The sequence below is a fragment of the Schistocerca nitens genome, chromosome 4 (assembly GCF_023898315.1).
Source record: "Schistocerca nitens isolate TAMUIC-IGC-003100 chromosome 4, iqSchNite1.1, whole genome shotgun sequence".
NCBI lineage: Eukaryota > Metazoa > Arthropoda > Insecta > Orthoptera > Acrididae > Schistocerca > Schistocerca nitens.
In genome coordinates, this window is record NC_064617.1 from 539,405,834 (window position 1) to 539,550,012 (window position 144,179).

Genomic DNA, 144,179 nt, shown 5'->3' on the forward strand with positions numbered 1-144,179 from the left:
CAGTAAAAATTTGTGAGCTCCTCTCTCTTCCACAGACTTATATGAGGCTTTGCGTTTTCAAGGAGAAGGAGAAGTTCGTTTGTACGTTTGCATCACCTAGAATGAGTGTGTCCCACGTTCCAACATTGCAGAAGTCACAGCTGTGTTCGGTAGGCCACCACGCGGAAGATAGGAAAGGTTCGCATGTCCTTGTGGCGATGATGACGAAGCATCGCCCAACTATTCACTTTGTTTTATTGCCACATCCGTAGACATTTTGCAAGCGCCTATGAATACCTACGAAGCTCTGTTTTTCCGCCAAAAGAAGCGCACTGACAGCTCTCCGCTCGGAACGCACCACCGTTCCAGGCACCATTTTGAAGGCTGCATAAAACGCAGCTGCCAGTCAAAACTTGGTGAGGCTATAGGAGTTGCAGAGATAATATTCCGTGTTTTCCCACCTCAAATTCAGCGTTTGTTCAACCGAAATTGGCCGAGAAGAGAAAAATGTTGCACGACTTATTGAACGCCCCTCGTACAAGGGAGCCTGTGAGAATGTCGTTGTCGATGTTATGTGGTGTTACGCAGTGAAGAGAAAATCAAATACCCGTGCCGGCAGTTGCACGGGTGCGAGTTGTCCCGCACTGCACGGGCGGCGCGTGGAGAGCCGGTGGGACCGAAAGCGTTGGCGCCAGCCGTGTGTCGTGGCGCGGTGAGGCGTGCGCAGATAGGATACGGGGCGGGCTTATCGGCGCGCCCGCCGCTGTGGCCGCATTATCGGCTCGCGATATCGCCGCGCCCTGCCAGCCGGAGCCTCCAGCTGTGGGCACGGCAGTTGCCCAACAGTTGCCTCCAAGCCGCTTCTCACAATATGACATACGAGTACTTAGAACATATATCTCCAGGCGGTAATAAAAATAAAAATCGACAATGTCGGTTGTCTACCGGTGTTATCGGATTATGCACGGTATGCCTATCTTCGAAGTTAACGTGCAATAACAATTTACAGATGCAGGTGGCATCACTAGCGGTGGAGGGTGTATAAAGCGTGTCCTGGTGACGCGCAAAACAGTGCAGTCGTTGTCGTAATGAGGAAACGGAGCGGTTTATTTCGCTTCCAAAAGTGCTTCACTGGCTTTCGGACCAAGCTTGGAAGTATTTCCGAAACGACTAAGTTTTTAAACCGTACGCGTGCCGCTATGGTTAAACTACACCGTGTATGGCTATATGGCGCTATTCATAACCAGTACCAGGGATGCATCACGTACCATAGAGGTGAACTGCTGCTGCGGAGATGTGTACGCTGCGAATAGACGTGCAACTGTTGAGAAACTGACAACCCATATGAACTAAGCGGCTCCCAATAGTGTCTTCTCAACGAACAATAATTGCTGATTCGTGCATCTATGATGGCTGTCGTTCATCGCCGAATAAGGCTGTATTTGCACACCAGTATCGCCACTGGACGTCCATTGTGTGGTGACAGGTGGCCTTTTCAGACGAATCACCTTTTAAACGACGTGTCATCTCTTCTATCTCTAAGCACGTCATAGGTTGTGTTCCAAAAATGAACAGCATAGAGACAGAAGTGATGACACTTTCTACAGGACCCGACCATCATTTTGCAGGACAAAGCTCAAGCACGTACAGTGCAAGCTGTTACTGATTTGTTTGACTGATGGGCTGCTAAGTGCTGTACCACTTACTTCACTCCCCTAACTTAAGCCCTCGTGAGTTCAACTCAATTTCTAAACTGAAGGAAACTTTCACGGCATTCGCTTCAGAACTGCTACAAATTCGTCGTGCAATACACCGCGCCGCACGAACTGTCAACTCAACTAGTACTGCTAGGAGTATCATACAACTTCCACATCGCTGGCAACGGGGTATACACAATGATGGTGACTACTTTGAAGGTCAGTAAAACTTAGAAACACGTATCTATTTTGTGCGAGCTGTAAATAAATAGTTGCCACTATTAAAGTTCCAACCCTCGTACTAACGGAAAACACAAAAAACATAGTAAGTTATTACTGTCACGCAGTAGTATTGTTGTAGCCTACCTGAAGTTGATATTTCACCTCAAATTTGATGCACAGTGTTTAACGTCTCATCTCTATCGGAAAGTGGCATCAATTTTAATAATCTGAAAGGTGGTCATAGAAATCTTATTGTTCTGTGCAGCTTCCGAATTAGACTTTCTCCTGTGTGAGACAGAGGGAGCATACTTTCAGTGCTCGCAGTTTTTACAGTTAGTAGATGACAGTTACAAAAGTTCTACTGTACTGGCAAAATACCAGTGACACTCGCCTTGGCGTTTTGCAATTACGTAAAATTTTCATTTGCTGGACAAGCTGCGAGTATTAGGCAAGAAAACAGGATCTCCAGTAATTTAAACTTGCGTCTGTATCTTCAGGCACTGCTGTAGTAAGACTTTCCAGGTCATGAACCCATAACAAGACAAACTGAACTGTACATTTCCCGCCTTCGAGTACTTCCGTTGCACATCTGACTGGTTCTAAAAATGTCACATGTCCTTTTTCAGCGTTGTAAGCGTAACCAATAAAGTTTTTCGAGATGCCCGTCTCCACAGGTATTTTCATAACTTTGTCATACAGTCTGACTATAGACTGTAGCATTAGAAACAAGCTGTTCCACCTAATCTCCTCTTTTTGTTTCTAGGTTGTCTATATCGAATTCACGTCACACTTGTATGCTCATCAGTCAGTAAGAAAAATGTCTCCCAAACACCACTACGAGTACCCTCTTTCACACTCAGGGTATATTCTTTCGAATCACGTTTCACTGTCACACTCTGTTTCATCTCACGTTCATGCGCCATGATCCTGCTGCGGGCGACTGAGCGCCGACCCCATCTCTAACGCACACAGTCGGGCATATCGAGCATATGATGGCTGCGACCAATGCGACTGTATTGACATCTGTCGTACTTTAGTGGAACTACATACTACATGCACCGAGCAATTCGAGCGGGCGTGAACTACACATGCCGACGTGTACTGTATACACACAATAACATTTGCTATAAATCCTGGCATTGCAAGTTTAATGGCTAACCGTGTATGTTCTTCACCACAAATGATTACATTAGGTCAGTCTACTTTGTTGTTAAATTCAGGACATACTCTACGTGGATGCACTAGCAACGAAGAAGAGAACGCGTGCACACACACACACACACACACACACACACACACACACACACACACACAGAGAGAGAGAGAGAGAGAGAGAGAGAGAGAGAGAGAGAGAGCGTAATCTAAACACAGTTTGTACTAGAAATGGTGTTACAGAAACTGCCGTACATAATGCTTAATGACCACTTGTGGTCTCTGACGTAAGGGCATATTTATTTCATGGCCATCTGCAGCAAATCCATGGTGGTTCGAACTGACGATGTCGTTCCGTCCAACAAATTACATCTGAGATTAGAGCGGGAGTGGAGGCAATGCAGAAACCATAAAATGTGTTGATCCAATACGGACCTTTTTTTTCCTCGAACAAATACGATCTTGTCTCGAAACTAACAAACGTTTTCGTTGATTACGTCCTCATTATTACTCAGTCTGTCCAGATACGGAATAGAGAAAATTCTTTTAACTTGCTAGTTCCATAAGTAGCTGATAATGTTTTCACTAAAGCACTCAAAACGTACATCAGGGTTCTTGGACATGAGTCCAACATCGTCAGCATCCCATCGTGCTCCGTTCTGTTGTCTAGTCGTTAGGACAGTCGTGGCAGTTTGCCTCCGCTGCTTAGAGAAGAGGTGGAGGTGGCGACGTTCGATATCCTCCGGGTGTCAGCGTGGAGGGTGGAGGTGCCAGCAATCGCGTTAATGTGACAGGGAGAAGCTATCGCGCTAATGGTCGACCCGACCTCATCGTATTATACGACCAGCACCGAAAAAAGCGCCAAATATAGCCCATAGGCGACGACTGTTTCACGGTTTATGCTGAAGGCCAATGAACTGCACTACCGAACAGTTACCAGAGAGTAGGTAGTTATGTCTTTTTCGAAACTGAACACTCGTGCCGATCGTTTACTAACACATTCCTTAATATTTCTTACCCATAACCGTCGTAATTTTCATTAAGGTGTCCCATCTGTATCCAACATGCAAACAAAAGAAGACCAGTTCAGTTGCGAGTACCTTACGGAATTTACATTAATTTTTGTGCTAGACGCAAAATTTTGCTATGAAGCTTACGGAATGGTTACTGAGCTGCTAGTCATTAAAACCGGCTCACTAGGAAGGATAGCAAATAACGAAATTTTACTTATTGTGCATATACAGTATAGTAGAAAGAATACATGACTGAATATGTATGTCATGGTCGGCCACGGCGTGCCAAACCGAACGCGTACTGCGTGATTTGGACCGCGGGCGGGCTGTAGCCTCGCCTGTCTCGGCTATGCTCCATCCTTCTCGGCAGTATCCGGTAAAGCGCGATGTTTGATTCAGTATTTCGGTGTGGCAGTTTTCGGCCGGCACAACTGTCTTCAGTTTGGCAGAATCGAAGTGTCAGCGCTGTTTTCACTTCTCTATTTGTTCGTGGTATGAAGGAGGTTCGCAGGTCCAGGCAGTCTAGCTATATCTCTTCACAAGACTTCAAAACTGAGTGCGAATGACAGTGGAAAGGGATGAGAATTCTCAGTGTCTATTATGCAGCACAATAATCGAATTGTAGTGTCAATCTGATATAAAACGACGGTACAAAACCATATGGAAAGCATTTAATGATCGAGAGACTGGATTCATTGTTTTGTACATTAATAAGAACTCAGCACTAAATTTTCAGGTACAGAGCACATGAAGAAATTGATGATATGACTAGCAAAATTTTTAAAGTCCCATGCATTATTCCACTGTCAGTTGCAACAGTTTTACATGGAACTGAAAGACGAGTATGGAGAATTTATGTATTACTGCTAAGTACGTTGGTTAAGTTAAAGGACATGCTTGGAATGATTTTACGGTATAACACATGCAATTTTAGAATTTATTAAGGATGAAGGAGTACAGGAACGAAAATTAGATCCACTATGAACTGTAGACGTCTCATTTTAAGTGAACTAGATTGCACGCTGCCATGGTAAGACACTGAAAGGTGAGAAACAACTTACTTCTAATCTCATTAGGATGCATTTGAGAAGAAAATTTCGTTGTAGGAGGTACAAATTCTGAAAAAAAGGCAGTCCAGTTTCGCAAACTCACTGGCACTAAAGAAACCGTGAGGTCTGAATAATTGATTGTGGCCTTGAAAGAACTACAAGGATAGTTATCTATACTTTTTGAGGACACTGCCAATCCTACACCTGTTTTAAAAGCCGATTGACTTCAGATGTAACCGATTGGTATGCAGTCTAATTCCCAATATAAAAAAAAAGACATTACACGTTAAAACTGTTCAGGGTGTCAACATTGTTTTCCTTAAAAAGAGTTTCCATGTCTCCATAGTGAGCTTGCAAAAGTCCTGCAGTATTTAGATTTCCTACGCGTGTGGAAGACATTTTTCGTTTACAAAACGCAATGAGTCATGATTACGTAGAATCCTGTGCCAAAAATAATTCAAATGAAAATTGATTTTCTTTGTGTTCAGTGTTGTTGAGAAACGTGAACTATAAAACTAAGTCGAATGTAGGGCGACTGCAGTGTCATTTAAATGCAGCGTATTTCTCTTGCCCCACCTCACGCTCAGACAGCGTGTCACGGCAATGGGGAATGGGTGCAGACAGGTTGAACACCATGACGCTCACGCAGGGGCAAAGCTTGTGAGCCGAATTATAGGTCAAGCCTGATGTCGATCATATTGTCGGTATACAGGTTGCGAAAATTATTACACAAAACTGCCACCTATGACAGGAACGATACTTCTATCTCGGATGGGAATAGAATCGAACTGTTGTGATTACAGATACAGATACGTCTCAATTCTGGTTGCACTTAGAGAGTTCATCAATTGTAATACCAGTCTCCTGGTAACCTATGAGGAAATGTTTTCAGTGGATGAGAGATCAGTAGGAAGTGCCATACAAGATAACAGTCGGACACCCTCTGTGTCGAAGTACACTTGACAGCAAAAAAAGTGGGTAACTGCTGAATACAACCAACATAACGTAGCTGTGTTGCAGGTCCTCTAAACACCAAAATCCAGTGGGGTACAGTCGTTTGACTACACACTGTGGGTACCGCAAGAGATTACTAGAGACGAAAGGTCTTTATGGGAGTCAGTCTAAGTGTCAACTAATATCGTAATACAAAACATGTTAGAAAACACGTTATTAGCGATGAGTCACCCCATAACACTCATAAACCACCCTTAATCACAACAAGTGACATTCCAAAAGTTCTGAGAAAACGGATTATTTTACATATATCGTACAGTAATCCTTAGTAAAAATTAAATACTTGAGACAATATATGGAGTTAAGAAGCTGTACAGCAATTGGAAAAAAGTTTTTGCTCTCGAAAATGTTTTCCATCCACGTGCTGAACGTCGCTCAACGGCGAGTAACTCTGGAAACTGGATACTGGACGAACCAGTAAAAAAACGGCAACAAGCAGTCTACGGAAATCTCAACATTAACAGCGAATCACCGGTAATGTCATTGTTCTCGTAACACATCAACAGCTATGGGTACACAAATCTGAACTTTAAATGACATGACCAACGTCGTCGTTCCGCACCTGGATTCAAACCCAACAGCTATAGCCATAAGCTTTGTTTGTGCCTTATTGAGACCCGATCACTAAGCATAAAGAGACACGAAGTATAGACGTTTGCACCAGTATCAGTTATCAATTCAGATCCTGAAAATAAATGACGAAATTGTTTGTACTGTACTGGGAATCCTGTCATAACAGTTACCTTCCTGGAAACTACCCCCAATGACGTTTAATATGGTGTCTTTCACAAGGATCAAGTTATGCTCATGTTTGAAATTGAAATGCCATCATGTAAAGCTCTTGACAGGGATGCGAACCCAGCACCTAATCGGATTGTTAACGAAGTACGAAAAATCAGAAGTTAAATATCAAATGTTTTCACCAATAGCGAGATGTTGGAACCTTAAATGACGATAGAAACGTTTTTGCCTGTCTGGGATTCGAACCCAGCATCTAGCGCCGTCGGTTTCTAGCCACGAACAGACGATAAAGAGCTATTGTTGGTTCACCAGCAGCGAGATATGTACATGTTTAGCTAGACATCAGGCGACGAAAAGTTCTGTGCTGAATGGAATTCAAACAACGCACACGTGGTAATGAAGACACTTTAACTATCAAATTCTTTTCCGATAATAGCTAGGAGTGACATGTTTGTACTTTCAATGATGTGATGGAAAATACTCTGCTGGCTAGAAGTTGAATCCACTACATATCGTCGATGGTGATCACAACGAACACAACGTCAAACCCAAATCCGTTTTCGCCAGTAGGATGGAGAGGAATGTTTAAACTTGAAAAGATGTAAGGAAACGTTTGTTCTTGTAATTTTGTGATAAAAAGCTCATCATGTGGCTGTGAGTTGAAACGAAGACGTTACAGCTGACAACGCACGAAGAAACGTTGAAAATGCAACTATTGTTCCGTTATAGTTCGGAGTGCACATGCTAGGGCTTGAAATGAAATAATGCATATTTTGTGATGATCAGGATTCTAAACCAGATAGGTGCCTTTCGAGGAGGCCCAGAAGAGTTTATAATCTTGGGGAACACAGTGAAATCGAATTCGAATCCCATTCCAGCACCACAATTTTCAACGTCTCAGTTTCAAATAAAGTAAGAGGCTTGTGAACTTACATGGCCATTGGTTCATTAAATGAAATACGTTTTCTAGTTTACGACGGCTTGCTGCCTTCCGGGGTTTCTACATCTGTCACAGCTCAAACGAATCTCGCTCTGCCCCAGGCGGCAGCGAAGGGATGTTATCTTTAGTGCCGATATTGAACTACGGAGCTTACTGGCGTTCTGCACTTGGCCTTACAAGGGGAGAAGGACAGTTACTTGTGTGTGTTAAAAATCTACGCCTGACGTGATATGTGAACCTACACGTTTTACACAACAATACAAGATTTATCCACCAGACCACAGAACCCTCTGCCAAGCACATAATTATGAATTGCAGAGTATTCATTTAGATGTAGATGCAGATGTCAAGGGACGGGTAACAGGAAGGAGGGCGGGATCTGGGAATGGATAGAAGTGCAGAGGTGCAAAATATAAACGTGAAATGCTTGCAAAGTATTACTTACTTAGATGTGTGCCAAAGTTCGTTTTATCTTAGGACCGAGAGATAAGAAAGAACTGTTTCCAGAACGAAGAATGGGTTATAGGGGAGGGGAGATCAACGAATACGGTTTCGTAAGTGTTGAAAGGAATGATAGAGAGTAAAGACAGCAGCAATTAAAAGAGAAAATGTAGCGTCAATGGAAACCGCTAGATTTGTTTATAAAGTTTTTGGGGAATGGAATAGAAGGGCACTTGCGGCGATAGAGAGAGAAAGTGAGAGAGAGAATAGATGAGACATTAACAAGGAGTAATCATAATATGAAATCGTTTGCGTATTGTGTGGAGGACGGAGGGTGTATTCATGGATGGAGGGGAAGACAGAGATGTTTTTGAAATAATAAAAACTACTGTGACAGAGTCCATCTACGCTGATTAGTTTGTAAGTATCTAGACAGGGACTAGATGAAATCAAAATAGAATATTTAACAAACTGTATATTCAAAAGAAACCCACTTGAATTAAAAAGGCAGCTCAAAGGAAAACTAACCCATATTGTATCATTTCTGTTGCCACGCGATCTTCCACTAGCTCCCGATGGGGAAAAATTACGAAAAAGAAGACATAACAAAACACTTTAAGAACTCTAATATTTTATCCAGAATCCTCCAGTATTTTGTACATCTATCATGCGTCTTGGCATAAAATGTATAAGCCGTCGGACGTAACAGCCTGAAGAAGGAACTTCCTCCCAGGCTTCCAGGACGCAGTCCGAAAGAGCGTCCGCAGTAGTTGGTTGGTTTCGTGGCCAGTTCTGTTAATGTTCTGGCAACCTCAGCCCACATGTTTTCAATGGGGTTCATATCAGCCGCCCGTGGCGTCCAGTCCATGATGTTGACGCCAATCGTGGAGAGCCGCTGCTGAACAAATGCAGACTTGTGAATCCCATTCTTTCTTGTAAGCGCTCTGCATTAGATGTAGCCTTAAGAAAACGTGCATTCAACCACGGCAACTAAGCGGAATGGTCCTCTTACAATGTGACGTCCCTACTGCGTACAGCATTCGCACGGACGGAAGCATCACATTGCCCAATATGTGGGCATACTGCACGCTGTCCAGAATTCCTTCTATCCTGTGAAGAATTCCCGCCCCTCTCGCAGAAATCCAACGCCAGCAGGTAACAGATAGCCGCCCACTTCTTCTCGTCGTGGTTACACACTCGCGTCGATGGCGAGTCCCTTGCAGCCTGTAAACGATTCGTGGACCGTCGTTATTGGTGGAAAACACCTTCTCATCAGTGAAAATGGCGTTGTCCCACGACGCCCTCAGATGGAGCTCCGCAAATGGTAGCCGGTATAAAACGTTGTCTTCGCTGAGCTCTTGTTTTACGGCGGATCGTCGTGCATGCAGTCCAGCGTCCCTCAGTCTTCGGCGAATCGTGTCACTGGAGCCGGGGAAGTTGGTCTCCCGCCGCAACTGCTTCGCCTTCAGAAAGGGATTTTCTCTGCTCCTAGACACTAGGTCCCTGTCTTCCTGCTGTGAGCTCACACAGCCACAGCTATTATTTTATCACATGTGCGGGCAAACCTACAGTTGACACTTCATTCAAATATTTGACGAACAATACGTTCAAAAATTCATTCATTTTAAACATAGCTACCACAAAATATTTCACCTAGCTAGCAATAGCATGACACAGGAAACTATTCTTTCTTGTAAGCGCTCTGCATTAGATGTAGCCTTAAGAAAACGTGCATTCAACCACGGCAACTAAGCGGAATGTAAAAGTAAACAGATTTTACGGCAGCTTCTCCAAATAATAGTATATACATAGGATATAATACACGTTTTGTACACTTATAACATGTACTCAGTGTCTCTGAAACAATACGTGCTGCACGACGGAAATTACTTTCTGCTGAGGCACTTCATTTACATCTCAATGATATACGACTACTAGACAACATTGCTCTTTACGGCAGTCAATCCACTTGTAAATTAACACCATGATATCGCAGATATTTGGCGACACGTTACTAGGGATGAGAAAGGCCTTAAGGTTTGCAACTAAACGCGCTACTCCTAGCTACTACTGAATAAGAATTTAATTATTAAAGTGTCTTCATAACCATGTGTGCGGCGTTCGACTCTGTCAGGATAGACGTTTTCGTGGCCTTATTTCTAGTTAAACGTGCGCCATCTCGCTAATGGTGGACTGACATTGGACATTCCTCGTCTGTTCCTGGTTAGACAACGACGGCGGTAGCGCCGGGTTCGAATCACGGTCAGGCAATACAACTTCAGGAGTCATTTAAGGTTCCAACCTCACTACTGATGACAAACTGTGATATCTACATTCTGATTTTACGCATCTATTCAACAATCCGATTAGGTGATGGGTTCGCATCCTTGTCACCAGCATTGCATGATGGCATTTCAATTTTAAACATGGGCTTCCTTTATTCCTTGACAATGCAACAATATACAACGTCTTTCGAGGCTAATTACCAAGAAGGTAATTGTCATGTTAGGATTCCTGGTTTTGTACAAACATTGTCGTCATTTACGTTCAAGTTGAGAATTGATAACTGATACTGGTGCAAACGTCAATATTTGACGTCTCTTTCTGCCTAGTGATCGAGTCTCGATAAGGCACAAAGCTTTGCTTGGTTAACAATGGTTCTACGTTCTGGGTTTGCATCCGGATCCAGAACGAAGACGTTGGTCATGTCACTGAAAGTACAACTTTGTGTACAAGTAACTGTTGATGAGTAATGTGAACAATGATATTACTTGTGATTCGCTGTTAATGTTGCCGCCTTTAATCACGTTTTCTTTTAACTTCTTAGTATTACATAAAGTTGATGCGAAACCACTCCCCGTTGAATGTTGAACGACGTTCAGAATGTGTTGAGTAAACCTTTAAGACAGCAAAGAACTTGTTTCCAATTTCCATACAACTTTATAAATCCATATACTGTCTCAAATATTTAATTGTGCCTAAGTATCACTGAACGATTTATGTGACAGAATTAGTTGTCCCATAACGTTTGAAATGTCACTTATTGTAATTAAGTTTAGTTTGATATCTTCTGTACTATCGTGGTGTTACTCTACATCTGGATGGACTGTCATAAAGACCAGTGTTCTCTAGTAGTCTCTAGCGGTACCCATTGTGTATCTCACAACGACTGTACTGTGGAGGGTTGCGACGATGTGCAACACACATATGCTATGTTGGTTGCTTACATTCAGGTACAGCCTACACGTTGGAATTAAGGCGTGACCCACTTTTTTTGCTGTCGAGTGTACATCAGATACAGAATGGGCAACTTACTGTCTCGCATTATATTGATGAATGATGACGTCTTGGAGGAAATGGCATGGGCATGGGCCTCACCATGTCAGAAATATTAGCGCTTGCTGCCTAAATTGCATGTTACGTGAACCAGAGGTGATCCTGTAATGTACTCAATAGCAGTCAAAACTTTTACGTCAGGAGCTGAGCTTATATAATGATAACGTGTGGAATCTTGCAACTTTCGTTCTCCACAGAGCTTACACACGCATCCATAGAGGTTCTCTGTACTAAAGTAGGATTCGTTTAAAAAGACTGCGTTCCGCCACTCCTCTGTCCAGTATTGTCAGGTCGATGTCTCACGCTTCAGTTTACTATCACGTCAAGGTAGGCCCCAGCAACAGCCGCTCGTTTCGCAATTACCGGCTAAGCGAAGCTGACTTGATCGTTTTGTGTACTCAAAGGCACCTTATCCATGCTGGGAGCGCCTTATGGTGACGAATGCAGTATGACATTGTCCATTCTTCACATAGACTCAGCACACTTGTTACACTTCAGCTCCGTCACAAACGCGAGTTCATCTGAGTGCCCCTCCCCCCCTCACACCTGCCATCCCCCCCTCCTCCCCACAACCGCACATCACGGCCAAGGAAGTGACCACGTCGGCTACAGCTGTCGAGAAGGCATCCACGGCTGTTTCAGCGCTGCTGTCTTTTGGTGTGCTCTCAATTCATGTGTGGTGGCCAGGAAACGAAGATACAGAGAGAATCTGGACTGCATGGGATGTGCCGAACTGACGCCAATGGGAATCGTTAACGGACCATCGACCAAGGATGTGATCTCGTGACATGAGCCAGCTCTGTTTCTTTTGTCCATATACATAGTTTTGCTTGCTGGAAAGTTGTACGGTGGCAAGCTGCACTGTGTGACTGTCGTTGGCGTTTAGTCGGAAAAAGTGAATTTGTACATTACAGGCTACGGCCATCTATCAGTAGTTGACGTTACGAGACTCGTTATCTTGTATTGGCATTTATTTCAAGAATGTTGAACGGTGTCAGTGGTTTATAAAATTCACTATGAAGGCTGTATGTTTTGTTGGGCCCTTTTATTGAAACTGATATTGTGTCAAAGCATATCTGGGAGTCGTTTTCCACTGACTGCTGTAATCATTAACTTGATATTTAAATTGTATGAGAGTGTTATGCATTGTTAGTGTTTTAAGAGAGTGTGACCGTCAGGTTATTTCTTTAAATTGGGTCTTGACTTAATCTTAAAAAGGTTTGAATGAGTTGCGCAAGTTTCAAAGTAAATTGTTTAAATAGTTGTACATTTTGGGGGTCATTATATGTTGTTATAAAATTTCTAAAAGATGATAGTTGTATGATTTTAAAATATTGTATGACTTGGGGGTCATTGTATATACTTACTGTAAAATTGTAATTCTGTAGCTGACTCTTGTTGGGTATCCATTTTAATGATTGGGTTTCTGTGTCATTTATGGAACAGCCGGAAAGAAAATAGTACACCTGGAAAGAAGACGTTGATTTTGATCCGATGACAGCATATGTCACCTAGGAGATGCTCGTCCGCCAATAGGTAGCGTGGTGGTGTAGCTACCAGAGCTCCGTTTCTCTCTGCTCTTTGATAGGCAATGCTCACAGCCACAAGGCTCATTGTGGTGCAAATGTGTGAAACAATCGGGCAACCATGCCACGAACACGCTCTAGTGCTTCCTACAGCCAAATGAGTGAGTTTGAAAGGGGTCATATTGTGGTCTTCCGAGTAGCCCTAAGGTCTTTTCGGAGAATTGCCACACAAGGTGGCCGTCCTGCATCGTTTGTGCAACAGTGTTGGTATGAGTGATTACAGCAACAACATCAAATCCGCAGACGAGATTCTGGACGTTGACGCAGCACATATGCCAGCAAGGATCGCCGTTCGTAAGGGCAATAGTGGCAAATCGTGCACCTACGACAGTACCGGTAAGAGGGCTTGTGAGCCGAGACGTGTCAACACGAACTGAACTGTGTGGGTCTACTAGCAGACATACCTATCCCGTCTTCCACTGACACCACAGCATCGACGTGTAGAGCTCGACTGATCCCACAGAGGATTGAAAGTTAACTTGTTGAGAATATTTCATTGAATGAGAATGTTGGCAAAATTTAGTGTACCGTACTAACAACATTTATTTTTTAAACCAGACCTAAATTATGTTAATCAAGTTATATATTGAATCCCCTAAACAACTAACAGGTGCTTTAATACTTCACTGGGTGGATCCTGGTTGGTAAGGACAATTGAACTAGGTGATCAGTGAGTCAAGTACTCTGGTCCTAAAAATGAGGATAACGCAAACTGAATTGATCTGACGCTGGGTTTCTCTACATAGGTGCAGCTGAGAGCAAGTGGCGATTGATATCTGTACGGCCTGACAATGCCAGAGCGGCAGTACGTTACCCTGTTTTTTTTTTAAATTATTTATTCAATCCAATAATATCATATGTAATAACCCACTACCTTATACATTAGTGGGTCTTAACATCTACAGTAGAATTCGGTGATATTTAGCAGCACTTTCCAATTCTAGTTTTAATCTACTTACTTGCTACAGGAAATGATGAGCTAGTTGTTCAGTGGGTAAGAACTAATCTCTAATCTAACTATTCTAGAAGCTACTTACTGCAGCGTTACAGGCGTGCCAGTTATTGTATAAACCCACTTGTTTGGCCGTGTCCACCGAGCTAATCCCAGTGGGCGTGCCCCTGGCACCGGACTGGCCTTACCCTGTTTACTTAGTGCCACCACATGACTTGCAGCTGGCTGGATGTGTGTCGCTGAGGTCGCGAGACGTGGAGGCGGAACCTGTGGGTCGATTGCGGCCATGAAAGAAATGCAAAAATCTCACTGTCTAGCGATCAGGCAGACGGATAGCAATTTACTCTCTACCAGAGCCCTGAAATCATGGTAGGTTTCAGTGTGTGACGCGCCGGTTTGCTGATCGTACCAAGGACCAATTTGGCTCACTTATACAACAGAGTGCACAAGGATAACAAACGGCAAGACTGGTAAATCAAAAACCAATAAATGTGCCCTCGGCTAACGAGTAGTACAAGACGTCTGAAGTCACACTGTTGGTACAGTAAGAACTTCACCACAGGCTCTGCAATCCAAACTAGTTACAAGTGAAGTCAGTCTCAGGACAGGTCCCAAGTACCAACCACACATGCCAGAGCTTCGACTAGAAGTGTTCACCAGAACAACTCCCGCACCCGAGTGCTTCACACCTCTCCGAGTGCTTCGCACACTTTTCTCAATCTTAGGCACGTGCTATTTAACTGCTGGCTGGCAGTTGTCCTGCTCATACGAGGTATAACATGACATTCTCACAAACAAATTCAAATAGGATATCTGAATGAGAGAGTCTTGTGTAATCTTCCCCTATTGCAGAATGTACATAGTGTCACTATCATATGCTTCATGCAGTTGCGCTGAAATGATGATAATTTGCATATCCAAGGATGTAGTACGAGAACGTGATCGGAAGGAAAGCCCCCGAATTCTTTATTCTGTTCTCAATATCGGTTGATGTGTTACTTGACATGCGTATTTCACGGTTGACTTCCCCGCTTTTCCAACACAAGTTGCAGACTATGCCGGTGATGAGAAACAGCGTCCAGTAATCGAGTTTCCAACCGCAGAAAATACACCTCAAATTTAAGCACACAGAAGAATGAAAGCTGTAAACGGTGATGATTGTACTGACGTTGGCAACGAATGATTCCGGGTTGTTCGTGCTCGGTAGTGATGAAGTGGTGCAAGTAGAGGTGAGTTTGCGCTTCCGCCACAAAAAAAAAAAGACCACAAACGTTCTACATAGACGGTATTAACAAACTGGTCTCTTGTACGGAGAAACGTATCACCTATGTGGCTATGTTAAGACATAAATATGCAGACATGAGAAAGAAAGATATAGAAGTTAATAACCTTTATTTCACTTGAAATGGTTTCGTAGTTCTTACTCAAAAAATTTTGAGGCATCACTTTTTAGCATGCATTCGTACATTTCACGCCAATTTCTCGATTGTAGCGTGCCACCTTATTCTTTTCTCCGTCACCCAAGTCCCACAATGCACGCCGCACTTTAATGTACTGTCATCGGTATCGTCAACTATTTCGATTAAGTTTTTCGTTTAGATCGTTTCCATTGAGCGCTTTCAAAGCAACTAAACAGAAGATTCCTACTACATTGTGCTAAAGGTTGTACAAGTACATGGTAGAGAATATTTGACATTGGAATGTAGGGTTGGAAAATTTTATCACGCAGGTCTTTTACAGGAAGTTTCATATGGGAACAGTATTTAGGGAATGAAAATATACAGAAATATCAGAAACTTCTATTAGGCAATACTAAATATACTACAGAAGATTTAGCAGCGAACAAATCTTCCCAAAATTCATGTGACAAAATTTTGAAACTTGTAAAAAGGACTTTTTGAAGAGCTTATTACATTGGAACAAATTGCGCAAAACTGTTTCCATGTTGCAAGGAAAACGAAGATGAGTCACATTTTTAACTAGTTCGCTAATATTGATATTTCTTATGTAATTTTCCGTCGTAATGGGGCACATCTGAAGTAAAGTAGACCCCTGTCGCACATCCCCCTGATTCCACCATACTTTCTGCGTCATCGTGTACCATCAACGCTGTTTTTATAGGTCCGTAAATACTTCGTTCCCGTCTAACAGACCAGAGGAGCTTATTTTTCTACAGGAAGTCGTGATCGAGTTAATGGGAGATGTATGGTATCTCACGAACCCCCAATGATTTATGGCGGGGGGCGCTAAACAGCAAGATCATCAGCAAGGAACACCAGCGATCACCTCGACGCAACATTTGGAGAAAGGTGGCTAAGTTAACATACACCCCTATTTAGCCATCAGAGATTTGATTCTCTTAGATTTTTTCTCTTGTCGAGCTACGTGACTCAATAAGGCTGTTAAAACGCCCATAACCTAGAACACACAAAGTTAGTGATTCTAGAGCTGGATTATTTACACAGTGTGTGGCATCGAAATTTTACCGTACGGACGAGCATTGCCTCATATGCACAGCACGCTACATACCACAAAAAATCGAATAAAAATTCAACCTGGCAAATGTATCATGAAAGTAACAGGGCTAGGGGTGAATGCGTGAAACATTCGTTTCATTACCAATAACAGTTTCTATCATTTAATAAACATTCCCAGACGTTAAAAGTTCCAAACATATGAACCCACCGTGACTGCATGACTGCACTAAGCTATGTGCAATATTTTAAGCAACATATCACCATAAATATGCCTTGTTATGTTGGCCGAGATATTAACTTGTTGGAGGAATCTGCAAACCTCTTTTTTTATTATTATTAAAAAGCATGTATAGGCTGTAGAGAACCCGCTTAGGTGGCATGAAAAATCTGTTTTAATTAAGAAGCACTTTTACGAGACATTAATTGGACTAACCACTCCCGTGCTTTTGATGTTCACAGCTCCCCAAGCAAAGCGAGGGACGTGGAAAATCCGCTTCGATTTTTCATTCAGTTCACCGTTTGACACTGGGGCTCATTAAAGGCAGATCAAGCGCAGACTAATTCTTTTCCATCGTGGCTCGCGGAAGGCTGTGAGATTAAATCCAGGACTAACAGACTCTGTTTCATTACAGAGATTGAGTCCAAGCAAACTTCAGCATACATTATTACGCGTTTCCTGGACACTAGATCACTACTAATGAATTGAAGTAATAAAGTCCACATCGTGAAACAAAGCATTAGCACATCATTGTGTTATCGTGAACGCAGTCACATTTTTATGCTAAATACTCTGGATATGATGGACTAAAAAACAAGTTAACATTGCATCTAAAAACGAAAATTATCTTTGGAGAAGAATTAAAGCATCGAATATTGCTTTTTATAAGGCACATTTTAAGACTGGCACTATAACAAATTTTCAAGTGATTTCATTCTTATCGTTAAAATTGTGTGTGTTTACAATTCTAAGTTAATGTAATTTATGTGACTTCCTTGTGAAGACGATACCCGTAATGGTATCGAAATCTGGTCAAGGTTTTTAATTTTATGCGGCCAGTTTGCTGAATACTTTACAAGTTGAAAATACCAGGAAGTTTCTACAACCATGGTTTCCACCAAGCTCAGAAAAATGTGTTGCTTTATGGGTAAATATCGAGATGGTACACACTGAAGCGGACCTGGCGATGAGGATTTAATTTATACTTTGGCTTTGGAATGTGTGGTCCAACTCCACCACCGCTAATTCTGTCACACGTTGGTAAATTAATTGTAATTATTACTCAATCAATAGTATTAATTTCAGTAAGTTGAAGGTTCATTGCCATTTGAAGATGTATTCATCAACAATTCCAAGTTCACGTAAATTGTATTTGCTTTTGATGCACGTTAGTAAGACAACAAAAGATAGCGTTTAAGCTTTGACTTTTTAGTAAAGTACGGACTTTATAATCTATTCAAGTGTCTAAATTTGTAGATTAATACTTCTCGCTATTAAATGTCAAGTGATTATTCAATAAAATGCCTTTGATAAGAAAAAAAATCATTCACCCTCACTTCTTTTCATTAAGAAGCAGATATCTCTTTCTACATATATGTGAAGTCGTAATTTCATCACTAAACTGAAATTTACGTCTTTTTCCACATACAGGAAATAATCAAAGGAAGTGAATTTCTCTTCGTAAATACCAAGGTCCACACTGTTATATTCTCTCTCCAGTAATCTTTAATATTCTATTCATTTATTTCTCGTTATGGAAAATGTCCACATGTTATGCTGACATATACTCGTACTCAGAACTTCAGTCATAACACATTAACATATAATGTCCTTCCTATGAGTCAAGAGCATTTTGTCTGGTGTTTCGGCACATACTCGAATTTCGTTTTTAAAATGTATAGCTGGAGTAAGCCCAAACAAACAATGCTCATCAAGTGTTTCATGCGTCGCCCAGCGTCAACAGTAAGCATCGGTTTGTTTCCCGTTAAAGACACATTGATTTTTAAAGTGGAATTTTGCCTGCCAGTTCGACAGGAATGTCCCAAATGAGTCTAGTGTGATATTCGTATTACCTTTATATGATAACAGGGGCAGTAAAACTCGAAGGAGAAGTAGCATCGGCTGCTCCCACCATGCAGCAGGCCGCTGAGCTGCTGCTCCAGCACTCGCTGTTCTTCCTGTTTTACTCTCCCTGTTAATACATGTAGATAAAATGAATATTTCAAGAAACTAATACGGAACAGTTCTATCGAATGAGCACATCAGATCCCGGTGTAAAAAAAATTCGTATTAAAGGGAAACAAACTGACGCTTTCCGTCGACACAGCACGTCGCAGGAAAGACACGATGGGCAGTGTTTCTTTCGGTTGACTTCAGCTACACGTTGCAAAAACAGAATTACAAATATCCGCCGAAGCGACAGAGAATATGCTCCTGAAGTCTCTTCGAAGGCTTGTGTTACGCATCCTGTTACTTTTATTCCGAAACAAAGCTTACTGAATTTCTTTTTTAATGTATTTTACAACACGTTTGTTCAACTTAACGTGCGTAAAAGGAGACGTGCCAATACTTCAGAAAACATTCTGCGCTGGCCAGCCTTGGATCAGACTAGGTACAGCATCCGTGTCAGCAAGCATCGCACTCGCCAAAACTTCTTGGTGTACCTGCAACAAAACAGAAAAAACGCTCGTAATCCTAGGTATCCGCGGCATTTCACACGTTCAATAAAATGTAGCAGGGTATGTGACAGCATTATTTATACATAAAATTCTCCTAGGTTTCGGTCACTGGTACAAATTTCCTTCCTCAGGAGACAAGAAGTGGGAGGAGGTTAGCGTTTAACGTCCCTTTGACAACGAGGTCATTACAAACGAAACACAACCTCGAATTAAGGGAGGGTAGAGAAGGGGCCCGCCAGTTATCTTTCGGAGGAACTATTCCGGCATTTGCCTTTAATAATTCAGGTAGATCACGGAAAGCCGTCGTCCTCCCGAATGCGAGACCAGTGTGGTAACCACTCCGCCACCTCACTCGATATTCCTCTGGACGTTTTGCCTAATACCATGAAGGAGATCATTTGCAGCAGAGACCGAAAAGTAGGAGTATTTTTGTGTTGACAATGCGGTCACATACCCTGAAAAATTTGACAGGCAGCTTCTTAGTTCTAAAGTATAAGTAATAAAATAAACTCTGTTAATACTATAGGCTACTGTAAATAATGTAGGCGGCAGTGTTCCTGTTATACATCATTAACAGCATCACCATGTTTCCTGGTCGTATCTAGTTTCGAGGCGATAATTACAGGGCGGTCCATAGGAAAAAGAAAATTTCCCATTTCTCGCACTGTTAAAACCTAGATATGCTTGCTCCATCTACGACGTCTAATCGGCTCCATAGTATGCCATTCAGTTCAGTATGGAACGTTGGCCAGTGCAGGTGTGTACTGAGTCAGTGGAGGAACTTTGTCGTATGCAGAATATTGCGGCTGTCCAACTCACAATATGCAGTGCAAGAGATCGTCACTCCCGAGTTTCAGACGGACGTAAAACAACTAGGCCGATAAAACAATCGTGTGAGATTGGTACCGTAATCAGTGTGAAGCATAAGGGTTCGGAAATGACATTTCTAACGCCGGAAAATATCCGGCGAGTGCGTGCAGCGAAGCCTACAGCGATCGGTCCGTCAGCATTTCAGAACATTGAAAATCCGTCATACATGTTTACAGATGATTTTGAAGCAGGATTTGATGTTTCATCCTTATGAGATGAGAGTGGCCTACCAGTTACGGCTGGAAGATTAAGTGAGTAGACGCAATTAATGCACCTCATTACTGGACACAATTGATCTGAATGACATGGTTCTGACAAACCTTGTCTGATGGGTCAAAGTTTCGTCCGAATGGGTTTGTCAACAAAGGAAATTTCCGATAGCAACCAGACACAAACCCGCAAATCATTCATGAAAAGGCTCACTGCAAATATCGTCGTCTTGTGTGCTATAGGACAGTCTATTAGAATCCATAGGCCACATTTTTAGAAGACATCAACGGCCACCTAGTGACTGTTAGTTCAGGGGAGTATATGGACATGATGAAAAATTCTTCATTTCATAGCCCAAGGAACTGTGCCGCCCAAACGTGACATCTTTTCAGCATGACGGTGTTACAGCCCATGAACCCGTGATTCAATGGTTACAGTGTAGCTCCAGTTTCCACATAGATTATCCAATGGCAGCGAGACCACCAGATCTTTCAGCCATAGGTGCTATTCAAATTCAAATGGCTCTAAGCACTATGGGACTTAACATCTGAGGCCATCAGTCCCCTAGACTTAGAACTACTTAAGCCTAACTGAGGACATCACAGACATCACACACATCCATGCCCGAGGCAGGATTCGAACCTGAGACCGTAGCAGCCGCGTGTTCCCGACTGAAGCACCTAGAACCGCTCGACCACAGCGGCCGGCAGCTGCTGTTCCTCAAGAAATAATTACGTAGTGAAGACTAAATATAAGGGGCAGTCAAATGAAAACAGAACACCCACCGCAAAGATTAAAAAGAAGTCACCACACGTGTTGAGACACTTATCCCTTTGGAAGACGTGATGATCAATTTCTGTTTCGTAGACCGTGGTCGGCTGCTGACGAATCCACAACCGCACCTAGTCTTGCACTTCCGACTGAAACCGAACTCCAGGCACGTTTTTCCTCAGGTCGCCAAAGATGTGAAAATCACACGGTGAAAGAGCCGGGCTGTACGGCGGATGTTGCAGTGTTTCCAAACCAAATCGCCGAAGTATACGCTCCGTCCGATTGGCAGCAAGGTGGCGGGCGTTACCGTACTATAAGATGCTTCCTTTGCTCGGCATGTTCCTCGGACGTGGAACCACAATTAATGTGCGGCGCTACGAAGACACTCTGCGGAAAGTGCGATGCACCACGAATTTAAAATGCCCAGGAACGCTGTACGGACGGAATCATCCTGTTGCACGATGACGCCTATCCCCACACTACTAACCAGACGAAAGCTACACTTCTACTATTTTGGGAAACATTGCAATATTCTCCGCACAGTCCGGAACTTTCACTGATTTCATTTGACTGCCCGTTATACTTCAGCAAGCGAGGAGCTGGGAGTGGTAATGTACCAGGCAACAAAAAACATAAAACTTTATCTAGAAAAAAGTCATAAATTTCTGCAAGCTGCTGTGAGAAGCTTCTTCTATCATATGAAATTAAGAAGCTCAGATAGATGCTATAAATGACGATTTAATATTTAATAGCTGAAATCAGGAATGGTGAGATACCACAGTGACGGAGAAAAAAATAGCAGCACCAAGAAGGAGTTGTGCGGCATGAACAAAGTTGGTGGACGTGATTCTACATCTGAAAAATGATGTCTGTTCAAATTCCACCCCAGTCACCTAAGAGTCGCGTTAGTGGTGCCACTATGAGGATGAAGACTAGATTTCAAAAACATGTGTTCAAATGTGTGTGAATTCATACGGGACCAAACTGCTGAGGTCATCGGTCCCTAGACTTACACACTACTTAAACTATTTTAAACTACCTTACGCTAAGAACAACACACACACCCATGCCCTAGGCAGGAATCGAACCTCCGGCGGGAGGGGCCGAGAAATCCGTGACATAGCGCCTTACACCGCTCGGTCACTCCGCGCTGCGACTAGATTTCCTTTAAATATACCCTATAACGGTAGTGAGCGTTAGTAACCTTTAAGATCGGACATGGTGAGATGCTGTTACTGAAAAATGCCTTTAAGGTGGCAAAAACGCCATTATTGATAACTCGCTGATTTTAAAAATGTCGTATAATAAGACTACGAGAAGCTGGATGTTCCTTTTGCGATATTGCAGAAGCATTTGGCAGGAATGTAGCCACTGTACGTGATTACTGGCAGTGTTGGTTGCGAGAATGTGCGGTCGCAAGATGACCGGGCAACAGAGGACCAAGAGGCGCTACCGAGAGGGAAGATAATCGTGTTCGGCGTATGTCTCTTGCGAATTGTATTGCATCTGCAGCTGAAATTTGAGTAGCAGATGGCACCATAGTGACACAACAGACTGTTAAAAACCGGTTACTTCAAGGGCAGCTCCGACCCAAACACACTGTAGTGTGCATTCCACTGACCCCAAACCACTGTCATTCACGGCGTCAGTGGTGTCAATTGAGAGTTAATTAGAGGTAGGTTGGAGGTCTGTTGTGTTTTCTGATGAAAGCTGCTTCTGCATCCTTGCCAGTGATGGCCGTGTGTTGTATAGAAGAAGGCCAGTTGACGGCCTGCAACCGCTGTTGTAATCAAACATGCTCTGCAGTGTGTCGACATGTTGCCTTAGCCTGCACGATGACCAGATCTCTCTCCAAACAAGCACACATGAGACATGATCGGACGTCAGTTCCAGCTCTGTACACAACTAACAGTAACTCTAACTGTATTGACAGACCAAGTGCAACAGGCATGGAACTCCAATCCACAAACTGACCCCCGGCGCCTGTACAACATAATCCATGCACATTTGCATATTATCATTCAAGATTCTGGCTATTACACCACTTATTAATGTACCAGCGTTTCACATTTGCAATGGATTATCGCGCCCTTAATTGACGTGTGATTTCGCAAAGTTAATCGCTTACATATGTTATCTATGTAAATGTATTTACGAAATTTCGTTACTCTACAGTAATTACTTTTTGGTATCGCGATATTTTTCCGTCAGTCTATAAACCTTGATCTGTAGTCAGTTACTGACAGAACAGACGAAAACATTTTTGTTAAAAAATGTTTCTAAAATACATGTTAAGCATAAAAACTTTTACTTAGCCGTTCATATAATAACTATAAAGATAAGAAGCAAGAGTTTGCAACTAATGACCGTAAAACAATATGATATAAAGACGAGAGAAATATTATTGGACAGCTCATAAACAATGAAGTAAAATGCAAATCTCAGCCGAAGAACACGTAACAATGGACTTAGTTTGATTTTAAACTGAAATTACTCAGCCAAGTTTTATAAAAGAATATGTGAATAATATCGTATCAGGAACGCCTTCGAGACTTCACTTAAATCAGCAATTAGGAAAGTTAATCTTGAGTACCAAAATTAATTGCATAAATGTAGGACAAATAATATTCATAAATTACGAAACAAGGCCAAATCCGTCATACAGAAATAGTAGTGACATAAGGAATTTTATAATGTAGTTACAGTGTCTGGTCTTTCGGACAAATAACACGACTCTCTCGGGAGTTGAGTAGAGTAGCGAGAGAAGAGGAATACTGGACAGAGGACGAGACTCCATAGTATGCCGCACATGGAGATTTGGATCGGACGGGAGACGTGCTGGGGTAGCCGAAGGAATGACAGTAACCGCTCGCGTAAAGCAGGATATGCGGTTACGAATCCCCATTCGGCAAAAGTTTTCATCTGCTACTATTAAGCTATTTCATCTCCCCAATGCAGCAGAAGTCGGAAGTTTCTTTCATAAAGTAGGCTACAAGAAATTTTAGTTAGCCCAGCCGGTGCACTCTTTTAAATAAAAACAGGTTAACGCAAACCTCAAGTACACAGCATAAAGAACCCTACGGGACAGGGGATAGCTCGGAACAACAGCTCGCATAGTGTACACGTATTAGATATCACAAACCAGTCCATACACCTCAGCAGTTTTACTATGCACGGGATTTCTTCTGATGCAAATAACAGGCGCACTTCTCGATCATGTAGGTTGATGGAATACCAACCCGGTCTCCCTGGAAATGATGTTCTTCTAGCATCCGTGCCCCATAAGACATCAGCACTCGTCCTTGGATGGACATCCTCCAATTGTCGATGGTCGACTCAGAACGAGCTGATGGGGGCCGCTATTAAGTCGGCGCGGCAGAGTGCGCACACGGTCCATGGTGACGAGAGTCGAAGCTGGCCGTTGCTTAGCTACAGTCAATGGGGTCATGCCGCGTCTTTGATTATCTATGGAAAGAGCGCTGGCGGTCTTCATCGAAGCACCTCCAATGATGAGATCTATTTGTGTGCTGTACTTCTTTAAGAGAAAGACTCGTGTTTGGCTTTTTAGTAATGGTAGTGTCTGTAAAACAGTATGTATATAGAAATAGAGATGTAAAAACTTTAACTGTCAAGTTCGCTAATTATAATTTATTTTTGATGACGTTTTCGGGAAATATTAGTTGCCTTCATCGGACCTTATGTAAGTACACCTTTTATTATTTACATGCCGATGTATCACTTCCTTCATGTTCCTAGGATGACGTTGCAACGACTTGACACTATATACTGCACATACGATGGAGATACATTGAGCTGTATTTACATAACATCCGATGATGGCCACTTAGATTTGCTGAAACCAGGTACAAAAATAAATTGTAATTAGTGATCTTGGCTCTTGAAGATTTTATTTTTATAACTCTAGATCGCCCCCATACTTCAGTGATGCCAAGCATGCATGAGTTACGTACTACGTGGTTATAATTTAAGTGTAGCCACTCACAGAATTCTAACGTGGGTTGTAATTGTCGCATGGCAGCGAAACTTGCTACATATGCTAATGAGTTAACACGGAAGCGATTCACGCTGGAAAAAACTTTCGTTCCAATTGTGGCAACTAGGTGCAAATCTGGCAATGTACACTGTTTCCATGACGGTATGACATCCACGTTGTCAGTTGACAAGATATAACGTGACTCAACAGCATGGCTAACCTTTTTACGTGGATGCAGTAGTTACCGTGCGAAGATGAAAGATTATCGCCGACTGAAAGGTCTGAGGCAAAGCACGATGTCATTAAATTGTTTAAAGCTGATGATAATGAGTTAGAAAACACGGATAAGGTTCGTGTGGCACCTGGAAGAAGAAGAAGATGCCCTATCGCCTTGGAAGTTATTGACGGTACAAATGGAAGTTGATGACATTTGGTCGAGCGACGAGGCACATTTTGCACTACAGGCTGCAGAGAATACCCGAATTTGGGGTACTGTGAAACTACGTGTTGTGCACGAATAGCCACTGCTCTCGCCATATGTGATTGTGAAGTGTGGATTCACAAGCTCCTTTATTCTCAAGTCGTGACACGTCGGTCTTCTTTGAAGAGAATACACCCAATGAGCCTGTCAGATGTACCGTGACGTCTGCACGTAATCGAGACTTCTTGTATAGCGTGAGATTCTTGCTTTGGGAATGCGCTGCTGTGCGGAAATCAGTTTTCATACAAGATGGGGCACCTCATGCCGCCCACCCTGTGAAAGATCTGCTTAACGCTACCTTCAACACTCGTGTTATCTCAAGAGGTTTCCCATACGCACTGCCTGCAAGACCATCTGATCCGAATACATGTGACGTCTGGCTCTGAATATACTTAAAAGAAAGCGTTTGCCAGGGACACGTTTGCTCTCTACCTTATTTGAAGGCCAGTATACATGATCACGTTGCTCAGATTCCACAGAAACTGCTGCAAGCAACGGTTTGCGAATGCAGAATGCCGCCGACGTCTCTCTGCTCATACTGAAAACAAATTGTGTAAGCGGCGGGCGAGAGATAACATCCCAAAGATGTTCGGGGTGACATGCGGTTCCTCTTCGTCGAAATGTCTTTGCTCAAACTCGTCTAGGGGCTGAACCGCAAGTGTCGCATTACACGTCCTGAATTAGACACTTGTGACCCTTTGGATAAATTGTCTGGCTGATGGCAAGTTAGCGAAATACAAAGTTAACATAACATATGATAATAGTAATAATAATATCGGGAACTAAATTAACGATACATAAATGATGTAGGTCACACAGTTGCAATTTTGTTAGATTAATGTTTATTCGTAAAGCAAACTAATAGCGAAAGTGGTCGTATTTAGAGTTACTGTTACACTCGAGAGCACATCCATTTGACACGGTTCGATCATTCACAATCTCATAGCGAAATACAAGTTATGTACGCGAAAAGTTAGAGTTCTCACCAGGCGCGCGGCTGCTCACCCCGCGGTACCACACAATGCGAAATTTTCTAAGTCGTTTCACTTCCTAGCTGCCTAAAGGCCGACTGTCCGCTTTCATGTCTCAATCCGAACCGTAGCCTTTGGTGTCTCCAGCCGAACTGAACTCTTTGGTGTCTAGACCAGAACTGCCCTCTACCCTTCACCGACCGCGTTTCCCGCGCGCCGATACCTTCGCTGAACTGACTATCGCAGTAATCTTTCCTGCAGCCATCCATCTGATTGGTCACAGCTTATCATACATTACGTTTTAACATATTTAAATAATCAAAGCTTGACCACTTTCACGTTCTAAGTAAAGTGACAATAATACCCGTTACATAATAAACGTTAAAATCTTTTACTTAAAGTCCGCATCTCGTGGTCGTGCGGTAGCGTTCTCGCTTTCCACGCCCGGGTTCCCGGGTTCGATTCCCGGCGGGGTCAGGGATTTTCTCTGCCTCGTGATGACTGGGTGTTGTTTGCTGTCCTTAGGTTAGTTAGGTTTGAGTAGTTCTAAGTTCTAGGGGACTGATGACCAAAGCTGCTAAGTCCCATAGTGCTCAGAGCCATTTTTTACTTAAAACAAATACAACTTCCTTCTTAATTTGGAATGTCACGGCCAGTAGCCTTTCACCAAAGTGCTTTCTGATAAATAAAGAACAAAGTAAGTACTATGCACTAAACTATACAACAAAATTCTACCAACTAATCATTCGATAAGGTGTCTTGCTGTCATTGTTCAATGTGTTTTGTATGGAGAAAATGATGATCTGGTGCTTAACTTTAAATACTGATAATATAAATTTACTATATCTTGTAAAGAAGTAAAGTTACAGAGTTGATATTTACAACGTTTGTCGTTTTAATGATGCGCTTCTATATCAAATGTCAATCGTTAAGATCGACCAAAGCGTTCAGATTTTAGCATTCAGGTCTTTGTTATAAAACTTGTGAATTTCACTTTGACAGTAAATCCAAACTATTGTAGAGATGATCAATATTCAAGTTTTATTGGGATCACCATGAAAATTTATGGTGGATGGCAGACTAGAATTACTGTAGTATGACTCCCTGCATTACTAGTGAATTAAATCTTAGGTCCGTCATATTTAAAACTGCTACATCTCCTTGGCCACAAAGCCTTCTACCGGGTTTCCCTATGCGGTAGGTTCTCGTCTGTCTCACTCGCAACTACAGCGCTTAGGCCTCAATACACAATAGACGCCTGTGAGCTTCCCCATCTCGTGGTGAGTCTGCGCCCTTGTGGCATTCGGTCCTGGACAACAGGGTTCGTTTCACAATTCGTGAAGGCTGACGCTGTCGGACGTATATTTAAATGAGAGCGCAATGCTCGTTAACTCACACGGTTAATAATAAAATGACTATTAAGCCTCTCTGACTTGTTTTACGTTTCCTGCTCACATCCTGTTCGTGATCTGTTACATATGGAAATATTTCTATACGTCTTTGTTGCATTGCCAGATTTGCATCTGATGGCCAAAACTGAAACTACTTTTTCCCCCCAGCGTAAAACTGTTCTGCATTAACGCATTAGAATGGCTACCAAATTTCTCTGCGATACGATAATTGCAGCCCACATTGGACCTCTGTGAGTAGGTGCACTTTAATTATAACCACCTGGTACGTCTTTTCGATATAAATATATGATAAACCTCACAAGAACCAAACGAAAATTCACTGCTTCCCATGGGCCACTCCATGCAACTGTATGACTACCTTCGTAATACGTGGTAGTGATGTCGGCCAGCGAGACAACACGAGCCAGCAGGAGCGCATAGAGTTCCTTGAACGAGGATGCAGCGCGGGCAGCTGCCGATGCTGGAGCGAGGCGATATCGACTGGCCGGTCGTTGCGCGGACACAATGGGACGGTGTGGCCCCGCCCGGCCCGGGTCTGTCGCCGAACAATGCGCGCTTGGCTAATTGCGGGCTCGGCGCGGTTTTAATTTCTCTTCTAGGCGCACCCGTTAAACCGGCGGCCACACGCGTAACACCACGGCTCCACAGCCGGCCAGCAGGGCTTCGTCCAACCGATAGCTGGTGTACCTGGTACGTGATAAAGGACCCCGCCGTATACAACTTGCGCTGTTATTGGGTTTCCAGCCACCTATCATATAGCTGCTCATAAAATACGAAAGTGACCAGAACAACAGCCGTATTGTTTCTACCTGGATGTTCAGAACCGCGATATGAGGCGAAACGCGCCAAGCTGTCAATATGTGCCACCGTAGCCGGTGCTGTCCTACGTACGATCACTGGACGTAATGTTAGTGACCCCTTAAAAGGTAACAATGGCCATATTCGAGAGGTGTAAATGACATAGAGCCCTCCTCCACTGCTGACAAAAGTCATGGCAATATAGTGATATTGTACTTAGTACATTAATGTGACCTCTGTCTACGTTTGTCGTCAACGTGCAATAACGGCTCAAAGACGGCAGGTGACAGCACTAGCAGTGGTGGATATATAAAGTGTGAGGTTGATACGAAAAACTGTGCAGTCATTATCGTAATGCTGAAGTAGGGCGATTTATGTGACGTTGAAAGGTGGCTACACTGAGTCACAGCGCCAGAGATTGCGCCGAAGAGTATTATTCCGCCGCCTCCACTGGCGCAGTAGTTGTTCAGAGAATGTCGAGGGCAGTTGTAGTTCAGAGGTTGTCGTGGGCAGTGCTTGTTGAGAGGATGTAGTGTGCAGTTGTTCTTCTGCTGCCTGAGAGAGCTGATGCTGTTCGGTTGGTGTATTGTATATATTGAAGAGGTTGCAATGGTCATAGTGTATTTTTCGTCAATATATATGGTGGTAATAAATTTTTTTTATTCCAAATTTCCTAAATAACAACGCCTCTTGGTCACAGGTTCAGTCAACGAAGCATCTGGCTCGTGTTCATGTATTAGACTGTAATTCTGGTTTCTATGTGCAATTATAGTATTTATGGTTTTTCAATTAGTTCATTGTAAATGGTGTTTAAAATTTCTTGTCGTATTGAGGAAGAACCGTGCCAGATACATGTACGTTGAGTCACACTACCACACACAGAACAGTTACACTTGTGCTCTATTGTTTCGTAGTTTTTATAGTTGCTGGGGACTTAATTAATCAATTGTGTTAACGGAAATTTCCTTTCATTGTTTATTGTTATTTTATGTAGTCAGATTGCGTACTAATACTACTTAGGACCAAACGGTTACTAGACTTCGTAACCGGACACATAGCTACTAAAATTATTGCATTTTCATCATTTTTAATAATTAAGCCCCCATGCAACGTCTACATGATTAGGACTTCAGCTTTCGGGTCAAGGATGGAAGTATTAAAAAAAGGGTTAATTTTGTTAACTGATCGCTGACCGCCGTGGTTAAGTATATTGCACACGGCAGAATGGTGGTACTCAAAACTAGCGCCTAGGCTTCTGTGGTACACCACCGGTCATAGATGAAAAGGATGAAAGATGGTTCAAAAATGGTTCAAATGGCTCTAAGCACTATGGGACTTAACATCTGAGGTCATCAGTCCCTTAGACGTAGAATACTTAAACCTAACTAACCTAAGGACATCACACACATCCATGCCCGAGGCAGGATTCGAACCTGCGACCGTAGCAGTAGCGCGGTTCCGGACTGAAGCGCTCAGAACCTCTCGGCTACAGCGGCCGGCCAAAGATGGCTGTGGAGATGCGTTTGGGCAACCAGACGTGCAATTGTTGACCAACTGACTACTCAGATGAACCAAGGGCCTACCAACAGTCGTTCCTCAACGACCGTTCTGCAAAAGTTTGCCATGCAGCTCTTCGCAGCAAAGCGCCTAGCTCATGCACCCATGCTGACTGTTGCTCATTGGCGATGGAGGCTGGAATTTGCACGCCAGTGCTGCATCCGGACATCCACTGAGTAGCGACAGGCAGCGTTTTCAAAAGAATCAAGCATAATGCTCCATCAATCAGATGACCGTTTGAAACTTCCCGTCAAATTAAAACCGTGTGTCTGACCAAGACTCAAACTTGAGACCCTTACTTTTCATGGGCAAGTACTCTACCAGCTTAGCTAACTGAGCTATCCAAGCATACTCACGACCCATCCACACAGCATTTTCCGACAGATGTCCAGAGTTCGGGTCTAGGTCCAGCACACAGTTTTAATTTGCCAAGAAGTTTCATATCAATACACACAACGCTCTGAAGAGTGAAAATTTCCTTCTGGAGATGTCCATTTGTGTGTACGGCCTTGCAACAATATTCGTAATGGTCCAGGCTGGAAGAGGAGTGTTATGGTCTGGGGAATGTTTTCGCAGCATTCCCGGGAATGGTTCAAAAATGGTTCAAGTGGCTCTAAGCACTGTGGGGCTTAACATCTGAGGTCATCAGTCCCTTAGACTTAGAACTACTTAAACCTAACTAAACTAAGGACATCACACCCATCCATGCCCGACGCAGGATTCGAACCTGCGACCGTAGCAGCAGCGCGGTTCCGGACTGAAGCGCCTAGAACCGCTCGGACACAGCGGCCGGCTCCCGGAAATAATCGCATCATTCTGCAAGGTACAATGGATCAACACACAATGAATCTACCAAAGAGCGAAGTTAAATTTCACCAAAAGCTAAACGAACTATTATTGTGTGTGAACAATCGTGTTGGTGGAAGACTAATACCCCAACGTAAGTCCTGACAAAATTGTTAGCAGCACAGCCATGAGTAATCTGTAGAGTAATCCATACTGCAACCCGCTACACAGCAGCCATGGACAGATGCGTCTTCGAAGGTGACAACAGGGCTGCACGAAAATTATCCAAAATTAACGAGCTCTTAGACTCTACATCACAGTTCGACCATCTTGCCAAATCACTCAATCTTAATTCCTTGGAAAAAGACGAATTGCCTAAAACAGTGAGATATTCCCACAGTTTGATAGCTCTATGAGATTTAAACGTTAGTGACTATTTTCAGGTGGATATATGGCATACTTTAAGAAACTCGCTGAATGAGGCCACTATCAATATTAGAGGCAGTGTTACACGGTATTCACGTGATGTCGGCAGTGTTACATGGTATTGGTGTGTTGTCTTCTGTAGGTCCGCTGTGCTTGTAAGGCTTTGAAATCAAAGTTACCTTCTGCGTTTGTGAGTTAGAGTCACACTTCCTGTAGTATTTTTACTCTTTAACAAAAGAACGAAAACATCTCGATATTCATCTATTATCTTAAATAATATAACAAAAGTGAGGTGATTTGATCCGAGACGATTTCTCTGTGGTCCCTCCTTTCACCATCAATATATTCTGTCTGTATACTGAAATGAGAGCAGTCAAGGGTCTTTTCCCTGAAGAATCCCTTACCTGCTTTGTAAAATAATTAATAATTAGTTTCCCTTCTAGCAATGTAGTGTACCGTGTATTTCTTTATGTAAATTCGTTGATGAGCAATTCTTGTGTTAGCTGTCTGTTATTGATTTCTTGTATTTTGTAAACTGTTAACGCATGTAACGAAAAATACAGTAATGAAACATAAACAGTAACAGCAGAGTCTGGGTACTCCGCTGCAGTGCGGCCGCTATAACATTGGGAAACAGCCTGTAAGTGCTCTATGTGACACAGTGAGGTAGAAGGAGGGAGGGAGATAGGGGGCTCATCTGCTTCCTCTTTAGTTCAGAGACCTACTCGAACACTATTAGGATGCACCTCCACTCAGCAAGGAATTTCACCTCAAGTACATTTCCAATGGATTAAAATAATTAGTTATTCAATTTCTCTAAAGTTACTGGGTTACTAACCCTAGTATACATAAAGAAAATATCCTTGCTTTCAAGTACTGCAACGATTCCTCCCGGTCCGAAACTGACCCTGCATAATGGCCTTTGATATCAATTTTTACAAACGTATAGTGACCTGAACCGTTCAGAGGAATTACGTACCAGTAACAAGTACTCAGTTCTCGTCATAAAAGGCGGATTCCCTCTTTGTCAGTCGTCACCTTCCCTATTTCTAATTTCACGTCTTTGTTTAATTTCATAACAATATGTAATATTACACCTAGAGACACCAGAAACACCGGAAGATTATATCATAATTTGTAATTTGAAATGATCTGATTATCTCGCATTCAGCTGAAATTTAAGGGAATTTCCAATCAATTCAAAATACTGTCTAATACTTTGAAGAAAGTCATAGTTCACATCCGAGGGCTGATATTAAACATTTTCTTATTACATCTAGTTCCATTCCTGATATCATCATCCGATGTCTTGCCAAGCTAGACAACACCTGCAATGCCTGGCAAAACAAGTGAAGCTAATAACGCAGTGGGATGTCAGTATGACTTTGACAGGTGAACAAAGTTGGCGGATATGTAATGGATTAGAGCTGCAAATCTCTGTGAAAGGTACAACAGCTACCAGAGTGCTCAAACAGGTATTCAGTGATGGGCTCATGGTGTATGGAGAGTGTAGCAAAAATTATGTTTCGGTTTGTACGACGTATGTGGCAAGATATCCCAATAAAAGTTATCTATCTCGGCAAGTTATTTATCAACCACTTCAACCAGTTGCGTGAAGTTGGTACTGTAACACCTAGACAATGTCAGAGAAAGAAATAAGTGACGACAGAAGAGAGGGAAATTAATGTTCCTTTCAGGAGCTCACCATTCTTCTGGTGAGAACGAGCTAGGAGACGCCATGGTGCCTGAGCAGAGGACTGGTAATCGCCACCAGTCCTTTATCCCAGTAAGCTCTGGGCATTTTTCAGCGACCACTGTGCGGCGTGGCAGTGAAACGTTTTATGTCACTACCCAGATTGCGAGGATGGTAAAAACCTCTACAAAGAGAAACCTTAATCTCAAGGTGTGCTCTCTGCTAATGAGATTCTGGCACATCTCACTGACGAGGAGGACGTCATGGAGTTAGATACGTCAGACCCAGGCAGCCCCTCCACTCACCCTTGATCTACTCTTACCCAGTGGAAAGATAGGGGTAAATGAAAATCACAACAATGAAATGGCTCCCATACTACAAGGGGAGATGAACGGGTTCAAATGGTTCAAATGGCTCTGAGCACTATGGGACTCAACTGCTGTGGTCATAAGTCCCCCAGAACTTAGAACTACTTAAACCTAACTAACCTAAGGACAGCACACAACACCCAGCCAGAGATGAACGGGCTCAGGACTCATGTGAAGGAACTGAAACTCCTACCACAGGCATGCCTCTTGTGCTTATCTTTGGAAGAAACACATTTTAAAGATACTGACGCCCCTGGGCTACAGGGCTACACGCTGTACCACACTGATGACCAGACCAGAGAAAGAGCTGAAGGAGGGGTCCTTGTGTGTTTCAGTAGTGCGCACCACTCCTCTGCTCTCTCCCTTGTTACTGACCTGCAAGCAGTTTCAGCTGAACATGTATATCAGAGGTTAACTGTAAGCTCACTGTATTTACCTCCGCAAGATGCAGTTGACCTTGAGACTGTAGCAGATCTTACAGAACAACTCCCCCGAACATTTATCCTACTGAGAGACTTCAATGCCCTTCATGTGTTTGGAGGCACGACTTCTACCTACCCTTGGGGTCGGGTTTTGGAGGACCTCATGACATCTCACAAGTTCTGCATTCTCAACACAGGTACTGTAACTCATTTCTGTGTTGCTACCGGGTCATTTTCAGCCATCGACCTTTCTTTCTGCTGTCTAGCCCTTGTGAACTCTGTTCAGTGGGGAGTTATTGCTGATTTTCATTCCACTGACGACTTCCAACTAAGCATTTACCTACTGGATGGAGCATTATATGAACAGATGCCACCAAAATTGATCGTCAGCAGGGCTAACTGGGCGCTGTTTAACCAGTTGGTTGTGACTGAACACCGCGGCAGCGTCCAGGAATGCGTGGACCACATCGCACTAGTGATCCATCTTGCCGCTGCCCAATTCCATTGCAGAGTCTTCAGGTCATCTTAGGAGGCAAACTGTACCTTGATGGACAGATGAGTGATGTTCAGCAATCCGGGACAGGAGTGCGGTTCTTCGACAGTTTAAATGTCGCCATACAACAGACAGCCTCAAAGCCTTTCGAGATGCGAGGGCCAAGGTTCGATGCGTCATTAAGCGGAGTAATAAAAGGCCATGCAAAGCGTTCCTACAGAACTATGGGAAGCGCCATACAGAGGATTTCCGGCAGACACAGTTGTTTACCAATACTAACAGAGCTGAAACAGGAGTATCTGCAAGCAACGCCTGGATACATCGCTCAGACACTGGTGAAGCATATTGCAAAAATTACTGTCAATGCAAACCAGGACCTGATATTTCGTCGCTACCGTGCGACTATAGAAAGGGGGAAGTTGGACTTCAGATCTAACAATTCTGAGTCTTAAACCTACGTTTCTGCGTGGGGTAGCTGGAATCGACGATGTCTGACGTCATGCTTCCAAATTTTCCAACAATTTCAAAAAATATCCTCTTGAGGAATGGTTTACTTTGATATGGCCGGCAGGTCATTACCCAAGCGCGTGGAGAGAGGTAATTCTGATACTTTTTCTCAAACCAGGAAAAGAACCCATATGTCCCAGTAGTTACTGGAGCATCACCTTAATCAGCTGTGTAGGAAAGACACTGGAGATGTTAAACGTCGTCTGATCTGGTTATTAGAGACCAGGCAACTCCTTAGCCTCTCTCAGTGTGGAGTCCGGAGATTTCGGTCCACTGTCGACAACACGACCATACTAGAGGCGGCTATACAGCAGTCTTTCCTACGGAAACATCACTGTTCAAGCATAATCTTCGGTATCAGTAAGGCGTAATATACTACTTGGAGACATTATTCTCGCACGACTGCATCAGTGGGACTTCCCTGGCCACCTCCCCATCTTCATTGTCTTTCCTGTCTCAGCGGATTTTTAGGGCCCGAGTTGGCGAGACGTTGTGAGATCGGTTTGAGCAGGAGAATGGTGTCTTTCAATACAGTGTTTTATATGTTACCCTCATTACCACAGGAGTCCTGTACAATGTTTCTTACTTGTGAAGCATTTTGCTGTTTTCTGTTAGCAACTTACAGTCCAGAGGCTAGAGGAATGCGCTGGAAAGGCGTGTTTCCAGTTTTCTGCAGAAAAATGTGTCTGTGTGTTCATTTTAATCTTTCTCATCGTGTTATTTTTAATTTACATACTTTGGATATTAGGGACACAATTCTAGATTTTAGAGGCTAAGTGAGGTTATGGACCGCACTTTTGACTCCCGATTCTCGTGGTTACCATACTTGAGAGACGTAAAAGCTACACCCCTGAAGGTGCTCAACATCATAAAGTTCTTATCCAAAGGTCCAAAGGTCTTTGGGAGCGAACAAGGCGCGTCTTCTCCAATGTTTTTTTTTTTTTTTTTTCATACGTTTGTGGATAGACTACGGGTGCACAGTGTATGAACCGGCGAGGCTCTCTTATTTAAAGATCATTGACACTGTCCACCATGAGGGGATTAATGTGGGCATGGGTGCTTATAGTACCAACTCTATAAACAGTTTCTGTGCTGAGGCTGGTGACGCCCACTTACAGTTCGATGGCAACTCCTCGTAGTGCGTCAGGCGTGTAAGTTCCTCGCAGCTCCGAATGCACCTGAATACCGTACTGCTGCTCATATCCCTCTGGAATGCCTTTCCTCCCAATGTCAAAAATGGTTCAAATGGCTCTGAGTACTATGGGACTTAACACCTGAGGTCATCAGTCACCTACAACTTAGAACTACTTAAACCTAACTAACCTAAGGACATCACACACATCCATGCCCGAGGCAGGATTCGAACCTGCGACCGTAGCAGTCGCGCGGTTCCGGATTGAAGTGCCTAGAACCGCTTGGCCACCGCGGCCGGCGATACAGTCCCAAAATTTTTCTTGTTTTATTTCTTCACTGAGTTAAATATTACGAAGTATTTGTTCTTCCAATTTTACAAACACACATAAAGTTAGGTAAATATAATGTTACTGCTACTGAGAACGTCATACCCGGAGAGAATGCAGCCGCTTTATGGCTCTTTGGGTCCGGAGCAACGCTCCAGGTCCATTAACAAGAGCATATTCAGGATCTGAGCTGAGAGGAGTTGCCAGCTCATATCTGAGACGTAGTTACTTAGTGGAATTAGGGAAAACGTGGAAGGGAGGACACATCAATATAACTTTCTTTTCACACAACCTATATATTTAACAATATATAACCATAATTTTTTGTTATTTTTACAAAATGGATAAATTTGCAAAATTCTATCATAAATCTTCACATGAATAAGTCTACTAATATCAAATACCGGCCTTAATTTGAGGAAGAAATTTCTGAGGATCTACGTCTGGAGTACAGCATTGTATGGTAGTGAAACATGGACTGTGGAAAAACCGGAAGAGAAGAGAATCGAAGCATTTGAGATGTGGTGCTATAGACGAATGTTGAAAATTAGGTGGACTGATAAGGTAAGGAATGAGGAGGTTCTACGCAGAATCGGAGAGGAAAGGAATATGTTGAAAACACTGATAAGGACAAGGGACAGGATGATAGGACATCTGCTAAGACATGAGGGAATGACTTCCATGGTACTAGAGGGAGCTGTAGAGGGCAAAAACTGTAGAGGAAGACAGAGATTGGAATACGTCAAGCAAATAATTGAGGACGTAGGTTGCAAGGTTGCAAGTGCTACTCTGAGATGAAGAGGTTGGCACAGGAAAGGAATCGTGGCGGGCCGCATCAAACCAGTCAGTAGACAGATGACAAAAAAAAATGGGTAACCTCCCATGCGACAGTATCGTGGTATCATTATTGAACAGAACAATGCTCGTCGACACGTGGCACGTGTCTGTATGAACTGTCTCCGACGTGTCGATGTACTCCCAGATCTCTCCCAACACAACATGGGTGGGAGCAGCCTGGACGCCCACTACATTCCAATGCGAGTATCCACGATATCAAGGATCAGTTACAACAGTGGTGGGCCAGATTGCCCCAGGAGGTCATACGACAGTTTCGTGACACTCTTTCCAACCGAATCAGTGCAAGCATCCAGCAGAGAGGGGGCTCATGCTGACACGTTCCAGGTTAGTTTGACTCGTCTTTGTAACGATAGAAATTATATTACATACCTTCTCAACTTGTGATGGCAACGGCCATGCCGCAGTGGATACACCGGTTCCCGTGAGATCACGGAAGTTAAGCGCTGTCGGGCGTGACCGGCACTTTGATGGGTGACCATCCAGTCCGCCATGCGCTGTTGCCATTTTTCGGGGTGCACTCAGCCTCGTGATGCCAATTGAGGAGCTACACGACCGAATAGTTGCGGCTCCGGTCAAAGAGAACCATCTTAACGACCGGGAGAGCGGTGTGCTGACCACACGCCCCTCCTATCCGCATCTTGTGTCCTGAAGACGGAGTGCCTTTTTTTTTTTTTTTCAACATGTGAAGTTTCATTCCATTTCCTCCTCCCCTTCTATTTCCTTCAATGTCAGGCCGTGTATTTAACGTTCAATACAACGCTGTCTACTGTATATCCTCATGAAAACTGACATAAAAGGATGTTACCTATCCAATGAAGTTATTTAAAGCAGCTTACATGGTGATATTAATGGCATAAAATCTATCAAGAAGTCAGTGAAATAATAGTAAGACATCTAAAGTTACGGAACTGATACCATTCATACAGATAACGAAATACTTAAATACGATCCATTTGTAAAGTGTTACCTGAGAGTTGTACTAATCACTGTAAATCTTCGTATATATTTACAATTTAGTTCCAATATTTCGTGTAGGGGCACACAGGCAACTACAGAGCTGATTTTTGATTGCAAGTCGAACCAAAAATAACACAGAGGATTCAGCATACATCAATATTTACACAACGATTCCAGTGCCATAATTAAAATTATACCTACTGTATATGATATGAACATTTCTGACAATCGCATACTTCTACATGTTACTAACGATAGCAAGTAGCGCATATCATAATATTAACGTTGACATGTATGAACAGCAAATAAGCAGCAACCTATATTTATGCATTTTCGTCCGTGTAGACTAATCTACGCCAGGCCCTATCTGTTTTACGCCCAATGCCATCGTTTTTCGTTGACCTTTGAGGGATACCATACATTAAAATTTAACGTATGTGCAGTACAAGAAAGTACATTTATATGTGTGTGGCGTGACTGTCTTAATGTAATACGTATACATTAACAGCTAGGTTAAAATTCTTGAAGGAAATATCAAACTTACTGAACCTATATTTCGCAGGCTGACAATATGTAAGAATATAGCCACATAGCATATTATAATGCTAATAGGCACAAACTCTCGTTTGAAGTTATCTAACAATGTTCCAGCTACGGCACGACTAATTTTCTTCAAACAGATCCATTGCAGTGAACCATCTCAGAAGATTGAAAACTTTCTGATAAAGCTTTTCAGCACACGTCCTTTGAACACATGTTGTATTTCTTGCGTTCCTGTTAAATATTTGTCGTCCATTATACTTACTGCGTCCTGTCAGTCAAACATTCATCTTGGCAGTTACCAATTTATGATGGTGATGTGCATTATCGGTAGGCAGTGTAATAGTACTGCATCGAGCACCTTTCAGCAAAGTGGAAAGAAACTCGACCTGTTCATCGATGTCAACTATTTTCAAGGTAATGTTAGTGACACGAGTGATGTCTGTTTTATCTTTAACGTCATAATATTGGCTCTTAGAATACGCTTTACGACTCCACAAGTAACAGGGTCAGGGACATTCAGAATTATCATTCTGTTTGCAGTTAGGATTTTTGTAAATACGAAACGTGAAGCAGATATCATACCAATTGCTGGCTAAAGTACCAGCGTTAATACGATATTGAACGTTTCTCTGGAAATCCTCATACATGGAACGCTATTCTTGTGAAATTGATTTATTGTAGATATGAGGTACGAACACATGGTGAAGATGTTCTAATGAAATTCATGGAGCGTCCATGGTAATATTGCTTCCATTATAGAAGACGTTAGAAAAGGATGTTTGCTACTTGACTTCATGCCAGGTGCATGCTTGCTAACAGCACCTTATTTACAAGAGTCCACACACCTAAATTTACAGCGTCAGGTGTCAGTGTGTTACCCTCTTAGTCTATTTAAACGCCACGCACACTAGTACGATGGTGTGCGAGTTAATAGGTACACAGGTTGAAACCTGACTGTGCGGGAGACGTTCCTGAATACTCGGTAGGCAAAGAGAGGGAAGAGGGCGCTATTTATTTTCTGATTACAAGACATTGTTCCATCTGATTCTGATCATCCACTGACGTATAGCGAATTAACGAAGAGTTAATTTCTACCTTTCTTTTTCTATGCACTTCTCATCCAGCCCTGATCCCTCCCTCAGGTAGTTCTTTGCTGGCCGTTGTGGCCAGGCGGTTCTAGGCGCTTCAGTCCGGAACCGCGCTGCTGCTACGATCGCAGGTTCGAATCCTGCCTCGGGCAAGGAAGTGTGTGATTTCCTTTTGTTAGTTAGGTTTAAGTAGTTCCAAGTATAGGGGACTGATGATCTCAGATGTTAAGTCCCATAGTGCTCAGAGCTATTTGAACCAGTTTAGTGTTTTGCGTTGGTCCAGCGATGTTATTTGAATTCTAGACCGACTGATTGAGTGAAATGACAGAAATGATACTCTCACCAAAATCAGATAAACGTCTAACAGTTGCCTATTCAACATCTTCCTTCCTGACCAATGATTTCTCGAAAGAAGTATAATGCTTTCAGCCATTAGTTCACACAAGCCAGACATAGTGTGAGTAGAATTCGCGAATGAAACACGATTTCTCGAAAGTGTCATCTGGACTTTGGAAAGGATCTTTCTTTGCTAGCAGACTTGCAACTTAAAATTGAACATGAAATGAAAGTTTAATGATACAGTCTCAAATGGTTCAAATGGCTCTGAGCACTATGGGACTTAACATCTGAGGTCATCAGTCACCTACAACTTAGAACTACTTAAACCTAACTAACCTAAGGACATCACACATAAGATGCGCACCTGTGCTTAAAGGTTAAACAGATTAGGTAACAATATGACAATGATAAGATTTACTTCAAAGCAACCAACGTCTTAATTTCAATCGCCAACCAAGGTGCGACTAGATCCCAACCCATCTATTTTGACAATCTTATTTTGACTAAGGCCATAGTGACATTTGGCTGTTAATATCTTCAAAGTTAAACTAATTGTCAGTTGTTAAGACCGTTCTGACGTGAGGGAGCATTACTTGTGAACACATATTACAAGAGAACTCAATCGGCGGAACCACAGGATCCAGCTAAAATATACCAGTAATGAGCCGGTCTTTCAAAGACAGAAAAGCACAGCTTAGTACAACAGGTTGTTCAACTTATAACTAATGACTGAGAAATACAATTACAATCAAAGAATTGAACAGGTTAGCATCTAAATCTAACCACAAGGCCCTTGTTTTGTTTAACGACAACTTGCGCCTTAGTACAATTGTTACGGCTGTATTTACGACCAGGAGCTGACTCATCAAAACATTAATGTTCGGGTACAAACCACAAAGGAAAAGCAATATAGTAGCGGGACAAATTTTCAAACGACAACTGGAGTCTTAGTACAATACTATGGCCTATTTTTACGACCAAAGAGCCGACCGAGTAAAAATCTGACGGTCGGGTACAAACCAGAAAATAATAAGGAGGGCAGGTACAAAATGACACAAATCACCTAGAGGATTACAGAATGTTACTCCCCTTTATCAGCAAGCAGTTCCATGGATTCACGGTGCGTCGCAGCTGTTACTGAGTGGTGCCAATGAAAGCTAGGTACAAGAGGGCATCCAGGCCACGAGAGGTCGCCCGACACCAATGTCGCCAACCAACCGATGGGATGTCAGCCTGCTGCTGTTAGTCGACGCTGACGCCGGTGAAGTACTCCGGTATCTTCGCTCCATCCAGGGCCTCCTTGCGCAGCTAGTGGCTTCGGCCGCTCGGACCTCGTGACCACCTCTTGTCGGGAGGCTGCCGCCAATCCCCAAATTTCATGTCTCCTCCCCTCGTTTTTTTTCCCTTTATTGTAAATCCCTTTGATACAAAGGGGGGCCGGCAGCGGCTTACATACGCCGCTCTTCGGCCTACACAATAACAGAAATCGTACAGGAAGACATAGAAACAGATAGACATGAATCTTAAAATCAGTTGGTATACATAAGAATGTGATGGAGGCATTCGGTGGAAGGCACATGACACATAATCACAGTAACGACGAAAAACACTGTTGCACAAAACACTGGCGACGATCTTCGGCCCTGAGAACACTGAACTACCTGGGGGCGGGGGGAGGGGGCTGCCACCGGAGGGATGGGACAGGAAGGGGGAGGGAGGGGGGGAAAGAAGCCAATGGGAGAAATGGAAGGCGAGGGGAGGGGAGAGGTTAGGGTTTTGTGTGGATGCCCAGGTGGGAGGAGGGGGAATGAGTGGGAAACTGGGAGAGAGGAGGGAGGGGGGAGGGAATCTCCTCGGGCCATCAAACCCGGTATATATACCGGCAAGCAAATACCTAAGGGCACAACCGACAGTTACCAACTCTTCCTCACAGATATTGGCAATGGGGCCGCAAGAGCGACAGTCGATACTACACCTGAGCCAGTGACACCAGAAGATAAGTCCACTAACTCAGTGGCACCACGGCTCAATATTAGCGAGTGTTCAGGAAAATAAGCACAACTTCTTACAAAATTCAACTCGAGAGAATAGAAAATTGATCACTAAACATGCTAATGTTACAGCTTCATAACAGGTGCATACTACCAACAGCACACTTAACTGGAAGTGTACTCTATATGAGATTAGTACATGTTATTCCGAGTGGCCAAAAGTAATGGGAAACCAATGTGATAGCAATCGGTCTTTTAACAGAGCGTATGCAGACCATTTGTCTGCGTACAGATGTAGTAGAAATTGCAAGAAAATGAATTACCTAGAGCCGTCCTTAAGATGTCATTTATTGTGTAGCTACCAGTTTCGACGCTTCAGTGCACCATCTTCAGGCATTAGTTGATGCCGAACGGGTTCTCACGATCCATATATACAATGCATCAGTGGCCAACATAAGCGGTTTACGCAGACTAGCTGTAAATGTGATGTCTTCTCTCCAACTATGAACTGAACTGTCAACTACATAATAAATGACATCTTAAGGACGGCTGTAAGTACATCATTTCCTTACAATAATGAACGGTCGTAGTACCCCAGACCTCCAACCAAAAGGATGGACATACGGAAATTGTTAGTAGAAACTGGTTGCGGACATCTGACTTCCAAATCGGCGACGTTTGTGACTCACAGCAGACCTCCACTAGCTCGGTATACTTCTGCTCAGGCGACGTGACGTTCGTTCGCCAAACACTTGTGGTCATCTTGTGCGGCAGTTTACGCGTGTGGGAACAGTGTTTCTGGAAGATCTATGATCCACCACTGATACATTTGCAGTTAGAAACCTGAGCTCTTGTGTTACATAGGATATGATGCCACTCATGCATCTCCAATCCTTCTCAGTTCAAAAGCAGTTAACTCGAGACATGCTGCCATTTTTTACAACTCAATTTTCTACAACAGAGTTCCCAGTCTTAGTGCCTAAATTAGTGTTACAAGCAGCATCTAATATTAACATTCGGGAGTCTTGCATAGCACATCTTTAAATGGACAAGCATTTCCGTGACTTTTGAAATCAGATTAATTAGCTTTCAGGCATGTCAGGTTCAGATGCATTAGAAAACGCTCCACATTCACATTTTAGTAGTTTCTGACACTGGATAGTAACAGTAAATGAAAATCATCTCGAATGGAAGGTTAAACCTTACTGGAAGCATTTAGAACCCGGAAGGATCTGGCAGGAAGAACATCAGCGAACGGCGAGTATAATATCTATTGAAGGTTTTTTCTTCTCTTTGACAGGGGATCTTGTCCTAGCAATGGACAGGCCGCTATGCATCCTGGAAAGTAGGAGCTGACTAATCTGCTTTATTTCGGCTCTTTTTTTGTGTGTGTCCAAACCACCAATTTCAACGAACACATGGTTTTAATAGAGAACCAGCATTCGTTATTTTAAAGACGTATGACAATGTTGATGCCACATTTATGGACTTCCACTGACAACGATCCTCACAAGAAGCTTCTAAACAAATTATATGTCTCTCGTGTATCGTGGTAATTGTGCAACTGGAGTCGTTATATCCCGTTCACTCCCAACTACACAGAGAGAAATGGTCATCTTAATAAAATAAGAGAAATGTGAGTTATCACGGAAAGATTTAGATGTTCATTTTCCCACGACCACACGAGAGTGGAACGGTTGAGAAAAAGCCTGAAACTGTTTGTGTGAATCCTCCAGCAAGCACGTGAACGTGAATTGCAGAGTAGTGACGTATATGACGTCACTGTTCTATTTAATTATATTTTTGTGTTCACATTTGCAATGTTTTGTTTCTCGTACAATATGCCAGTGGTTAGGAACAGTCAGTTGAAGCTTATCATTGTTAACACTTTCATAACACGTAGTTGAGATTATTACCGTGCGGTTCTGGGCGCTACAGTCTGGAACCGAGCGACCGCTACGGACGCAGGTTCGAATCCTGCCTCGAGCATGGACGTATGTGCTGTCCTTAGGTTAGTTAGGTTTAATTAGTTCTAAGTTCTAGGCGACTGATGACCTCAGAAGTTAAGTCGCATAGTGCTCAGAGCCATATGAACCATTTTTTTGAGATTATTAAAAACTATTTATTATTTGTGAAACTCGAGGGTCTGCCAGCGTGTAAAATGTCCAAAGAACTTACGAGAATGCTGTGGAGTGGTGGAGTGAAGTCTCTGAAACCGCCGATTTTAGTGAGGTGCACACCCCATCGTTTTGCCGGCCGCTGGTGGCCGAGCGGTTCTGGCGCTACAGTCTGGAACCGCGCGACCGCTACGGTCGCAGGTTCGAATCCTGCCTCGGGCTTGGATGTGTGTGTTGTCCTTAGGTTAGTTAGGTTTAAGTAGTTCTAAGTTCTAAGGGACTTATGACCTCAGCAGTTGAGTCCCATAGTGCTCAGAACCATTTGAACCATTTGAACCCCATCGTTTGCAGGATACAAGGTATTTGTGCAACTGTGCCTTAAAAATTACGGATTGTGCATCTGTCGAAGTATCAGCAGTTAACATAGAACGAACATTTATGTTTTTATTTATTGCTTTTAACCTAGCATTCACATCTCCACAATGCAGAGATTCGCCACAAAAACAAAATAACACGTTGATCGGATTCCACGTTGACCTATAGATCACATTTCTGCGGTTGGATAAATGGGTTAGGTTAGGGACACACAGGTCCAATTGAACGACTTGTAGCAGGCCACTGAATCACACAAACTACAATTATTATTATTATTATTATTATTATTATTATTATTATTGATTATCTCTATGATATTTTTCTGTCCTGACGACGCTTAATTTCACCATAAAACTCTTTTAATGTAATCGGTTCATTGTTGTTGTTGTGGTCTTCAGTCCAGAGACGGGTTTGATGCACCTCTCCATAATGCTCTACCCTGTGCAAGCTTCTTCATCTCCAGGTAACTACGGCAACCTACGTCTTTCTGAATCTGCTCAGTATATTCATGTCTTTGTCTCCCTCTAGGTTCTGGCGCTGCAGTCCGGAACCGCGGGACTGCTACGGTCGCAGGTTCGAATCCTGCCTCGGGCATGGGTGTGTGTGATGTCCTTAGGTTAGTTAGGTTTAAGTAGTTCTAAGTTCTAAGGGACTTATGACCTAAGATGTTGAGTCCCATAGTGCTCAGAGCCATTTGAACCATTTTGTCTCCCTCTATGATTTTTACCATCCACCTGCCCTTCAATACTGAATTTGTAATCCTATGATGCCTCAGAACATTTCCTACCAACCGATCCCTTCTTCTAGTTAAGTTGTACCACACATTCCTCTTCTCCCTAATTCTATTCAGTACCTCCTCATTAGTTATGTGATCTACCCATCTAATCTTCAGCATTCTCCTGTATCACCACATTTCGAAAGCTTCTATTCTTTTCTTGCCTAAACTATCGATCGTCCATATTTCACTTCCACACAAAGCTACACTTCATACAAATACTTTCTGAAATGACTTCCTGACATTAAATCTATAATCCATGTTAACAAATTTCTCTTCTTCAGAAACGCTTTCCTTGCCGTTGCCAGTCTACATTTCATATCCTCTCTGCTCATCATCATCACTTACTTTGCTCCCCAAATAGCAAAACTCATCTACTACTTTAAATGTCTCATTCATTAATCTAATTCCCTCAGCATCTCCTGATTTAATTCGAATACATTCCATTATCCTCGTATTGCTTTTGTTGATGTTCATCTTATACCCTCATTTGAAGACACTGTCCATTCCGTTCAACTGCTCTTCCAGGTCCTTTGCTATCTGCCAGAATTACAAAGTCATTTGCAAACCTCGAAGTTTTTATTTGTTCTCCGTGAATTTTAATTCCAATTCCAAATTTTTCTTGCCGGCCAGTGTGACCGAGCGGTTCTAGGCGCTTGTCTAGAGCCGCGTGACCGCACCGGTTGCAGGTTCGAATCCTGCCTCGGACATGGATGTGTGTGATGTCCTTAGGTTAGTTAGGTTTAAGTAGTTCTAAGTTCTAGGGGACTGATGACGTCAGCTGTTAAGTCTCATAGTGCTCAGAGCCATTTTTGAGCCAAACTTTTCTTTTGTTTCCACTACTGCTTACTCAGTGTACAGATTGAATAACATCAGGGATAGGTTACAACCCTGTCTCACTCCCTTCCCAACAAAATAATACGCAACATTATTGTAAGGAAATTTTTGTGATAATGAATACTGGTAAAGTTACTGCTACCAATGCGCTTAAGTCCTCGACTATCGACCGTTAAAACTGAAGCTGCGTATTGTTTATATCTTCGGAACTATACAGTGTATGGCAGCTATACTATGTGCTTTGCTTTATTGCAGTAGCATATAGTAACTGACAGGCAGCACCTCTTCGTCACCAAGCAAAGATGTTGCCGTGCCACTGTATGTTCATACTGTTCTCATGTAAGTGTAAAAAGCTTTCGTGTATGGCGCTGGGTCAACTTCCCCTGTCGAAAACTTCTTTCTGTGCTCCGGGGCAGTAGGCGAGTTTGGTTGGTGATGTTCATTTTGTTATGGGGCGGGGGGTGGGGGGCGGAGGCTTCGGTAGCGGAAGTGGTGGTGATGGGGGGGTATTATGAGGGTAGGCAGCTACCCTTTTATTGCTCCCGGTCGAGGTGGCCGAGCGGTTCTAGGCGCTACAGTCTGGAATCGCGCGACCGCTACGGTCGCAGGTTCGAATCCTGCCTCGGGCATGGATGTGTGTGATGTCCTTAGGTTAGTTAGGTTTAAGTAGTTCTGATGACCTCAGAAGTTAAGTCGCATAGTGCTCAGAACCATGTGAAACATTTTTTATTGCCGCTGGCGAGGTACGCCATTTGGCAATACCTGACAATCCCGTTTCACAACCGCTTTTACATTACTGTAAGTTCATACTTTCGTTATTCAGGCTACCTTTCGTTATTCGTATCTGACACTAATTTGGTGTTGTTAGGTTTCTTTTCCTTAATCGTGCGTTTGTGGTACGATACTTTCTCCTTCAGTCTGTGGACTTATCAGCCACGCTGGCAGCCGACGCCGCCCAGTCCTTTTATTTCTGTCCCCCTCACCCCTCTCCACGTGTTCCGCCATCGGCCCAGACCAGGCGAGGTGAGTTGCCCCCTGTCAGCTGCTGACGTCCAGCCGCTGCCACGGCGGCCCCCGGAAGACAGATAAGCCTCGTGAAATACGCCGACAGCAGCGCCACGGCACGCCGGCGCGGTATCTTAACGAACCGACAGGTGCAGGAGCGCGCGTGCCCACTAATCGGCCCCAAACTCTCTCGACCCCGTTACCAGCTCCCTGGTTTCATACAGGTCACTCCACTCAGCACCAGCCCAGCGCTTCCCGTCCTATCTGGTTGGAGCTATTTCTTCTCTCTGATGACAAACCAATTGTTTACTTATTTCTCTTCACTCTCCATCCTATGAGTTCTTTTTTTATTTTGTTTCTTTTTTTTAAGGTCCGACCGGTCACGGAGTTAAAATCACAGTTAAAACCCGATGTACCTTTGTCAAGATGCTTTGCACAGTGTCTCTAGTATGTCCTTAGATTGCGTCACGTCGTGCTTTTTAAGTTCCGATCGTGCAGTGAGCACGTAAACATGAGTTGAACAAGAGAGTCCCACGCCAGGTGTGAACTGCCTTCCGTCATTCGAGTTCTTCATGCTTGTGGCTGTTCAAAAATGTTCAAATGTGTGTGAAATGTTATGGAACTTAACGGCTAAGGTCATCAGTCCCTAAGCTTACACACTACTTAACCTAAATTATCCTAAGGACAAACACATACATCCATGCCCGAGGGAGGACTCAAACCTGCGCCGGGACCAGCCACACAGTCCATGACTGCAGCGCCTCAAACCGCTCGGCTAATCCCACGCAGACCACTTGTGGCTGTTAAGCAGCCCAAAATTAATCGACGAATGAGTAATGTGTAGGGAAAAACTTTCATGGGTGTCAGCGAAGTGTGGCGATGATGCAGGAATTTTGAAGCAGGACTTATAGACGTTTACGAAGCAGGCGGGTAGGGAAGGACGCCAGCGTCGACCGATGATATTCATCAGTAAATGGATAGATCAATTCGAAAAAATCGTCGATTGGCAATCTTGAGCGTTTCCAGGTCAGTTCTCGATACCGCAATGAGTGAGACAGTTCTGTACCGATTACTGCGCGAAACGGGTTTCGTAGATGCTCCTCGACCACCATAAAACACAGCGGCTGGTTGATCCCTTAACCCTTCACCGGCGCTTCCATGATGAAAGAGAAAATTTTTTGAATCAAATTGTCACAGGGGACGAGACATGAGTCCATTTTGAGATTGAAGGAACAAAAGAGCACTCTAAACAGCGGGTGATTTCTCACTGCCCGAGTATACCAAAAACGTCCAAGCGAAACATCTCCGCTAGAAAGTGCGTGGTTACTCTTTCCAGGGAAGGGAAAGTAGTTCTTTTGGTAGAATACACAGAACATGCACGACCATTACTACAGATTGATACAGTGTGTGACTCTTCAATGTCTACGAAGAGCAATTCAGAACAGGCGAAGAACAATTTGTCATCAGGCATTGTCTTTCTTCACGACACATTGCAGGAACAAAGACGCGTCTGAAGCGTTTTCGGTGGTAAGTATTGTATCACCTACCACAGACTCACGGTCGTGGTTCCCTCAGATTTTCATCTGTTCACTAACATGAGATGCTGACTAGGACCGCATTTTCGCAGATAAGGAGCTGCAGACCAGCTTAGAGAATTGGCTGAAAGTACAGGCGTCTGCGTTCCACGGCATTCGTATTGGAAAGTTGGTTCTCCTCTACGACAAACGTCTAAGTCGGGATGTCGACAATATAGAGACGTAGCTGGAGTGTGAAGCTAAATGTTGCTAATACGACGTATTTTATCTTCATGTGATTTCACTTCACGCTTGATCGGACCTTGAAAAAGACAGCCATCCCCCGCACGAACTTTACTTATTTTAATCTATTTCCAGTCTTCAAACACATATCGAGAATATCCGCACGGTTAGCCGTGCGGCACCAGTCACCGGGTAAATGACGAGGGCCTTTGCGACTGTCAGCTTGGACGTAGTTTTTAGACGGTTTCCCAAATCCGACAAGGTGAATACCGGAGCGGTATGTAGCGCCCGCCTCAGTTATAGGACTGGCAAACGTTAAGAACGCGTTGGCACACTTTCACATGGGATAATACTAGTAGCCAGATGAGCTATGTAGATACTCCAGCTGAGGGATGGTGGGGGGGATGGGGGTGAGGAGAGGGGGTTAGGTGATCACAGGAATGCCAAACGGGCACTTTCACTTGTTTTCATATCGCAGTCTAATTGTCTACAGTCTCCCTCTACCTGAAAAAGGGGGTATCTGAGAACAACATGATCAGCGGAACCTTCCTCACCAAATTCACAGATTTGTTTGTTACTACATCCCACTCGATGCAGATGTTTGTGATATGGGCCGTGACCTGTTCATAGGTTCACCATACCTCGAGCAGAGGCAATGTCACATATTTTGAGCCTGTTCCTTTTGCTTTGCAATATGCCGTAAACAAGCCTTGGAGTGCTTCTAATGTCCCAGTCAGACTGACATTTATCTAACTCCCAGACTCGTAAATATGTTTTATCAGTAATATGCGTTCCTGCGATCTCTTACATACGATCATATTGTTCATACGCCCCAACCAATACAGCGCTGCCCTGTAACGTACAGCGATATCCATCGGACGTATCTCAATAATCACCAGTAAACCCTCTATAGGTGTAGTGCGGAACGCACCGGTGAGCCTCAGAAGTACGCTCCACTGAATTCGCCGCAGTATCGTTGTTTAGCTGCGTATTCTAAGGTGAGGCGCCTAGACGCTGACAGCGAAGAGCACAATGGCCTTGAAGATAGCTTCGTTTTATGATAGCACCGCATGCAACGGTAATTTATAGTCAGTAGTGCCAGCACGGTCACTCTTTATGCATCATTTCTTAATAACAAATTTTACGTGTTCTAGAAAGTTTCTTTTATCCTCTGGAAGAATGCCTAAATATCTACGAACAGTGCTGAGTCCTATAGGTGGAGGTTAAAAAGCTTCACGTAACGGTGACTGAATAAGCAGGCTATGTTAATCGCGAGCGGGCGACCCAAAGACTGAACCAAGACTGCCTGCGCGCTGTATGGTCCGCGACTTGTCAACCATTCGTACGGGGCGCTGCAGTCCCTCCCAGCGAAGGCTCTTCCCGCCTCACGAAGCAGGCTGCCGGCAGCTCACAGGGCTAAGACTGCTGCCTCTCCGAGTGACCTGGCCGGCGTTATATTCGATAGCATAGGACTCCACATGTATAGCACTCACATTTTACCTATCTTTGTCTATGCCACTGCAGTACGAAAGTCCGCTCCTCTCAAGTTCAAAGTGCCTTCAAAAATCTAAAAAGACATGCATTTCTCCCCGTTTTCACTCCTCGATTACCTACTCCCAATCGTTTCCAACATTTCTCCCAAAGCTTCCACTCCTGCTTAGCGCCAGTACAGGGTTATCAACACATATCAAATACAGGTAACATAGGGCTAGGACTAACAGTGGAACAAGAGAACAGGTATGCGGTAGAAACATAACAAATTAGTGAATGTATTTTCGTTGTTACGGTAAAAACAAACCAATACCCACCACAGTTGTGCAAGTATACGTGAATAATAGCTCCATATATGATGAAGAAATCTAAAAACTGTATGTTTAGATAAAATAAATTATTCGGTTCGTTTAGAGAACTGCACTCTCACGAAGGACCGTATCTCGATAGAAAATGGAAGGAATGGAAAAATAGTGGAACAGATTGTGCTGGGAGAAAGGAATGAACCGGGAAACTGCCTGGTACAATTTTGCACAGAGCGCAATTTAATCATTGTAGACACTTGGTTTAAGAATCACGAGAGGAGAACAAGGGAACTGAAGACAAACAAATGATCCATGTAGATTTATACAGTGGTACGACAGAGATCTAGAAAGTAAACGTCGTACTGAAATCTCCAAGGAGCAGAATGGACTCTAACCGTATTTTATGGAATATGTACTGCAGGCTAAATCTGAAGACGCTGTGCTTGTTTTCGGTGATAATCCACTTTTGCTCTTTCTGGGTCCCAAGGTGTACGGGACAAAAAGTGTGTAAAATTTTCTCTTCCGAAACCATCCTGGAGAATGTCTTGAATACTTGATTTATAGCTCTTACTCCATTGAGATTGGTGACACAATGTTGAGACACTACGTGCGGACACATACTAGTTAACACTGCCTGCTTACAACTGACTGGACAAATTCACATCTGCTGTTTACGAGTGTTGGTTCATGCTGCTATCGTACTTACTGCGCTGACGTCGCTTTTACAACAGAAATAAAATCAATCTCTTAACTATTTGGGCGCAGTTCTCCTTACTTAATAATGATCTTGAATAAAATGGATACAGTTATCGGTTAATATTAAAATTTAAGATAATAATGATTCAGTTAGCTATTAAACATAACAATAATATAGACAGCCAATGACTACATGAACAAAATTGTTCTACCTTCTCCTCCTACAGATAACACAAGTCTCTCTACATATCGACATGTGTTTGTATATTTTTATAGATGGTACTGTCTTTGTGGAAAGAACTACATTTCTGTCGAGAGAAGACAGCAGTGACTCTTTTTGGACTAATTTAGGGGCCATCAACGACAATATTATCAACCTCTTACAGATATTGAATGTAACGAATGGGGATAAAAGCGCTACAAATTTGTCTCACATTGAGGAGGAACCGTACAAAACTGGTCTTGTCATCCAAAATTGGTAATTCATTGGAAAATAGATGTAACTGTGACGTCTGACGAAATTATTCTATTATTTCCCAAGTGTGCTTCGGCATGCGTTTGGACAGATAAGAAAGTCTATTAATAAACAACTTTTTATTTACCGACTACCACTTTCAATCTGCATTGTAGATTATCTTTAGGCCTAGACTGGAACAAAAAAGCAACAACAATAACAATTTTGCAGAAGTGCGTTATTACGAACATTACTACCCAAGAGGCGAGTGTTCGTAATGTCTCCTTTCTGTAAAATCGTTATTGTTACAGCTTTATTGTTCCAACCTCGACCTGAAGATTATCTGTAACCTAGACTCAAACAGGTATTTGGTAGATAAAAAGTTGTGATCCAGGCTGTGTTTCTTTATTTATTGTAACAAAAAGATCACGGTTCCCAAGACAATGCGCTAATTATGACAAATATCATTAATTTGCAACTTACTTTATGGTCTGAAAACATTCATTCTCTCCGTTTTTTAGAGATTGTACCGTTCAACGTGGTCCGCTCTTTTTATCTTCTGAGAAATTTATTTAACGCTAACTCTGCCGCCCGATCCCCTTCGTGTCGCCACAGTTGTCTATTAACCTGGGGGAGGGAAGTAGTTTGCGTCATTCGTGTATCGTATTGTCTGAGGCGTAGTTTGCGGACCAGCTTGTCATTTGTCAGAATTAGCGTGAAAAACCGCCTGAGAACCACACTCACGCTGGTCGGTGTACCAGACTGACAGTCTTTGATACACCGCGCGGATTATATTGGGTATGGCTCACCTCTCTGACTCACAAACTCTCACATTGCGCATTAAGCTACACGAGCAAGGCAGTTACAGAATTTCCACTCGCAGAAAAAGAAAAAAGGAAGCGTATGCTATCTTTGCCCAGTGTGCCCCGATAGCTCACTTCATGTACGTTCAAAACGGTCTTATGTCACATTTTATACACTCGAAACCCTGGCATCACTGTTTCACAGTACCGGAAGAATAGTGGGAGATGATTCCTCTTCCGGGGCCAGCCGCTGTGGCCGAGCGGTTCTAGGCGCTTTAGTCCGGAACCGCGCTGCTGCTACGGTCGCAGGTTCGAATCCTGCCTCGGACATGGATGTGTGTAATGTCCTCAGGTTAGTTAGGTGTAAGTAGTTGTAAGTCTAGGGGACTGATGACCTCAGAAGTTAAGTCCCATAGTGCTTGGAGCCATTTGAACCTCTTGTGGGTATATATATTTAAACGTTTTAACACTTCCAAGGGAAGATTCAATACGCTGTTCACCAAGCGGTTCATTGGCATGTCTGGAACGAACTGAATTATTGGTCCGGATACTTTCACCACTGAGAGTAAATTCTATACCAATCACTCCAGGAAATTGTTAGAATTCGAAGCCCATCTTTTTTGAAGCCGGTACTAAATCCTCTTTCGATAACTGCATTGCTTCTAGAGGCTCTCCCATTAACGGTATCTCGCGCTGGTATCTCGGCGTCAGATGCGGAAGAGTGCTAATAGAAACCGTGTTTTCCTCTGGCAGACGATGGAGCCGGTGGCGTTCCTGATGCAGGAAGCTAGCGCCAGACCTCGGCCGGCAGATATTAAATTCCTGGCACGCAGTCGCCCACCCCAGCGCCGTTCCTCACAGCTGGTTCATAACTCCCCGCCACCCGACATGTCGGCCGCCGCTCCTAACAAACGCTGCCCTGTCTTGGCAGCCGGCCTCGCGTATTTTTCCCTGCACGGCGCTGCCTGATGACACCGGCCACAACGGTCCACATCGCCGCGCTGCAGTCCAGGTGGCAGCTGACACTTGGCATGTCGATGGTGGTGCCTCTGACGCAACAGAACACGATTCCTCTTAAGAGAGCAACACCATGCAACTGCTTACACAGCCGACGTCGACAACGCACGCTCGACTTGCTAGTAGCCAGTTCGAATCCGAATAGTGGAAGAGATTTCAACCACCGAATATTTATGATACTCGCGTTCGAACGTGTTCCAGATATCCCAGCACGCTGCAGAGTTTGATAGAGTATCCAGTGCTGCTCATTGTTCGCTTGAAAATTGAATCGCGTTCCAAGAGTGCGAGGCGAGGCGTACGTGATAAATTATAAACTAGCCACAGCTACAAGCTAGAGCTCTGCTTCAAAAAAATTCGTGGAACACAAAATTAGACAGCAATAAATCCTCTTGCCATACAAATTACATTCAATATGAACAAATCTGAATAAGAGATCTCATAATGTATGGAAGTATAATTTTTGGTGATTTCTTAAGTAAAGCCATTAGTTAAAGAGGAAACCCACTTCAAGAAATGTTACCTGACTGAACACAGTGAAATATTTTACACTGAAGAGCCAAAGAAACTGGCACACCTGCTTAATATTGTGTAGGGCCCCCGCAAGCGCGCAGAAGTGCCGCAGCACGACGTGGTATGGACTCGGCTAATTCTGAAGTAGTGCTGGAGGAAACCGACACTATGAATCCTGCATGGCTCTCCACAAATCCATAAGAGTACGAGAGGTGGAGCACAGGTCGTTGCAAGCTGTCCCATATATGTTCAATAATGTTCATTACTGGGGAGTTTGGTGGTCAGCGGAAGAGTTTAAATTCAGAAGGGTAGTCTTGAAGACTATCTGCAGCAATTCTCGACGTGTGGAGTGTCGCATTGTCCTGGTGTATCAGATAGGAAGCTTACGTACATGTCACCTGTCAGAGTCGTATCTAGAAGTGTCAGGGGTCCCATATCACTTCAAATACACGCGACCCATACCATTACATAGCCAGCTTGAACATCTCCCCGCTGGCATGTAGGTTCCATAGATTCATGAGATTGTCTCCATACCCCTACACGTCCATCCGCTCCATATAATTTAAAAAGTGACTCGTCCAACCAGGCAATAGGCTTCCAGTAATGAACAGTCCAATGTCGTCTAGAAGGGCCGAGGCGAAGCGTAGAGCTTTGTGTCGTGCCGTTATAAAGGGTACACGAGTGGGCCTTCGGCTGCGAAAGCTCATATCGATGTGTTACGTTGAATAGTTCGCACGCTGACACTTGTTGATGGCCCAGCATCGTCGTTGGTCATGTTCTTGCAGAAACTTTGCGATGTCGGAGATCTAATGTTTTACCAGATTCCTGATATTCACGGTACACTCGTGAAATGGTCGTACGGGAAAATCCCCACTTCATCGCTACCGCGGAGATACGTGTCCTACCGTTCCTTCATCGACTATAGCACCACGTTAAAACTCACTTAAATCTTGATAACCTACCATTGTAGTAGCAGTAACCGACCTAACATCTGCGTCAGACACTTGTCGTCTTATACAGGCGTTGCCGACCGCAGCGTCGTATTCTGCCTGCTCTCCTACCTCTGTGTTTGAATACGTGAATACGCATCCCTATACCAGTGTCTTTCGCGCTTCAGTGTGCATGATTATTAGAAACTTCATGCAGAAGCAGGAGTACAACTTCAAACAGCCAAGATCGCAGATCGCCATTGTACAGCATTTATTGTGATAACTGGTTTCAGCAAACTATTTCGCCGCCATTAGATCTGTAAAGCACCGATAAACATCTTCAGAGCACTCCGGGATCAAATGTAAAGGGGTGTAATACAATTTAACATAAACATGTAGTATACCACACACTATAAAATACCTTCTGAAGTACTTTTCACTGAATCTTGACGATACGCATCTTACATCGTACCATATCACTGAGTTCTTAAGTAAACATCATAGACGTTACAACCAGCCACCAGGTGGCACTGTGGTAGTAGTTACAAACAAAAATACGTCGTGTCGTATAATGTATAAAGACAGACAAAAGTTGTTGGTTTACCTTTATACCTTTTTTATTAAGCCAGAGTGACAAGTTATTAAGTACGGATCAAGTATTTGTGACCCCCACCAGGTCGGCTTAAAGCAATAGATCGAAGCAAATTCATAGATTTGCTGTCCGCCCCCGGTAGCTGAGTGGTCAGCGCGACAGAATGTCAATCCTAAGGGCCCCGGGTTCGATTTACGGCTGGGTCGGAGATTTTCTCCGCTCAGGGACTGGGTGTTGTGTTGTCCTAACATCATCTTTTCATCCCCATCGACGCGCAAGTGGCGTCAAATCCAAAGACTTGCACCCGGCGAACGGTCTGCCCGACGGGAGGCCCTAGCCACACATTTTATAGATTTGCTATTAGATTTGTTACCGGTGAGTTCGATAAATATTGCGGAGATGAATCGTGAATTCAAATACCAATCCGTGGAGGGAAGGCATTTTTGTACAAATTTAGAGACCTGGCATTTGAGGCCGACTGCAGAACGATTCTATTGCCGTCAACGTACATTTCGCTTAAGGGGCTCGAAGATAAGGTACGAGAACTTGGAGGTCGTACGTAGGCTTTTAGACAGTCATCCTTTCGTCACTCTATTTGCGAGCAGAACAGTAAAGGAAATGACCAGTAGGGGTATGTGGTATCCGCTGCCGTACTCGGGTTTGGTGGCTTACGGATTACGCATGTAGTTGTAGATGTTGATATGTATTTGCCAAGTTCCTTATCTTGATATAGCTTGCGCTGTACAGTATAGTACGGAAAGTAACTCGAAGAAATACGCAATCAGATGAATAGAACTGACAGTTTTATGCGAAGAAAGTAGTTAAACCACACGGAAAGGAAAGGCCGGACATTGTTCTTAATACGGTGATCACCATGCACGGCAATGCGCTCCAATGCTAGCCACAAGATTGGCAAGGAGCTCTTGTGGAAGGGGATCAATTTCTCCAACTGCTGGATGACCGTCGGCGCATGTATGTGTGTTGCAACACGTTTCTCCAACCCATTCCAAACGTGCTCGATTGGATTTAAGTCTGGAAAACCGTCAGACCAGTTATCCCCCGAATCAAATCGTTCTAAGAGCTGTTTCACTTGGAATGTTCGATGGCGACTTGCATTGTCATCTATAAAAAATGAAATCAGTACACCCATAAAAAGGTGAACATGAAAAGTACAGTCACACAACGGTGACCGTTGACTGTGATGTCTTCAAAGATTTGGAGGTCAGTATGCCCACGCAACATTAAGTCTCCTCACGCCATAACACCTGGGCCATCAAATGATCATGTTCGACAATGTCGGATGTTTCCTTATATTGAGAGAGACGGGAACTCTTAAATCACTCAGGAACAATGCTGCCCATTTCACGAGAGATGGGGACATGTCATGTAACCAGGAACATTGTCGAACACATTCGATTTCCTGGTCCACTTGCGAGATGTGGGGACGCATTCTGTAGCATGAGCGTGCTGACCTTCAGATCTGTGAACACGGCGAGCTCACCGGTCAAGGTTATTGTACCACAGCACTCCTTCCCCACGTGCGTTTTTCAGGGATGCATTCTGCCCTGGCTTCGTTTTTTAGATGACAATGTGCGGCCGCTTCGAACAGCGAAGCTCGAGTAGCTCTTGGAACAAGAGGATATTCGATATCAGGACTGAGCTATGCCTTACCCCAACTAAATTCCCTTCGAGCACGCGTGGGAGACCGCAACGGCGTAGTACAGAGTCACTGAGACTATTTAGAAGAACCGCAACTCGTTAGAGTTGAATGTCCTGAAAGTCTTAACACGGCGCTCATAGAATGGAATAAACACATCAGAGCTCTCAAATCCTTGGGTGAGGATGTAAATGCCTATGGTAAGGTTCTAACGCCCAAAATTTCGTGCGCTTCCCCGCAGACGTTTGTAGGCAATGGGTACAAGACTGCAACATGGTTAAAGATAGTCTAGAGCACCTACAGATACTAAGATCGAGAAATCGGTGTTGTCTTTGTCTCAAGAGAAGATACACTGTTTGTACAAAGAAAGGAAGAGCCGCATATTCCCACTGCAGAAGGAGTCATCACCAATCAATTTGCGGTGATTCGAAACGACCACAGCCATCTCACAAAGAACCTGACTGTCACAGTGTCCCTGTTAATAGTTCAATGGGATATGTCGTCACGGACTCCTCAATTTCATGCTCTTCCAGACGGCACATGTGTTTGTAGTACTGCTCAGAATCGAAAGAAGACTCACGCGTTGTATTTTGGATGTAGGTAGTAACTCCATGTTCAGTTCCTGAAACCTGATTAATAATGTAAATGTACAGGTTATCGATGCATTCGAATCTTGTTTGACGTCCATGCCGCGCAGATTAGTGCGTTTCAAGCCAAACAGCGCATGAAAGAACGGTCAAGTCCGGCTCTTTGCTTTCAATAATTTACACTGCATCACGAAACATCCGACTGTTCCCAAGGATGTCAACATATTAGTAAATCAAAACATCGAATATTTACAGCTGACAGACCCAACTGAAGGAGAAGTAACATCCCTGTTGGGAAGCCGTATTGCAAGACGTCCATATTGAGACAACGCCTATGCATAAGTAGTCAGTTGTGAGAGCATCCATTACAACCCGTGGTGATCACACACTGTATTATGGGCAATGCCCCACGTTTTGTGGCATCCGAGGTCCATTATGAATTGCGGTAACTTCAGTGTAATTACTGTGTTTGAAGTAAAGTGTCCGGAACCGCGCTGCTGCTACGGTAGCAGGTTCGAATCCTGCCTCGAGCATCGATGTGTGTGATGTCCTTAATTAGGTTTCTAAGTATAGAGGACTGATGACCTCAGATGTTATGTCCCATAGTGCTTAGAGTCATTTGAACCATTTAAAGTAAAGTGTCAGTTCTGTTCGTACCATTGCCTACTTCTTATAGCTGTGTTCAGCACTACATTATATCAGTTCTTCCTATGTATGAACAAAGTTTCATCAAGCTACGTTGTTTGGCAGTGACACATCAAGCGAATGTTACTTCCATCCTTAAATTTTGCGAAACAGTGTCTTCACCTACGAAATGTTATTTTTCTCATATGTACTCAAAAATTGCATTTTTTCCGAAAAATACGCAATAAATTGACAAAATTGGCAAGAAGGGTTGGGTTTGTCTGTATGAAGATATGTGCATGATGTCCGAATGTTACGTTTACATGTGGTAAATTCTGCGAGAGTAGACAATATGTTTCCAGGTTTTTACAATCACACGCATAGTGAACATGGCTGCCCAGTGCGAGTTAACAAACGTTGCATGCGGTTTGATAATCGGTGCAAGACTACTGGAAGGCCGTTACCACATCTGAGCATACTGAAGAATTCGGTTTTCCGGAGTCATTTGCATATGGAATGGATCTACAACGTGGCTTTGGCAATATTCCACTGGTTTAAACCACGGGACAGGGTGGTCAGGTCGTTTTCACAGAGCCTGTGGGAGCCATCGATTGTCTAATGTGAATTGCATAGCCGTAGATAATGAAAGCTGCGTAACGTGAACCCATTTCCACAAGGACAGCACGGAGAGAACGAGAAGACCCCACGCAGAGCCCGAAGAGAGACATCTTTAGTGGACCGCGTAACGCCCAGTCACGCATGAAATTAATTATGCCTCCCCAAAGTTACTGAAATTTCTGCTGAGATGAAATGACTCAGACCACGCAGTAGATGATGGGACAAATTTTTTGGATGTTATCGAGCATCAAAGACAGACGAAAAACCGAAGTCCTACAAAGGCAAAGGCAATACGGACTTGAAAAACTGGTCATTTACAATCCAATAAGATTCTGATTTTTTTATGTTGCATTTTTTAGGGAATATTACGTATTTCCTATATTAACTTTTTACAGAAATAGTATCCCGTATAACACTAATGTGGAAACTCCTTATACATCAATGGAAATTACTACAATAGACACAGAAACTGATGTGCACCAGAAAAAATTACAACTTATATTGCTATGAAAGCACACGAATTAGAACTTCATCTCAATTTTATTATTATTATTATTTTGAGTCATCAGTGTCTTGACTGTCTTGATGCGACCCGCCACGAATTCCTCTCTTGTACCAACTTCTTCATTTCAGTGTAGCACTTACACTCTACTTTTCCAATCTCTGTCTTCCACAATGGTTTTTAACCTCTGCTGTTTACTGTAGTACCAAGGAAGTTATTTTTTGATGTCTTCGCACTTGTTCTATCATCCTGTACCTTCTTCTCGCCACTGTCTTTTGTACGTTCCTTTCTTGGCAGATTCTGCAGAGAACGTTCTCATTCTTCACCTTCTCAGTCCACCTAATTTTCAAAATTCTTCTATAGCACAACATCTCAAACGCTTCGATTTTCTTCTGTTCCAACACTTGGCACCTCATAAAAGATGGAAATCAGATCTGTAGTGTATCTATGGGGACTTTGGACCACTTGCAACTTAAATGACCCTGAAAGTGTCAAGTGTTATAGAGACTTGCATGCAAGCAAGCGGCAATGATGTCATCAATGAATCTGAATGCACATCATAAAATTAAAAATTAAAGATCTCAGATGGGATTCAATTCAAAAATTAGAGGTATCAGATGGCGAGAAATTTAAAAATTTACGATGATGGAAAATTTAAAAATAAGACGTGGCACTGGCAGGAAATTAAAAATCCAAGATGGCGCATTGCTGTAAATTTAAAAACTGTAAGATAGTTCCAGCAGGAAAACTGAAAAGAATATTTTTTAGCGTCTGTTACAATGAAACGACCAGTCACAGTGCAGTATTTTTATGAGAGTTAAAATGAAACAAAACTGTCACTGGCGCAATAGGTAAAAAACCAATAAAATGAAAGAGCTAGTCACAATTTAGCCGTCTTGGATGTACTCAAAATTATCCGAACGGTCAGACATTCTTATCATAGTTGAATAGTATTTGTCCACAAATTTCGGAAAGCAACAAGTGCGTATGTGAAAAGTTCTACTTCTGTAGCAATGAATATGAGAAACACAATGGAGTGTAATATTAATTGTAATCTCATATAAATTCTACATCTGCATGCACATCTTTATCTATACTCCGCAAGCCACCTTATGGTGCGTGGTGGAAGGTACATTGTGTACAAGTTGCTCCGACAAGTCTTGTTTGTTGGCACCCAATGTATTTGACTCACAGCTCACCATAATATTACGTGCATACCATATAGCAGAACTCACATGTGCAATATTGCTTATCTAACTTACGGCTTAAAGTCCGCTTGTTGAAAAATATTACTAAAGAAAACAATGTTATTCACACGTCTAAAGTCGTCTAAAACCGGTATAAAAATGAGCCAAACATTATATTGACCCCATGGTACCATATCAGCTTGACGTGGATATTTGGATCTTTAGTCATCTTCTGCTGTCGCACAGTGTATACCATATTGCATTTCGGTGGAATAGCATACCGAAAAGTAGTTATACATATTTATATAGGTAACAAACGAGGGCTGCTACACTTTCAGTTACACTTTCGGAGTTATATCCAGCGTTATATCCAACTCTATAAGATAACAGTCATCTACACACAGTTGTTGAGTTTTCCAAACTCAATATCCAGGAGAATTTACCATGTAGTCAACTGTTGAACAAAGCATTTTCTTCGTGAACATTACAGACCATACTTTCTCTAACTTTTCTTGGCTGTCCACTCGAAACAGCTGCCTTCCCCCCTCCCCACAACTCTGAGAGAAGACAGCAACATGATACATCTCTGTCATAAACATCAAACCCAGACCTGTATGGTGGAAGACTAGCAAGAAAGTTCAAGTAGGCAGTTTACTGTGGATAAACTCCATCTTTACAATAATGATTATAACAAAAATTGTCAGATCAGCAGCCCTTTAGTAAACAGTGATATCAGTAAACCTCTTTTCGATGTAAAAAGTGTCCTTGATATGTAGTTGCAAGCAACTTTAATGTCTTCCTCGACTAAAGAAGATTCTATTACCAGAATGGAAACTATGATTTATAACTACAGAAATAATGTGCGTGTGACCCTGTAGTAGACAGCTTAAGTGTATCAAACGTCAACAAATAGTATTTGCAACGTGGTCCGCTTCACTCTGTGACAGTCGATTTAGTATGGTGTAAACTACCACACAGCTTACAGGTTAATCTCTGTATTTTGTCTAATCTCATTAATCTCTGTATTTTGTCTACTGGCAAATAAGAATATACGAAAAATGACTGGTGCATCGGTAAGCCTTTCAGACAATCAAGACTGAGAAAAGATTATAAAACATGTCCTGTATGCCTGTGTAGAATCAACATGCGCATAATCTAATTATTTATATTTAAACTATGAGGGAATTGTTAACACAGACTTTAACAAGGACAATTTAAGTTTATATAGAAGCTAGGGAAACATATTTCTTTCTCAGTCCAGGACATTGTTCTCCACATTAATGACAAGCACAGATGATACAGGATTATGATTAGAATGAAATTTTTCACTCTACAGCGGAGCGTATGCTGATATTAAACTTCCTGGCAGATTAAAACTGTGTGCCGGACCGAGACTCGAACTCGGGACCTTTGCCTTTCGCGGGCAAAGCTGTGAGGACGGGGTGTGAGTCGCGCTTAGGTAGCTCAGTCGGTAGAGCACTTGCCAGCGAAAGGCAAAGGTCCCGAGTTCGAGTCTCGGTCCGGCACACAGTTTTAATCTGCCAGGAAGTTTCAGGATTAGGATTGATTCACGCAAGCAACGTCACTCTGCAATTCTTAAGAAAGAAGCATTGTACAGAACAGACTTAAAATATTCCCTATATCAGGAAATACTCGTTTAAGTGCAGTTAACATGCATACACTGGAAATGGAAGAGGTCAAGTCAAAAGACACCCAATGTGCCATATATTATGGTTCCTTGTCTTTTCATTTGTATATAGAGCTTGGAAAGAATTATTGCTCAAAAGCTTATGTGCACTCTGTAATTGGTCTAATCATCTCTTCCGGTCCCTGTGACAGCAACAAGTGAGGTGGTGTCTGATAATCATAGTTGCTTCACTTAATACTGCTCCCCATAGAATTTTAAACACACTTTTATAGAATAGCTGGCATCAGTGTTGAAGTTCAGTTTTCTTCAGTTTCTTAGTGAAACTCCACCATGAGCTGAACAAACCTGAGACTATATGTGGTGATCTACTGGTATTATTTGGTATAGAGCCTATGCACTGGACCAATAATCAAGGATGGATCGTACTAATATTTTCTAAATCTCTTTCCTAGACTGATTTCATTTTCCTATCAAACCAACGAATCAAAGCTTTACCTAGCATCATTCCATTTCACGTCCGTACAAATTATTACGCACAGATTCTTGTGAGAGTTGACTGTTTTCAATGGTGATTCATTAATATCGTTGATATTGTAGAGAAAAGGTGCCAGTTTTTTTTCTTTTCTGTTTAGGTAGACTATACAATCTGACTTTTCCGAACGGTTAAACCGATGCCCTTATCTGAATGATTTCCAAATTTTATCAAGATTGGACTGCATATTTTGTAAACGGTCTCTGTTGCCTGTAGAATTATTTTCCGACGTAAATATGTTTCGTATGTCGTTTGTTCTTCATTTCTATTTTATTTTATTTTACTTTTATTTTTATCTTTTATTTGTTTACTACACTGTTTCAGCTGTGTAGCTATTCTCAAGTAAAATGCTTAACCGATTAAAATTATTTATTTGTACAATTCACTCTTGTATTTTCGGCTGTTTCAGCTTTATCAACTGTAAATAATTGAGCTTTAGTACGCGTGAAAACCTAAAAATCATCTGACGTATATGCATACCATCGTCACATTTGTATTCTGCTTCTTTAGTTTCAACGTTGTTAACAACTTTCAACCTTACAGCTCATGGCATCTATTCACTGTACACGAGTAGTGATTTTATTTGCTTGTAATATATATGAACAATGGTGAAGATAAAGTCTCAATTTACGGATGTGATGATGACTTCCATATATGTATAAGTTTTTCAGTTACTGAAATGGGCAAAAGCACAATTATTTTCCCCTGATAATGATCATTTTGTCGAAATTGTACAGATAAAAACTTTCGGATGCAAAGGCGGCCATGAACACAACTGCAAAATTTTACATGACTGAACTTCAGGTACAAGAAGTTACCTGAATATTCGTTGTACCACGAACTGGTTTTGTGCGAAATATCTCATTAAAACTTACAGGTTGAGTACAACAATGAAAGCTGCACCGCAGCCAGCAGCGCTTGTAATTGTGAGCCGGCTTCCGCAGCTGCGGTCACGGGGAACAGAAGTGTTCATAGCGCCGCTCTGCCGCACCCCATGTGGCGGCCGCTCGACGGCGCCTCTGGATTTCCAGGAATGCTGCTCAGAGAGAACAATAGGCGCCGAATCTGTGGTGTCGCTTTGTCTCGGCGACTGGCTGGGTTCTGCCGCGCGTCTCAGCAACCTACCACGTCTGCGAGGAAAGGAAAGGCAATATCATCCCTCTACACGTTGTCTGCTCGGGAGTGGGCGGCAGTTAACTCACGTCAGTCCACCGGTGTTGCAAACAACAGATTCAGGTGAATAAGTAAACCCCTCGTTCCTTGACATCCGAATGGCGTTGAACACCTGACACATCGTCCACTAGTCAACGACTTACGTTCACTTGCAGTTTCTTCGTAAATTTGTGATTGGCTGGATGTTTCAATACAACTGCGTACGTTGTACCGGACGGCTAATGTTCTACAAAGACGAGAGTTTTGGGTTGGTGCGTAAGTTCGTAGCTTTTTCCCATAAGCTTAATAAACGCAACAGATACCCATTACGGTGACTTTAGTCATCAATAATACACTCCTGGAAACGGAAAAAAGAACACATTGACACCGGTGTGTCAGACCCACCATACTTCCTCCGGACACTGCGAGAGGGCTGTACAAGCAATGATCACACGCATGGCACAGCGGACACACCAGGAACCGCGGTGTTGGCCGTCGAATGGCGCTAGCTGCGCAGCATTTGTGCACCGCCGCCGTCAGTGTCAGCCAGTTTGCCGTGGCATACGGAGCTTCATCGCAGTCTTTAACACTGGTAGCATGCCGCGACAGCGTGGACGTGAACTGTATGTGCAGTTGACGGACTTTGAGCGAGGGCGTATAGTGGGCATGCGGGAGGCCGGGTGGACGTACCGCCGAATTGCTCAACACGTGGGGCGTGAGGTCTCCACAGTACATCGATGTTGTCGCCAGTGGTCGGCGGAAGGTGCACGTGCCCGTCGACCTGGGACCGGACCGCAGCGACGCACGGATGCACGCCAAGACCGTAGGACCCTACGCAGTGCCGTAGGGGACCGCACCGCCACTTCCCAGCAAATTAGGGACACTGTTGCTCCTGGGGTATCGGCGAGGACCATTCGCAACCGTCTCCATGAAGCTGGGCTACGGTCCCGCACACCGTTAGGCCGTCTTCCGCTCACGCCCCAACATCGTGCAGCCAGCCTCCAGTGGTGTCGCGACAGGCGTGAATGGAGGGACGAATGGAGACGTGTCGTCTTCAGCGATGAGAGTCGCTTCTGCCTTGGTGCCAATGATGGTCGTATGCGTGTTTGGCGCCGTGCAGGTGAGCGCCACAATCAGGACTGCATACGACCGAGGCACACAGGGCCAACACCCGGCATGGTGTGGGGAGCGATCTCCTACACTGGCCGTACACCACTGGTGATCGTCGAGGGGACACTGAATAGTGCACGGTACATCCAAACCGTCATCGAACCCATCGTTCTACCATTCCTAGACTGGCAAGGGAACTTGCTGTTCCAACAGGACAATGCACGTCCGCATGTATCCCGTGCCACCCAACGTGCTCTAGAAGGTGTAAGTCAACTACCCTGGCCAGCAAGATCTCCGGATCTGTCCCCCATTGAGCATGTTTGGGACTGGATGAAGCGTCGTCTCACGCGGTCTGCACGTCCAGCACGAACGCTGGTCCAACTGAGGCGCCAGGTGGAAATGGCATGGCAAGCCGTTCCACAGGACTACATCCAGCATCTCTACGATCGTCTCCATGGGAGAATAGCAGCCTGCATTGCTGCGAAAGGTGGATATACACTGTACTAATGCCGACATTGTGCATGCTCTGTTGCCTGTGTCTATGTGCCTGTGGTTCTGTCAGTGTGATCATGTGATGTATCTGACCCCAGGAATGTGTCAATAAAGTTTCCCCTTCCTGGGACAATGAATTCACGGTGTTCTTATTTCAATTTCCAGGAGTGTATATTCTCCCTCATTATTTACAAAAGGCTGCCAACGCTGGGGTAATTCTTAGATTCTGCGACTGTAGAAGACAAAGAACTCGTTGAAGCATGTTCGGGGTGAATTTTCAACCGGAAATGAAGTTTCTTAAACGTTGTTCGACAGAGAGCGGGAAGGTGAAAATCAGATGGTGCAAGATAAGGTGAATAAGGTAGGTGCGGAATGACTTCGAAACCCAAGTCCTGTACAACGTTATTTTGTCAGTCTAGCAGAATGCGGGCGTGGGTTATCGTAGAGTAGCATCACTTCACGCAGTCTCCCTGGTTGTTGTTTTGTTGTTCTTGGATTGCATGTGCAGGATGTCTCAATTGTTGCAAAATGTCAGCACTGATACACATCCGGGGAAGCAATCCGTAGTACACCACACAGTCGCTCTTCTACCAGATGCATAGCTATATTTCGTGGATGCAAGCAGGTCTTCGTAGGGGAGTTCATTGTTTGGACTTAACCATTCCTTTAATTTCATTGTGTTAGCATAAGACACCATTTCTCGCCACCAGTAACGATACAGGATAGGAATGGTCAGTGTTGCTCAAGAGTCAGTTGATGGCTAGCAAACAGAGATTTGCTTATGGGCATCCACTGATTTTTGTGATTTTTGGCTTATACCATGTGGTACCCACACACTCGATTTTTTAACCCTCTCCATTGCGCGGAGTTCTAATGATCACGCTTCATCACATTCGCCATTTCTCGAAAGCAGTGATGTGAATCTTTGTGGATTAATGCGTTTGACGATGTTCGTCAAACACCGAAGGTCTTCCTGAACGTGGAAAGTCATGAATGTCAAAACGGTCCACCTTAAAATAAGAACACCATTCTCTTGCCGAGCTCTGTCCAATGGCATTATCGCCATACACGGCGTAAATGTTTTTGGCTGCCGCTGCAGCAGACACCCCTCTACAGAATTCAAAAAAAGAAAATGTCGGATCGGATTTCTCCACATGGCACTCCATTTTCTAGCGTCTGCAGATCCACTCACTATCTCCACAAGATACATGACAAATAGCAACAGTGAGCTATAAATAAAAAATGACAATCGGTTAATAAACCGCGGTAACAACATGTAAAACAACTTATGCACCAACCTAATAACATACCAACAAGCGAAACATAAACAAGAATTTCACCACCAACATAATACCATTAGGTGCTCTCAATTTGCGTAAGTGATCTATCAGATAGACTCAATGGCGTTGTAAGATTGTTCGTTAACTATGTTCTTGTTTCCAGGAAAGAACAGGCGTTGAAAAAGTGTAAAGAATTGCAAAAGAACTTCAACCCATTTTATGTAATGAATGGTAGCTCTATTTTAACGTGAGGAAATCTAAGATAATGCCTATAACACAGAAAAAGAATCTGAGAGTATATACTTGAAACATTAGTGGCGAACATCTTGAGCAGATCGAGTCGTAGAGGCTGTTAGGGGTAATAGTAAGACACGGTATGAAATAGGACGACGACGTAAAATAAATACTAGAGAACGCAAATGAAAGACTTAGGTGTCGGAAAGATTCGGAGGAATTGGAACTGTAAACATGTGTTTATTATCATCAAATGGGCATGACAGTAGGCCATAGTCATCGAATACAAAGAAACGCTGGTAGGTTGATAGTTCGAAATAGCAAATATAAAAGCGCAGCAAATATTCCCGGTTAATCATCGGATAAATAATGACGCAGTTGTCAAGAAACAAGGTTGGCTACATTTAGAAACTCTGTACTAGAAAACGAATGTGTGACTACCGTCGAACGTCTTGTTTAGGGGCCATGAAAACAAGATAACACAACAGCACTCAATTTTATATCTGTAACTTTGTGAGATGGATTAGAAATAAACTGTCTTTTGGTTTTATGTTTCAACGGAACTAAGGTGGGTGGCACAGCCCGAAACCCGTAATTTTGCGATAACGAAATAGGAATCGACCGACTGAATATAAGTGTATTTGCCAAAGTTTTTGATCGCAGGTAAAAATGTAACTGTCGTGTGACTAGGGCCTCCCGTCGGGTAGACCGTTCGCCGGGTACAAGTCTTTAGATTTGACGCCACTTCGGTGACTTGCGCGTCGATGGGGATGAAATGATGATGATTAGGACAACACAACACCCAGTCCCTGAGCGGAGAAAATCTCCGATGCAGTCAGGAATCAGACCCGGGCCCTTAGGATCGGCATTCCGTCACGCTGACCACTCAGTTACCCGGAGCGGGCTGTGATCGGAGATAACATTTGTTAACTGAGTATCATGTTTACCTCTCATGTCACAAACGTTGCTCAATCTCGCCACCACCTCCATCCACGAAAGCCTGTAACCGCAGTATAGATATAATTTCACAGTTGATCGCGGCTCTTTTCGAATGGTGGACCATGTTCATCTGCAGCGACATAGGCCGTGCACTGCTTGAAGACTGCACATTGCGTCCACCATTCTCTGCCACGGCAACAACAACTTTGTCAAAAATTTTTAGCGCAATTGCACGTCGGCTTCTCCCAGCAGCAGTTCCAAAATCGCACGTTCTTCAACCCCGGAGTGGAAAGATGATCTCTCCATATTCCTTTAATGCGTTGATATTCGCGAACAGCAACAGCACCATTGCTGTTGTTCTGCTAACACACCATTACGAGAAAACCCTGCTACGTTGTCCAGACCCATGTTGATTGTGTGCAGTTGTAATGCACACTGGTCTTGTGTTGCAACCCTACGTTGCCGTACCATTGACGGCAAGTACTGGCACTAATAGTAATAACAACTAAAATCCTGCAACGCACAACCTGAGTATCATTACTATGACGCTTGGTACCCATATGGTAATATACTAAACATTCGTATACTAACGCATCTTAAATTATGTTAAAATATTATGTGCTATATTGTTGCTAGTCATGTGCAACATTTGTTGGTTCTTGTATCTTTATAACAGACTAAAAGAATATAGCAAACAAACAATAAATACCTACATTGTAATTACTTTTCAGTTTATACTGGCCCAAGCGGAGAAAGCTTAATTATAGCTACCCGCTATTCCAGCTGGCGGTAAGAGAGGTAGAACGGATCTTAATAACGACTTAACTTTGCATCCTTCCGATGATTTGCACAAGTCTCACTTGTTATAGAACATCGTATCATGGTACAGTGTGACGAGAATCAGTGGAAATCTAAAATCTCTTGTTGCGATTGTGGCTGTTTGGTGGGTGAGCTTAGGGCCATACCCACAGAATTCAGAAATGTGGTCATTGTGTTACCTACTCTCGTGCAGATATATTCACAAAACGGATTAAACACTTCCCTTTTAACTGGAACACCGTTTATTCTAATTAGAGAGTTTCCTAGTTTCTGCTAACTTTTACTTGAGCAGCATGCAGGCAGTGCTTAGCAGCACTTCTGAGTCATCCATAGATCTGCGTCACAATAAACCAGTTCACACTCTCCGATTATTTCCAGTAGTAGTTTGATCACAACATCGAGGAAGACAGGGCGACTTAAAGATTCGCTAGGACACATTTTATTTTTTATCTAATGCTTTACAAAGGGTTTAAATCCAACAATGGCTGAACGTATTTTTTTTTGTATTTTTGTTTATTTTACATTTATATTCCACATCTCCTAAACCACTGAACCGATTTCAACCAAACCTGGTACACCTGTCACTTACTGTCTGAAAATGGTCGCTGCGGTGGCGATAAGAACCACCTACCTATCAGAGGTGTGGGTGTAGGGTTGAAAAAGTAGTGTAGCCCGCTACGCACGAATAAGAACACGTCAGTCATCCAGTATTTGAGAATGAGATCACTTAGAGACTTGCAAAAAACTTAATACACTTGTATTCGGGACAAATTTTTTAGACAATATTCACATAAACCAACGAATCTACCAGAAAAATTCTATCTTTGTACGACTCATAGTCCAGGAGACATGATGTCATGAACACTGAGTTGCGCGAAAAATCCTGCATTATGAATGTCGTTCCAATTTATTACTCCTTTACAACTAACTCTACTCACAACACATTTCATCTAAAATTATATAATTTCACAGCACATATTTAAGGAAATATGACATTACAATCATTGAGCTATGTGAAAATGAAACTGCAGGACGAAATTCGCTAGAGATACAGGTTGAAAATGTGTACAAACACATCTGAAATATGTTAAATATATGTGAAATGTATTTAACATGAATGTATGCGGTCAAGAATAATAGGTAAAAGAACGGGAAAGAAAACTAAGTACCCATTGGATGACGTTCAGCTTGGGTTTAGGAAAGGTAAAGGCACCAAAGACGCAATTCTTACGTTGCGGTTGATAATGGAAGTAAGAATGAAGAAAAATCAAGACACGTTCATAGGATTCGTCGTCCTGGGGAAAGCATTTGACAATATCAAATGGCTCAAGATATTCGAAATCCTGAAAACAATAGGGATAAGCTGGAGGGAACGACGGTTAATATATAATATGTACAAAAAGCAACAGGAAACAATAACAAAACAGTGATACGGCAAGGGGAAAGCGAAGAGGAGGCTCTTCACAAAATCGGCGGCGCAAAGGACGTATGGAAAAAAAAATCTGGCAAGAGAAAGGTACAGGATGATAGTTCGTCTGTTGTTGAGATAGATGTCAGGGAATAACTTCCATGGTACCCGAGGGAGTCGTAGAGGGTAAGAACGGTAGATGATGACAGACATTGTGATATATCCAGCAAAAAACTGAGGACATAGGTTGCAATCGCTATTCTGAGATGGAGTTTGAGATAGGCCGCATTAAACCAGTCACAATACTAATGACTAAAAGAAATTCGCGTGGGCAACGCCACGGGTAAAAAGGCCATCCTAAACCCTTGGAACACTTTAAACCGAACCTGGAACACATTTAACAAACACTGCGTGAGGAAGAATCATGAGACTACCACTGGAGTGAGTGTGATAACGCAGAGAGAAAGGAAGAGGAGATGGACAGCGAGGAGGGAAGGAGGACATGGTCACAGATAGGGGAAGGACGAGATGGGCAGAGGTGGAGAAAGTGGAGATGGACAGATAGGAGATGGACGTGGACATAGTGTGGGTTTGGAGGAGATGGACTGAGGGGAAGGAGCAGACGGACAGAAAGGGACAGTAGTAGACCGACAGGGGGAGGGCGAGGAGGAGAAGGACAGAGAGGGGGCCAAGGGCTAGGATTAGGTTGACAGAGATTGGGGGGGGGGGGGGGAGAGGAAGAGGTGGACGGAGGAGGAGATGGACTAACAGAAAATGGGATTAAATATTCACCTGGGTAGTACCACCTACTAAACTAGTTTTTTCGAATAACATTCTGCTTACAATACCTTACGTATTTTACAGAGATTAGTTTCCGTGCAGCTCTTCTAATAACTACCCTATACAGCTTCCTGTTTACATATTCTGTGTGATGTGATCAGGCACAGAGGACTGCGCAGCTACAAGCCAGCTCTTCTACCAATATCTGTTTCCTGCTTTTTGCTGCCAGTCGCCTTCTACTCCTCTCTCCAGTCTCACTAATTCTGCAATTCTGTTTCGTCTGGTTCTTGCCTACTTTCATGAAGAATAATATCGTTGGATTCCAAGAGCCATCGATGTTTGTGGGATCCGAGCAATATGACTGCCCATTCAAACCCTTTAGTTCTCATCAAGCCTTTCATAATTAAGCTGCTGTAGATCTCATCCGACTCACAATTATGCTAGATCCTCCACCAAGCGATTTGTGCTTGACCACAGGTTTTCATTAAGACTTTTCGCCGAGAAACTATGAAGTAATTTAAGCCTTGTTGTAGCACTTTCGCCGGCCGGAGTGGCCAAGCGGTTGTAGGTGCTACAGTCTGGAACCGCACGACCGCTACGGTCGCAGGTTCGAATCCTGCCTCGGGTATGGATGTGTCATGTCCTTAGGTTAGTTAGGTTTAAGTAGTTCTAAGTTCAAGGGGACTAATGACCACAACAGTTAAGTCCCATAGTGCTCAGAGCCATTTGAACCATTTTGTAGCACTTTCGTCTATTTTGGATCATCAAATTGCGAGGATTCTTGTAATCTGTTTACCATGGTGACTCACTGTCGTCACCCGATCCAGAGGACCAGTGTTTGGTTTCAGAGTAACCCTCTCCTAGACGAAATTCTTCTACTACAGGTGATGAGCTTCTTCTCACTGCAGCCTGTAGTAGAGTAAAACAAAATGGAGACAGTGAACTGGAGTCGTCGGAGGAGTCAAGGTTTCATCGTAAGCTGTGCGTCCCGCGGCCGCCTCCAGACAGACAGACGGACTGACGCTCAGACAGACACCTGTCGTGCGCTACCCCCTATCCTCCCAGTCTGCCCATGCGCCCCTAGTTGCCTGCCGGTCGCCTATCGATCAGTCGCCGCCGCCAGCCAAGCGGCGACCACACCCTCCTTCAGCCAGTACCTCCGCGCCGGGCCGGGCTGTTCCCACGCACCGCACTCAGCTGGGCCACCCGGCCCCTGCAAGGACGGCTGCCCGCAGCGCGCGCATTGTGTGAGACGCGGGCAAACATCACGTTGGTTTCACACTTGCACCCAGACGCGCGCCAATAGAAAACTTTACACGTTAACGGGAAACTAACAGAGAACCGATGATATCTAAACAGGAGATATGTGACTGTGGATTGCTTGCATTTCCAAAGCATATTGTCATGGTGTTTGCAGATGCACAGACACACAGGTGGTGGACAAACAATTGCCAGTCTCAGAGACATAATGCTTTACCTTATCTACTACGTTACAGGAAAGCTGTTGGCATTCAAAACAGCTTCCTATCGTCTCAGAACAGATAAATACAAGTCCTCCATGGTTTTCAGCAAAATAACGATCGTGGAGGTAGATAGCGATCATGCACCCTTCTCTCCAAAGTAGATCACGAAGCACCAGTAATATAAGTTCTGGTGACTGTGGCGGCCAAATCAGATGCTAAAATTCACCTTTGTGCACAAGGAACCCGTCCTGAATGATGGGAGCTATGTTAATAGGGGCCCTGTCATCTTTGAATGTAGCATCATTATTGGGGAACAAACATTGTACCAAGAGATGGACCTGTTCAGCTAAAATGCTCACATAATTCTTGCCAATAAAGCTACCTAGCACAGTAAGCATGGCGATGTGAAATATCTAGATATGGCTGCCAAAATCGTCACCATGACCACGCCATATTTCACTTTTGGGGCTTAACCTCGGCCAGAAGTTGGAAACAGTGTGAAACAAGACTCACAAAATGACTACCTTCCATCGCTCCCTAGTCCAGGTTTCATGGGTTTGGCACCAGATGTTCTTGTCACGGGCATTTCCATCACTGATGAGTGCTTCCGCAAATCCGTCTCATTCTGCGAATTATTGATCCTCGAGTCTCCTGTGTGATGTTTTGGTGCCGGCCGCTGGTAGCCGAGCGGTTCTAGGCGCTTCAGTCCGGAACCGCGCGACCGCTACGGTCGCAGGTTCGAATCCTGCCTCGGGCATGAATGTGTGTGATGTCCTTAGGTTAGTTAGGTTTAAGTAGTTCTACGTTCTAGGGGACTGATGACCTGTGATGTTAAGTCCCATAGTGCTCAGAGACATTTGAACCATTTTTTTGATGTTTTGGTGCTGACTTGGTTCTGCAGTGATTTTTGCAGCTGTCGTCCGCTTATTTGTGTGATAGTCCTTTTAACTGACCATCTGTCACGATCACTCAACACATATTTTCTTCCGAATCGTGACTTAACGGATGATCTTTTTCCGCTTTCACTGTATGCGGTAAAAAACTTCGGTACGGTGCGTCACGAAACAGCTAACACTTGGGCTACTTTCCTTACGAATACCAACCACACGAGAACCAACAACTTGCCCAAATTAGAATTCACTCAGCCCCAATATAAAGCACTCATAACTGCAAAGAAAGCTGTCCTGAGCACGACTTGCGCTTATAATGTCTTAAGGGCATTTCACGGGTGCCGTTCATGGTCATATACAACAGAGACACCTCTACGCTTAGTTATCATCTGCATTTATGTTCAGGCATCCATTACTCTCGATATTTCCATGTTTTTGTTCAACTTCGGTATCTAAGAGATGAAGTAAGTTGCGTGTTGAGAATCAAATCCATATATGACCTATGGACAGAACATTGTATCATCCATCGAACGAGAGAAGTCAGAAAGTGTCATCACAGGAGTCATAATTGCATCTGTCTTGGACACATGGAAATTTAAGAGAATGTCGTAGGAATGGCGCCGAGAAGAAAGAATATAATGAACGAAATGGCGGGGATTCGGTGGCGCTTTTTCCAACCATATCGGGGTATTCCGTAAGCCCATGCTTACTCTGCAAGCATTATGTTACCATTATGGCTGAACAGGTCCATCCCATGGACGTCAAGGAAACGAGGACAGGCCACACAAGAGGACATAACACTAACACGAGAACATCGAATGATACTGTGAATGTATACAACATTTAACACGAACAGAACAGATGTAACACTACAGTGGTGTCCTACAAAAATAATTATCAATAAGGTAACTGAACGCCATAAAAAGAAAAAAATGACAAATTTACTAAACAATCTGAGTGATTTATAAAAATCTACCTAATTGTGTGAGGAATGTGGATAAACAGAGTGTGCCTCTCTGGCTGACACTCCATCGAAGCCCAAAGAAACAAATTAATGTAACAGTCGTTTGGTCAACAAAGTATAAAACTCGCCTGCAACATGATTTTGGTTCACATCAAACGAGGAAGCAGTGTGTGTGAGATGTGGAGAACGGAGTAAGAGGGCTGCTCTCGATCTGCACGTTTGTTATGCTGCTGATACCATAATGTGATACTCTGATGTGTAGTAACTGATAAAAAAAAAGGCTTCAGCGTCATGACAAAGTTAGTGTGCCATTGCACGTACTATATTCACGAACGGGATTAAAGCACCTCAGAGACATAAGGTTGTGATCATAACTACATCATAAAAAATGGGTATTCAATGTTATTAGGTAATTTAGATTAAAAAAATTTGCGCGTCAGAGCAGCAATGTCGGATGCGGTTGACTCGAACGATTCAGCTGTGACTCATCTGGACATGTGCACCTGAATCTGCTGAAATCAGAAAACTTTAGACATAAGAAGTAGGACTAGAAACTACTGTTTCAAGTAGATTTCATGTAAACATTTTGTAATGCATTTCTGGAGGCAGATCACTAATATATTACGCTGGAATTTATGTAACAGCGTTTCACTTTTATGTTGGCAACAGACGGTAAACCTTACAACCAACAAACTCGAAAATATTTCCATGCGAGCTCTGATTTCTCTTATTTTATTGTAATGATCATTTCGCTATATGTATGTCAGCACAAACAAAAAATAATTTTACATTCGGAGGAGAAAGTTGGTGATTTAAATTTCGGGAAATGATCTCGCCGCAACTAAAAAGTCCTGTGTTTAATGATTGTCACCCCAACAGTTGTATCAGATCTGTGACACTCCTACCTCTGTTTTGCGACAATACAAAAGGAGTCGTCCTTCTTTGACCTTTTTTCGATATCCTCCGTCAATCCTATCCGTTTTGGATCCCATACCACGCAGGGATACTCCAGAAGAGGCTGGATAAGCGTCGTGTAGGCAGTCTGTTTAGTCTCATTTCTGGCAACAAATCGCAGACTTCGTTTCACTTTCACAACATTGTCTGTCTGATCATTCCAAGTTAAGTTATTTGTAACTGTATTACCTAAGTATTTAGATTTGTGTGATTTTCCATGTAACCAAAATTTAACCGGTTTCTTTTGCTTGTGACGTAGATGACTTCGCACTCTTCATTATTTAGAGTCAATTGACACTTTCCTCGCCATACAGGTATCTTATCAAAATCATTTTGCAAATATTAATGAAAACCACTATCTTTCTGCGGGAGCTTACGGCGAGTGGTAAATTATGCGACTGCGTAAAAAGGCTAATTATCGTGGAGAATTACAGGATCCCTCCTCCCCACTGCCCCTCAACCATTAATAAGTCTGGGTGCACCATACGCAGAATGTGGCTACTGATATAGCAGACTACGTGTGACGTACATTTGTGACTTTTTTTTTTTTTTTTTTTTTTGTCATCAGTCTACTGACTGGTTTGATGCGGCCCGCCACGAATTCCTTCCCTGTGCTAACCTCTTCATCTCAGAGTAGCACTTGCAACCTACGTCCTCAATTATTTGCTTGACGTATTCCAATCTCTGTCTTCCTCTACAGTTTTTGCCCTCTGCAGCTCCCCCTAGTACCATGGAAGTCATTCCCTCATGTCTTAGCAGATGTCCTATCATCCTGTCCCTTCTCCTTATCAGTGTTTTCCACATATTCCTTTCCTCTCCGATTCTGCGTAGAACCTCCTCATTCCTTACCTTATCAGTCCACCTAATTTTCAACATTCGTCTATAGCACCACATCTCAAATGCTTCGATTCTCTTCTGTTCCGGTTTTCCCACAGTCCATGTTTCACTACCATACAATGCTGTACTCCAGACGTATCCTCAGAAATTTCTTCCTCAAATTAAGGCCGGTATTTGATATTAGTAGACTTATCTTGGCCAGAAATGCCTTTTTTGCCATAGCGAGTCTGCTTTTGATGTCCTCCTTGCTCCGTCCGTCATTGGTTATTTTACTGCCTAGGTAGCAGAATTCCTTAACTTCATTGACTTCGTGACCATCAATCCTGATGTTACGTTTCTCGCTGTTCTCATTTCTACTACTTCTCATTACCTTCGTCTTTCTCCGATTTCCTCTCAAACCATACTGTGTACTCATTAGACTGTTCATTCCGTTCAGCAGATCATTTAATTCTTCTTCACTTTCACTCAGGATAGCAATGTCATCAGCGAATCGTATCATTGATATCCTTTCACCTTGTATTTTAATTCCACTCCTGAACCATTCTTTTATTTCCATCATTGCTTCCTCGATGTACAGATTGAAGAGTAGGGGCGAAAGACTACAGCCTTGTCTTACACCCTTCTTAATACGAGCACTTCGTTCCTGATCGTCCACTCTTATTATTCCCTCTTGGTTGTTGTACATATTGTATATGACCCGTCTCTCCCTATAGCTTACCCCTACTTTTTTCAGAATCTCGAACAGCTTGCACCATTTTATATTGTCGAACGCTTTTTCCAGGTCGACAAATCCTATGAAAGTGTCTTGATTTTTCTTTAGCCTTGCTTCCATTATTAGCCGTAACGTCAGAATTGCCTCTCTCGTCCCTTTACTTTTCCTAAAGCCAAACTGATCGTCACCTAGCGCATTCTCAATTTTCTTTTCCATTCTTCTGTATATTATTCTTGTAAGCAGCTTCGATGCATGAGCTGTTAAGCTGATTGTGCGATAATTCTCGCACTTGTCAGCTCTTGCCGTCTTCGGAATTGTATGGATGATGCTTTTCCGAATGTCAGATGGTATGTCGCCAGACTCATATACGAGGTGTGGCTAGAAAAAAACCGGACTAGTACTGGTGAAACAATAAAACGAGTGCAATAAGGCTGAAAGTCGCGTGGCCTGTCACGTGACTCTCGCTCCGCCTACTGCTCGAGTTTCATCTGCCTCCTGCACTGAGTCTGCCCGTGGCGTCTGTTTTAAGTAGTTGACGTTTTGTCTGTGCGTCGGAAAATGTTGAGTGTACAGAAAGAACAGCGTGTTAACATCAAATTTTGTTTCAAACTAGGAAAATCTGCAAGTGAAACGTCTGTAATGTTACAACAAGTGTACGGCGATGATTGTTTATCGCGAACTCAAGTGTTTGAGTGGTTTAAACGATTTAAAGACTGCCGCGAAGACACCAGTGATGACACTGGCACTGGCAGACCATTGTCAGCAAAAACTGATGCAAACATTGAAAAAATCGGTAAACTTGTTCGACAAGATCGCCGTTTAACAATCAGAGCAGTGTCTGAGTTAACAGGACAAGGAAAGTGTTAGGCAGATTCTTCATGAAAGTTTCAACATGAACAAAGTGTCTCACAATTGAACAGAAGGAACGCCGAAGAATGATTTGTTCTGACATCCTGGAAAACATTGAAAGTGATCCCACCTTCTTACAAAATGTACGCCAATCGATGCATTGGAATACTCCTGGTTCTCCACGACAAAAAAAAGCACGAATGTCAAAATCGAAATTCAAGGCAATGAGGATTGTTTTTTTTTTTTACATCAAAGGGATTGTGCACATTGATTGGGTACCAGAGGGACAAACAGTGAATCAGCATTACTACATTAGCGTCCTGGCTACGCTACGTGAGCGAGTACGGAGAAAACGGAACGATTTGTGGAGAAAAAAGTCATGGATCCTTCACCAAGACAATGCCCCAGCTCACAGTGCGTTGTCAGTGAAGACGTTTTTGGCAAAACACAACATTCCCATCTTAGATCATCCACCCTACTCACCTGATTTGGCCCCCCTGTGACTTTTTTCTTTTCCCTAAAGTCAAGTCAGCTTTGAAAGAAACTAGATTTGAGACTGTTGAAGCAGTAAAAGAAAAAGCGACGGAAGTAATGTATGGACTTACCGAAAATGATCTGCAGCATTGCTATGAACAGTGGAAAATTCGTATGGAGCGCTGTAGAGACCGAGGAGGAGAGTACATTGAAGGAGATAACATGAAATTGTAAATAATTGTAAATAAATGTTTTTTCCAGCATCAGTCCCGTTTTTTTCTAGCCGCACCTCGTATTCTACACACCAACGTGAATAGTCGTTTTGTTGCCACTTCCCCCAATTATTATAGAAATTCTGATGGAATGTTATCTATCCCTTCTGCCTTATTTGACCGTAAGTCCTCCAAAGCTCTTTTAAATTCCGATTCTAATACTGGATCCTCTATCTCTTCTAAATCGACTCCTGTTTCTTCTTATATCAGACAAATCTTCACCCTCATAGAGGCTTTCAATGTATTCTTTCCACCTATCTGCTCTCTCCTCTGCATTTAACAGTGGAATTCCCGTTGCACTCTTAATGTTACCACCGTTGCTTTTAATGTCACCAAGGTTGTTTTGACTTTCCTGTATGCTGAGTCTGTCCTTCCGACAATCATATCTTTTTCGATGTTTTCACATTTTTCCTGCAGCCATTTCGCCTTAGCTTCCCTGCACTTCCTATTTATTTCATTCCTCAGCGACTTGTATTTTTGTATTCCTGATTTTCCCGTAGCATGTTTGTACTTCCTCCTTTCATCAATCAACTGAAGTATTTCTTCTGTTACCCATGGTTTCTTCGCAGCTTCCTTCTTTGTACCTATGTTTTCCTTCCCAACTTCTGTGATGGCCCTTTTTAGAGATGTCCATTCCTCTTGAACTGTACTGCCTACTGCGCTATTCCTTATTGCTGTATCTATAGCGTTAGAGAACTTCAAACGTATCTCGTCATTCCTTAGTACTTCCGTATCCCACTTCTTTGCGTATTGATTCTTCCTAACTAATGTCTTGAACTTCAGCCTACTCTTCATCACTACTATATTGTGATCTGAGTCTAAATCTGCTCCTGGGTACGCCTTACAATACAGTATCTGATTTCGGAATCTCTGTCTGACCATGATGTAATCTAATTGAAATCTTCCCGTATCTCCCGGCCTTTTCCAAGTATACCTCCTCCTCTTGTGATTCTTGAACAGGGTATTCTCTATTACTAGCTGAAACTTGTTACAGAACTCAATTAGTCGTTCTCCTCTTTCATTCCTCGTCCCAAGCCCATATTCTCCTGTAACCTTTTCTTCTACTCCTTCCCCTACAACTGCATTCCAGTCGCTCATGACTATTAGATTTTCGTCCCCCTTTACACACTGCATTACCCTTTCAATACCCTCAATCACTTTCTCTATCTGTTCATCTTCAGCTTGCGACGTCAGCATGCATACCTGAACTATCGTTGTCGGTGTTGGTCTTCTGTCGATTCTGATTAGAACAACCCGGTCACTGAACTGTTCACAGTAACACACCCTCTGCCCTACCTTCCTATTCATAACGAATCGTACACCTGTTATACCATTTTCTGCTGCTGTTGATATTACCCGATACTCATCTGACCAGAAATCCTTGTCTTCCTTCCACTTCACTTCACTGACCCCTACTATATCTACTCGTAGATTGAGCCTTTGCATTTCCCTTTTCAGATTTTCTAGTTTCCCTACCACGTTCAGCCGGCCGCGGTGGCCGTGCGATTCTGGCGCTGCAGTCCGGAACCGCGGGACTGCTACGGTCGCAGGTTCGAATCCTGCCTCGGGCATGGGTGTGTGTGATGTCCTTAGGTTAGTTAGGTTTAAGTAGTTCTAAGTTCTAGGGGACTTATGACCTAAGATGTTGAGTCCCATAGTGCTCAGAGCCATTTGAACCATTTTTGAGCCTACCACGTTCAAGCTTCTGACATTCCACGCCCCGACTCGTAGAACATTATCCTTTCGTTGATTATTCAATCTTTTTCTCATGGTAACCTCCCCCTTGGCAGTCCCCTCCCGCAGATCCGAATGGGGGACTATTCCGTAATCTTTTATCAATGGGGAGATCATAACACTTCTTCAATTACAGGCCACATGTCCTGTGGATACACGTTACGTGTCTTTAATGCAGTGGTTTCCATTGCCTTCTGCATCCTCATGTCGTTTATCATTGCTGATTCTTCAGCGTTTAGGGACAATTTCCCACCCCTAGGACAAGAGAGTGCCCTGAACCTCTATCCGCTCCTCCGCCCTCTTTGACAAGGCCGTTGGCAAAATGAGGCTGACTTCTTATGCCGGAAGTCTTCGGCCGCCAATGCTGATTATTTTATCAAAATTCAGGCAGTGGCGGGGTCGAACCCGGGACCAAAGACGGTTTGATTATGAATCAAAGACGCTACCCCTAGACCACGACTTCTTCTTTGTTTTTAACAAAGGGAAAATCCCCCCTTAGGCCCGACAAATTATATTCTCATTTAGAGAGGAAAGGAAGTCACATTAATTATATAGAATAGAGTTTCTTCATAACAAAAAGAAGAAAAGAATTATTAATACAGTGAGTAGTATTTAAATTGGAGTATGTCCATGAAAGAACTCAGAACTAATCTGGATTATAAACAGTGAAAATGCCAAGAAAATATTGGCGGTAGATAAGTGGCTGCAACTAGATGCTATTAACAGCGCAATTCCAAATTATGTTTACAGTATCGCAAAGACAGGCAGGAGGCCGGCGGTGGAGGCGTGTTTGTAGCCGTACAGAATACGATAATATCTAGTGAGGCTATTAAACATTTCGAATGACAAGTAATGTGGGCTTGGAAAAATGTGAAATGTCTACCAAACACGATAGTAATTTTTTGTATAGCCTTCATTATTCAGGAGCAGTATCTGCAGAACGTTTGAGGAAAAACATAGAGAAAGTACCGCCTAAATTTCCTGGTCATGTCTTAGTATCATAGGGAGATTCTACTCGCCTGTTACAATCTGGGAGACTCAAGTGATTACATAATGTAATAGATTCGGCGATTTCGTGCAATATTGTTCTGAATGTCTTACCTGAAATTCATTTCTAGGAGTTAGGGAACCGATCTCCTGGTTACATACAAGGTCGAACTTTGGTAAGAGCATTACAGCATCACTGAAAAAGGATGTCAGTAGGAATGTAAAGAATAGCGGTGATATTTGTTTGATATGTGGGATAAGAAACTTGAAATATATTCACAACCATCTATAGAGACATGTTGTCTTCCGCACCGACTGCAATCTGCTTCGAGTGTTTCATAACAGCCGACGTCAGTACTGCCGTCGTAACCGAGTAACAAATCGATACAGTGCTCTCTGCATTCTTTGCAGGATAGTGTAGACGCTGAATCTGAGCCTGTGGAATCAGTACAGACCCATTTAGCCAGTGACCTCACAACAAGGTGTCAATTCATATAACAAATAACGTGAGTCAATTATGAACGAAGCCGTGTTGCTCATGGGGCAATGAAAATCACTACAGTTGACACTACTTGTGTGTCATTCATGTTGAGTATCTTAAATATCTCAAGTAGGTGACTGTAATGAGCAAGTGTGTGCTGTTGTTGTTATTATTTTTGTTGTATCCAGAAATCTAGCAAGAAGCAGCCCCGTAGACAGTACCTCCTTTGACATCCAGTCTTAATTACGCACTCGCATCAGACCGTATTCCGGAGATTTTTTAATAATAAGAGAAGTATTATTATAAAGGGAGACGATAAAGACGCATCAGACTCGAAGAGCCCTTCTAATCCAGTCGGCGTTCTGGAGAGGCTCTCGTGTGAGCTCTATCTGGCATACAGAGTGTTCATGGGCTGCACCGGACAGCTAGAATTCATATGGGATGAATGCTTCAATGCCGCAACAAATTGGCCTATAAGTGTGCGTGGTGGGCAGCACCGCTGCGAAATAGGCAGTAGCTAATGATGGACGTCGCAGGCACGTATCATAATGTCTAGTTGTCTGCGATGTTCACCTTATTAAGAGATCTACAAATCCCAAACGCCGCTAAAATGGCTTAGTGGATAGTTATAGAGGACGACCTGCTGAGTGATAGGCTCAACCAGATATATAACCACTTGCGGCCCAGTTCGTAGGCATATAATCACTGATCCGCTGCTGGCTGTGCTGGGTAAGAAGGAAGCTATAGTCTATGCTGCCTCGTAAGCAGCCGACATCGCTGTTGCGTCAGAATACTCGAGGGTAAAGATGGAGCAAAATGAACAAATGTTGTATCACTGATGCAGCAATGGTGCTTAACAACAGAATCGTAACAGCTGTCGACAAACCTTTTACCGTTAAAGGATAGACGGTCTCTATTTAGAAATCCTACTGACAAATCAGAAGCTGCATTGCAGTAGTCAAGTGTGTAAATATTAAAGATTCTCAGCACAGCTCAGGAAAGTCACCGAGCCGGCCGAAGTGGCCGTGCGGTTAAAGGCGCTGCAGTCTGGAACCGCAAGACCGCTACGGTCGCAGGTTCGAATCCTGCCTCGGGCATGGATGTTTGTGATGTCTTTAGGTTAGTTAGGTTTACCTAGTTCTAAGTTCTAGGGGACTAATGACCTCAGCAGTTGAGTCCCATAGTGCTCAGAGCCATTTGAACCATTTGAAAGTCACCGAGACGGCTTGTAAAATCATGGGTAAGTTTATACGAGTTGGAAATTATAGATCACTTTGTCAGCGGATAGATTGTACCATCCTGCTATATTTGTTGACACGACGGATTCGGGTCGAGCATGAGGGCTATCAACGTGCGGAAGGAAATCTAAGACGCATACAGCGAGGTGTGCTTCTAACATTTACGGGAGAACTTGGTACAGCAAAAACAGTAACAACGTAATAATTCTGGGAATATTTCCTATTTATATAGAGCGGAGAGCTATTTGACACAGGATGGGTACACTGAGAATGTGAGGCAGATCCGTGATGAACAAATCACGAATAATTTTAAACTTAAGTCCTGAAGAACCAGTACATGACAGAAGGACTGGGATAGTAAGGAAAATGGGCGTTTTGTTTACCAATATTGTTCCCTGAGATTAGAAAAAGGAAAAAATAGCAGTAGAGGCATGATTCATTCCATAAAGGGACAGACCATGGCCTGTATATCTTTGTGAAATCAGCAAACTCAATCAAACGGATGCGAATGTGGAAGATTGAGTACATATGATAATATTCTATTACAGATTTCTCTAAACAGAAATACCATGGGAATGCCACTGTAGATGTGAACCTTCGAGTTGCATTAAGTTTCTAAGGAACCGTAGTTTCTGGGCAGCTAAGAATATCGTTGGTAACCAAATATCTTACAGGGATATAAGGTCGTAGGCTTAGAAGACCGCTGTAATTTTGGATAAAATAATTTTGGGTATTGGGAAGAGTCATTGTGAACTACTACAACAACTAAATTTCCGACTTCTCGACCGACTGCCAGCGGCTCTGGCCGAGCGGTTCTAGGCGCTTCAGTCCCGAACCGCACTGCTGCTACGGTCGCAGGATCGAATCCTACCTCGGGCATGAATGTATGTGATGTCCTTAGGTTAGTTAGGTTCAAGCAGTTCTAATTCTAGGGGACTAATAACCTCAAATGTTAAGTCCCATAGTGCTTAGAGCCATTTGAACCATTTCGACCGATTTGCTCCGGCCTTCTGGGGGCCGCAGCAAGTCCTTCGAAATGTCGGAAATTTGAATGGTTTAGTAACTTACAATGACGCTGCTCCATACCCAAAATTATTTTATTCAAAACCTAACAGGGAACTTAGAAGGTTCAGGGCACAAAGTAATACAAACAGCTAAAGCGTCGAGCTCATCAAAGATTCCTCTAGTTACATTTTCAGATGAAAGGAAGAGCAATTTTTATAGCCTAATACAGCAAACACACATACGAAACATTGTCGTTTGTATCTAGTATTGCGGTTAGTATTTGGAACATCTGCATTTATTGCTGCGTAGACAGACGTGGTACGCAAGTGTGTGTAGTTCATGCTGTGGAGCACTTAACATGAGACTCAGCGACTCTAGTTCCACTAACAACTGAACATTCCGAAGTGTTAATTAACGATCTTCATCAAAACTAGTGCATAAACAGAGGGATCAAAATAGTGCAATATGTAATTTTTCGTTTCACTTTTAAGGGATAAAACACACACTGGAAGGTTAATTTGGCATATTAGTTTTAGAGGGAATATCTTCAAAACCATTACGTTTAAAAAATGTGTTTCACATAAAGGCTGAAATGCAATTAACGTTCTTGAAAATTGTACGTACAATCAACTTTTGTAATGATTCGAAATTTTGCAAAATACTGCACCATTGCTAATTAATTATTAAAAATGACAGTTCTGTTACAATATGAATTAAAGAAGCTTTAAAACTCAGGTAGTGCCAACTGGAGGGACGTTGAATTCGCACAGTGTGAACTGATTGACATGAATAGTGTGGTTGGGACTATTTTCATACATGTTGTTTTAATGTTCTAACTCACTTTTATTGTAGTGAATATGGCCACACAATGGCCTAAATCTGGATAGGCATTGATTTATTTACCTCGTTATTGCTCTTCTATGCGTTCCCGACCAACTTAATTTTTTAAAAAAAAGTCTTGTAGATTATTGTACCCGAAACACTTCCAATATTCCTGCTGAATTCCCTGTTTCTCTTCAGCACAGTTTCGTTCTGCAGAGACTACGGTGGATTTTCTCAGCCCCAAACCAATATTTAATCTCGTCAGAGCTGCCACCTACTATTTACTGCCGAAATTATGATGACGTTGACTGATTATAACACCCAAATATTTCTAGCAGACGTTGGAGATGGACACTGTACACTTCAGCGACGCGAATCGAATGTTATTCCCACTGGCATTGCATCTTTTACAGATTGGTCCCTCACGCGTGAGATATCACACTGTCGTATGCCAACTCGTAGTAATCACCTTCACTGCAGTGTGGATTTTTTGTCGATGCCAAGACACTATTATTTATCACCAGTATTATCTTTGTGAACTGTGTACCACTTGTAATCACAATCCCTTCGAACAACGATCATAGTGAACTGAAATACAACATAATTGAAATTGTGCTGTTTACAGCATGCACTCCTTTGTGTCAGGCCGTTCTAAAATCTGTGTCATCGAATGCTAGCCAATCAGTGGCCAGACGACGGTACACTCATTTATAAGGGCGTCCTCAGAACAGTCCTTGGGATACGAGGAAACGAATTTTTTCATTTGTTTCATGTGTTTGATTATTCACCAGGTTCCCTGATGAGATTACGCGATATTGCACAAGATTACTGCTCTCAAATACCGCATTGTTTTGCTGGAATATTTCCCAATATCCCAAAATTATATTTCGAAATTCTCACCATTCGACAAATTAGATAAAAATATTACGCCTTTTTAATGAGGAGTTGTTTCTTTTGTCTAAACGAGACTCCTTGCTTCAGCGTCCTAATTCATTCACCTCCTCTCTTACTACCAGTTTCTAAAGTTAGATATGAAGTAACTTGCTACTCTCCTGCTCTTCATTACTTTCGCCTTGGATGTGTTCTGTGTTAAGTACGTATACAATCTGTTCCGTTCAACCGATATTGTAAGAACTCCTTACTTGAGGCTTGTGTAACTTCGTCGTTTGGGAAACTTTTGACGCCACATGTCGTTTTTAGAAGTTAATTTCCTTCTGAAACTTTTTTCTTCTACTTCCGTAGTAGCTTAAACAATTATTCTAATTACTCTAATTATCTCTTGCCACAGTGTTTCTTGATATTCTTGCTTTATAAACCACATTTAGTTGTTAAAACGAATTTGTTAACGAGTTTGGTACTTTGATGTGTGATAGAAGCCAGTGTGCACTGGCGTGCGTAAGACTGCTGCCGAAACACCGTCTTACCTGTGGAGCGCGCCTCGATAAAAATAATCGAAGTTAGGCAATAGCGCGCACGCTCCCCGCCTGACAGTCTCCTATAACGGGGCCTGCGTGAGGCGCTGTGCTTAATTAGGCTGACAGGAGTGAGGGGTGGGGGTGGCGGTGGTAGAGGGCGCAGCCCTAACTCGGTCTAATCTGCAGCAGGAAGGACGGGCTGCGAGATGAGGTGGGCGCCGCACAGAGAACGGCGAGGCGGCGGGCAAGAGCTGCACCAGATCAGCCGATACGAGCCGCTGATCAGGCGAGTGATACCTCATGTGCCGCCGGCGGTTCGAGGCCGCCTCTAGACTTCACTGCTATCCAGGAAGGGCAGAGCGCATTCCAGGACTTGAAGTACGTATTTCATCAAATGGTAATATCTTCTAATTGTACACTACTGTTTGGAAAAACTGAAACACCGAGACCTAGAGATCTTATGGGAATGAAATTTACTCCCACAATTAGTGACAAGACACTACACACATGATTAGTATTACAGACCTGCGTATGCACTGTGGCTGTGGAAATTCAGTAAGGAGAAGTGCCAACACGCTAGACGTCGTGGCATGGAATCGAAGAGTGCCTACTGCTGGGGAATAATCTGCCAAGCGGTTTATAAAAGTCTCCACGAAGCATTAACTGTGACTGCAGGAGAACCTGAAAGAGCAAGTTGCCGACCGACCATGTCCAAGACAGTTGGGCGAATGGGCAGGCCAGGGAAGCAGTTGTACCAGCAGTTCTTCGAAGAACGCCTGCAGATTCCTCGCCACATGAAGCCGGGCGTTATCCTGCAGAAATATGTCATGTTGAACGGCCCGTGGGAAGGGCAGTGACTCCAGCCGTAAAACCTCCCTTACTTAGCGGTAGCTATTCATATTGTCCTCAAGGCGGAGGAAGAGAAATCGCGTGTTATGGGCAATGGTGCTCCAAACCATTTGACGTTTCGCCGCTCAACAGTACAGTCTGTGCGACTGCGTTCACCATGGCGGCGTCGAATGCGTATGTGACCATCACTACAGGACACGATGAAGTGGCCAAAGCACTACATTTTGCCGCTCAGCACGACAGTGTCGGGTTCATGTGCCCACTGCAGTCTGCAGCATTGGTGGGTTCTGATCAATGGAAGACGACGCAATAGCATGTGTACCACCAGTCCAGCCCGAAAGAGACCGCGTCGAACTATCGACGCAGGCGGGTCCGCAACCGTGATCCAACGTTGCGCCAACACTTTGGACGAAGCCGTTCTGTCCCTTACGGTCAAGCGGACAAGATCGTGGTCATCTCGCTCTGTGGTCACACTGCATTATCCAATACCCTGGCGGGAATGTCCACAGCAGCGAGCCCTGTACAAGCTGATATGTCACGGAACGACAGTTCCGCCTCCTGGAGACCAATGATTCTGAACCGTTCGAACGCACATTCCGATATGCCACCCTGCGATGTCGGCGAGGCATAACGGTACTTGGATACACGTTTCCATTTTGTATGACAGCTCCGCACCGACAGAGTACTGCGTAACCCTAACCTGTCCGGTCATCCAAATGATGAGGCTGTTGGACCAAGTTTCACACCACTTTTCCGCCCTCCGCCTTTATATATGTCCTGTTATCATGGAGTGTTGCAGACCATTCATTCTGAGTATTTCACCTTTTATAAACAGTAGTGTAATAAAATATCATATACACCATATGTCCAATTTTTTTTGTTTCTCAGAGACAAAAGAGTTAAAAGACCCTCCCCTCCCCTCAAAGAAAAAGAAAAACCCTCACAGAAAGTATTAAGCAAGGCCAAATGATTAAACGCAAATACGATATTCACAAATTCCACCTTCTAGGCAGTCTTTGAGCCGGTGGATGCCTGGTATCTCTAGGAGCCAGACGAGGTGTGCCATTGCTAGTTAAGGTTCGTACGCGAGTGGACTCGCAAGGAGCCTGTCGGGGCGCTCTGTCTTACACTTTGGAGAAAGTGTTAGCTGGCCTTGAATACTTTGGTTTTGAGTTGACGTAGTACCAGGCCCGTTGTGATGTGGGGTCTATACCGGGCACGATGTGCTGTGTATCAACTGCCGCATTGAACTTTAGATGGGACCGATCGGTATAATCGTGATGTGCGGTGGGGTTCAAAGTCCAAAGTAAAAGGAGTTTGGAGGTTTCAGTTTGGATAAATGGAGGCGTCGGCTAAATCCTGTCTTTACTGCTGTCGAGCACTCACAGTGAAAGGATTAGGATCTCATGGAAGCAGTTTTTCGGGGCTACAGAGCTGCTGCTTGAAAACGGTGAGCATCGATCAGTTTACATGTCTATATTTCCTTACCTCGTCCTGAGATAACTGGTTGAAAATGATACCCCCCCTTAACATCGTTAGTATTACGCTTTAATTGTAATGAGCTGATAGTAACCTGTTTTTGTATATTGTTATGACACTCTCTATTGTGCTGCTTTAGTACGTTACAGGCCATGAAAAAATATTGTTGTTTTGAAATAATGAAGTAACAGTGCCAAGCCACATGCAGCCTTATTTGTTCGTTGTTCATTTAAAGCATATTCTGGTTCATTTAATTCACAACCGAGTCTACTCCTCATATGTTTGGGGACAAAGAGCTAACACTAAGTGCAGCTACTTAAAATTTTGGATCTAAACCATTAATTTTAATTGCTATTCTCTCCAGATTGGTTTAAACTTTCATTTACTTTATGCATATTTTTTGAGCTTATGCTAATCTTTGCACGTTAGGGCAATCTGTGTTTCATCAGGTCTAAGTGATGTTCATTGTTTATCCATTTGTTGGTTAAAAGTCACACACAACCTCGAGTTCGGGTGGGTATTCTTTTAAAGGGTGTTTTTTATTAACTCAGTGGTTTCTGAAATATTTCGTGTTTGGTAATTGTTTTACTTTATATGCGTTTCAACAATTACTACCGATACTCTTGTAAACTGTTATGTAAAGGTGATCTCAGGCGACCAGTGGGGTCCTGTAGGTGGTTCCATTTTCGGTTAGAATTCTTTATTGTTGCTCGGTTGTAATGATTTAATTGCATTGGTTTCCACTTTTAATTAATTTTGTAAATGGTTCGGAAAGTAAATTTTTGAATTCAGAGTTCGACTGCTGTGGGGGGTCTATTTTAGCATCTCACACTACCGAGCCTGAGCCTTTCTGTTGCCCTGTTCCCATTAATTCTGTGTATTTATTTATGTTTTTGCCCACTGCATTAAGTAATTTTGTTATGATTGAAGTAAGTAAATATTTCAGTAGGGTAATGTAATCAGGGCAGAACGTAATGTCATTCTAATGCTTAAACTGCATCGACCACAGCTCACTTCTGATTGAGTGGTATTTTAGGGTAACAGTCTCGGCGAGTCCTCAGTGGTCATACTATCTATTACAGTTCATGTCTAGATTGTATAGCATATGATATGTCAAACGTTCTACTTTTTATAATTTTGGAACATTTTGGTATATCAATGTTGGTGTACCCTTCTAATTGCATAAAGCTTCCGCGTAATATGCCGAGTGTAGATTGGAAAGTTCTAATTGTCACTGGTGTGTAATCTTTCAGCAGAGTAGACAGTACACCAAGACAGAAATATGTCTACATATTTCTGAATATGAGGCGTGCCTGTGCAACAGTATCGATACATAATGCCACGGAATTTCCTTAAAGCAATATTTTCTATAAAAGAGGGAGTTTGGCCCATCACCTGTGATTGTAACTTCTCAACAAACAAGACACTGATGCTAACTGACACATAGAACAAGCGTGTATAGTTACTGAGACTGATCTGAATATACAGCTATCCATAAACGGTTGCTATTCCCTGAATACTCCAAATAAAATTTTGTCATTGCACTAAAGGCAAATCTTACCTGTGCAAAAAAGGTAACGGATTTCAGCTTTGCGCTGCCTCCCTGCCTATAATGACACATTCTGCCGCAAGATCGCCTGAAATAAATCAAGCGGATTGTGTTGAAAGTCTTTAAATAGATGACGCAATGTGAAATGCGTGTGAGCTTATTACAAATCATTCAAAAGTGCAAAGGATGTGTCCATGACTGCTTTCAGTAGGTTTCCAATCGAAGGAGGAAAAAAAGGAAAGAGAGGCCAGGTCCAGTATTAAGTAAATAAAAAATCCAATTTCAATTAAGCTACTGTACTTTAACTGAGAAAGAATCAACAGTTAGCAAGTTTAGTGTGTGCAAGTATGCGCAAATCTCTATTGAACTCTGCCAATAACGACCACTGGACATTACTATGCAGCAAGAAGCTCAAGTATTAAATATTTTTATAAAAATCATATTCTTGCATTCAATACATTGAAAATGGTATAGACTGACGTAACAGTGCACTGATTTCTTAAGCTGTAATTATGATAAGGCTCCTCAGAGAGTGTTCTCTTAACAAAGAATTGAATTTCTACCTTACGACTCGCGAAAAGAAAGCTTTCCTAACCAAATCGCTCAAAAATGTGTGATTTTGGCAAACGCAAATGCACTTGCAGATATTATACCTCATTCAGCGTACCCCGAGATGAACAGGGCGCCGTCCCGAACGTAAAATTTCCACACCATCACTGACTCAGTACAAAACAAAGAGCGTACCTGATCGCTCCAGCAAGACAACCATAACGTGATGTCATCTGCCTGTAATAGTGTTAACGCTAGTAGCCCAAAGAGATCTCCTCCGCAAAGACTACTGAAACTACTGTCACAATCTTCTTACAGCAAATTTACAAATGCTCTTTCGTATTTTATTCGCACCACCACAAGTAGCTCTCCTTAGATCATGTTGGTGATCTTTTGTGCGGACAATGCTACCCACAATCCGTCGGCTAGTTAGTCCATTGTAAATAGCATTTGTAAAAATCTGCGGCGTACATAAACGGTACAGTAGAATCGGCCAACAAATCACAATCACAATAACAACAGAAAAATTTAGTTATGTAAAGTCAAGCACAAATTCAAAAGCTGTACTTCAGAACAAAATAACATCTACATCTACATGGATGCTCCACAGTTCACCATACTCTGCTAGTCATTTCCTTTCCTCTTTGACTCGCAAATAGGAGAGAAACGATTGTCTACGTGCTTCCGTATGAGCCCTAATTACTTATCTTAGTTGTCCTTACGCGCAATGTATGTTGGAGGCAAGAGAATCGTTATGCAGCCAGCTTAAAATGCCGCTTCTCTATACTGTATCAACAGTGTGCCTCGAGAAGAATGTCTCCTTCCTTCCAGGGATACCCATTTGAGTTCCCGGAGCGCTTGCGTGTTGTTCGAACCTACCGGTAACAAATCTAGAAGCCTGCCTGTGTATTGCGTCGACGTCTTCGTTTAATTCTATCCGGTACGGATCCCACGCACTCGAAAAGTACTCAAGAATAGGTTGCACTATCGTTCTAAAATCTGTCTCCTTTACAGATTAACTACACTTTCCTAGAACGCTCCCAATAAACCGAAGTCGATCATTCGCCTTTCCTACCAGAATACTTGCAGCCTCGTTCCATTTCATATCGCTCTGCAACGTTATAAACGACGTGACTGTGTCAAGCAGGTCACTATCAATGCCGTATCCGAACATGACTGGTTTATTTCTCCTACTCATCCGCGTTAACTTACATATTTCTACATTTAGAGCTACCTGCCATTCATCACACCAACTAGAAAAGATAAGTAACTCTAATATGTGATACCAAAACTTATCTCCATAATCAGTTGCACCTCCGTATCCAACAAAAAGAGAACAAGTGTTATATATAATGTTTTAGTCAACTTAGCCAATATTTTTCTTGTTGTGGTCGTCAACACGAAGAATGGTTTGATGCAGTCTCCAGGCTACTCTATACTGTGCAAATTCTTCATCTCAGAATTCCTACTGCATACTATATCTATTTGAACCTGCTTTCTCTAATCCTCTATTGGTCTCCCTTTGCAATTTTTAGCTCCCACACTTTCCTTTCATACTAAATTGACGAGTCATTAATGTCTCAGAATGCGTCCAATCAACTGATGCCATAATTTGGTGCGAAGTTATGCCACAAATTCCATTTCTCCACAATTTCATTCTGTACCTCCTCATTAGTTATGCCATCCACCCATCTAATCTTCAGCATTCTTCTCTAGCACCTCATTTCAAAGGCTTCATTTCTCTTCTTGCATCACCTATCATCTACGTTTCACTTCCATATGAGGCTACACACCAACTACCTTCAGAAAGGCTTTCTAACACATATATTTACATTCGATGTTAACAAAGTTCCTCTTTTTCAGAAACGCTTTCCTTACCACTGCCATTAATTTACACTCCTGGAAATTGAAATAAGAACACCGTGAATTCATTGTCCCAGGAAGGGGAAACTTTATTGACACATTCCTGGGGTCAGATACATCACATGATCACACTGACAGAACCACAGGCACATAGACACAGGCAACAGAGCATGCACAATGTCGGCACTAGTACAGTGTATATCCACCTTTCGCAGCAATGCAGGCTGCTATTCTCCCATGGAGACGATCGTAGAGATGCTGGATGTAGTCCTGTGGAACGGCTTGCCATGCCATTTCCACCTGGCGCCTCAGTTGGACCAGCGTTCGTGCTGGACGTGCAGACCGCGTGAGACGACGCTTCATCCAGTCCCAAACATGCTCAATGGGGGACAGATCCGGAGATCTTGCTGGCCAGGGTAGTTGACTTACACCTTCTAGAGCACGTTGGGTGGCACGGGATACATGCGGCCGTGCATTGTCCTGTTGGAACAGCAAGTTCCCTTGCCGGTCTAGGAATGGTAGAACGATGGGTTCGATGACGGTTTGGATGTACCGTGCACTATTCAGTGTCCCCTCGACGATCACCAGTGGTGTACGGCCAGTGTAGGAGATCGCTCCCCACACCATGATGCCGGGTGTTGGCCCTGTGTGCCTCGGTCGTATGCAGTCCTGATTGTGGCGCTCACCTGCACGGCGCCAAACACGCATACGACCATCATTGGCACCAAGGCAGAAGCGACTCTCATCGCTGAAGACGACACGTCTCCATTCGTCCCTCCATTCACGCCTGTCGCGACACCACTGGAGGCGGGCTGCACGATGTTGGGGCGTGAGCGGAAGACGGCCTAACGGTGTGCGGGACCGTAGCCCAGCTTCATGGAGACGGTTGCGAATGGTCCTCGCCGATACCCCAGGAGCAACAGTGTCCCTAATTTGCTGGGAAGTGGCGGTGCGGTCCCCTACGGCACTGCGTATGATCCTACGGTCTTGGCGTGCATCCGTGCGTCGCTGCGGTCCGGTCCCAGGTCGACGGGCACGTGCACCTTCCGCCGACCACTGGCGACAACATCGATGTACTGTGGAGACCTCACGCCCCACGTGTTGAGCAATTCGGCGGTACGTCCACCCGGCCTCCCGCATGCTCACTATACGCCCTCGCTCAAAGTCCGTCAACTGCACATACGGTTCACGTCCACGCTGTCGCGGCATGCTACCAGTGTTAAAGACTGCGATGGAGCTCCGTATGCCACGGCAAACTGGCTGACACTGACGGCGGCGGTGCACAAATGCTGCGCAGCTAGCGCCATTCGACGGCCAAAACCGCGGTTCCTGGTGTGTCCGCTGTGCCGTGCGCGTGATCATTGCTTGTACAGCCCTCTCGCAGTGTCCGGAGCAAGTATGGTGGGTCTGACACACCAGTGTCAATGTGTTCTTTTTTCCATTTCCAGGAGTGTATTATATCCTATGTCCAATCATATTGCTGCCCAAATAGCAAATCTCATCTATTACTTTTAGTGTCTAATTTGCTAATGTAATTCCTGCAACATTGCCTGATTCACTTCGACTACATTCCATTGCCTTTGTTTTGCTTTTGTTAGTGTTCAACTTATATCATCTTTTCAAGACACTGTACTTTATTGTCTCTAACAGAATTACAATGTTATCGACAACCCGCAAAGTTTTGTTTCTACGTTGTTTCATCCCTGTTGGATCTTCTACTCCCTGAACTTTAATTCCCTTTCCAGATTTCACCTCACTTTCCTTCACAGCTTGCTCAATGTATAGACCGAATAACATCGGGTATATAGTGAAACCCTGTCTCACTCTCTTCTCAACCAGTGCTTCCCATTCTCACCAGTACTTTATCTGTCGTCTGGTTTCCGCACAAATTCTAAATAGCCTTTCGCTCGCTGTATTTTATCGCTCCTATCTACAGAAATTTAAAACCTGTGTTCCAGTGAACATTGTCAAAAGCTTTCTACAAATGCTATAAACGTAGGCTTGCCTTTCTTTAACCGATCTTCTAAGATAAGACGTAGGGTCCTTATTGCCACTCGTGTGTCAGCATTTTTCCGGTACCCAAACTGATCTGCACCAAGATCAACTTCTATAGGTTTTTCCATTCTTTATTAAATAATTAGTGTCACTGTTTTGCAACCGTGACTTATTAAATGTTGTAACACTTGTAACGTCTTGTAATAAACAAAGACAATATATTATGTAATAATTAAAATATTAGATGTGTCATATTGTGTCATTATGTAAAATTATGTATTATTTTCTTTATTTTTTATTTTTGAGAACGTCTGTGTCGGCGAGTAATAAGACCGACACAGAAGATAAATGTTGTACAAAGATCACCAAATGAATTTGTATATAAGGCATGATGTAAAGCAATGTCTCTGTTCTTCTTAATCTGAAAGCTGTGAGAGAAAGATCTCCTGTTATTGTCGTAGAGAGCGCGGAGGTAGCATTCTTTTGTCGAGATTGTGAATTGGACGCCATTGCGCGTGAATGTACACAGGTCTGTAATTATTAGGATATTTAAATGTTTAAATAGAGTTGTTTAAATGAAAACTTGTATTACTTAAATGTTAAAGTGTGCCTGCCTATTATCCCATTCTGTTAAGATATTTTTCAGCCATATAAAAATATTATCTGTGGAGCTGAGCTGTGTGGAGAAAGAAGAGCCGCTGCCGCGGCGTATTTAAACGACTTACAATATAGTCGAGTATACCGCAAGGAAGCGGTAAAATAATAGTAAAAAAATAATATTATTTCTTTTAGCTCCCAGGCTGGCAGTGAAGATCAGCAGATTTTATGATGTGTTGCAGGTTGACGCGGGCTGCTGATAGGATATAATTTTCAGTGCAAATAATTTTATGTACCTAAAGAATCTGATAGGAAACTTGCTGTGCTCCGTTCTGATCTGGCTAAATTTTATAGTGAATACGTAATTTTCTTTAATGAGAGTCTCATGTTCTTGGGCTAGCCGTGGTATGAAATAGCATTTTAGTAAGAAATAAAATCCACTGCAAACTTGTATTTGTGAACGATCGTACGAACTGTAACATCAGTGATCATAGGACATTAATTTCAACCTTGAATAATTACGAAGTAGGAAAGATATATTGATACTTAGCATGAGTTGCAGTTACCAAAAAATCGTTCTTTAAATTGTAGGCCAGATTCAGAACAATAATACTTCCATCATTTTATTTTGCTAGAAAAGGTAACGATGATAAAGCAATTAAAAGCACAGCATTGTTAAAGGAATTTCACGTCACTCTTTCCATATATGCGTTGTTACGCCAATAATAATTAAAAATAATTAAATAAACCATTAAGAGCAAAAACAATTTTTATAAAAGCAACAATTAACGAAAGGGCAGAATCGGCAACAGATATAATAGTTTTTTTTTTAAGAGAGAAGACGTGAAACTGGCGCCCAACGTGGGGCCAGAATTTGCAGTGGCCACAATTATAAAATTTTATGTATTTTCTTTCAGTGTCTATTGTTATGTAGGTGTATATGTATATGTATTTAGTGTTAAATGTATGTATATCATGATCTATGCTATGTATTAATGAATGTTCAAACACTCTTACATGACAAAACGTACTACTGCAAGCGAGTTTGAGAAGACGATCCTGATTGTACTGAGAAGCTCTAACGACTACGTAATCCGGGGGCAGCCGGACCCCGAGATAATAGAAACTAAAGGTAAGACTACAGTGTAGTTGTCCTGTTTGTAGAAGTTGAGCTCCAGTGAAGTAATCTCATATCGCTAGTGGTGTGCAGACTGTACGTAGTTTGATGTTAGTATTTGTGACAGGACAAAGTTGATGTAGATAGTAATTTTTAGTGTGCAGTGTAGTGTATATAAAGTGATGTATTTTGTGTGCAAGGGGAAAAACTGTTAGATTTTGTGTTTTAGTAAGCAATTTAGGAATATGGTTAAGTTGCGTAGTCAACGTCCAAGCAATATGGATACTGAAGAACAACAATTAGCTAGTGAAGGGAATGTGGAACCGGGTGCCTCAAGTAGTACTAGTACTCTCTTTGAGGATATAACAGGCGAAATTGTGGGGGCAGGGGCACAGGAAGTAGTGCCACCGCCCACTAGTCATCAAGTCGATGTTGATAAAGAAATTGTACCACCACCAGAAAAGCAGGAACCAGAGAGTGGTAATCTGCCTGGTGGGTATTCAATTCAGGCTATATTAGAGCGTGTGCTAGATTACCAGGCAAAATTTGCGCAACAGCAAGTTGAGCGAGATCGCCAGCAAGCTGAGCGAGATCGTAGGCTAGCAGAAAATTTACTTGCCCAGCAAGCTGAGCGAGATCGCCAGTTAACAGAAAGTTTCCTTGCCCAACAAGCTGAACGAGATCGCCAGCAAGCTGAGCGAGATCGACAATTAACAGAAAATTTACTTGCCCAGCAGGCTGAGCGAGCTCGTCAGCAAGAGGAAAAGTTACTTGAACTGCTAGCTGAGCGAGACCAGCAACTTGTGCAATCGATAGAAAGTATGAAAAAAGAGATAGCAGATATGAAAAGGAATTATGAGTCAATACCTAAGGCCGTGCAGGAGCTGACTGAACAGGTCACCCACCTGCAAGTAGCAAACACTAACATGGTAGATGAAATAGGTGTCTTAGCCAACAGAGTAGAAAAGCTAGAAATAGATTCCACACAGCTTGTAGAGCAGAAGTGGAATGAACAGGCAAATAAAATTGAAACAGAATTTAACTCATGGCTAGAAGTGAAGGAGACTGAGATTGACACGAATATTAATTCTAAAGTAGAAGCAGCAATAGCAAATAGAGATTCAGAATCGTTCAGTACCGCCGTAAATAGTCAGGTACAGAACGATGTGCAAACCATTAAACAAATACTCAGTGAGGATATTCCGCAGTGGCAAGTGAATGTTAACAAACGGATATCCGATCTGGAGAAGGGTTTAGCACAAAGCAGGAAACAAGTGGAACAGGAACCTCTGTCGCCAACAGCCCATGGTTTTGGCAACGCACAAACTTATATGCGATACAACAATGGGGAATCTGTAGTCGATAATGCGAAGAGCTGTAGCTCCGGTTCGGAGCACACAGCATATGTCCCAGCAGCGAACCCATGTAGTTCAAAAATATTAGTGGAAGAAAGTTTAATTAAAAATAGACAATTTCAAACATTTACTACTGAAAGGAAATCAGTACACCCAGTGGTATTTATAAAAAGCTTTAAAAATATCTTACCCAGTGTATGGAACGAAACACAGAAAATCCAATACGTAATGTCGTACATTCAAGGTGACGCAGCACTGTGGGCTACAGAAGTAGCAGACAGCTGCAAGACATACGAACAGTTTGAAAGGGCATTTTTATCGAAATATTGGTCGCCTTGTATACAAGAGCGACTAAGAAAAGAGGTATATAATCCCGAACCGTACTCACCCCGTCTTGGGAATTTGAGGCGGTACTTTGAAAAATATATAAACAAAACACGCTACTGGGACGAGCCTATATCACCGAGAGACATAATAAGACTACTCAAATCCCATTTACCAATTCAGATCAAGGAGAAGTTAATACATGTACCAGAAAGCGACATGGAAAACTTCCTGTCGGTCCTAGATTCCATAGATTTGATACAGGAAGATGTAAAATCGGCGTGCGACCATTTGCGGAATAATGGGTCGGGATGTAATCACGACAGAAACAGTAGTGCACAAAACCACAACCATAGAAATGGTGGGGGTGGTAGCAAGCGACAAGAACAATCGCAAAATGGTAGTAACGGTAGAGGCCAAAACGGGTATGGACAACCAAATTATAACAAAAAGCGTCGATTTGACGACAGATACGAATCCGGAATGTCAGGGACCAACCGCTGGAAAAATGCGCGAGGTCAGTGGCAGAGTAATTATAATGATAGTAATCGAAATTGGCAACAGAATCAGTGTAGAAGCCCAGAGCGACAGGCTAGTGACCGGTATGACAACAATAGACCACCACCGCAAAACGCGCCTATTGCGCAGCCGTGGCGGCCTACAAATCAGAACGTACATATAGTGGAGGTCGCGGACAATAGCCGTCCAAGTACCTCCCAAGTAACTAATCCAACAAACTAGAATCGGCCTCGATATGCTCTCCATCGACGGCCGAGGGATGGAGTGAGAGCAACTCGAGTAATAACAGTAATAGACCTGGGATACGCATGCTGCGATACAACGAAGGTGTCAGTATGGATAAAGATCTGCTGAACGAACCGCACGAATGTAAGAAGGATAATAACGAAAATGTGCAAGCTATTATTGAAGCTAGAATCAATGATGTTGCAGTAAACATAATTATCGACACAGGTGCCTCAGTAAGTGTGATGAGTATGGAGCTATTTAAAGCACTGGGAAAGGGACATAGTATTCCGACCTTCCCGGTTAATAATTGTAAGGTGTCTGGAGCCATTAGTGCACAGAGCCAATCAGTTAAGTACCAGGTGCAGGTGGAGATTTATAAGGAGGGCGAAGCCATAGTGAGCTCGTTCCTCGTGGTTAAAGGATTGAAGGTGGCCTGCATTCTGGGAGTAGATTTTCTCCGTGAGAGGGACGCATTGATCGACCTCTCCGTGGGGAAACTAAGCATAATTAATAGGGGTAGAAGGATTGAATTATCTATGATGAAATCGAAGGAGGTACTTGTGCCGTACTGTAATCGAATCGATATCAAAGGTAGGAACCCTTGGGTACTACACATCGATGATTTTTTACATGCAACAGACCTCTATTACCCGAATTTAGAGGATCAAAATTTCGAAACAAATGTTGAGGCATTTCAGACTAAAGTGCACGAATCGGAAGGTTTAAATGATACGCAAAAGCAACAGTTGACGCAGCTGCTATCGGAATATACTATGGTATTTACCGACCGTCCAGGAATAGTCAAAGGGTACCACTATCACATAGAGGTGATACCCCATAATACATACTGTCGCGCAACCTACTCCATCCCTTGGTCGAGGAGGGAATTCGTAGCTAAAGAGATTCAGAAGACGTGAAGTTATTTATTCAGTGACACATAATATATAAAGAGTAATAGGTGTAAAAAGATTTTAATTGTGTTTTAGAATATAAGTGTGTTAGTATTGAGAAAGAAATTTGTGTGTAATGAAGTTGGGAGGAAGTGGAATCAGAAAGTGAGCAATAGCTTACACAGGACAGATTTTGTTTACAGACAATTAGTCATTAAGATATTATGTGCTTATTAAAAAATGAACAATTTTCTTGTTGTATAAAGGATTAATTTCTTAAACCATTTTCTATGTGTAGTGTGTAAGTGCAATCAATGATGCAATCTTATAGAGTAAGGGAATTGCTGTAATTGTATTAGGATAAGAAACCCTGAGAGAGAGAGTCTTTACTAGCCAGACATTGACTTTGCAATATGCAACAATGATGTAATGTGATGTTGGCTGCCAGTAGTGATTTGAGAACGACACTGGAGCAGAACCTAATTAAAAACGAGCCTGTTCCGTGGAAACTCCGTTCTGTATGTAGCAATGCTTCAATTGAAGCCTGTGTACTTGGTACACGACCTTGAATATTCATTACGCGATACGCGAGTTAAGTCAGACAATGCAGAACCTACACTGTAGTCATATAGGAAAAATCATTAAAAAAAAAAAAAAAATGTTATTGGTGAACGAAGTATTTATTGAACAATATGCCCGAGTCAAGCTGTCATGCACATGGTAAAATCTGTTTGATAGATGGGTGATAATCAGGCAAGCTACACTAAGAAAAAAAAAAATATGTATAAAAAAAAAAAAAAAAAAAAAAAATTTACAAAGGGCCAAATACGCCTAGCAACAATATGAAGAGTATGTTGTGATAAAGTGAAAACAAATAAATGCTATGTAAATCAGAGTGACTATGCAAAGAACAGTTAAAAGGTGTTAAAAAATAAACTGTGTGCATAAACACTTAAGAACAGGACGGAATATTGTGTGTAGTAGGGACAGAAAATGACTGTTGTATCTGCACCAATATATACGTCGATAAATCTAGTGTTGAGTGATAGACTGTCCTAGTGCAGCGCTCAACGAACAATAGACAGTGTATAAAAACAGTAGTTATTGATCCGTTCGGAGACGATTTACACAAACATCGCTCAACGGAGACATGTAGTATGAGTGTAACGAACCATTTTCGCGTGTTGAAAGACGCTCTGGCAGTGCATCAACCGTGGAAGTGAGTGAAAACGTGTAGTACAATGTGCGTGTGACGAACTCTGAATACCAGTGTCACGATGCCACAAAAAACCTGTTATCACGCCAAAACATCCTGTGCATACCAGTGAAGCGACGGCTTACTGAACAATAAACGCTTTTAACAAATTGCCTCTTCTTCCACAGCTAGTAATCTGTGTCCTTAAAGACAGTACACCGTGTGGAATGTTTGTTTCATGCGCCACGACGAGGAGCCATGCGGAGAAGCAGAGACGAGTGCCGTGCCGCCATCCAGCCGGTTGCGGTAAACCACTGCCACTCGCCGACAACAGCGAATGGTTCAGCGCGGTTCGCGACTGCTTGGGCGCCACGCTAGCACGACCTCACTGTTATTGAGAGCCGGTCGTCGAACCCAGCGGCCGTCGGTAAGCGGCGTTCCAGACGACGCTACTCAACAATTGCTTCGCGCCGCCAGCTCCATACCACATTGTTGTCATTCAAATGAACTATTAACTATATGTATAATGTGCTAACATGAATGATGTTTAATGGACACGCAATGACGTGATAAACATTTTTTTTTGTTGTTATCCAACACGAACTCACAATATTCATGGATTTAGTGATGTATCGATCTAATATGTTTGCGTCATGTTAATGAAAGATACTCGCACGAATGCTAGACATTTTAAACCAACTGTCGCGAGTAAGTGCAAAGACGGTTCATTATACTATTGTAAAAATGTGTAATAAGTGACTTTCATAACAATCCAGAATACAAGTAGTATATTGATAACAAGAGACTAAAAGTGTAGCATGCTATCACAAATAGCCTTTGTTATATGTGGACATTGAATAGAGTCTAAACTTTTCGTGAGATGACCATGGCTCCGGCGCAGTTTTCCCAGGTTTTCTGATCGCACGTAGCCCGAATGGGGGAGCCAAATAAATGTAATGACCCTGGGACTAGGTTGACGGTCACCTCGCAAAGTGTAAGAACAGTATACGAAGTGTAATTAAACCTACAGTGTAAAAGAACTGAGTAGTGTAAAGTGAATGTTCCAACCAAAGTAATAAACCATAAACAAGACAGACGTTAGTGGCAGCATATTGCCGAACATTTTCATCGTTAGTCAAATGCTGCCAGGGGGCAGTGTAACGTCTTGTAATAAACAAAGACAATATATTATGTAATAATTAAAATATTAGATGTGTCATATTGTGTCATTATGTAAAATTATGTATTATTTTCTTTATTTTTTATTTTTGAGAACGTCTGTGTCGGCGAGTAATAAGACCGACACAGAAGATAAATGTTGTACAAAGATCACCAAATGAATTTGTATATAAGGCATGATGTAAAGCAATGTCTCTGTTCTTCTTAATCTGAAAGCTGTGAGAGAAAGATCTCCTGTTATTGTCGTAGAGAGCGCGGAGGTAGCATTCTTTTGTCGAGATTGTGAATTGGACGCCATTGCGCGTGAATGTACACAGGTCTGTAATTATTAGGATATTTAAATGTTTAAATAGAGTTGTTTAAATGAAAACTTGTATTACTTAAATGTTAAAGTGTGCCTGCCTATTATCCCATTCTGTTAAGATATTTTTCAGCCATATAAAAATATTATCTGTGGAGCTGAGCTGTGTGGAGAAAGAAGAGCCGCTGCCGCGGCGTATTTAAACGACTTACAATATAGTCGAGTATACCGCAAGGAAGCGGTAAAATAATAGTAAAAAAATAATATTATTTCTTTTAGCTCCCAGGCTGGCAGTGAAGATCAGCAGATTTTATGATGTGTTGCAGGTTGACGCGGGCTGCTGATAGGATATAATTTTCAGTGCAAATAATTTTATGTACCTAAAGAATCTGATAGGAAACTTGCTGTGCTCCGTTCTGATCTGGCTAAATTTTATAGTGAATACGTAATTTTCTTTAATGAGAGTCTCATGTTCTTGGGCTAGCCGTGGTATGAAATAGCATTTTAGTAAGAAATAAAATCCACTGCAAACTTGTATTTGTGAACGATCGTACGAACTGTAACATCAGTGATCATAGGACATTAATTTCAACCTTGAATAATTACGAAGTAGGAAAGATATATTGATACTTAGCATGAGTTGCAGTTACCAAAAAATCGTTCTTTAAATTGTAGGCCAGATTCAGAACAATAATACTTCCATCATTTTATTTTGCTAGAAAAGGTAACGATGATAAAGCAATTAAAAGCACAGCATTGTTAAAGGAATTTCACGTCACTCTTTCCATATATGCGTTGTTACGCCAATAATAATTAAAAATAATTAAATAAACCATTAAGAGCAAAAACAATTTTTATAAAAGCAACAATTAACGAAAGGGCAGAATCGGCAACAGATATAATAGTTTTTTTTTTAGAGAGAAGACGTGAAACACTTATGGAACTGGAATCATTATATTCTTCTTGAAGTCTGAGGGTAGTTCCAACGACTCAAAATCCTGCACACCATGTGGATCAGTTTACTCATAACTTGCTCTCTCAAGGGTATCAGCAGTTCTTTTTGTTGTTGTTGTGGTCTTCAGTCCTGAGACTGGTTTGAATACACCACTTTATGCTACGGAGATATAAATTTTTTCCTGTTAAGAGGTAAGTGAAGCTACTTAGTCTTACGCGCTCTTATAAATTTTCTAGTTTTCACGCGTTTGCAAATTCTATATTAGTGAGATTAGAAACTTGATTGCCGTTGGGCCGTGTTCTGAGGCACCTACAGAAAAAGCCTCTGTGGCATATGCTGCCATCTCTTGGCACAATTCACCACTATTTACTCGTGATTTCACTCACGCCAATAGTACATTTCCGATCATAAAAATGGTACAATTTCGATCAATGCGGGTTTTTAGTTTAGTCCGTAAGGATTGGTTACCATAGTCATATTATACACAATTATTCCAAGTAAATTCTGTATAGTTAAACATTTTCCTACGCGATTTTTAAAGCCACCTCTTCTTTTCTAGATGCCACGAAAACGAGCGGAAAGGAAAATCTACAATAAATGGAGTTCAGCTGCATTAGATGAGGCAATAAAGAGTGTAATGAGTGCAAATTTGAGCCTTCGAGCTGCTTCAGGATTATATGACATTGCTTTCAGCACTTTACGTGGTAAAGTGTACATTAAAATGAAAATGCAAGCTGGATTAACTCCAGGTAGTCCTACAGAAAACAGAATTGGTCATCCAACGGTACTCAGTTCTGAAATGGAAGATGCTTTGGTCCAGAGAGCTTTATTTCTAGAACAGCGAGGATTGGGTCTGTCGCCACTCCAGTTAAGAAAAGCTGCAATTCGGTTAGCTGAGAAAAATAATTTGAAACATCCATGGAACTTAGAAAGCAGGGTTGCTGCAATTGGTTGGTTTAGAGCATTTGTTAAGAGACACACTTTAGTCTGAGTAAACCCGAGCCAGGGCTGAAGGCTTAAATAAAGCAGAAATAAGTAAATATTTTCTGAATTTAGAAGAAATCTTAAAGGAATATGATTTGTTTGATAAACCAGAGTGTATTTATAATATGGATGAATCCGGCTTTCCTCTTAACAGCAGACCCACAAAAATAGGAAGTCGTAAAGGAAAGCGAGAAGTTGTTGCTTCATGCGTGAACGCAAGTGGCACGTATTTACCACCAATGGTAATTTTTAAATGAGTGAGAAAACACCCTGAATTTCAAGATGGATTAACTCCTGGTTCCATCACGGAGATGAGTGAATCGGTATACATTAATGAAGAATTGTTCATGGTCTGGCTTCGACACTTCAAGAAATACAAAACAGTGGCTAGTCCTATTACACTTCTTATTATTGACAAGCATGGCAGCCATACCAGCTTATATGCTGTAGAATATTGTCGGGAAAATGGGATAGAACTTTTGGGATTGCCTCCGCACTGTACAGATGTACTGCAACCATTAGACAGAACTTTCTTCAAGTCCTATAGTCTCAGTACCATAGAAATGCAACTGAATGGATTCATCGCAATCCCAACGACAGCACTACAAAACAACGATTCTGTTAAATTTTCTGTGATGCCTGGAGCAAAACTGCGTCCGATGGTGCGCAGTCAAAGGTTTCCAATGTACAGGAATAATGCCCTTTTGCAAAGACATTGTTCCCGAGGAGAAATTTTCACCTTCATCGTTATCCGAGGCTCCTGCTCCTTCAGTCTCCACCAGTCAAGCTACTAACAGCATTATGGGAGAAGAACCCTTGTTTTTAAAAGGTGTAACTGAAGTACACGGCAAATCCGTAACGCCAAGGTCCAGTACCATTTCTCAGCACGATGCTGTCAAGTACATTTTTCCAAGTCCAGAAAAAAAATTATAGTCTCGGAAGAGGAAAACACAGACATTGCCTAGACTCACACCAGATGAAAACCTGGAAAAACTCGGCAGCAAGAGAAAACTTTTTCAACAGGGCACAAGGAAAGCAATGAACAAATGCAGCAAGGACAATAAACAGAAATGTACGTCTGTGAATAATGATGAAAGAAGTGTACCAAGCTTCAAATTGCCAGCAAACAACGAGAATAATTGTGGATTTTGTTTATTGAATTACTATAGTGCAGAATCGGTAGCTAAGGGTGTTTGGATTCGCTGCCAAAAATGCAATGTTTGGTACCACGAAGTATGCGTTGGTGCCCGAGGGAAAAGGTTCTTTTTATGTGGAAGATTCCAGTGATCAAAATTGTACCAGGAAGTGTGATACATTTTCGATCGATTTTTCTCAATCCTGTAACCTTTTTTTGTGTTTTACCAACATTTGTAACTGTCTAATATTCGTGTTACATATTCATTAAACATCCAAGAACAAGTGCCATAGTTAAAATTATTTCTTTTCTCAATGTATTTCCAGTTACAATACCATTTGTCCGAAATGATCGCAATTGTACCACGTTACCCTATAATAATCATCGCTTGAGCACTGAACCCCTGAATGTCATCGCATACCCGTCGACGGCAACAAAGCCTTTTAGTGAGAGTGTACTTTACTTCGACTACACCCTCCTGATAGCTTCTGCGATGTAAGTTGTCTGACCTGAGGTCGTACCCTCTCGTGCCGTCAATATCCGCATATTCCGTCCCCCAGTCTTTATGTATGCCACATTTCCTCGCGAAACTGTTACCGACTCCTTAGCCTCCCTCCAAGGCATCGCCACTGTCTTCTGTTATATTGCACCATTCTTCTCACGTCACCACCACGCCATATCGTAGCTTTTCGCGATCTATCAATGCAATGCTCAGGCTTTTTTGTTATAGCACGTTGGCATACTACATTAAATTGAAAGACATAAGACAATGTCATAAACGAAGTGGCAATTGCTTGGAGCAAGAGAGGGCAGGGAGGAGCAGACGGGTGTGAGAAGATATTCAATGACTCCTTACGTTCTCACGTGCTTTCTATTTCACAGAAATGAAGCAGAAACATCCTTCTGTAGGTTATGCTCGTCTATAAACACGAAATGCAAACAATCAATCTGAAGTGCCCATGATGAAGAAAATATTCTTGTTCCTCCCATTACTATACAAAAGACCAGCTTTTTTTACAGGAACCGGTTTCAGATCTGAACTACAGCCTTCTTCATGTCTAATAATAAGGAAACAGAACTAATAAAGTACTACAACAATATGGAATGACAAGATTAAAACTATCGTGTCTCGAAACACAAAAGCGCATACATTGTCAAAGTGCTTAATACAATAGTGTTTATAAAGGCCCGATGTTTGAAAAATCTCTGATTAACTCTCCAGCACCGTTATTCTGCGAGCCTTCACATCGGTAGTTGTGAACGGAGTTCATATGCTGCAAAAAATAACAATATTTAACGTATTAAATTCATCTACGTCTTAAATCTACGAGGTCTTACTAGTGTAATCTGCTGTCTTAAAGCTACGAGGTCTTACTAGTGTAATCTGCTTGACCTTTCGTGATAACATTTTTGTAATTTGTAAAAAAAAAAGCAATTCAAACAGTAAGGAAGGAAGACGTTCATATATCTGTTCAGTAAACGAAACTGTTAAGTTTCATAACAGAATATCGAAACATTGATAAAGGTGATGATTTTAAATTCGTGTATGTTGCTGAGTTTATATAAACCTGTGAATTAGACAAAGAAGTTAAGCAAATGAGGTGGAAGTAGAATAAGATCATGACATCTTTCACAGCAGCACCATCTGAACTAACAGTATCAGTAAAAGCAAACACTGGAATATAGGTGCCAAATCATTCTTTATGCTACTGATCGTGTATGCTCACCGATAGTAGGAGGAGAACACTGTTGTGAAAAGTAGTAAAGGAAGAATTTTAATAAAACCCTTTTTATCAGTAAGAATACAAGAGACAGGAAAGATATTAACATATCTATAAGAAAAAAGGAAGTTGAGATACTAAATCGTCAGTTATGTAGCCATCTAAAGGAAATAAAAACAGTAGAAAATTACCAATGAACTCCAACCACAGTGGTCAGGCTGCAGTCTCGTAGTTGAAGTCATCAGGGTTCGCCAGTAGAGTTAACCTGTAATTAGCAAATCTGGGCGAAAGTACTGCCACCTATAACCACCATTCGGTTTCGGTATTGGGATGCCGTCTGTGAATTCCGTGGGGAAAGTGAAGTCGTGGCAGATCAGTTCTTGAAATATTTTGAGCCACTTGTCACCCATAATGTCATAAAAAGAGCGGTGGAATTCCAGGGATAAACCCTCAAGCCCTGGCGATTTGTTCGGTGCTCCTCTAGCCGAGGCTGATGTCAGCTCGTCAGATGTAACTGACAACAGCAAGGTTTCATCGGCCAAATTTCTGCATCACTTGTCGCTCTGCAGGGGCCGCGTGAGACATATATCCGGTCCAGGCCAATGGCAGAGTGGCTGATAAGGTCCGTTTATCCGCGCTGGTTCCCATGATGTAAGAGCCATATGTCGTGGTACACGAGGTCACGTCCCAGGGCATGTAGAGCAGGGCATGGGACGTAATGCGTTACCTGGTCCTCAAAAAGTGTGTGAAATCTTATGGGATTTAGCTGCTAAGGGCATCAGTCCCTAAGCTTACTCACTACTTAACCTAAATTATCCTAAGGACAAACACACACACCCATGCCCGAGGGAGGACTTGAACCTACGCCGGGCCCAGCCACAAAGTCCATGACTGCAGCGCCATAGACCACTCGGCTAATCCCGCGCGGCCCTCGGGCCGCAAGACATAGTTAAAATCGCCGCACACTATGTAATGTTCCATGTGCAAAAGTGGAGCGACCTCCTCCACATAGAAGACGTACCTATAACCGCGGTGTGAAGTACCGGAGGGCGCGTAGACATTAACGAGGCGGACTGCGCGAAGTGTGAGCGCTGTGCCTCGCGCATTCTGCAGGTAGGTCACGTCCGTCACTTCGATGCCGTCCCGGAGAAAGCCGTTCCTCCAGTGCCAACACCAGATGGTAGGCTGTATGTGGTGTAGCCATAAAGGTCTAAACGCAGCTCTGGACGGACCTCTTGGAGAAGGGCAACGTCCTAGCCTGCCGCTGTAATCACGTCGTGTAACATGCGGGTCTTGAGGGTGGAGTGGATACCACTGACATTGACTGTTCCCAAACGATATTATTGAGATATTTCAAGTGGTGGAGGCAATGTACGGGCGCCAGTAATCGGTGCTGTAGTCGGGAAGACCAGACATTGAGTACGAGATGTCTGAAAGAGCGAGTCATCAGGTCATTGTAGCATGATAGGAGCTCACTTGCCCTCGTTTCGCCAGAGCTCTCAGCAGTCATAACTGCTCCGTGGTACCTCGGCTACGGACGGTTTTCCCTGCCTCTGCATTTATCGTCAGTACTAACGCGCCTTGGAGCTGCGGATCTCGGATGTTGCACCTTATTACCCCGTATTGCAAAGTTTGCAGAACGATACTCTGGGTGCAGTCCCACTGCATCGTTTGCGCTCCTTGCTATGGCTCTGCTCGCTGTGTGGCGTGCCAGCCGATGTGGCCGAGCGGTTCTAGGCGCTTCAGTCTGGAACCGCGCGACCGCTACGGTCGCAGGTTCTAATCCTGCCACGGGCATGGATGTGTGTGATATCCTTAGGTTAGTTAGGTTTAAGTAGTTCTAAGTTCTAGGGGACTGATGACCTCAGATGTTAAGTCCCATAGTGCTCAGAGTCATTTGAACCATTTGCTGTGTGGCAAAGAGTTACGAGCGTTGCCCTGCTTCTGCAGTATTCGCACTCTCCGGGTGCTTTACATTACGGTTGCGACACACGGTATGATTCGGACTTGGTTCTTTTGCCGTTTGTGTCGAGCGAGGGCCTCGAATATTTATCAGAGCACTCGGGAGTAGGTTTGCTATGCTACAGCTGATACCTACCACCAATAAGTAAATTAAATAGTAGTCTTCATATAATAGTTTTCATGCTTACAGTTTTAGTCTCTATCATTTTTGAATAGTTTTAAAGTGTTTACGAAGAGTACTATTAATGCATCTCTCACTGCACGTTAACGAAGTCGTTTAATTGACTGCTGTGGGGGAAATATAATTATCACGAAGATACATAAATGCCGTAAAACTAGCGAAGTGACTACAAACGTTCTGCGATCATGCGAAAGATGACACAGTTGACTGCGCTCCTTAATTAGTCAGCTCCTACACAGTCTTCTGTCAATATACAAAGCACACTCGTCAAATGCACAGCGTCGTCAACATTGGCGGCAGGTGCGGCGCCTTTCCAGAGCTCCACAATAAACATTAATTAATGAGGAGCTGTGAGGCAGAAGAAGCACGGAGCAACAAAGAGCGTCGAATGTGTGCCGGCCGCCGATATTGTCCCGGAGTTACGGCGCCGCTGCCTCAACTCTAACGGCGCCATCAACTGCTGTGGACGCTATCGGGGGGCTGAAACGCCTCCGTTAATTACGCCTGGTAATCACCCCTGCAACCATAAGGCGGGATAACATCACGGGGCGAAAGCGGTAACTATCTCCTGTAGCCGTAAGAAGGGATATTCGCCGCAGCGAGTGCCGGTGTAGGGTCACGTACGGGATAGGATCGTGTGGCATCGTCAGGCAACACAGTGGTCTGGCTGTGAGTTCAGAGTGCTTAAGTACGCCACGAGCAGTGCATATGGCCTCTAAAAGTTACAATATTTCCTACTGTGGCATGTGCAGTGGCAATTCCACAGTTAAATGCGGAAGAGATAGCAGATAGGCGGAAAGAGTACACTGGAATTCTCTATGAGGGAAAGGACTCGTTAGGTGACGTGAAAGAAAAGGAAACAGGAGACGACAGGGAAAATACTGCGGATCCAGATTTAGAACCACAATTAAAAAAAGGGGGCTTCGGACGACTTAAGGTCAAAAAGGCAGAAGGGACAGATAATATTCCATCATAATTTCTAAAATCATTTGGGAAAATGAAACAAAGCGATTATCCACGTTAGTGTGTAGAACGTATAAGACTGGAGATATTCCATCACACTTTCGAGAAAAAAAATTATCCATCCAGTGCCGAAAATACCAAGAGCCGATTAATGTGGGGTGAGAATTATCGCACAATCAGCTTAAGCGCTCAAGCATCCATGCAGTTGACGAGAATTGTATACAGAAGAATGAAAAAACAAAATTGAGGATATGTTAGATGTCGATCAGTTTGGCTACGGGAAAGTTAAATGCACCAGTGAGGCAGTTCTTATGTTGCGGTTGATAATCAAAGCAAAACTGAAGAAAAACAAACACACTTTCATAAGATTTGTGGACCTGGAAAAACCGTCTGACAGTGTAAAATGGTGGAAGATGTTCGAAATCCAGAGAAAAATAGATGTAAGCTGTAAGGAAAGACGTGTAATACACAGTATATACAAGAACCCGGAGGGAACGATAAGACTGGAAGACTAAGAACGAAGTACTCGATTGAAATGCGTTAAGACAGAGATGTAGATCTTCACCCTTATTCTTCAATCTAAACATTGGAACCCAATCACGGGTAGAAAAGAAAGGTTCAAAAGCGGAATTAAAATTCAAGGTGAAAGCGTATCGACGACAAGATTCGCTGATGACATGGCTATCCTCAGTATAGAAGTGAACTAGAATTACGGGATGTGATGCTAATATTAAACGTAGACCTGAAGTTTATGAAGAAGTATCTGAGAATATACAACTGGTGCACAGCACTGTGTGCTAGTAAAAAATGGATAGCGGGAAAACCGGAGCACAAGAGAATGGAGGCATTAGAAAAGTGGTGCCACAGATGAATGTTCAAGACTGCGTCGACTAATGGCGTAGGAAATATGGAAGTTCTCCGCAGAATCGGCAAGGAATGAAATACATAGAAAACACTGAGAAGAAGAAAAAACAGTATGACAGGACATCACTTAAGATATCGAGGAATAACTTCCAACGTGCTGAGAGGAAACTGCAGAGGGCAAAGTAGCAACAGAGAAAATCGTGAGATAACACAGCTATCAGGTAAGTGTGATATTTCACGAATGCATGTACAGTCCAATGTTGCTGAACTACGGAACAGAAAACTGTCCACGGTGGGTACCTCGAATGCTCACTCCAGACGTGAAGCAGAGGAAACTGGACGTCTGTCAAGAACTTATTTTGCTTTTTGAGCGTGAGGATGATAGGTACGTAACAATAATGTAACAGGTGATGAAAGCTGGGTTCACCATTCTGACCCCGAACACAAGAGCGCATCAATGGAGATCCGCCACAAAGGGTCTCAGGCGCCAAAACACTTAAAGACCATGTCATCAGCAATTAAAGTCGTGTTCACAGTCATATGGGATGTTCGAGGTGAGTTACATTTGGAATTCATGCTTAAAAGCCCCAACAAAACTCTGCAAGGTACTGCGAGATCCTCAAAAATTGAAAGCACTAATTCCAAGAGATCGTCCACACGTGGAGCACCCTCTCATTCAGTATGAGACCACACACGAGTGCTCGACATCTGCACCAATGCGAAACCTTGGGTTCACTATCAGCGATCATCCACCAATCACTCCCGAAATGGTGTCATACGATTTTCATGTGTTTCCAAAACTTACAGTGCACCTTCGAGGGCTTCAATTTTATAGTGATGAAGCGTGTGCAAGCAGAGGTGAAGCCGTGGGTCCGTGATGAAGTAAAACATTCTACAGTGACGGTATCGACAAACTGGTCTCTCCTTGTGAGAAATGTGTCCGTCGCCAGGGTGACTACGTTGAAAAATAAATGGGTAGGAATATGAAGGAGTTGTAGAGTGTTAAAGTTTGTTTTATTTAAAGAGCTTTACAACTTTTGATAAAAAAATCGGAGGTATTACTTTTCATTACGCCCTCCAAGATGCTCGTAGTTACAGGCCCTGTGTCGGATAGCCCCAGAAGATCAAACATAGTATTCAGGAACATAACACAAAATTCAAATTACCACACGATGTTTTTCACACGATGCAGTTCAAGCAGGCAGTTACTTTACTTCAGGCTGTACCTTTGAAACATTTGTTAGCATTAAGTAGCAAAGGTTTTGCCTGGCTTCTGCCGAATCGAGCTTTTTAATACTTAAAGAATTACTGAAAGCTCAACTAGCTAAGTTAAGAAGTGGCACCAACCTCCACACAATTTCCAACTTCATTCCGCAATCCCTGTCTTTGAATCATTTTAATTTGCTTTGATGCATCATCAACAGACATTTAATGTTAATGAACTGATAGTGTGACAGATACTTCTTCCTGTTTCGACAATGGTAATTTTATCCACTGCTGCGTAGGCTTCCTAAATTTATATATAGCTAGAGTGCTCTAGGATACAGCAACGTAACTGCCGCTACATGACGAGAGTTCCAAGAACGATTAGCAGAAATAAGAACGCTTAATATACGAGGGTCGGTCAAAAAGTAATGCCTCCCATTTTTTTTCTACTTAAAGAAATTAAGTTAAGTGAAAAATTTGAATTTGGCGCCATTCCTCAAACCTTCTTCTGCAATCCACTGCAGTAGTAACTTTCTGTGTCAACAGGTGGCAGCACAGCAGAAGTTTGTAAGATGGCCGACATCGATGTTCGTTTGAGACAGCGTTGTGTGATTGAATTCTTGAATGCAGAAGGTGAAACGCCCATACGCATTCATGAAAGACTGAAGAAGGTGTATGGTGTTGTGACAGTGGATGTCAGCACTGTTAGACGATGGGTTCGTCGTTGTAAGGAAGCTGAAGGGCAAACACCGTTGACTGACCAAAAGCGGAGCGGCAGGCCGGTGAGTGCAGTGACTCCACACAACATTCAGCAAGTTGATGACATCATTCGTGGTGACCGTCGGGTGACTGCAGATGAAGTGTGTCGCATTATTTCTCTTAGTAAAGGCAGTGTGATCACGATTATTAAACAATTGGGGTACTCAAAAGTTTGTGCACGGTGGGTTCCAAGAATGTTAACCGATCAGAATAAAGAGGCAAGGAAAACAATAGCCTCCCAACACTTGCAGCGCTTCCGTTTGGAGGGAGATGAGTTTCTGAAAAAAATTGTGACCGGGGACGAAACATGGGTGCATTTTTTTGAACCCGAATCAAAGAGGCAGTCAATGGAGTGGCGTCACACAAGCTCGCCGAGGAAGAAAAAATTCAAAACTGTGCGATCGGCAGGGAAAGTTATGGCAACAGTTTTCTGGGATACAGAGGGTGTGATTCTGGTTGATTTTTTGGAGCAGGGATGCACAATAAATTCTGTTCAATACGTCACAACCCTCAAAAAACTTAAAGCACGTCTTCAGCGAGTTCGCCCAACAAAATCAATGGCAGATGTTCTTCTTTTGCATAACAATGCAAGACCACACACCAGTCGTCACACCTCTGACGAGATTGTCAAAATTGGATGGGAAGTTTTGCCTCATCCCCCATACAGCCCTGACCTGGCACCATCAGACTTCCATCTGTTCGGGCCACTAAAAGAAGCTCATCGTGGGATTCATTTTGAAGATGAGGAGGCCGTCAAAACATCCGTGCGTCAATGGCTTAGGAAGCAGAGCTGTGATTTTTACCGTGCTGGGATACATGCCCTTGTTCAAAGATGGACCAAAACTGTAGAGATGGGCGGAGATTACATTGAAAAATGACAAAATGATCCTCAATGTTGTGGTTTTCCACCTATGTAATTGCATTTAAATTTCCTGACAATTAAACGTAGAAAAAAAAATAGGAGGCATTACTTTTTGACTGACCCTCGTACGTCCCTATTACAACTTGCTACCAAGGTCCTTACATATTAACGGCGATGATTGCTTAACAAAGTCCATTATTTGTAAGTTTATTTATCTTTCTTGAAGTGACGGTTTTTGCAACGTTTTCGTTGCATGGAACTGCCAAAAGCACGTTTTTTGAGACCTTAGTTAGGTGAACTAGCAGAATTTGCCTTCCCCAGGAAGGAAGCTATTGGCCAGGTTTGAGTTTAAGTTTAGAAATTAACATCTTTTGTCCAATGGGTATACTGTAGAAACGATACAGCAGCAGAATTTTTAACCTCTTTAATCCTACTTCTTCCAGTCCTTTCGTCTTTGTTTTCTACCTTTTACCAGACCATGAATAAAAGCTTGAATAAAAGCATCTTGCATTAATAAGTAACTCTCTCATGAAGTAATAACGTCTTCAAAGTATGACAAATTTGAATCCACGATCTGCATTTATTCTATTCACAGCTAAATAATTTTCTGCGTCTTGCTTTCCTTGGGGTTACGCCTGAGCTTTGCTATTTCAGAGTAATGGCATGTCTGTAGTAAATCACTCATCCACTGAGTTGAATTTTTGTAAAACGTCTCATGTGCAAGAACAACCATCTAAATATAGTTGTGCACTAGTAGGCCGCGATATTTAATTTCTCTCCGATGCTAGCAAACTTTCGTTTTAGTTTAAAATAGTACTACATTCCTTAAATACTAAGGAAAGCGGTAATACATACTATCTATATACTGTCTTACCACAGCCTCGTGACAGTGCTGTGAAAGCGGGTAGGAATCCGACCAACTCCCGACGTTAAATAAATAATAAAATAAGATTAATATAAGTTTTAATTTTTTTCCTACTTAGTTTACCAATAATATGTTAAACGTTTGTATCCTAAGCGTTAGGAATCTATCAGGAGGCATGGGTGATCGTAAAATAATGGTAAACAAAGCCAAAACTTACGCTACAACAGCTCTATGAATAAAATTGCATATAATCAGTTGATACAGATGAAAGCAAGAGTTTGTAAACACAATACCTCATGCACAAGAAAACTTACTTCTGTTGCTGTGTGTTCTTTTTATTATGAGCACTTTCACTGCTACGGAACAATTTTGACGGAATCTAATTATTTGCACATTCAGTTCACTGCAGTTCCCAATACAGTGTTAATTGTTAACGTCATTACTTCTTCTTCTAGAGACGACTAAGATTCAGACAGCTACAACTGTGGTGACTTATTCAGTCCGTTAAATGATGTACGTAATGCAATCCATACCAGTATCCTATTTTCCGCATTCATAAACTGATGATAGATACAGAGGTTGGACAAAAACGTAGAAAAACTGCGAAAAAGGCAATATTGAACATAAACATAGATGCTAACCATCCCTGTGGTTGTGCTGCTGTGTTAATCATGAAAGGCACATGTGTACTGCCCTCAATACGTTGCAAATGTCAGTCGTGGTCAGAGCAGTGTTCTGTGTAGTTGTGAGGGTGTCATATCGGAGGTAAGTGAATCCAAGCATCGCCAAATTGTTGCTTTTGATATGGTGGGTCCTTCCGTAACCCAGGCAGCCGAAATGTTTGGTATTTCAAGAGGCATCGTATCGAAACGTAAAAGCTGAGAAACATCGTATGCTATGTCACAGACGAAAGTCTGTGCTGCGCGATTGTAACGGACTGTCATTGTGAAGGACTGCGACGAAAAATAAGAAGACATCAGCTGCAAAAGTCTTTCACTCGCTAATCCTGTCAGCACCAAACCAAAATGAGGGAGCTCCCGAAGAGGGGAACTGCAGAGCAAGTTGGAATTCCAAAACCACTCACCACTGATGTAAATTCCCGTAATAGGGAAACGTGGAGACGAAGCCGCCTTGGATATGGATCAAAGGAAAAAAATAATTTCGTCGCATGACTTATGACCAAGTTTGCGGCCCAATAGTGAAACATGGCTGGGGTTCGATGAGGCTTTGGGAAGCTATATCGTGATATTCCGTGGGCCCCATCTTACTCGGGAAGGTCACATTACTACCAAGGATAATGTGACCATTTTGGCTAATCAGACCCACCTCATGGTACAATATTGGTTCAAGAGATGTGTTCGACGTCGACAGGGCCTCTGTTCACATATCTCGTATCGTTGAAGACTGCTTCTGTGAGCAAGAGGATGAATTTTCGCACCTCCCCTGGCCACCAGTCACATAATCTCATTATTATTGAGCCTTTGTGCTCTGCTGTAAAGAGAAGGGTGCGTGATCCTTATCCACCTCCATCGTCCTTACCTGAACTTGCAATTATTTTGTAGGAATAATCACTATCCACCTCCATACCTGAACTTACTACTATTTTATAGGAACAATGGTATAAGATTCCCCTGAAAACCACACAGGGGTTGCATTTATACATTCAGAAAGGCCTGGGAGTTGTTTTGAATGCCAATGGTTTTCCTGTAACGTGTTGGGAATGGTCATGTGTTACGTTCTTGGTATTTGAATAGTTTTGCCGACCCACCTTGTTATAAGACGTGTTTCTGTAATAGGTCATGTCTCCTGCTATTTCCTAGACATTCACTGTTCTTAAAGAGGAACATTATTCTTCATTGTAGGTCTGTAGGATACATGAAAATCGTAACTAAACAGCACACTTGAAAACCGGAACAGTCTTTGCCGCAAATTGATTTGCAAGAAAATACTTAGTTTCCACGTATTCTCAAACAATGAATCGCTGTTGTCTTCACAGTGCCCATTTCACGCCTCATCATGACGAAAAAGTCCTGAAATCCGCTGTTTCAACCGTCATGGGGTACTTAGGAAAATTAATAATGATAAATGTGGTGACTTCGTCTTGTTGCTGCTGTAATACGTTGCGCTACAAACATACTTTTGATTGTAATACACACGTTCCAAATGAACATAAACGGTAGATATCTTACTCATCAGTGTAGCTTACTGGGCGCAGAAGCATTTGTATGCCGATTTCAAGTGTCGGTTTGAAATTGTAAAATGTAAATTTTCACGGCCGGAAACTTCACAATTTACAAACTGTTTCGGGCTGTTATGGAGTTCACCTTAAAACACAACGTTTCGTTCCCATCTGAAGAGGAAATTTTGAAGGGAAATCGTAGCTTCTTTGAATGTCCGAATCACACCCTGGCTCGCAAGTAATCAGTAGTGAACCAGGGCGTGAATCGGACATTCAAAGAAGCTACGATTCCACTTGAAAATGTCCTCTGGAGATAAACGTTGGGTTTTAACGTAAAATCTATTCGAAAGCGGCGTAATAACCGGAAAATTTTATCAATTGTGTCAGTTTGACATTGTTACAACGCCGTCTGGTGTTGTATTGTGATTTCCCTTGACAATTTATTCGGAATACTGATATGGTTCAGAACCCGCCAGGGTAGCCGAGAGCGCTAACGCGCTGCTTCCTGAATTCGGGTAGCCGCGCCGGCCCCGGATCGAATCAGCCCGGCGGATTTACGAAGAGGGCCGGTATGCCAGCCAGCCTGGATGTGGTTTTTAGGCGGTTTTCCACATCCTGCTAGGTGAATACCGGGGTGGTCCCCGCGTGCCGCCTCAGTTACACTGCTCGCAGACATCGGCACACATTCGCACTATTCCATGGATTACACTAGACGCAGACAGTACACTAATTCCGTCCTGGGGGGTGTGGGGTGGCGGCAGGAAAGGCATTCTGCCACCCATTAACATTAAGATGCCACATCCGATTAACCAGCTGACCCTGCTGGTCGGGATTAATGCTTGGTAAGAGAGAGAGGGAGATTGAAATGATTCAGAAAGATCATTAATCCATAATATTAAAATCTATTGTTTCTCTATGATATAAACGTGCACGATGCTGAAACAAAATTTCTTTACTCGTTGCAGATACATAGTACAAAACCAAACCTATGTAACGAAGAATAATAATGAGGTATGTAACTGTTAGTCTACCGCAACGTAGCTCGACAGCTAAATAGATTATTTTGTTGAGATGCTGTCACTTTATACACCTTACATAACACAGTAAACGTGAATTATAAAATATTTGTGCTATATGAGAGCTAGGTGAAAACTTCATAGAGTTAGCACTGAAATTAACGAAAGATTAGGTATTTTTGTGAGTCTGCCAAAACAAAATACGAAATGTCGGATAATACTTGAGCTCTTATTGTGACTGAAATTTTATCGTAGAATGAGCTCTTACTCCCGCCTATATCCCTGGTTCTCTTTGGTATATCTCCGGGAGAGCAGAAGTTTACTGGCAACGGCTGCGATTGATTGGCGGGGGCTAAAAGACAGGGAGGGGCGGCTCACCAAGGAGGTACTCGGAACCGAGCATTGGACTGTGAGTCGCATGGCGGTCAGTTTGGCAGCACTGCTGTGTGGAACAACGTGGCATGGCGTCTTCCTGATAGCGGAACTGGTGTTTGGCTGGAGGCGTGAAGCAGACGTCATTGCTGCCGAGGGTATCGGTTTGTCTGCGTCCGCCGTAGACGGTACGGGGAAGAGAGGCGGAGTTCCTGCCTTGCTGCGCTGCTCGAATTGATGTGAAATGTAGAGCCACATTCACTGTTCCGCACATGAATATCTAGTGGGCTCGTACTTTACGCTGTTAGGGCGTTAACGCCGTTGGGTGCAGCGTTAGTAGTTGTATCGATATGGTGCCCCGTCCGAGCTCGTTGTTTGGTTCTGATTGTGCCCTGGGCGTTCTGAACGTAACGTTAGGAATATAGAGGAGATCGACTGTGCTTTCTTGTTGTGCTAAGGCCACGTATTTCTTTCTACGAGATCTCTTGTTTTTTTTTCTTTCCACTGTGTGGAACAGTTCCAGCTAACAATGTAAGCAGATGTGCTATTGAAGCAGAGTTCAAAACTGTTTGGTGGATTAATATCTCACGTGGTTGCTTAAGCCATGTGAAAAAGCCCCTGTTATTTGAATACGATACTTGAAGGTAACAGGTGCAAAATTTGTATTCAGTGGCTCGTTTAAGGTTCGTGCTTCTCTGTTCCTTTTGAAAAATAATCTCGAATCCGGGCACTAATTATAATTGTGCAGATAATCTAACCACCAGTGCCCTTGTTCATGGCAGTGCCGAAGTTTGTAAATGCCTACTGACTGATATAGCAAGGTTTAGTTGCTGAAAAAACAACTCCTGTGTGTTAATAGTGTTTTCTTACGTTTTAGATCTAGCCACTCGTATTCTAATGTAATGCCTAGGGGGCAATGTGCGGTTGCGTCACCATGTTGGATAAGCGTCTTGTGCTGTCGTAACCGGTCCACGCACAATAAGCCTATGATCTCCTGTTCTTTCTTAAGGGTTTTGCTCTTGCTTATTAATTGTAGTTGTCCATAATATGAAAATTTGTGAAAGGGGAAAAGTGTTTATTGCTTTTAATTATCACCAAGTGGTGGGAGTCAGGATTAGCTGTTCAGATTAACTTGTTGTATGCCAGTTTGTTTAATGTGTGGAAACCAGAACGTTTTTTAAGATAAGTAAGTGCCTAATTGTAAAATGATTGCTTTCCCGCTTCTTAGTTTGCCCTTATTGAGATTGAGATTAGAACAAGGCAATGTTTGTGTGAGGATTTTCTTTTATGATTGGTTGTCATGCACAAATCTTTTAGAACGAATGGGTGGTCAATAATAATCTTTGTTGCTGTTTGCTGTTTCCTGATAATTTGGTGCTAATATTTGTTTGAAATTATTTTTGTAAGACTAAGCAACAATTGTATCTAGCTAAAGGCTAGCGGAGTAAGGAAATTGAAGAAATAGTAATACTGTTATTTAACTACTGGTAAAGTTAAAAAAAACATAAAGGAGGAGAAGAATTCTTAAAGAGTGCTGTCCTCTACACGATTGTTGCCTTGCCACTGTATTTAATGCTGATTTAACTGTAACAAGTTCATTATGTTAGATGTGAGTGAGCCAATGTTTATGCTAATACCAGTGAAGCTTGTTTTACGTCTTTCGGAATAAATTAAAAATTAAGAGGTGTATCCGTTATTGGACTCATTGTTTCTATTTCAGCAGCCCCTTAACCTGCTCTCCTAACTAGCATAGATGTTAAATAAATTTTACTTTATGAAACTCAGAGTTTCCGACCGTAGTAGTATGTTTAGCTGAAGTATTATTCATGTTCTTTTCTCGATATTTTAATTTTATATTATTTTTGAAATTACAAATTATGTTTACCAAATTATTATTTTGTGTGTGGTTAGACAATTAATAACGTTAACCAGAACATACAGTGATCTGCTTTATGCTTGCGTTGCGATTACTTTAGTATTCTAGTGTTTCTGTAATATGGAACGCTCATAGTAGGGAAACTCGTGCAAATCATATACACATCAAATGTACTACTTCCTTTGATATTTGTTTATAATTCGTTACAGCTCCACGAATTTCTTATATTTTTTATTTTCCAACTTATGAGTTCTAATCTGGGACAAAATCTTGTGTATTAGCAAACTTATTTTTACAGTACTTTATACTTCCCTATGAAGGCCACAATTCATATGAAGAACTCAGATCACTGATTAATTAGAATGGGTTCTTGGGACAAAACAGCCCTTCTTCTGCGAGACCTCGTATCTGATTTGTGGGAAGCCAGCAAAAGTACCCGGAAGCCGCAGTCGTTCCTAAAATATTCTCTCTGTCTGTGAGTAACGTGCTCTTTCCTTGCAAAAGAAACCAGCATCATAATACAAGCGGAGTCATCGTAGACAGCTTTGCGGGGTAGCCGCGCGCTCTCAGGAGCCTTGTCAAGGCCCGCGCGGCTCCCCCCGTAGGAGGTGTTGCCCTCAGTGTAACTTAGTTTAAGTTAAATTAAGTAGTGTGTAAGCTTAGGGACCGATGACCTCAGCAGTTTGGTCCCTTAAGACCTTATCACAAATTTCCAAAATTTTCATCGTAGACACAAGCGTTGTTCGACCCTGTTCTTTGGGTTCTCTTACTTTTTCTTCACACAGTTTCCCTTCCAACCGCTACCATCTGCCTATATTTGAGACGGAAACGAGGAATAAGAAGGGCGTTCAGTAACTAATGCAACACTTTTTGCTGAAAGCTGGTTGTTTTTTTCATGATTTCAATACACCGTATTATTCCCCACTCTTCTGCTTCTTGTTGTGGTCTTCAGTCCTGAGACTGGTTTGATGCACCTCTCCATGCTACCCTATCCTGTACAAGCTTCTTCATCTCCCAGTAATTACTGCATCCTAAATCCTTCTGAATCTGCTTAGTGTATTCATCTCTTGGTCTCCCTCTACGATTTTTACCCTCCATGCTGCCCTCCAATGCTAAATTTGTGATCCCTTGATGCCTCAGAACATGTCCTACCAACCGGTCCCTTCTTCTTGTCAAGTTGTGCCACAAACTACTCTTCTCCCCAATTCTATTCAATACTTTCTCATTAGTTATGTGATCTACCCATCTAATCTTCAGCATTATTCTGTAGCACTACATTTCGAAAGCTTCTATTCTCTTCTTGTCCAAACTATTTATCGTCCATGTTTCACTTCCATACATGGCTACACTCCATACACATATTTTCAGAAACGACTTCCTGGCACTTACATCTATACTCGATGTTAACAAATTTTTCTTCTTCAGAAACGCTTTCCTTGCCATTGCCAGTCTACATTTTATATCGTCTCTACTTCGACCATCATCAGTTATTTTACTCCCCAAATAGCAACGCATTCGGGAGGACGACGGTTCAATCCCGCGTCCGGCCATCCTGATTTAGGTTTTCAGTGATTTCCCTAAATCGCTCCAGGCAAATGCCGGGATGGTTCCTTTCAAAGGGCACGGCCGACTTCCTTCCCCGTCCTTCCCTAATCCGATAAGACCGATGACCTCGCTGTCTGGTCTCCTTCCCCAAACCAACCAACCAACCAACCAAATAGCAAAACTCCTTTACTACTTTAAGTGTCTCATTTCCTAATCTAATTCCCTCAGCATCACCCGACTTCATTCGACTACATTCCATTATCATCGTTTTTCTTTTGTTGACGTTCATCTTACACCCTCCTTTCAAGACACTGTCCATTCCGTTCAACTGCTCTTTCAAGTCCTTTGCTGTCTCAGAATTACAATGTTATCGGCGAACCTCAAAGTTTTTATTTCTTCTCCGTGGATTTTAATACCTACTCCGAATTTTTCTTCTGTTTCCTTTACTGCTTGCTCAATAACATCGGGGATAGGCTAAAACCCTGTCTCACTCCTTTCCCAACCACTGCTTCCCTTTCATGCCTCTCGACTCTTATAACTTCTAACTGGTTTCTGTACAAATTGTAAATAGCCTTTCGCTCTCTGTATTTTACCCCTGCCACCTTTAGAATTTGAAAGAGAGTATTCCAGTCAACATTGTCAGAACCTTTCTCTATGTCTACAAATGCTAGAAACGTAGGTTTTTTCTGCTTACAAAACCCTATTTTTCAACATAATCTCCGTTCTAAGCGACAGTCTTGCTGGTCGACGGCCTTACTGGTCGACATGGGAACCAACGTCTTGCTTCATCTGTAACCTTGTCATCACCCACATACTGCTTCCCGTGGTATTCTTCCTTCCTTGGGCCAAACAGATGGAAGTCGTAAGTTGTGAAATCTGGGTTCTGGGGCCTTGTCATGATGAAGGAGAAGTTCGATTGGCCCCTTTGAGCCGACGAAAACGCTGAAGTCGCTTCTTCAGTTTCACGAGGGTAGCACAATACGCCTCAGAATTGATCGTTGCACCTCGAGGAAGGACATCAAACTCCTTCAGAGTGCCAGAAGACCTTCGCCATGAATATACCCACTGAAGGTGCTGCTTTGAACTTCGGAGGAGAGACGGAGTGACATCAATTCATAGACTGCCGTTTTGTTCTGGTTCAAGGTGATGAAACTGTCTTTCACATCTATGACTATTTTCGCTAAAATATTGTCGCGATAAGCCTCGTAACACGCAAGTAACTCCGCACAGATGGTCCTTCGTTGCTGTTCATGGTATTCTGTTGGGCGGCGAGGTAATCAGCGGGCCCGTAACTTTGAGTGCCCCAAATGGCCGACGAATGTTTCAACCCTACCAGCAGAGACGTCCAGTTGAACAGCCAGGTGTTTGATTATGATTCGCCGATCACCTCGATTTGAAGTGTCCGTATGTTCCAACCGTCCACAAGTCACAACTGTGTACGGCCGGCCGTCGCGTGGGAGATCGAACTGGTTAGTGCGACCTTGTTGCGATAATGTCCGACGCCTCGCCCAACGACTCACCGTGCTTTTGTTCACTGCCAGGTATCCGTAGGCATTCTGCAATTGCCCATGAGTATCTGTAGTACTCTGGTTTTCTGCCAAAAGAAACTCAATGACAGCTCCCGTCACCGACGGCATTGTTAAGGCTATGTATAGTGCCGCCATCCATCGGGAATTTACGGAAGTACAGGAGCTGACGCGCGAGTATGCTACCAAGTTCCACAACTAATTCTCCAATTTTTCAACCGAAATTTACCGAGAAAAAAACGTTGCATTACTCACTGAACACGCCTCGTAAGTCGTAGTAGCGTGAATGGTGGAGATTCTTTTCCGCTAGGTCATACTTCTTTCTTCACTAGCTAACAAAATTGTGAAAGTATGTCAAGGTAGGATAAATGATATTCAGAAAAAGTTGTACATTTTTCTTTTACGGAGAAGGTACCACAAAATTTATATGAAACATGTCACTTGCAGTTAAGCAGTGCGAAGGGCATTGTTGAACCACAATCAAAAGCATAAGAAAACCAAGAAGCAATGAAATTTTTAATGCTACGACATCAACACATTCATGAGAGCATCAAATTTTGAACGTACTTCTACAACGCGCAGTGGGGAGCTACACAAGACTTTCATTTCTGAATTCGCGGGCTATCAATTGATGCGTCGGTTTCTACAAACATCTTGTCCACCACCAATGTACTCACTGTAGCATTATGAAGAAATGACTCCTACGATTGGTGGAACTTACATGGAGGAATCATTATCCGTGTCTTCTCGATACTCGCACGCGGTTCTTTGTATCTGTAGATGCAGATTAATGTATCTCGTCTCTGTGTGCTGTAACAGCTACTTACGTCTTCAACTGTATCGCCGTGGTGGACAGCTCAGTCCTCAAATGGTACCCTCCACAACGACAGTTACGCTATTCATAGTTTTTTATTTTCGTTGGAGAGGAAGTTTTTGCCTTAAATTTAATGATTAAGAATGAATATATGCAAATCGAGTCCAAATTACTTGCAATACTGACTACACTGCCTGCGGTATGCTGTAATTCTGTTATCAACAGGTGAGTGACTTGTTGTGGTGAGAGTGGTGAAATGTACGCAACAAAAAAAAAATGGTTCAAATGGCTCTGAGCACTATGGGACTCAACTGCTGAGGTCATTAGTCCCCTAGAACTTAGAACTAGTTAAACCTAACTAACCTAAGGACATCACAAATATCCATGCCCGAGGCAGGATTCGAACCTGCGACCGTAGTGGTCTTGCGTTTCCAGACTGCAGCGCCTTTAACCGCACGGTGTACGCAACAGTTCCACTGTTACTGGACATGACTTCCGCCTGCTAAGTACGCACTGTTTTTTGGTATAGAACCAAATATTTTTCAGAACCTCTGTGCCATTGTCAGTGGAGTTTCTTTATTGAAAACTCTACAATGGGAACATGTTCCAAGTGGTAACTTGTCACGAAAATTCAGGCTAAAACAGTTATCGTTTGCTGTTACTACCTTAGTTTTACATTATACGATTATGCGATACCTTTTGTACATCATACGGTACTGCCATTTGCAATTAAATGATGTTGATGTGAATGAAGCAAGCCTAGCGCCTACGAGAGGTGAGCGTGTGGAATAGCCTGCACCAAGTGAATCTTCCTTTCCTACGGTCCATCATAATTGTCAATAAGATCTCAGACATTACATTTACCATTTAAAATTGCCTTATTGTTTGTTTCCGCCTCCGGAATTGAGCTATTAATTCCACTCAGATAGTTTAATCAGAAGACCTCTGCATGTGAATTGGCTACAGATGATTCGATCTGTACAGAGGATTAATGTCGGTACAATTCACCTAACGATTCTGAAATGGCAATAGCAATGAAACTAAGTTATCAGGAAAATGTGTGTCACACACCATATTAAAAACGTAGATATTGAGTAAGTGAAGGGAATATTTTGTAGAAGAAGCGATACAGTTTAGGAATTGAGCCTACTGAAAATAACCAATATAAGGTACCCTAAACGATGATTTCTACACTTTAAGAAGGCAATTTCCTAAAGCAATAATACTTTTAGTTCTTAACCTGTGCTGGAAGCAAATTACTGTACGTCATATGAAGTTTAAACTACAGACGGTTTGGAAATTATTGTATCGAGAAGAGATGCTAAAATAAATTTGCAAAGAGAAATGTTTAGAAATAACGCTTAATAAAAGATGGAACAGGTTGGTGGAATTTTCTTGACGAATATGAAAAATGTTTCACAATGTTTTGCCAACAGCAATTTGCGGGACAGCGGTAGAAACCGAGATTCAGATTTAAACTGTCAAAGGATTACCGGAAATGAAGTACTGTATGACGCAATCACGAAGTTGACAGAAGGTTTTGAGAACACAAATATGCATCCGTTATTAAACGCATGGGATGGCTAAAAAAAAAAAAAAATTTACTGTGGCCAATACGAGTGGCATGTTTCTGTGAACTATTACGAGAAGGAAGTAAGTAGCTACGACTAACAGTTTTATAAAAAAAAAACTGTTCTGAAATTCAAACAACATTTAAAAGCTGGAGCAGAATTCCTGTGAAAATTGGGTTGGAAATCTGAGCGTGGAAGAGTGGCACTGAAATGATGTAGGACTAGTACAGCATTGCATAAACGGAGTACCTGCCGAGATGGTGTCTCTGTTACGAAAATAACACATCCTATGGAATAAAAAACGTTGAGGCGATGAGATAACAGTTGTATTGTGTGGGCGGCTTCTATTTGAATTTTATATCCATCACTCAGCAGTAGTGTGGAGGCTGTGCAACTGTTTAGACATACACAAACTGTAAACAGCATTCAAAGCCATCGCCGTTCCTACCTGTTCCACTTTCTTAGTACGCTGTGTGCTACAAACGACCTGTATTTTTCTTAGAGAAAATAAAGCGAAGCCAGTGTCGACAACACCTTCTCCCTGCACGTTCATTGATTTCCTTCCTCCTACATACATAAAAACATAGATACACCGTTTGTAAGCCCTCACATTGCAGAAGGATGAAAAATCTCCATTATTTGTTAAAAATGAAAACAGTCACAATCATAATAAAATACAGAATAATTAAACTTTCTGAATACGGCCGCGGTTGATACTGCAGGTCATGCTTAAAGAATCAGTACCTGTGTACAAAGTTTGCCACTCAGATCATTCTTACTAAATAATTAGTGTCTCTGTACAATTTTGGCCACAGCATCATTATTCAAACCTTTTGCTGGTTTTATATATTAACAGTCGTGCTTTGACCCGCGTTTTACTATTGGAGAATTACACTTTGTAACGATGGTGTTGTGACCAACAATATGGTGAATCTTTAGTAATCACTAATTCTGTAGTAAGCATGATCCGAGAATAGTTGCTGGTCTACCGAAATTGTTAATCGGCAAGTCATAGTTACACTGTATTGCGATCAACGCTGTTAAAATTTTTAACTCACACACGACTGTTCTTACAAATCTCAACACACAAGTCTAAGAATGCAACTGATACTTAAGTTAGGTGTAGTCGAAACAGCAAAAGACAAAAATTACAAATGTATCGATTTTGTGTACTGAGCACAGCAATAACGCTGTTGCATTTAGTAACTGATGTAAACGTTTCAGACCAAAATTACGGCAAGGACAAAGGGCATGTTCTCTGCAGAAGTGAATGGATAAAGTAGAAATGAAAGTTAACATTATTATTTAAATGTGATATATGCTGTAATTTAGGTCAATAGCAGCAGCATTTCATTTAATGAATTCAGTCATGTAGCTATTTCACAGGCCGTACAAGAAATTACGAAGTTAGAAGGCGTGTAAAATAGGAATTACTCCGTTGTGCGTGAGACAGATTTAATCCCAATTTCGAAGAGAATGAATATCGCAGAAATGAAGGACACATGATAATTTATTACCCTTCGGAGAATTTTAGCAAATTGTAGCTGAACGACGGTAGTGATGCATGTCGAAATACGTATTTCCATTTAGAGTAGCTTACCATTCTGGTGTTGTGCCATTCAGTCAACTTGAACAGCAATAGAAGAAATTTGACTTCCACGATTTTTGTCTCTATGTATTACATTTTTGTCTCAATCAGTTTGTGTTTCATTAAAAATTATTTAGTTTAAAAAAAAACAGAGATAGAAAGAAACTTTTGCAAAGATTGCATTTGTGTGCGCGAATGTTTTCGGGTGTGTGCGTTTCTGTGCAGTCGTTCCCATAATATTTCCGTAAGTTGTCATAATAGAATTATTAGTATTGGCTTCGGTTACGTAAGTTTAAGAAGTATTAATAGTAGTAATAGTAGTAGTAGTACTTAACAATAATTGATCAAGGAAACTGCAGAATTAGCGAATTATTTAAATAACGAAAAGTTATGACCATGTTTCTGACAATATAAAGGAATGCTCGAATGAACAAACATGCCCCAGAAAAACTACTTGTAGACTAGTGTGTAGGCAGAGATCTAAATGTTACAACAAGATGAATACAAAGTTAAAGTAAAGCAGTATCTATGACATACAATGTCAATGTTGTTCAAGATTCAGAGTAGAAAAAAAAGAAAAGGAAGCAAATTGTCATAAAGACTCACAGAACAGAACTTACGTTTTATATGTAACGATCCACTGTTATCATCAAGACAGTAGACACAATCAGTAAATCAACACGAGGTAAAAGTCAGGGACTTAAGTGCGTAAGCGGGACGAACAGCCATTTGACCGTAACAGTCGTTGATCAAACTCTTGTTCGCGGACTTATGCATAAGTAATGTATGTAATACGCACTACTGGTTGGCTGGGAGTGGAGGTACAGTGCAAAGTAAGGATTGAACATTATTTGTATCAAGATTTCTGTTAACACTCCTCAGCAGAAGTAATTCTACCAATTAGGTCAATAGGACCTTCACATATAAAGACAAAACTATCCCATTAAAGTAAACAAGAACAATTACTGATGATCGCTAAAGCAGTCTCTTCAAAGGTTAAATACAAGGCTTAAGAATTCCCTAAATAAAACTATTTTATGAAAAGTATGACATGGTAGGAACACAAGTCTTCAAAACAGGCAGGCGATATACGTCTTTACAATGTGTTTGATTAAAGCACAAAAATAATTCAGGTTTACCTCGAAGGAGCTCGTTAAAAGGTTACAAAAACCATCGAAGCTGCTTTATATAAAACCGCCATGCATTTGACAATGAAGCCTGGACGAACGGCCCCGAAATTACTCAGGGCAGGCCCGATACGCTGCTCACTACACTTCTCCTTTTTTAAGGAACCAGTGCACATACGTTCCAATGCAAAACATACAATGGTAGCCTGATGAACAGAGAAGTAACTTTTAAGTAAAAAGAGTGAAAACTTTGCAAAGAAGTATAGCGGCCAACCGAGATTCAGCTTCAAATCACGTTACGAGGTGGTGACGATAACCACTTAACCGTCGCTCGGGACCAAAAACAGATGTGGAAGGGAGGCGCAAATGGTTGGTTATTGAACTCAACCTACTTTAAAAACAATCTTGGCATGAAAGTATAACTTACGAAAATACATGCAACACGATTTTCCCCGTAAGACACATAAGCATGCGAGCTCTAAATAACTTAGTGCACTAAGGGACTTGACGATTTAGTGCACAACGTACCACATAAAAGCAAACATAATTTGAACATCACGATTAATGACACATTAACGTAAAAGAAAATTACGTAACCTGAAGCAGTCCAAAACACTAATAATTTAAAATACACCATCATATTACAGCTCTGTGACAATTACCAAATTTTCATACTATCGACACGATCCTCAACTCGCCTGGCCAGACACAGGAACAGGAGGCTCAGCAGAGTCCTCTATAGAAGCAGCAAGACAAAAACACGTGCTGACAGCGTGGAGCAAGGTCAGCCTTTACGAATGCTGCGTGGTCTCGTCACCGCAGCAACGAACTAAAAGTACCTCAACGAGCATCCAAATCCACTGTCCGGTGACAAACAGTTCAAAAAAGAAGCCGCCAGGAGATAAGTGAATGAAAACGACCCACGCTCCGCGCAACGCATCCTTCACGCCAGAAATCGTGCTCAAGTGGCACGAAATATCAATCGCACAACAGTCCATCCTCCCCCACCCCAGCCAACCAAAAAAAGAAAAAAAAACGAAGAAAAAGGGAACCCAGGGGAGAGTGTGTAGGCCTCACAAGAGAGACATAATTACTACGGCCTCTCTTACCTTGGCTAAGGTGCACTCGCAACTCATTTCCACTCTCTTCCTCACGGAGTGTAAGCGTGACCGGAGTGGGTACCTCCAACATATTATACAGGCCCACAAAACGGGGTGACAGTTTACTGGACGCCTTACTCACGGAGTACCCAAAATTTCTCACGAAGGCTATATCCCTGACTTGCATGTTTCTCGGTCGTCAGCCCTTGTTATACGACTCCACTTTTATGGGCGCTCTGAATATTTGACCTGGCTCTACGCCAATTATCATTGATTAACTCATGACTAATAACATTGGGATAAAAATATAACGGATGTAAATTCTAAGTTGACAAACCAGAATAACTCGAAAAATAAGCTTCACACAAAAAATGTGTAGAATCCAAAGTCGATTATTTTCGAGGGGGAAATCTGCTGATGCTAAAATTAGCCCGCCAACCCAGCCCCCTGGGGGTGGGACGGGAGGCAACGTCAAAGTTTCAAATGAGAGCCCCCATTTTTTATTTCAGAATCAGATTCTACATAAAAAACTACGTACCTTTTATCTTAAACATTTGTTTGATTCTTGGTAATTGGCACTGTAATTCAAGAAAATCTATGTTGTCATTTTTGCGTGGAAAATGGTTACACATAAATAAAAAAATACTTATTTACTTCGTAAATTTTGATTCGCTAAAACTAAGACCTTCTCTCTCTCCCCATAGGGTGGTGTTTGAGAGACAGGAATTAGAGTTTTAGAAATGTTGACCCACGAAACAAACAAAACTTACCCGAATCTGCGGAAAAAAATAATATTTGGGTCAACATTTGTAAAACTCTAATAATAATAGCCCATCAGTTGCGAAACACTGGTTTTTTAAAATATGGATCATGGTTTCCAAATTTCGAAAACTTATTCATATGATATTGTGCATATTAACAAATATTACGACTTTGTGTGTAAAAAAAGATACCGTTACAATAAAAAAAGTTATGGGAAATGTTAAAAAAAATACTGCGGTGAAGTATAATCACGTAGAATTACATTATCTGTGTCCAGAATGCGAAACGTTCACTGCTTAGTAAACGTGCGTGTAATCCACTTCATCATTTAAAATACATAATTTAAAAGTAGTAACCCTCTAGTGTCGAGCTTTCTCCTAAAACTTTTTAAAGTATCAGGCATTTGATATTGGATACAACAACGTGCAGTATCCCGCTTGACAGATTTCTATATATGTGATATCAAATACAATAAGTTGCGTCGGATCCTACAGACCGTAAGTATGCCACGTACAGAGCTAGAGACATACGCCGACTGAGTGAAGATGCATAATTTTAGGTCGCCTCTGGCAGATGGCGTTCATGTTCGTGCTTTTATAATATTCCCTCATGTCAGGTGACAACTTAATACGTCATATTGGGAGTCTTATACAGTGATAATATTTCCTTGAAGCTGTTTGCTTTTACACTCATGTTTGTCGCAGCTGGGTACCCACGCAAATGTGCTTCTCGTGTGCTTTTATGATTTTCTAAATACACTGAAGCGCCAAAGAAATTGGTATACACATGCGTACTGGTTCAAATGGCTCTGAGCACTATGGGACTTAACATCTGTGGTCATCAGTCCCCTAGAACTTAGAACTACTTAAACCTAACTAAGCTAAGGACATCACACACATCCATGCCCGAGGCAGGATTCGAACCTGCGACCGTACCAGTCGCGCGGTTCCGGACTGCGCGCCTAGAACCGCTAGACCACCGCGGCCGGCACACATGCGTACTTCCCAGAGATATGAAAACAGGCAGAAAACGACGCTGCGGTCGGCAACGCCTATATAAGACAACACGTGTCTGGCGTAGTTGTTAGATCGATTACTGATACAGTGGTAGGTTATCAAGATTTAAGTGACTTTGAACGTGGTGTGATAGTCGGTTCACGAGCAATCGGACACAGCATCTCCGAGGTAGCGATGAAGTGGGAATTTTACCGTACGACCATTTCACGAGTGTACCGTGAACATCAGGAATCTGGTAAAAAATCACATTTCCGACATCGCTGCGGCCAGCAAAAGATCGTGCATAGATGGGACCAACGATGACGGAAGAAAATCGTTCAGCGTGACAGAAGTGCAAGCCTTCCGCAAGTTTCTGCAGATTTCAATGCTGGGCGATCAACAAGTGTCAGCGTGCAGACCACTCAACGAAACATCATCGATCTGGGCTTTTGGAGCCGAAGGCCCACTCATGAATCCTTTATGACTGAATGACGCAAAGCTTTACGCCTCGCCTGGGCCCGTCAACACCGACATTGGGCTCTTGATGGAATGAATCATGTCCCCTGGTCGGACAAGTCTTGTTTCAAATTGTACCCAGCGGATGAACGTGTACAGGTATAGAGAAAACCTCATCAATTCATGGACCCTACATGTCAGCAGGCGACTGCTCAAGCTGGTGGAGGCCCTGTAATGATGTGGGATGTGCGCAGTTGATGCGATAAAGACCCCTAACTCGTCTAGATCCGACTCTGACAGGTGACACGTACGTAGCATCCTATCTGGTCACCTGCATCCATTCGTATCCATTGTGCATTCGGATGGACTTGGGCAATTCCAGAGGGACAAAGCGACACCCACACGTCCAGAATTTCTACAGAGTGGCTCCAGAAACACTCTTCTGAGTTTAAACGCTTTCGCTGGCCAGCAAACTCCGCAGACATGAACATTATTGAACATACCTGTGATGCCTTGGAACGTGTTGTTCAGAAGAGACCTCCACCCCGTCGTACTCTTACGGATTTATGGACATGCCTACAGGATTCATGGCATTAATTCCCTCCAACACTACTTCAGACATTAGCCGAGTCAACGCCACGTCGTGTTGCAGCCCTTCTGCGTGCTCGCCTGGGCCCTACACGATATTAGGCAGATGTACCAGTTTCTTTGGTTCTTCAGTGTAGTTTGCTATGTTTACCTGAGTCTGCCGGCTCTTTATTAGCCGTATAGCTTTAATGGCTCATTTTTTTACCCCTCTTCTCTTCAAGCTTTCAGTTAACATGATCATTCAAATAACGTATACGTACTTGTCTTATCACATACGCTGCTCAACGCACCTAGTTGCATACTGGACGCCCATGAAACTAGTGCCTCTAAACTTCAGACAATTCGCCCATATCGTTCGCTCTGTCCGAGGCGTACTTGACCTCTGTAGAATGATATTCCTAGAAATGGAAGGTCTGTTTACCATGGAACAAGGGATCGCTGTAGTTTGTTTAATGTCCTAAATATCGTCTCTGTCTTTCTTCCCTGTCCTGGACACGTAAAATGGCGTTAATTGCCAGTCGCTACATTTTCAAAACATTTTGACCTTATAATGCGTTTTCGACACAATGTCTTCTTAATTCGATTTCATTTACTGGTCATCGGCGTTTATTAGAGTAATAATTTAACGCATAACTATTAAATGCAGTATTTAAAAGGTTTTCTCGCATGTAATACTTCTAAATTTGAGTAAAATATTTGTTCCAACTTACCTGGCCATGTTGTACCTTGGAACAGTTTCTCACATTTAAAAAACGTTACAGTTCCAGTGTAATTAAAAAAGCGACTAGAAAACACATAAAGTGAATGCTATCATTTCAGAATGGAATAACAAAATACGTTAAACTTATATTACAGGGCAGGCTACAGGTGAACGTCTGAAAAATGTTGGTCTACCGTATGTTATTACTACCTTATTCCACAATATTCGCGGCAGCGATAGCTTGCTTTGCATTGTTAACAAAACTCATCTAATTTCGGTGATAAAGCCTTGTACCAAACGACTCAGGCCGCTAAGCGAAAGAGCCAGTCAAGCAATTACAATTGCACGAAATGTGACAATAGTAGAAATCACCATGACGTCAATGCTATTGAGGAAGCAAGAATGGAATAAATGTATTGTTTCGTGTCAGCTGACAGAGCATGTACAGTGAAATATAGGTAAGTAATTGTACGAATGTATGACGTATGTCATCATATGAACGCCAATTGGTTGTCTAGGTAAGAAGGCTTTAACTAATTGTTTCATCCTCAATCGACAAAACCGCACTTACGGGTAGTTCACTGTACGTGCTCTGTCAATTGACAGGAAACAATAGATCTATTCCGTTTTTACTTCCTGTTGACATCTTGGTGATTTCTGTTATTGCCACTGCCTATATGATTGCAAAATATCTAATTATTTAATGTCATGCATACAGTTTTAAAACTGTCGAAACCCTGGTGAAGGTTTAATAAACTTTTATTTAGCATCTGGTTGGCTATTTCCAATCCATTGAAGATGTTCTTAGAAACTCACTCTCTGTCATACCTTCCTATTCATAACGAAGTTTCTCCTGTTATACCATTTTCTGCTTCTCGTGATATTACCCCATAGTCACCCGACCAGATGTCCTTGTGCTTTTTCTTTTCATTTTATTTTACTTCACTGACCTCCACTATATCTGGAGTGAGCCTTAGCAATCCCTTTCAGATTTTATAGCTTTCCCACAAACTTCTGATATTTCGCAACCCGACTAGTAGAACGTTATCAAATGGTTCAAATGGCTCTGAGCACTATGGGACTCAACATCTCAGGTCATAAGTCCCCTAGAACTTAGAACTACTTAAACCTAACTAACCTAAGGACATCACACACACCCATGCCCGAGGCAGGATTCGAACCTGCGACCGTAGCAGTCCCGCGGTTCCGGACTGCAGCGCCAGAACCGCTAGACCACCGCGGCCGGCAGAACGTTATCGTTTCATTGGTCATTCAGTCTTTTTCTCATGATCACATCCCCCTTTGGCAGCCCAATGTAGAGATCGATATACTTCTTCAATTAGAGACCATGTGTCCTGTGGATACACATTATGTATTTTAATGCAGTGGTTTCTTTTGTGACGGCCTTCGTAGCGACAACACTTCGCTGTAGAAACGGCCTACGAAGTCACCGCCACACTTTTAATAGCGGGCCGACCGGTCCGCTGGAACAGTGAACAGAAAGATGAAAACCCAAACACTCGGATTAAATGAAAGTCGGTACTTATCTTTATTAACGACGATACAGAACACAGTGGTGAACATGGTCTACAGAAATCTGTCTAGTTCGAGTCGGTGCGGCTTGGTCAGCGTCGGCTGACGACAAACAACAACTCTGCTGCGATGAACACACAACTGACTAGCAGGTACACAATTCGGTGGCGAGTATACAACTGAGCGGCGAATCCAGAACTGTCCTAGCGCTCGCGACTCCAGCGCTTAAGAAGCCAGAAGCCAGCGGTGGCGCGCGCAGACTTGCGGCGATTTCCTGTATCGCTGGCGGTGCTTATGCGGACGGCGTCCGGACTTTGATGCTGCTCGGTTGGCATTACTGGCTACGATATAACACTCCTCCCCCCCCCCCCAAATCGCCGCACCGTCGTTGAATAATGACGTGGCGAGCGTCGACGGCGGGGGAGGTGTCTGGCCGCAGACGTAGCAGAAGAGACCGGGGCGGAGACTGTTGTCGGTGGCAGTCCCCGGTCCGCACCCCAGCATTGGCTGCGCGGGGCCTCGGGAAACACCGACTGAAAACCGAGGTCAGGGTGCACGCCTGTGACCACGGGCGCAGCTTCTGGTACTGGACGCGATGGGGCGTCGGAACCCACGAAGAGAGGCAGCGTCTCCTGACGCTGCGTCGACGGCTGCTGAGTGGGCGCCGGACAAGGCGCTGCGGTGGCAGACTCCTTGGGGGTGCCCAAGGAAAGCGGCTGCAGTACAGGCTGCACAGCCACCGCTTGGGAAGGCGGCCCGGCTGAGGGGTCGACGTCCATCAGCTCCGAAGGCGGTGGCGACTGAAGAGGGACCGCAGGCGCCGGAGCGACCACCTGGGGCGCTCCCGGATGAAGCTGCGCGGGAGGCATCAACGGGACGGGCTGTCGGCGTGGTAGCGGCGACGGCTGCTGCTGCTGCTGCCCTGGGGGCGGCAGCGAAGTCGGAAGGCGCGGCTGGAACCCGCCGCGGACCAAATCTGTGGACAAAGAACGAGCGGCAGAATCCGGGCGGCCAGCGCGGCGCAACTGGTTCTGATGCCTCCTGTGCACCCCAGTAGCACCTTGAACAGTATAAAAACCTCGACCCTGGACACTTATCACGGTACCACGTTCCCAACGACGGCGACCGTGATAAACTCTGAAAAAAACGGCGTCGTTGCGCTGAAAACGCGTGCGATGCTCAGAAGCGGCGGGTCGATCCGGGGGGTGCAACAACCGTAGTAGGGTGCGATGACGACGGCCGTGGAGAAGCTCCGCAGGCGAAGGGCCGTCGCGTGACGTGGTCCGGTACGACGACAGGAACGTGATGATGGCCTGCTGACGAGAGTGCGTAGCACGAAGGCGGTCCATATGATCCTTGAATGTGCGTACAAAACGTTCCGCTGCACCATTCGATTGAGGGTGGAACGGCGGAGTAAGAACATGGCGAATGCCATTGGCAGAACAAAAACCTTCAAATTCAGCAGAGGTAAATTGTGGACCATTGTCAGACACTAAAACTTCTGGAAGACCCTCAATACAAAAAATTGAAGTCAACGCCTGTATAGTTTGTGGAGACGTTGTAGACTGCATGGGCACAACAAACGTAAAATTACTAAATGCATCTATCACGATGAGCCAACGAGAATTCCAATATGGACCAGCGAAATCAATATGTACTCGCTGCCAGGGACCGGCAGGGCGTGCCCACTCAAAATAGCGTTGAGGCGGAGCAGCTTGGTGTTCGGCACACGTCGAACAATCTGTAGACATCTGCGTAATCTGCTTATCAATGCCGATCCATGTACAATGACGGCGGGCAAGCTGCTTGGTGCGGACCACTCCCCAATGACCTTGATGCAACAAGTCGAGGACCTTGGGTTGGAGCACTTGGGGAACCACTACACGAAGCTGGTCATTCTCGGTGCGTAACAGCAAAACTCCGTGCGAAACGGACAACAGATGACGTTGCGGATAATAGCGACGAACCACAGGATCCGATATGTCCTTTGCCTTGGACGGCCAACCACGTTGAACAAAACGTAATAGTAAACTCAGATGAGGATCCGTAGCTGTCTCACGTGCCACCTGACGATAATCAATCGGAAAATTCCGGAGGGATTGATGCTCATCGGCGTCAATCTGATGGCAAGAGTCGTCAGAGGAATCGAAGACATCATCCGCAGCAATCGGCAATCTAGACAGCGCGTCAGCGTTTGCATGCTGAGCTGTAGGGCGATACAGTATCTCATACTGGTATTGTGATAACAAAAGAGCCCAACGTTGTAGTCTCTGAGCTGTCCGCTGAGGAACTGGTTTAGACGGATGAAACAGTGACGTCAGGGGCTTGTGATCTGTTACTAAATAGAATGGTCTACCATAGAGGTAGTGATGGAATTTTGTGACACCGAACACAATAGCCAACGCTTCCTTGTCCAATTGGCTATAATTACACTGAGCTTTGTTTAGCAATTTAGATGCGAACGCAATAGGACGTTCGGTGTTACCGACTCGGTGAGACAACACAGCACCGAGGCCGAAAGAAGAGGCATCACAAGCTAACACCAGAGGCTTGTTAGGGTCGTAATGGACCAGACAACGATCATTCAATAAAGCCTCTTTAAGCTGCTGAAAGGCTGATTGGCAATCAGCTGACCACACAAACGGAACATTCTTACGGCGGAGACGATGCAACGGTGCAGCAATCTGTGATGCATTAGGTATAAACCTAATATAATATGTCAATTTGCCAAGAACTGCTTGCAATTCATGCAGATTGCGAGGGGCGGGCAAATCACGAATAGCTGCTAAATGTGACTGGGAGGGATGAATGCCTTGAGCATTAATAACCTTCACAGATACTCCAACTCCGTAAGGAAAAATGAACATTTATCGATGTTGCAACGTAGGCCTGCCTGAGACAACACTGTAAACAAACACTCCAAATTACGGAAATGTTCAGCAGGCGTCCGACCGGACACAACAAAAAAATGGTTCAAATGGCTCTGAGCACTATGGGACTCAACTGCTGAGGTCATTAGTCCCCTAGAACTTAGAACTAGTTAAACCTAACTAACCTAAGGACATCACAAACATCCATGCCCGAGGCAGGATTCGAACCTGCGACCGTAGCGGTCTTGCGGTCCCAGACTGCAGCGCCTTTAACCGCATGGCCACTTCGGCCGGCCCGGACACAACAATATCGTCTAAATAGTTGCAACACGATGGCACATTAGCCAAAAGTTGGGACAAAAAACGCTGAAAAACAGCTGGAGCTGACGCACAACCAAAAGGCAAACGCAGAAAACGGAACAACCCCAACGACGTGTTTATGACAAAATACTGTTGTGATTACTCGTCGAGGGGCAATTGCAAATATGCTTCACGGAGATCAATTTTGGAAAAGAAACGAGCTTCCCCTAACTTATCCATCAGCTCGTCCGGTCTAGGTAAAGGAAAAGAATCAATGACAGTCTGAGGATTAACTGTCGACTTAAAATCAGCACACAAACGTAACTTGCCAGACGGTTTCTTTATAATAACTAAGGGAGAAGCCCACTGGCTCGCTGAAACGGGTTGAATAACACTGTCGTTTTGCCAACGACGAAGTTCATCTTCTACAGGTGCCCGGAGGGCGTGAGGCACGGGACGAGCACGAAAAAATCGAGGCTGAGCATTATCTTTTAACGTAATATGAGCGGCAAAGTTCGCAGCACAACCGAGTTCGTCTTTAAATATGTCACTGTATCGTTTACACAAATCGGTGATGCTGTCTTGAGGAACAACAACAGAATTAAGTTGCAACACATTGTCTTGGATAGACAGGCCAAACAAGTCAAAACAGTCTAATCCGAAAATCTTTACACAGTCTGTAGCGCGGAGCACTGTGAAGGAAACTGTTTTCGTATTGCCACGGAATGTGGCTGGCACGCTACATACACCTAACACAGGAATTTGTTCTCCACTAGAAGTAGCCAAAGAATGGTTTGCCGCTGACAGTTTAGGGCGGCCGATAGCCGCATACGTAGCACTATTTATGAGAGTCACTGACGCACCAGTGTCTAATTGAAAATTGAAGGTCTTATCCTGGATGCGTAGCTTCACAAATAGTTTATTACACTGTCTCTGGATCGGTGCAACGGAGGCGGAAGACACAAAATCAGCGCGTTTAGCGCGTGTTCGCTGCTTACGACAACTCGTGGGTGGGGCGGGTGGAACAACAACTCCCGCTTCACTTGCAGTCTGTACATTACTGTTTACAGCGTTTGAAGTACGCTTGGGTCGCATAGCAGAGGGCTGGGTGGGTGGCTTATTGCGAACAAGTTTATTACCCACACGAACCGTGGAAGAGTCTTTAAACGCGACCTTCTGGGCGGGCTGGCTTTGAAGAACATGAATATCCATGGGCTGGGCAGCACTAGAATTGTTCTTGCGTTTACGCAAACAAACAGTTTGGATGTGTCCTTTCCTTTGACAAAAGTGACAAACCGCGTTTCGTAACGGGCAACGTTCACGAGGATGAGCAAGAACACACTTAGGGCAAGACTTAAGTCTATCATTTTGCACACGCGGCTGACGAATGTGTTTAACATGACGCGGCCGGCTAGTGTTTACAGTCTGACTCTGCCGGTGGGGCCGCGGGCGTGACATAACTAGCTTAGCACAGGCAATTTGAGAAATACATGGCTGATCTAACTCACACTCAGCATAGTCAAAAGTATCTTGGGCTTCAATAATGTTCATCACAGTCTCTAATGACGGGTCAGGCAACTTTAAGATAGCAGCACGAATACGAGAATCTGCAATGTTTTGAGTAATAGCGTCTCGTAACATGACATCACTGTAGGAAGCTCCACACACACAATTAAATCGGCACTGACGGGTGAGGCCCCGTAAATCTGTTAACCACTGTTTATTAGATTGATGTGGCAGTTTCTTTAATCTGAAGAACTTGAATCTGGCCGCTGCCACATGAACTCGCGACTCGAAATACTCAACAAGCTTGGTAACAACAACGTCATAGTCTAAAGCTTCTGGCTTGGATTCCGGGAACAACTTACAAAGTAGTCTATAGACTTCCACGCCTGCAGTGGAAATTAGATAAAGCTGCCGCTCATTACCTGTGATTTTGTAGACTGACATGTGCGCCTGCAACTGCGCGAAATATTCTTGCCATTCTTCTCGTGATGCCTCAAAAGCACGAAAAGGCGGTGCTGCCTGTGCTTGTTCCTTGTGTGGTGGTGGATTAGCCGCTTGTTTGGCGATTGCTTCCACCAGACTTTGTATTTGCTGACTCTGTAACAAGATCAACTATTGTAAGTCGGCAGACATAGTGAACACAAATTAAACCAGCCCCCAAAATTCTATCTCAAGAAACAAGTTGAACCAGCCCTGCACACGAGTTCGGGAGTCCTCGTCGCCAGTTTTGTGGCGGCGTTCGTAGCGACAACACTTCGCTGTAGAAACGGCCTACGAAGTCACCGCCACACTTTTAATAGCGGGCCGACCGGTCCGCTGGAACAGTGAACAGAAAGATGAAAACCCAAACACTCGGATTAAATGAAAGTCGGTACTTATCTTTATTAACGACGATACAGAACACAGTGGTGAACATGGTCTACAGAAATCTGTCTAGTTCGAGTCGGTGCGGCTTGGTCAGCGTCGGCTGACGACAAACAACAACTCTGCTGCGATGAACACACAACTGACTAGCAGGTACACAATTCGGTGGCGAGTATACAACTGAGCGGCAAATCCAGAACTGTCCTAGCGCTCGCGACTCCAGCGCTTAAGAAGCCAGAAGCCAGCGGTGGCGCGCGCAGATTTGCGGCGATTTCCTGTATCGCTGGCGGTGCTTATGCGGACGGCGTCCGGACTTTGATGCTGCCAACCTTTTTGGCAGCGGGCTCGGTTCGCATTACTGGCTAGGATATAACAGTTTCCGTTGCCTTGTTCATCGTCATACCGTTGATCATGGCTGATTCTTCTGGCTTTGTGCAGCTTCCCACCCGAAGGGCAAGAGAGTTCCCTGTGAACTACTGTCCGCTCCTCCTCCATCTTTGACAGAGTCGCTGGCATTATGAGGGTGGTTTCTTATGCCGGAAGTCTTCGGTCACTATTGCAGATGATTTTTATTCAAAATTTAAGCAGTGGTGGGGACTCAACCCAGGAACGAATTCACTGTCATATGGCAGTGAAACTGATAGTTATTCGGCCAATGTTAAAATACGAGGAATGATCAATTGGGCGAGACTACCTGCAAAAGATCAGTTTGAAATAATGGAAATCGCTTTGGACAGACGAGAAATGAATCTATAAATAATGATCGCACGTAACTCGTAAGATTTCTGTGGGATTAAGAGCGCATGATTATTCAGTCCAGTAAAATTGCAACAGGGTGCCAGAGTTTACATGCAGCCAGGAATGTGTCTGTGCAGCCTGATGAACGTGAATATGAAGACTGGAGTGTCCGCAGCGTACTCGTCATGAATGTAGAAAAAAAGTAACACAGATTATTGAAGTAGATGTCCTGATTAATGTTCACGGTAACCGAAAAGAGTGGACACAATTCATAGTACAATAAACACTCCAGAACATCATAGTAACACCGCTAGCCTGATCTACACACTCCACACATTGCGAATTAAGCGCCTCATCCGGTTGTCTGTACCCTAGACGCCTTGCTTCTTTTAAAGAGAGACAAAAGCGAGACTCTTCGGACCACTCTACTCGCCCCGAATGACTTACATCCAGTTCCTTCGTTGTTTGCCCCTTCGAAGACGTACAGCTTTATGTGCTACTGTAAGCAGTGTCATTTTGCCAGGTATCCGACTCCCAATGTTCCGTAGCAGAGACCACCGTTTGCAGCGTTAGTTAGTAAACAGGTTGAGATGAACGTGCGTTGACTGACAGGAGCAGTTTCAGTCGTGTGTGAAGACTATTTCAGACTTGTCTCCAGTTCCTGTCGGTTAGAATCTTTTTTACGAGCACTGTTCATAAAGCATGCTACATGGTATACCTTTACTTCTAAACACGTTGGACGATCCGCTTTGATATATCAACAAATCTGGCTGCTTCATTCGCTACTTGATCATGGTCTTGTGCAAACATCATAGATCCTTTGTATCAAATCTCCACGTCGACTCATACTCCTGCACTAATTGCATACAACCGAATGGCACAGGTTTACCTCTTCACTTCCATGACTTAGATCGCCAATTTAGGGTCACAAACTACCTGACACCAGTTCTAGATTGTCTACAGCGTTCCAAAGCTACCAGTTTCTCTTTCAAGCACGCGAGTCTATTTTGACTAGTGAGCTTAGACACTGCGCTAGCCGAACACACAGTTGACGTTGTGTTGGTACACTTAAGATTGATTATGCTTGTGACACTTCCGCTATGAGATTTCATAATACAGAATGTTTATAAATGAATATAGGGTTTTTAACGCTTTATAATATTTATTATATTAAACTTACGGTTATAAATGATATGCCAAATGAAAGAGCAACTCAGACAGTTTTACCAAGAACATTATAAATTTTCAATTTGAGGACCATTTATCACACGGCACATATGAAGTCTATAGCCGAGTTCTTCCCAAACGTCGATAAGAGTGTCTTCAGTGACTGTAGCAACAGCTTCTTCAATCCGGTTTCTTAATTCAGGGAGGTTTCCTGGTAGTGGAGGCACGTACATACGATCCTTGATGAAGCCCCAAAGAAAAAAATCGCATGGCGTTATATCGGGTGAACATGGAGGCCATGCAAAGCAAGCCCTGTCATTGGGCCCCTTCCGGCCTATCCAGCGCTTGCGTACAGTGAAGTTCGACCAATCGCGTACTTTGCTATGCCAGTGAGGTGGCGCACCATCTTGCTGGTGCCAAACACAACTGTTTGAAGCGCTCTTTCATTTGACACATCATTTATACTGTAAGTTTAATGTAATAAATATTATAAAGCGTTAAAACCCAGATAATCATTTATAAACACCGTGTGCTAAGAAATGTCTCATTGACTTTTAGAAATGAGCAAAGTTGGAAATCTGTGCGTAGTGTCCTCGGGGTTGGGTATTAGGTCCTATATTCCTTTCACTGTATGTCAAAGATGAAAACCCTCACTGACACGTACAAATGAGCAAAGTTGAAAATCAGCACTCAGCGTCCCCAGATATTAGGTCTTATACTCTTTTCATCATATTTCAGTGATGTGTGATCAGTTTGTTCCTACTGAAAATATCAGATACATGCTGATATCCTCCCGTTGTTTCTCAGTACAGAACCAATAACCCTGAAGACAGCTATCAAAATAGGTACAGAATATAGGGTCAGAGTTCAGGCCGTCCAAAACCCATGCGGTACTGGTTCTAGGCTCATTAGTGCGAAATATCTGGAATCACTACCATCTTTAATCCTAAGTGAGTGAAATACCAACGTCTCCCTCAGAAAATAGTCTAGGAGTAATAAAAGATAAGGAGCTAAATTGGACTAACCACGTAATTGCAATGTCCAACCAGATATCAACAGCCTCACATGCCTTACAAAAATGTACATAGCTGTTATCTCTCTACATGGAAAAGAAACTTTTACAAAAACTTACACTTTCAATTATTGATTACAGTGACGGTGTCCTGAAAGGTCTTTCTCAGGCAATCTCACGTCGCATGGAACCGGTTCTGAATGCCTGCATTCAATGTATCTATGATGTTAGACTCTTTCAACGTGTTTCTTCACAACATGCACAATTCTGTCTGATTGAACGTAGGCACATAGATTTTATACCCTTTGACTTCTCTAGTGACTCCCAAACATAAGCTGTCCCCCATGTCTTTCCTTGACCTTAATGCTCTTGTCTGATCAACATAGCAGAAAGAACCGTCCCATGAGAGAAAAATCTTTTTGTTCCACTCTATCGTTCAGCCACTTTCTCCAAGTCATTATCAGTAGCAGGAACGCGGCTCTGCATATTTTAGAGAACTGACTAACATTTCCAAAGCCAGTTAACGATATATCTATCGAAGCAACAATTATGATTACCATTGTTCCTCTACGCAGTCGTTACCCCTTTACATCCCTCTTGGCGCAGTCTCCTTGAATTTCCTTTTCCCAGAACTCGCTGTATCACAAAGCATCTATTTTTACGCCCATAAATTCTTTTTATGTCTGCCACTATCATTATTGTTGTTAAGTACACTATTATTATTTTTTATTATTGTTATTATTATTATCATTATTATTAGTCGCAGCAGCAGCAGCAGCAGCAGTAGAAATACTACCAATGTTAAATTTATTAGTTCACAGTCAGTGTTATTTAATCACATTTTCTCTATAGACAAATGATAACTACTATTCACCATATTAAAATTCTTATTTCTTAGGTAACTACGATACTATTTCTCGTATTAAAAT